General features: G+C 41.9%; 1 protein-coding gene across 1 annotated transcript; it reads right to left on the bottom strand.

Annotated features, from left to right (window-relative positions):
* Positions 1-48731: 48731 nt before the first annotated feature.
* UBL3 (ubiquitin like 3) lies at positions 48732-104924 on the bottom strand. Its single transcript, XM_008494923.2, has 5 exons — positions 104124-104924; positions 59983-60091; positions 56431-56517; positions 50905-50982; positions 48732-50518 (listed from the first exon to the last, which is right to left on the bottom strand). The coding sequence occupies exons 1-5, from the start codon at positions 104148-104150 to the stop codon at positions 50466-50468; spliced, it is 354 nt and encodes a 117-aa protein (XP_008493145.1). The 5' UTR covers positions 104151-104924; the 3' UTR covers positions 48732-50465.
* Positions 104925-144179: the final 39255 nt, after the last annotated feature.

Genomic DNA, 144179 nt, shown 5'->3' with positions numbered 1-144179 from the left:
AACCTCCTGCATCTAGAGTACAGAAATCTTCACATGGGCACTTCATAATAACTTCTCTTATAATCAGTGAACAAAAGCAGGCATGTGTGGAGCATCACTCATAAATCTTCAGGATGGCTGCCTGGACCACTTTGCCCATCTACACCAATATTCTGCTCCTGAGAAGAGTCTGAGAAGACATGTGAGGAAAGTATGATAAAGCAAGCAGATGAAGACATTTTAGAACACTCTCCTGATCTCTAGAAATTTGGAACTGAGGCAGAAATGGTATCCTTGGATGTGGTAGCCACTGATGTCCCTGATTTTCCATTAAATTCTCCAGATTCCCCTGATCTCATGCAAAATGATAGCATTTACAGCATCCATTGCTTTACTACATGTATCTTCAAATGCCACACCATTTACTACATGTATCTTCAAATGCCACCTTCTACTTGTTAGCTTTCTTTTTCTTGCACTGGAGAAGAGAGAGAACACTTGGTTGCTGCTTGCATCTCTGTTTTGCAGGCTTTTATGTGTCTTTATCAAACTTATATTTAACAAGATCTTCATTTCTAGCCTGGGAATTCCCAGCCAACTTAGTCATCCTTTCCATTAAAGCCATTTCATGCTTTTGATCATCTCCAGAGCCCTCATTGAACCTTGTCTCATCTTATTCTGATGATGCCTAAAGTTTAGACATATTAAAACATATTTAACATATCATGTTAACATATCGTAATACGTTAATCATAACCTAGAAAGACCTGGCTGCATTCCCAGCCACCTACTGGGAATGGTCCCTGGCCCATACCATCCTCCAAACCATGCCTGTGTATTGTTCAAGCCAGCACTAGATGCCCCAGGCCAAAACTGTGCCAGGGACCACACAAACAGTGTGACATCAGCTCTGTCTATACTTGTAAGTTACACAGATCTAAGGAGTATTCATGGAACTTAGTTGCCCTTTGGCTAAATTTTTTACAAGACCCATTGCACAGTTTTCATCAATGCCAACTTCCAGTGTCCAAAAAAATCTTTGGACACAAGAGCCATTAGAACAGTTCTGTGGCCTCCAAACCCACCCTGTTTTGGAGGGTAAGAGGATTTAACAGTGTAGACATTATCCATTCTGTTCCACAAGCTTTTTTTGTCTTGGACAAACTTAGAAGTCTAACACAAAAGCAGTCAATATGGCTGCTTATGGAACAGTGCTTAGGGACATGCCTAGTCCTGTTTAACTGAAGAGCAGAAATGTGGGCTAGATATGTGAAATTAAGTGTAAGATTAATTTCCTCATAGCTACCACAAGAGCACAATAGAAAAGACAATGGGGTGAGCAGACCTACTGTGACTAAGCTGTTGGATGTTCCCTGCCAAAGTTAATTAGACAAATGTGAAGATGTAAGAGAATGCGTACCAGCAAAAATGGAAAGACTGCAGAAGTGACTGGGCTTTTCCAAAGCTTTGGCTTTGCAAAGAGTAGACATCACCTCAGCGTGGGCTCTCTCAGCATCATGTGAGTGGGAAACCCCCATAGCTAAAGCAACAGCTGAATGCCTTCCCTTTTCATCAGCCTACCCAAACCAGCAAACTGCATGGTGTCAGAGCAAGGAACTAGACCCTGCTCTCCAGCAGAAGGCACCACAACCTCCAAAGTTGCATACACTGTGATCCCCAGAGACAGAACATTAGAACAAGATGGGAGGGTCTGGAAACTGCACTCACTTCCCATGCTCAAGGGCTGAAACAGAGCCTCCTTCTTTTCAAGAGCAGTTTGTCATGCTGGATTTTCCTTTTTCCAAATTACACTAAATGTGTCAGAAGAAGGCATTAGAACAAAGAGACATGGCCTTTCAAAGAGCCAAAATGCTGGTGGTATCTTTAGTCTGGGTAAAGTGGTTCCTCCTGTTTCCCACAGCATTTAACTCTTACCAGGAGCTGGCAGATGCTCTCTACAAATTCCTTTCTTGATACACTTTGGCAGCATTCCTGCTAGGTGCTGCTCAGTGGGCATAACGTATGTACTTCTATGGTAGAAGCCTCTGTCCTGAGGGCTTCACAGTGTTGAAACAACATGAGCCAGCAATGTGCACTCACATCCCAGAAAGCCACCTGTATCCAGGGCTGCATCAGAAGAAGCATTGCCAGCAGCTCAGAGGTGATTCTCCCCCTCTACTCCACTCTCATGAGAGCTCAACTGCAGCACTGCATCCAGCTCTGGGGCCTCAAGCATAAGAAGTGCCACAAAGATGATCAGAGGGATGAAACACTTCTGTGAAGACAGAATGAGAGAGTTGGGGTTGTTCAGCCTGGAGAAGAGAAGGCTCTGGGGACACCTCCAGCAGCCTTCCAGTACCTGAAGGGGATCTACAGGAAAGCTGAGGAGGGACTTCTAACAGGGACATGTAAGGATAGGACAAGAGGGGACAGTTTTAAGAGGGTACTTTCGGGTACCCTCTTAAAGGGTACTTTCAGGTTAGATTTTAGGAAGAAATTCTTTCATGTGAGGGTGGTGAGATACCAGAACAGGTTGCCCAGGGAAGCTGCAGATGCCCCATCCCTGGATTTGCTCAAGAAGAGACTGGATGGGTCTTAAAGCAATCTGTTCTAATGAAAGCTGTCCCTACCCATGGCAGGGATTTGGAATTAAATGATCTTTAAAGTCCCTTCCAACCCAAACCATTCTGTGACTCTATAAGAGACATTGCAGCCTGTCATGAGGGTATGTTGGATGAAGAGTAGAATTCCACCTTTGAACCTCTCAGTCCCATCTGGGGATGTTTGCTGTGTTTTAGAGAAGTGATGCTCAACCTAGATGTTTTAGTCACCCTTACATTTGTACCTAACAGTATGTTAGGTATCCTAGTGACAGGTAAGGCAAGTCTCTAAAACAGTTTTAAAATGAACCTCATTGCAATATACAGAATAAATCAAATAAACCCTGGTGATCTCTTTATCTGTCTGTTTTCCTCCTCTTGCTTGGTTGTGGGCGTGACTTCTCCTTCCCAAGTTATTTAGCCTTACAGTAATAACCTCTGGCAAATAAAGTTTTTGAAGGATGATTACAAACAGGTATTTCTGTTTCAGTGGGAGGATCTTCTTTCCTGCTTTGGACAGAGCCTTAATCTCATGCTTCATCCTTTATGGGTTATTCAGTTTCTTTTTTCACTGCTCATGCATTGATGAATTCAGCAATAGTTCAGGGATCCGACAACCAAAGGAAGTTCATCAAAACTGATGCAATAAGAGCTGGGGCAAGAGGTCGCCTTGGAATCTGATGGTGGATGTTAAAGTCCTCTCAGTCAAGTTTTATTCCTGCAATACTTGAAGGAGACTGTGACTGCCAAGGAAGAAGTCACTCTAGATTTTCAACAGGGAAATGTCCAGAAGTCTGCTCTATGCATTTCCATAATTTCAGTATAAATCAAAGAAGATGACTTGCAGTATGCTGGGCTGAAGCTGTGGGAGGTGGTGGTGTAACATAAAGCCTTTTGTACTCACTTATTGATGATTTTTATCTGAAGCCACCACCCTCGATCCCACCCTTTTCTCTGTAATCTTAAAATAACTGAGATAACATCCTGTTACCACTCTAGGTTAGTCCCATTCTTAACAAAGTTTTTCTTTCACCTGTTAATATGCCTGGGCTAGTTATCTCATTCATCTTCTCCTTTTCTTTTTTTTTTTTTTTTTTTTTTTGTTTTTTTTTGGTTTTTTTTTGTTTTTTTTTGTTTTGTTTTTTGTTTTTTTTTTGTTTTGTTTGTGGGGTTTGGTTTTTTGTTTTTTTTTGGGTTTTTTGTTTTTTTTCTTTCCCCATTAGGGTTTATTGGGTGTAGCAGACTTCCTTCAGAATCCTGTGTTTATTTGGGGGGAAGCAGGCCATGGTTTTATTGGAAATCATTGGTGTAGCTCATATGGTTTGCGCTCTCTGAAAGTGCCAGAGATGAAAAAGACTTTTGTACTTTCTGATTTTGAAATATCATTGTTTCTGGCAAAGCCATCTAGCATTTTACAAACTGTGAAATATCACTTACAGGTGAAGCACAAAAAACTTTACATCCAGGCATACCAGAGGACACTGAGAAATGCTAGGACAATTTTCTAAGGAAACCCACAGTATTTGTGACATATGTTGTTCTTTGGTTTTGTACATTTGTTAAAAAGTTGAGGAACAGGCTAGATTCAAATGAACTTTCCACATGTTGTAGAATGGGTGGTTTAGTTTTCATTTTTAGGGAGTTCTGGTGTTTTTTATTTAAGTGAATTTTGAATCAAGTATTTAAAACCAATGAAAAAATACTCAGAAATAAAGTTTTCAAGACCTACAAGCCATACAGCAATGTAGTTTTATCATAGTTGCCCAGTCTTACAGCTTCCTATAAATCATGTTACACTTTGGAGAATCATCACATCTTGTACATACAGCAAAGAAATTCCAGCTGATCACCTTCTGCACCTCATTCTTCTGTATCTAAGTGTGTACGTAGTTTGCTCATTGACAGAAGAGGTCACTGACAGATGTTTTTCTCCCTGCACCAGCTACAGCTGGTTCCAGACAAGCCATGCCCCATGGGAGAAGGAGCCTCACCCAGAAGCATCCCCATCACAGTCTGTTATAGGACTCAGCCTTGTCACACTCTCCTGTATGTGGGAGACAGACATCTGAGAAGGGCCATGTAAGAATATTAGGACCAGGTAAGAAGCATCCTGAAGTTCAGCCACAGAGATAAAGCATTTCCCCAATGAGGGTCAGCCCTAAGGTTCAAAATACATGTTCAAGTCATGCTCAAATAGATCCATGGGTGTTCAGTATCTCAAATAAATGTGTTAATGGGTGAACCACAGGTGAAAGGGAGATTCTAGATTTTTTGTTTGTTTCTGTATATTTCAAAACCCAAATCAATTTCAGTTCAGCATTATGCATAGAAAGAGTTTTAAGTTTGCCAAAAATATTTTAGGATGAACTAAAATATTAAAACCACAGGAAGTCCTTACAGTTCCAGTTTGGCTTCTCCTCTACAGCCACCCTGACAAATTCCTGCTGAATTTGGAGAAGAAACAGTTTATTTCCCTTGCTCTTTCAGGCCACATCGAGTTCTGTGGTTTTCCCACTCTTTGCAGGTAGAGGTCTCATTTGGGAATCAGGAGGAAAGGGTACGTTGTAGATTGCAGTATGCACCACTGTTTACAGTGTGTGTGAAGGTGAAAGGTGTTTATTGGGTGTTCTTCACATTCCTGGCCCAAGTGATGGTGATGATGGAAGAATTTTTTTCCTGTGACTAGGAGGGACTGAAAGGGGTGACACATGTTTTCATACTGCTTTAGTTTCCTGCCTTGTTCCTTAATAACTGTAACACTTTCAGCTAGTTCCTTGATAGCAGGAACACAGTCATCCTGTTCCTGGCATGCCCTGCTCATACTAAACCACAAAGCTGCAAAAAAATCCCCCTTGTACCAAACACATCTGCTGGTTTGTAGTGCTCAAGGCTTTGCAGGTCCTCAAAGCCCTTTTAGTATTTACAGGCTGATTTCAAGCCTCCAGTCCACTCAGCTCTGGCTAAATCTCTTGGTGCTATAGCAACAAAAATAACACACACCGTTCCAGCTACTAACTCTCTTTCTTCATAGGATGTTACCATATCAACAGTAGGGAAGGATCACAGTCAAATCAATAGAACTGGAATCACTTTCTGACACCTCCAAACTTTGATCTAAGCAAATCTTAGAACCCAATTTTTTTTTTTTTTTTTTTTTTTTTTTTTTTGGTGTGGGTGTGCAAAATCTATGCAAAAAAATACCAAAATGAAACTGACCCCAGGTTGGATCCTGAAGGAATTCCATTTGTAATTTTCCTCCAGGTCATCTCCTTTCTCATTAGCTTCTTACTGCCTCTCACCTTCCTTGCCAGTTCATGTGCCAACCCTTTTGACAACTCAGCCAGTTTCATAGCACTGTATCATTTACTTGACTGCAGTCTAACTAGATCAGAAATGCCCTCCTGTCCAGAAAGTTATTTGCTTTAATTAAATAGACCAAATCATCTCCTTTTGAGAATTCATTTGCCTTTGTGCTCCACTTGTAATTTAAATCCACACCTTTGCATAGCTTTACTTAAAAATGGGTCTTAATATCTTATGTCCCATTGAAATCAGAGTTCCATGGTTGCTACTTATGCTTATGTACTTATGCTTATGTTGCTTATGTAGTACCATCTCTAATTTTTAAAAAATGGTAAGAAAAATCTTCACTGCCAGATTTTCAGCTAAATACTCACATCTTTTCACAGTTCTGGGATGATCTGCCTTTAGCTACTGCACATTAAAATCTGTGGTTCCTTTTCTAATAGTTTTGTCATTAATTGTGCACATCTCTACTCCCAACAGAAGTGCTGATTTGACCTTCTCAATATCCTTGCTGAAAACTTTGACTATTTAGGACAAAATCTAAAGAAAGATTTGGCAGCCTAACATGCAGCTTCAGTTGAGTAAAGGCCTCTGCATTCAGTGCAGTTGTCCTAATCCTTATTCAGGTTAATGGAGGCTCATTAGCTCAGATGCCAACTGATCAAATGACCCCGCTCTTCCATGAGTACCAAGGATCTACTGACACCAGGAGCACTAGGAGAACTAACACCAAGCATGAGTGCTGAGTTCAGGCAGTACTAGCAGGGGTTTTTTAAAGCAGCAACTGAACCCCAAGAATCTCTGTCAATCTGGCTACACTTGTCACAGAGCAAGTATCACATTGTGTCTTTCTTGCTCGATTTTTTTCACAAGAATCTTGCACTCCTCTGAACATAGGAGCTCTGCTTGAATGGTTAGATATCAAGTGCCATGCATCCTGCTGTCTAGAAAACTACCCCAGCGAGTCAGACAAGCTCATTAAGAAGGCTCTAAGATTAGGTTATATACAAGAAACCCTGAGTACACTATGCAGGAGTTTCCTATCAATTAAAATACTTTCCCAGTTGCTAATGGCCTCTGACAGTACATGACTGACATCATCCAAGATACCTCAGTAGCATCTCTGTCATTTAGATCATCCCCATCTCCAAGACTAGACTTATGTGACTAAATAAAATGGGCTGTGTCCTGTTCTCTGTCTTTAAGGGTAAATTGCACAGCAAAACTCTCCTCCAAAACAAGCCCAACGCAAGGTAGCCACCAAACTACTCACTGGGAAGAACAATCCCATGCTGTTCTGTGAACTGTGCCCGTGTATTGTCTGGGAGAGGGCTGTTTTGCACAGACTGTACCTGTAGCAGGAACCATTAAACAGCAGAGGCCATCACGGACTGGTACACCACCCTGGACTATCACCACATTGTATTAACTAATTTAGATGTCACCAGACAGGCTGAAGCTTTGTTTCAGACTGAGAACCAGAGAAGGCAGAGTTTCAGACAGGTGTCATTGGCATTTCCTCATGAGCAGCTCAGGCACCACACTGGTTGTGGTATATTCATGTAACTTTCTTTCATTTACTATATGAAGGACTTAAAAACATCTTCTTCAGCATTGTGAACTTTGTTCCCAGAACCAAACTAACTTCTTCACAGTACAGCCCTGCAAACCCTCTTGAGTTTGGCCCTTGATCTAATGTCATCCAAATACAGCGTTTGATCTCAACCTCCCACTCTGTACACAGCAGCACTACTTCCTCCTTTTTAAATTTTGTTTCTATTTATACAGCTACCAAACCTTTCAGCATTTAACTTCACAGATCTTTGCAAATTCTAACTCAGCTTGACTTTTGGCACTTGCTACTGAATTCTTACGCTTTTTGACTTTCAAAACGTAGCTGCCTAGACCGACTGACCTCTTTATCCGTTCCCATGGAGTGTTTACACCTAGTATCCTTCCTGGGCAGTCATTTATCCAGGTGACTCTGGAGAACTTCCACATTAGTTTTTCCTTTGTTTAGTGTGCACACTCCAGAAAGATTTTCTACCTCTGATGTAAACTTTTATAGTCCTCCATATGCAACCCCTAAGCTTGTCAAGCTCGGTAACTCCACTCACTGCTTTTAAAATCTTCCCTGGGGAAAAAGCAAACCAAAACAGAAAAACTAAAAAACAAAAAAAACAAGCAAAACCCCAACCAACCAAAAGAAAACCCTCAGAAAGATATATTTTTTATCCTTTTCCCTATTCCATTTTAATGCTATCAACGCTGCTCCAAAATTATTTACTGTAACTAATTACACTGTGATACTTTCACTACTAAATCTACATCATGAACACATTCGCCTTTGCTTGTGGGGATAAGCAAGTATAATATCACGCCCCTTTATCCTTGCATTTGCAGTCAGAACATTAAACTCTTGCATAGTAACAATTCACAGTAGTATTTATTCTTGATATTAAAGATACATTAAAGGTCTAGCGTTTTAGAAATGAGGCCCCTAGCACCATCTCATTTTTCCCCTTCACCAGCCTTTCCTAGAGGACTGTGACTCAGCTTCTGCTGTTTTCTTCTTGCTTCATCTCAATTTCCTTTACTATTTGTCACTGTATCATGATTCAGTAATGAATAAGAAGACAAATCCAATGTAGGGGAACATTAGTAAAGGAAGAGCGAATAGTAGAGATGGCATTGCTATGGCTCCTGTTTGCTCCTGAGAACTGTGCCCACATCTCCAAAAGTGGATATCAGAACCTGAAAAGTTCAGAGAAGAGCAGGATGAACTTAAATTAAAGGTATGGAATGATTTACATTTAAGGAGAGGCTGAGTAGGCTTGAATTGTTCTGCTTCAGAAAGAGACAACTGACTTCAGAAGGTATGCTAAAAGGGCTGCAAAATGATAGGTGGGAAAGGTGGATACTATGAGTCAGTAGAAAGGGTGCTCACTTCCAGAACAAGAACTAAGAGCTGTCACATATCACTAATAAAGTTTCAAAAGACGGAGCAGCCCTTCTCATGGTGGCTGCTGGGTCTGTGGAGCCCTTCTTCAAATGGTGCTTAAGATGCAAAACATGTGCAGGGCCACAGGTCAAGTGTTTGAAAGAGGGATCTGTTAGAGATACAGATAAACTATTTTGGGCTTGGGAAATCCCTTGAACTGAAAAGAGATAAAATTGTGAGAGTACTCCGGCGTGAGTACAGAGAATGTTTATATATATACTTGCACTGCTCTTTTCTCTTTGTACTTCCTCATAGCCGCTGATGCAAGCAGGGTCCCTTGGAAGACAAATCCTCAGTCTGAGCCACATAAAATGTTTTTATGTGGTATATTTTTCCATACTCAAATGTTGTTTTTATGGTCCCATCATCTCGCTCATGTACGTCCCTGCACCTTTTCTGCTCTCTTTTCCAGCTCGGTCCTTGCAGTAATAAATACATCACTGTATATCTGTCCATATACATTACAAGCACAGGATTTTCTTACGTGTATGTCCCTATCTGAACTAGGGAAGAGTCCCTTCTTGGACAGGACCACACATCTGGCTTGGATGGCGAGGCTGCATGTGCACGCTCTGCAGGGAAGGGGCTGTTGGCCTTGCTTCATTTCCACATCTCTCCTGATAACGCAGGCAGCCCATGGTAAGCGGGGTCCTTGCTGTCCATCTGTGACTGCTCTGGATGGTGGCGTCTAAGTGAGTGACCGAGGTCTGTGAAACAAACATCCTGGAGAGCCACGGTGCAACGAGGAGACCGTGCCCGTGGGCACACCCCTGCTGTGTAAAGCACCATGCAAATTATTAGCAAGCCACCATGCCGCAATCATACCTGCGCTACCTTACACCTCGGCCCCTCAGGGCTCTGCGAGGCGGCAGCTCCCGGCCTGCCCTGCCTTGCCCTGCCCTGCCCTGCCCTGCCCCGGCCCTCCCGCCCAGGCCGCCGCCCTCCCGCCGGCCGAGCCCTCAGCGGCAGCTGCCGGGATGGGCCCGGGCGCCGTCCTGCGCTGCCCCCGTGCGGGCCTCCAGGGCCTTGCCGCCTGCGTCTGCCCGGGGTGGGCCGGGAAACCGTGCCGAGCAGGGAAGGAGGAGAGATGCCTCCAACCCCTGCCTTCAGCCCCGTTAAGGAGGCCGCTCCGTGTGGCTCAGGCTGGGCTAGCGATGGGTGTGGCAGGAGCTTCACCTGCTCCTCAGAAAAGCCCCTGAGCTGGCCCAAGTCGTGCCTTTTCCTGAGATCCTGGGTTATGGACGCCTGCTGTCTTCACAGAGGACAGCCCCTTCGTGCCTGGCCTTCTCCAAAATCTGCTTCTCCCTGGGCAGGAACCAACCCACAAGGACATTTGGGGACCTAAATCCCATTATTTCATTATTTAATTGTGATGTTGGTTCTTAAATATATCTGTAGGCAATGTTTTCTTTTCACATTCTCCAGCCAAGGTGGAATTTTCCAGCTGGGCTGGTGGAGAAATTCCCCGACAAAACCCTTACAAATTCCCCCTTATTGACATGAAAGTAAAGAGAAAACCCCTACTTCTGTAACTGCTGAGAACCTGCATTCTTTGGAGGTGATGGTTGTATTTCTCCACCAGGAATTATATCATGCCCATGACACAAGGCAGTAAACATGTAAGGGGAAAACCATTCCAACCCAAAGGCTGGAGTCTGGTGAGATTAGATGTTTTGGTTGGCTTAAGCAAGATGCAAGTATTTTGAAAGATGCTGGTGGGTCTAATGCTGCCTCCCAAGTCTTGTCCAGGCCAGGTGCTGGGCAGGGAGACTGCCAAGTCCTCTTAATCCCTCCAGCGTGGACCTGCTCAAATCAAACTGTCCCAAGGCTGCCTCTTGGTGTGGTGGGAGCACTCTCCCTGGATGTGGCCTTGAAGAATGCTCCTGAGTGAAGAGCATCTTCCTCCATACCCCAGGGTTCCCAAGTATGGTGTATTGCCTGCAAAAGAAGTCACTAGTGCAGTTTTTAACTTTAACTTTTTAATTATACCAGAAGACATATGGACTTTGAGTTTTGGCATGTCCATCCTCTCCCCCACAAAAGTTACACACCATCTAGAAATATTATTTTGTTCTTTCTATTGCTCCCTTAGCGGTGGGGTCAGTGCCTTCCACAGCTCAGACTCTTGCCTGTTGCAGATGGACTTCACGTGCACAAGCTGTATATTTCTTGGTCTTACAAATCTGCAGTCAAGTCTAGGTTCTCAGATCTTTGTTCCTCTGAGCTAACCGCTCTTCCTTTGCCTGCATTCCTACCTAGCCCCTGCTGTCCTTCGGAAAACTGTTTCAGTTTCCTGGAAAAGTAGATCCTTCCACGGTTTGTCCTAACTCTCACAAAAGACTTACACCATCTCCTGCCCTGAGAGGTGTCAGCTTATCTCCTTTGACAATTCTAGCAACCTTCTACCTGGAATCTCAAAACTCATTGCTTTCTTCCTTGCTTCATCCTTCATTTTAGAATCATCTTTAGCACACCAAGGCATTCACACAATTAAAATCCCCACCTCAAAGAGCCTTATGTGGCTACATGCTTTGAATCAGGCACCTCCTGTTCTGGACAACCTCAGCAGCCTGGATCTTCCCAGTCTTCCTGTTTGTCTTAGCCCCTATCTGGACAGAGCTGCATTGTGTATGTCATTGTGGTCCCCATCCATCACCTTTCCTTTCTCTTCAGCATCTGCAGTTTTCTGTGCTTTCAGACACTCCGCAACTCTTTTCTGTAGCTAATCCACAGGCTGGATGCTGGGAGTCCCTTAGTTTTGGTTGGTTGTCCACACCATTTTCAGGGGTCAGAAAGTGGGGTTCTTTGTTGATGCTCATTGCTGCCTGTCCTACATTTTCCTGGGTACAGCCACCAGAAATGAGCCAGGGTTCCATCAGCACTGCTGGAGGTGGCCCTGCAGGGCCCCCACTCTTGTTCCTTCTTGAGTCTTTAAATAAAGACAAGCTGAAAAGCTTCCCCTCCTTCAGGTACCTTCTTTAGTCTTTTCTGGCCCTTCATACCTACTCTTTCTTCTTCTGTATTCAGTAACCTTGCCCCAATGAGATAGTTAATACCTCTATCGTCTCCTCTGCTTTAAATTCTCACAGCCCTTCTCATACAGGGTAAACTGGCCTAGATCAGTGTGGCCTAAAACCAGCCTCTTCCAAGCTGGCATCTTTGAGATTGCTTCCTTCTCTTCCCTCCAACCCCCATACCAAAGTGGTGAAAAGCAGTTGGATTCATCTTTCTCAGACAGAATCGTGCATCCAGTATCTCTGCTTACTGCCCTTCCAACAAAATTTGTGCCTTCTATTTGCTTATGGGTTTCCCCCAACCCCTCTCCTCTGCTACCCTCTCCCACTTTGAGGTGGTTACTTCAAGCTAGGAAATTGAGAAGGAATTTTTCACACAGTTTTCAGAGAGAAAGTGCTATTCTTGCAGGAAAATTGAAGATGACAATGAAAATGCAGCATGGAGTTATGTGCATGTGGTGATTTCTCTTTATTCTTTCCTAATGTGTCCCCTTCCTCTACAACATTAAGAGACTTTGGACTTTCTTAGTGATTTACTTCCCAATTCTACATTCATAATATTGTTTTAATGCACAGATCTTGCACATACTCTCCTGAGAAGTCATGGTGGTTGACTGTTGTTTATGTTTTTTCCCAGAAGAGTTACTATGTTCCACCACAGTTGTGATGCCATCTAGAAATCCCTCTACCTTCCCCTCCCATTGATAGTGGTGAATACTTTTCTCCAGAGCACAATACCATGCTCTCAGTTACCAACATTTGTGGCTGCTCTGATCTTTACTCTGTCCTTTTCAACCCTTGCCATCTCTGAAATGTAGCAGTTTGGTGTTTGTGGTCTCTAACTTTATTTCTCAGGTTCAAGCAAAGTGAAATTCAGTCAGAAAATACCTAATCCTCTTATGCAATGTTTTCACCCAAAACAAGTCTTGGTCTCCCAGTCTTTGGAAGCCAAAGAAGTGTCAAATGAAAACATGTCCCTGTCACTGGGAAAACCCAAACCTCTGGAGGCTCACTACCTGACCCACAGCCTCGACCTTGAGCAGGGATCACTGAGCCTGACAAGACCATCAGTGACCTGCAAGTGGTGTCCCTGTGGCACTCACCCACATTCCTGCCTGATGACACAGTGACTGTGGATGTCGTGGTACTGCAGGGACACATGGCACAGCCAGAACAGTTCATATTTGGTGTCTGTGCATTTCAAGGACAGGAGGAGCACCAGGCACTGACCTGGAGTCACTCAGTGTGGTGACAGAGGACTGATTGTAAAGTCAAGAGTGGGTCTCATGGCCTAAAGAGGAGATGAACGTTCACTGGAACACCCTTTTCTCAGAGATTGTTTGCTACTAACTTCGGTTCTATCAGAAATGGTAGTAATTTTCCTCCAAAACAAAGAGAAGGCTTTGGCCCTCTGTCTGTCCCTGAGGAACGGGATGTACAATATGCTGCTCTGGCAGAGGAAACACAGTGGGTAAGCCTCAGCTCAGCACCTTGTATCTGGAGTACCACATCATGAAATTTGGAGCAAGTCTGCAGCGTGATTGGAGCATTAGCAGTCACCAAGAGCTGCATTTTGCCCTTCAGGGGAGATAGGCATGCCAAGAGCACTGGAGCTACTAATTGAGTCACAGAGCAGTAATTTGTACATTTAAATGGTATAGAAAGCTAAATATGTTCTGCAATCAGTCCTAGCAAAGGACACTGATGGGACATGGTCCTTTCAAAGCCTGACATCAAGCTGCTCCAGGCTGTGTGACACATCTCTGCAAGCACAGCTCTTTCTGCTCCACTCTTTCCTACCTCCCTTAAAGAGGCAGCTTCCACGCCTTTTTTTTTTCTTTTTTGTTTTTTTTTCCCAAAGCCAAATGTAATAGCACATGGCAATCAAGATGATCTTAACACTTAGCTTCCAGCATAAATAAACAAACTCACTGATTTCAAATGTCCTATTCATTTCTGAGGTGTATGTGTTGGCACTTGTGCTGAAATATCTGCACCCTGGACAAAGCCACCTCCTGTCTGCCCACAGCTACCTCAGCCAACTTGATTGCCCTTACAACAGGACTTCAAATGATTCCTTCAATTTCTCCACTGGAACAAGGTTTGCATCCCCTTTTTTCAAACACCTTTGCATTGTGCAAATTCCAGGTATTGCTTGAGGAAGATGTGGCACACATTTTCCCTGAATCTTGGTAGCACAAGCATATTGAAGCTGTCTTCCATTACCGTCACTTTGCTTCAGCCTGAGTGTCCCCGCTGGTGCCAGAGCAGCTTGGTGTCTTGGCACAATCTTTTCCACTGTGTTTTCCCAGGCCTGAGCCAGAGAAAATGGAGAATGAAGAAGTTTTGTGTCAAATTCTTACCCCAAATATAGCATCAGCTTTACCAGTACTATGCCAGATAACTTTTCTCTTGATGTGTTCTTTAAAGTACCTGTGAGGGCAGTCTCCATCCCTCTCCACAGAAAAGGAAACAAAAGATGGTTGGTTGGCTTGATGAAACATCTGGGCTGATGAATGCAAATTCAGTGGCAGTTGGAGAAAATATCTCCCAAACAGAGGGCTGAATGTGAACAAACATGTGCTTTTTTTTTTATTGCCTTACCAGAGACCTGCTGATGCTGGAGTGTCAAGTGTAGCAAAATGTTTGGCAGCAACTATACCCTTAAGAAAACATTCCCTTTGCATGCAGTAAAATCACTCTCAGCATATTTACCCTTTGAAACCTCTCAATCAGCAGAGGTTTTCTATGTTCCCCAGTTCTGATCTCTCTTTTCAGCCTCCTCTCACTTTGGTGCTCATCCTTTCTGTTGAAATCCAGCATGTGAGATTTCCCAAATAATAGTTTCAGTTCCCTGTACATACACATTCCTGAGTGTAGAAAGTTTTCATTTGTTTTGGTGCTTCTCTGTGCTGTTGCACCCTTCCTTGTAAAGATCAGTTCATGAAGTCTCTAGGGTTTACCCCTCATCTGGGGTGTCTTTTCCAGTGTTAAGAAAACTATTTCTGCCACCATGCTGATTCAGGCATCTGTATCCAATTTAAAATAAAGGAATACCCAGTTTGGTTTGGGGCTGGTCACCCATGTGTGCTCTGGAGCTGTTGGCAGCCCCTGTGTGCTGCAAAGGGCTGAAGCCTCTGCAGGATTTGCATCTTCTTCCAGATGGGAAGCATTGTCTCTGTGTTTGTGGTGTCTGCCAAAGAGCCTGCAGCTCCTTCTGCTGTGTCTTTTTTTTGAGTGGCTTCCCTCTTTCACTGGGTATTTCCCACTTTATTTCACATGTGGCACCACGAAGTGTTCAGTAACCACACAGAGCTAAGGCAGCTGACAGTGGCTGCTCCTTCAGCTTTATCTGATCATTAACTTTTTAGCACTGTGTAGCAGGAGCCTCTGCACAGCACTGCAACGTGCCCTGCATAGCTCTGGCAAGAGCCTCTAAAACACTGTTATTGCTAAGAAATGCCTACTCATGTGTCTCCTCTTACTATTTTTTTCCGGGTGTGCCTGGAATTCCTTACCTTTCTGCAGCAATACCATTTTTGCACCCTCCTGCCAGAGGGTGCTAGAGTGTGAGCTTTGATTCATCGGCTGCTGGAGAGGGAGGTTTGCTGGGATTTTCCCCAGAAAGTGCTGCACTTCCTCGAGCTGGTTTGTTAAAAGCTGCAAAGACCAGGTCAGATGGGCAGCTTTTATTTAAATGAGAAAACTGAATGTTGACAGTGGGGAAACAAACTTGGAAAGAGAATGAAAGAGTTCTCTGAATGGTCTCTGCAGGAACCCAGCTCTAACAAACAGTGCCTGCGAGGTCTGGGTGCTCTACACTGCCAGATACTGGCTCCAGAACAATTAATTTTAAGGCTGGGGATGATTAGACCAAATGGAAAATAAGATTCAAGGATTTTAGGCAAGAATAAGGCTGACAAACAACCCTCAGAAATATTCTGTTCTCTATTTGGTGGGCCAAGGGCTGCTAATAAGCTTTCCTTCAATCTGATGACTTTGAGAAAGCAAAATCCTAGAATGCTGATGCTGGCAACTTGAGCTAATATTTCAAGAGAGACAGATTTTTATTTTTTTCTTGTTGCAAGATTGATACTATTGAAGAAGCCTTCACAGCCCTTTGCACCCCAGCACAGTGCAGAGAATTCACCAGCGTACTTCATTATTAAATGTTGCAGGAATGAGTTTAATTTTTTTTTTTAATTTGCTGTAAGAGAGATCACTGAGTGTCAGAGAGGCTGTATCTTGACACTGATTTGAAGCCAGGGAAAGCAGTTATAGCAGATACACAAGCCAAGAGCACCAAGAAGCAGCAGGAGACATTGCAGGGTCCAGCTAATCCCCTAGGCAACACCAACCATGTTATTACTTGACACCAACAGTTAAAGAAATGTCAGCATTTACCTGCATCTGCAGCAGCTTTTCCAAACAAGCTAAAAAGCCACCTGCACTGACAGCAAGGCAAAACTGAACAACCTTTATATGCATCTGGTGCAGTGGTAGCTGCCTTATTCCAGTGATCCAGGTGATTAAGGACACAAAGGCCATTAGACACACACCTCCCTCTTGGGAGAGGAAGAGATAAATCACTGGAACACAGAGGTTTTATGCTGAGACAGGACAGTCTGTTCCAAGAGTGGGATAGGGACAGATACTCCTGAGAAGACGTATGAATATCTTCTGGCATAGTAGAAGCTCTGTCCTGTTTGCAGGCAGCTATATGTACCAAAGAGGTCCCCGGATCAGTATCCAGGGCACTAGCGTGGTTCAAGAAGGTGTGCACATGGGAAGACATCTGTTGAGTTAAAGCCTTTTAATTACAGCTGAGCTGTAATTTAACTGAAGAACTAGGTGTGACAGAGGTTTTGTGGGAATCCCAGCTGAAGCTGAGAAGCTAAAGACAAGTCATGGCTGGCCAACAGACCCTGCACAGGTCCTGCAGAAGAGCTGCCTTATAGCACACAGTCCTTTTTAGAGATGTAATGTGATGTTTTGTTGTCACAAGACTTTAAACAGTGATATCCATGCAAACAGCCTGGCAGGCTCAGTGTCACCCAGATTCTCCTCTCTGCTCCTTCTCCCACTTCCCACACAGGACTTTTGCTAACAGCTAGGAGAATTCTCCTGTTTATATGCTGTTTACTATCAAAGCCTATCTGATACACCTCAAAATGAACCCTCTAGAAACAAAGTTCAGAAGGGAGATGGGTTCATGCCATGGTCCCTGATGGCAAATTGGTTGTGTGCCTCCTGGCTGGTGAGTGCTCTCATCTCTGTGGTGGAACATTCTGGGTATGCCTGACAGCTTAGATACCAGGAAAAGCTACAACACAACCTCCAGCCTGGGCTAGAAGCATGTGCTTGCCCTGGTAAAATCAGTGCCAACAAGGTGCTAAATTCAGTGGCACATTGTGGGTGTCACCCTCTCATATCTGAGCTGTTCTTTAAACAATGGCTACATTTAAAGGTACAGACACAGGTATTTATTATTTGAAATTTCCTTTGCATCCAAGACCTTTGGAAAGACAACCAGCCGTGCACTGTAATCTTCATCAAGCGTTGTCTTTACTGCATCTCAGTCCATGGCTTTATTATCTTGATGCTTTGTGATTATCTCAGCAAAATAACATGACTGTTTCAAAAAGCCAGACTCACCCAAGCATGAGCAGATGTGGATTCACAGGAGAAAGCACTCCCTCTCATTCCAAAAGTCCCGTGCCAAGAGCTGGCTGAGGCCATCTGCAGAGCCACTGCATCTGACAGCACTGTGGAGCTGAACTCTTATCTGGGTGTGACCAGTTTACTGGGAAAAAAAAAAAATATATACTGAAGTGGTTAGCACCTTGCACTCTTTGAATCACTGTGCTTTGACTGAAGCACAGAGATGGAAGTAAGGATGGGCATAGGAAGAATTATGTTGCAAGATGATCTTTAGGTCTACTCTGAGTTCACCTGATTTCTGCTGCACAAACGTGCCATTGTCATGACCTGGAAGAGGAGATCTACTGAGAAAGAAGGACATGATGAGATTGGGCTGATGGCATATGCCTCAGGAATGCTATCCCACAGTGAGAAAATACATTGTCCTGTAAGATAAGCAATTCTGGCATTTGACTGGATGTTTTAACTGCTTTTGAGATTTCACTACAGGCTTCTGTGTAGTTCTCACAACTGACCACAAGTTCTTTCTGCCAGAATGCCCCAGCTTAGTCTCACTGGCAGTGAATCTAGGTCTATATGACAAAGCAGTGCTAAAGCATTGCAGGCCTGGAAGCCCAGGGTAGGACTATTGCCACAGCAGATGCCCTCTCAGGAAGCCTGAAGCCAGAGGCTGACATCTGAATGCAGAGCTGGCTGCTTGTTAATTATGACTGCATCACCAGCCACAGATCAAAAGGTGCCTGAGATCTGCTCAGCAAAGCAAGATGATGAAACATGATAGAAGGAGCTCTGCCCTTCAGGACACTGAGTGAGTCTCAGGTAGGAATGCAGACAACAGATCACCCCTCCTCCTAAAGCCTGACAAAGACATACTTCTTGCTCACCCAAGAACCATGCAGGCTGAAACATTCCCCAGGCTATACAGGAGGTGCTGAGGCACAGCAGAGTGCTTGGTCTGTAAGCATACACTGCCTTAGGCCCAGAGCTTTTCTCTGAGCTCTACCCAGGTTTGTGTGTCAGGTGTCAGGGAACAGCAGAGGAGCTCAAACCATTCAGGCAATCAGCCCTCTCCAAACATCCTTGTCAAGGAAGAGGAGCTGATTTGTTTCACCTGACCTGAGAGTGATGTCTTTTCATGTCTGACTGATATCACACTGTTCTCAGCCAGCCACACTTCATGGGTCTTTTTCTTATACTGGTTTTAATCACATAAAGTCCATCTTTGCAAGACAGAGTGTTCCAGAAGAGAGGTGACATTTCACAAAAGCTGCAGCTTTAACTGCATCACTTGGAGACCTCTCTGTTCATAGAGCACATTGAGAGAGTAATGAGGACTATGAAGGTCTGTTTAATGGGTAGCTGATGACACATACAAGGTATTGTTGACTTATCTTGTCCTACTGTGACAGGGTAGGCTGTCCTCTCTTACCAATACATTTATTACAGTTTATCACCAATTTGTCATACATGTGTATGTTCATCATTATTAAGAAAGCAGAAAGAATAAGAAAAATAGGGTGGATATTCTGGGCACCACAGGTCTCTTGAATACCAAATGGGCCAATTTAGTTGGTGCCAATATACACATCCAGGGACAAGTCAAAGAAAATGTGAAGATCCCACGTATCTTATTTCCTACCTGGAAACTATGTATTTCTCTCCTTTCCCCACCTTGCCTTGCCTCCTCCTGAACACCCTCTGTGGGCCATAAGGAACAGGACAAGACCAGATCTTGACCCATTTGCCCCCTCCTACCCCCTAACCATAAAGAGGGAACAGAGTGGTTTGCAGTGGCTCCCCTTTCCCAGTATATTCATCATAGACTTGCACACCTGCCTTCATAATTATTCAGAATAGGGAAAATCCTTTGAGTAATTTGCTGACTTGTAATGGCAGTAAGAAAGAAAATATCCAGATACATCCACCTCTACTTTCTATGAGAAACAGAAGCACCAGTAGCCCCAGAGTCTTCCCATGCAGTGGTGGTTCTTAAAAAGCAATTGTTCATGTTCCATGGGTGTTATTTTGCTGCAGTTGGATTGGCAGGGACATTTTCCCTTAAGAAAATCTCTCCTAACAGACATGGTGTGAACAGCTTTCATGGTTAGTCCTTTCTTTCTCAGCCAATGACCACCAAAATACCCAAGCTACTGCACACAGGCAGTTGGTGTCTGTGGTTCCCTGCAGAATGAAGGAGTTTTATACAAGCATTTGTCTGTCCTGTGTCCAAAACAGGGCCAGGGCAAGACCCACAAACAGAAAAGAAAGTTGTGGAGTCTCTTGAATCTTTTCTACATCTGGCTGGTGGCTGATATGGCAATGGTGTCCCAGAATTCTTAGATGTGATCCAATTTGCAGCCCATAGAAGGAGGCATTTTCCTCTCTCTTTTCCAGGACTCTTCCACAATGAGTTCAGAAAAACAGAATAATATATTTTATATGCTGTGTATAATGAAATTATATTCATCACAGTTCCTATGGGGCAGTTTTGAACTTCAGGTTCATTTCGTAAACAGCCACCAAATGTTTAATTGCCAGAGCAAATAATTAAAGAGAAAATGGAGAACCTCGTCTAATGAAGCTAAGTATCTCAGGGGAGATAAAATGATAGGTTTTACTCAGATAATTTCCTAGGGATTGCATCACAGAGTCTTATATGGTCAATTATACAGCAAATTTATATGAGGTAAAGGTTTTTAAAATTTACTCCTGCTTATCCATATCAGAAATTCCTTGAATTGCTCAAAACTAGAATAATCACCAATTAATATAATTATCACTTAGAAATACAGCATTAAAGAAAGGTAATAGAATGTGAGCTGTCAGCCTGTGTGATTTATGTGTAATGGAGCTCCATGAATGGATCCATTTTCCAATTACAATGAAGCCTGTGCTAGAAGCTACCATTCCTAGACAGCCAGTGATTTTAAAATAGCATTAAAAAATAGCTCTATTATTTATCTTTTTCTAAAATATTCTGTCCTGTAATTCACAAGTCTCCAGGGTGATTCACAGGCTTCAGACTATGTGTGTTTCGGAGAGTCCTACTTGGTATTTTTGGTATATCAAAACTTGGATTCAAATTTTGAGAGTACTTGACAACATTAGGAAAGTAAATTAAGCACAACTAGATGGGGAATCGTTCTGTAATAAGAACAAATATAACTGCAGTCAGGAAGTCTTTTCACTTAAAGTATAAGATTCATAACAAGAAGACAAAATAAATCAGCTAATGGAAAAGCAAGTAATCAGCTCCTTCCCCAGCATACAGGTAAATCCAGTTCCATGAAGGATAGCTGTGTCACCCAGCTATGTTCTCTCTCTTTCAAGCAACCCAGCATCAGAAAGGACAACAGCTCACAAGAGCCCAGGTACTGTCTTGGACTTCTCACAAGGGAACATGGATTTCAGTGGAGAGTTAAGTCTGAGCAGTACTAATCCCACAGATAAAGCATTTACTTTCAGAGAATGTTTTTCATAGTGAAAAGCCTGAAGTCCCATTCCAAGAGCTGATACATTAAGTAAGGTTCAGGTCTCCCCTTTGTCAATGATTCACATAAGCAGGCTTTTCAGAGTTAAAAATGTATTGTTTAGCCTCTGTTTAATTTTTTAAAGCCAGACAAGAGGCCACTTTTCTAATTTCTTTTTTCCCTTTAAAGCTCAGGTAAACACAGTACTTAGCACTATCTACATTCCAAGTCTGGCTTGGCCTATGTGCTCTCCTCCCATCAAAGCAGGTGACTGTCAGTGACTCCAGCATGGGACCCTGGCTTCTGCTTCACAATTGTATTAATCAAGACATGACAGAAATAAGTGGCTCAGTGCATCTCCCATCATTCACTTCCTTTCTTCTCGGTCACTATCATCACAGAAATAGCTGCAAAATTGTTCAGAGTTATCCATGGAACTTGGATACTCTCCTCCCTTTCAGTTTACTGGAAAATATTTGTCTGATTGTGCAGTTTTACACCGATTGTTCCATGTGTTTCATCCACAGCAGCACCAAGGTTCTGCCTGGGCAAAGCCTTTTGTGTGCAAAGCTGCCATCAGAACCAGTCACATGCACACGATTGTAAGACAAGGCACTTCCTGAACTTTACACAGAAATAGAAGTGAATCACCAAGAAAAGAAGTAAAAGCTCATTCTGGACAATTCCAAAAGAAACATTCCAGTATCTTGGCTCTGTTGGAAAGTAATTTAGATAATCTGGAAATCAGATTCAAAGTCTAGCAGGAAAAAAAGCCTCCCACTGCTAAGAGAAATGGCCTTGCAGTAGACATTGATGTATAACACATACACTGGTATAACACTGAACAACTGAGTTGTTATTGGGATGTTAAATTCTGTGTTAATAAACAAACCCTGTATTTTCACTCATTTACTCTTCGCTCCTCTCCTCTCCTTTCTTGTCATTGTCCCCTCATCCAGCTTCCAGGCAGCTCTGCTGTAAATCCCTTTCATCACACTGTCACACTTACCAACATTTCAAGGACATATGATTTGAAACATTAAGAAAACCAGCTTCTCACAGCCTTTCAGGAAGAGGCATCAATGACTGGCAGCATTTGAACTTTTGTTGTCTCATCTCCAGCTGGACCTAAACCCAGAGAAGCAACACCTGGAAGCAGGATCACAGGAAAACTTCTAGGGGTCCCTGCACATTTTGGGCTCACCTGTGACACCACCTCATGGCAGAAATTCACCCACAGCTGGGTGCTATAATTTAGCACAAGCTACCTCAGATTTTATTGCCTGGCCCTACCTCAGTTTTACCCTTCTGCATGAAATACCATCCATCCTTGGCATCCCTTGTTGCCCCCTCAAGCATGCTCTCCCCAGTTCATCCTCTTCTGTTGTTACATCTGAAATTCACTTAAGAAATTGCATTTTTAATTACTGCTTCTGTAAATTATCAGTGCCAGTTTCATAGTAGTCCTTGAGAATTAACAGCTCAAGGACATTTAAGGCATGGATGACATGGATATCTGTTCTCAGGTTCATAGTGTAAGTTCTTTAAGAGGGGGACCACATTGGCAAAAGGTAAAACTAAATATAAAGAAAAAATAAGATGTTGATAGAGTCTATATGCAGCTTAAAGAGTTAGGAAGAAAGAGAAAACTTCTGGCTCTTGAAGTATGAAACATGCTGGTAAGAGAAAAGTCAAAGGTGGCCCCTGGTAATAGGGTGTGTAATCTGGGACTTGAAAAGCTCAAAATGGTCCATCCTTTTAAAAGGATGGTAGAAACAAGATGGTAGAGCATGCACTAAATCTTCATGGTCAGACAGGCAGAGAAAACTGGTGCAGCTGTGTGTGAAGACAGATGTGCTCCTGGGCACTGAGCCCCTGCTGGGACTTCAGCTGCAACAGCCGGTGGTCCTCCAGGTATTAATAGGTTTATCAGATGGTGTTTTTCCTACTCAAAACATAGCACTTGCAAAACAGAAACATGATATGGCATAGAGCAAAAGCCCTTGTTCAGTTTTGATCTGCTGGAACAGTAGATAAAAGTAGAATTTGGCAACTGCAAAGGACAAAAGATCAAGAAAAATATACTGTAAGCTAAAGAGATACCTGGATACCTACTCAATCTTTCTCTGCTGAAAACAAAACAAAAAAAATTCCAAACTCAAGGATGGGATCCAGATTTTCCTGCTTGCTCAGATCATTCCCTGATGATGATTTTGCTTTTCCATATTACTACCCTTCTGTGTAAATCCTGTCCTTGTGATAGACCAGCCCTAGCTCTCATGGATATCAGAGGGACTGAATCAAGAACTCTTGTTTTTATCTTGCTCTCCACCACTGTTACCACTGTTCTCTCTTTCCTTTTTTTTTTTTTTCAAAAGGAAAAAACATACCATCAATGATACACCAACATGAGAGTCACTTTTCTACCCACCCTCTGGAATTGCAAAGCAATAATGAAATGAAAGGCTTGAACAATACTTGATTGATGGCCCTTGAAGGTGGGACAAAAAAGTCAATAAAGCTTCATTTCTTCAGAATGGCTTCTCTGCTGCTTTTCATATTTGTCCTGTGGGATATTTGGCAATTCTTCACACAGAGCACATACCCAAGCTGACTTATCACATGGAGTTCTTTAAAATAACACTGAAGGAGCTCAAAGATTTATTTAACACAATACTGTGAAAAATGCACCAGAGTTCTGTTTGCATTGGCTTTAATTCCCTAATGTCCCAATGGGCCTGTTCAGCTGGAGCTGGCAATTAATACAAAGTTACTTAGTAAATAATTAAGGTTTTAATAATGGAATTTGATTTGAGTTTTATTTGCGGAAAATTGTTCTTTAAGAATCTCTGTGCACATTGAGGGTGTCTACAGGTAGAAAAATGTTTGAAAAAGAGACTAAGATGATAGGCTTGTCCTTTTCTATAGCATTGACAGCTGGCACTGGTGACTCCTTCAAACAATAATCATCCAGCATTCCCAGTCCCTGTTTATTATGTGGTCAATAAAGAGAAGCCATCAAAAACCCCAGGGCTGTACTTTTAGATTACAGTTTGAATACGGGCTCTGCTCCTCAGCCAGGCTATAGGAAGCCAACATCCTACAGCAGTGGAAGTCAGAAGTCTAACCCACTCTCTTGGATATCAATAGGAGGCATCTGATCAGGACACTTCAGGGCTCAGCTGTCTTCTATGTAAAGGCTTAGCCTTTACATAGTTCATGGTGCAAGGTTTATTCATAAATAACTAGTGAGGGTGTTTAAATTACAGATTTTTTCATTTTTACAGCCTGTGTAAAGCAGCAGTTTTATGCCACAAGCCTCTCTGCAGAGGAAAACTCATTCCATGGGACTCCAAAGAAGCTCTGCATTGGCCTGAAGTTGCCATGCCAAGCCCTTGGCATCTTGCTCCTGGTACAGATCAGGACACTTGAGTCGTGCTTCCCACTGTGGTTGTGCCAAACCCAACATTTCCACAGCCAGCCAAGAAAGGGTTCATGTGCTCCACCAGCCTCTGAGGGACTCTCCAAAGCCCATCAGCTCCTGATGGACTTTCTGCTTGGGGAGATGCTGCGTTCTCATGGACAATGTTCTTTGGCATTGGCTCTGCCTGTGCAGCAGCACCAGTGGGACAAACCAGTGAGACAAACTCAGTCTCTCCTCTGGGCTTGTTTAGGAGATAGACTGCTGTTCACTTAAACAAATACCAAGAAAGACACAGGCAACAAGGTAGTCACAGCAGAAACAGTATCTGCCCTATCTTTGATCAACACATGAAATCGTAGAGTCCTGACTTTCACTGAGGTCTTTTTCATGTTAGCCTATTAAAAATAATTATCCTAATGGCTCACTTTAAGTATTCCAGGTGCTGAAAATAGGTGTGCCTTATAAATGGAAACATGAAATTAAAAAACAGATGAAGCAGTTTCTCTTATAAAGAAAATACCTGATCTAAACATTAAACCCCCATCACAGCAGCAAGCCATGTGAGGAATGTGGCTGTGGCATCAGCACCAGACACTACAAGTTCCATGTGTTTGCCTAGCACTAAAAGTTCCATCAGTCCAAAAGCCTTTTGGTTCTGGTTCTGCCTCTGACTCAGTGTACAGGACCTCACATCCATCTGGAACTTTACAAGCAGCACTGAGTGCTGAGACACAGGGTGCAAGAAGAGGTTTGATTTGATGAGCCAGAGGAGTCCTATCAGTCCTTAAGCCCCCATCTCCCCAGGCATTTCCATTAGGAAGCAGAAATGGGGCTCAAGAGCCCCAGACTTATTTGTACCTATCTGAATACTGATTAGTGGCCTCACTGCCAGTGACCAAGTCCTTTTGAGTGTATCTACCTTGCAGGAGAGCCCCTGTCTGGGACAAACTAAGCTGCTAATTCCAAAGTACAGGTTTGTGTGACTTCAACCTGTTCTTGCTTCTTTCTGTCTGTACTGCGTCACTGCCAGGATGATCCAGCAGTGTGACAATAGAGGCCCCAATCTGAATTTTATTCATTATGAAAATTTCAGGTTGTCACATACCTTCAAGAGCATATCTCTTTATGTAGCTTGCAATGCTCTGTTATGAGTCAGTCTGTGAATCACAGGAGATACAACTGGAAACCAAACTAGACAGTGCTCTGTTTTGTAGCAATAAAGAACTATTTTTCTGTCACATCAAATTAATTTGTTCCTTCAGTTCATTACTTTTCTCCTTCCCTATCCCTTTTTTTTTTTTTCTTTTTCTCAGAACAGTGTCTTATTTTTCCCTGTCTGGAGGCACATCCTGCCCCAGGTCTGCATGCCTGTGCATGACTCTCATCACGGGGTGATGGGACTGACGGGTCTAACATGGGACCAGTGGGGATGCTCCCAAAAGTCCCAATATTTTTTGCTCTCATGCGTGCTGCAGCAGTACCCAGACATGTTGGCCAGGACTATGTAAAAATTACATACATGATACAAGCATGTTTTGAAGAACTGTAATGTGAAGCCCTACCTGGAGCTCTTGTGCAGCCTCTTTCTCATGTTAAAGGGAAACTTCATGCTGGAATATTTTGCTGTAAAGGACCAAAGCCATGCCAAGGAATAACATATGAATGCAAAGGCATGCTGAGGTGCACACAGAACCTGCGTGTGGTGGGGATCTGTGGGGCATGGAAGAAATATCTCCCTGTGGCTGAATGCCTGGGTGCAGCCAGGGTGAGCCCACACAAATGCACATCTGGGATGACAATCTCCTGGCCTGGGCAAGCAGATCTGCTGTTTATAAGAGCAGAAAGCTGATTTTCCTGGTGGTGAGTATGGTTTTTCCATGGAAAGCAATTCTCTGTGTGATGATGAAGTGTGGAAACCAGATAGAGAAAAAAAAAACACTAGGGGTGGGGAAAAGTTTCCCATGACTTTTTTTGTCCAGTGCTAAATCATTTTACATTCAACTCCCTTCTGGCCAATATTTTCAAGGGGAAGCGCTGGCACAGTCCTGCTGGTAAGGGAAAAAAGCAGCTTTCCCACAAGTGCTTCAGAATCCATCGGTCAATACCTCAAACCTACCTACAGAGCAGAGACAGGCTGCAATAAGAGTAAATGTATCCATTTGGTTGATATATATGTCCAGGGAGAGAAGAATATTTCATTTCTGCCTAGGCAGATGGTCCACGTGGCCACAAGCCCAGGAGGAACCAGGCTGGGTTCATGCTGCAGCTCCAGCAGGGCTTTGATGTTCACCTTTTGCAGACAATTGGCCTTGGTGACCACCTTCAAACAAACTGCTCATCCCATTTACAAGGCTGTGCAGTAGCAGGACCAGGGGCAATGGATTTAAACTGGAATAGTGTGGTTAAGGTCTGACATTAGGCAGAAATTCTTTAGCATGAGGGCAATGTCACACTGGCACAGGTTGCCCAGGGAGGTTGTGGCTGTCCCCTCACTGGAAGTGTTCAAAGCCAGGTTGGATGGGGCTTTGAGCAACCTGGTCTGTCTAGTGGCAGTTGTCCCTGCCCATAAGGTTGGAAAGAGAAAGAGAAAGAGAAAGAGAAAGAGAAAGAGAAAGAGAAAGAGAAAGAGAAAGAGAAAGAGAAAGGGAAAGAAAAAGAGAAAGAGAAAGAGAAAGAGAAAGAGAAAGAGAAAGAGAAAGAGAAAGAGAAAGAGAAAGAGAAAGAGAAATAAAAAAAGAAAGAGAAAGAGAGAAAGAGAAGTTAGAGATAAAATTACTGATCTTGGATACAGTGTTGGGCTGGCATAGCAAAGGAGGGTTGGTGTTGGTAAAACACTCCCAGGGAGCCCACCACACAGCTCCTTTTTTTAGGCCCATTTCACTCAAAAAATCATTTCACAATGATGAGTAACCATGGTTGAGACACATCAGATTGAGCAACTGGAGCAGACCTGGGCCCAGTTGGTCCCCAGTCGTTATCTCTGCCATGGTGTCCCTATGCAGCCCCAAGGCCACCTGCAGTGAGTTCCATAGGCACCATGCAGTCCTGCAGCAGGGTTGTGATGTCCTTGTCCAAGGGCTTACAATGGTTTTGTAAGCCACCCTCCATGTGGCAGCAGTCCCTTAAATTTATAGTTGTAGAAAGAAAAGAGAGAGGAAGAAGGGGAAATAAAGAAGCTACAGTGAAGTCACCACCCAAAGTTTGCATCTCCAGATCAAGGAATCGTTTCTTCTCAGCAGAATCAACAGTCCTGTGGCCTTACCAATTTGTGGCCTTGCCTCTTATCCAGGAACTGCTTCTTCTCAAGCCCTTGAGACTGTTTGAGACACAAGCACAGCACATCCTGCTGGAGCTAGATGATCTTCAAGGTCCCTTCCAACCCAAACCATTTTATGATTCTATGATTACCATTTTTTGATTCTATGATTCTGTTTCCTTCCTGGCTTGTTTTTGGTGGCAAACCACAAAGAAATGTGGGCACCTTCTCCAGTGCTGGGTGAGGTCTCAGTCCCTTCTCAGTTTCCTGAGCCAGTGCCTTCCCAGGGCAGTGTGGCTACACTGGGGCAGGGGATGGGGCAAGGGATGGGGCAGGGGGGGCTGGGCTGTGCTGCTGCCAGGCACTTACAGCAGGGAGCCCTGAGAAGCAGAGGGAAACCTGGGAGTGAGCAAGCAAGAAACTAGAACTACTGAGTGTAAATAGGGCTGCGTGGAAGCTGGAATTTCCATTTTTGTGGGGAATTCCCTGGTTTGGCAATGGGCTTTTATTCTCTGCTGGCTCAAAATCAACAAGTTTTGGAATTTCCTAAGAAATTAAACTTGAAAAAGATGAGTGGATCCTTGATGCCTGTCAAAGTGTTTGGTATCATTTCAACAACTGGCAGGGCTTCCCTTTACGTTAAATTAATTTCAGAACAATATGTTGCCTCACAAAAGAATAATCAAGTATTTCACTGTGGAAGGGCTGAAGCAATGTTATTACTTTAGTGCAAGGCTTCCTTCCTTGATTCCAGGATTTTAATCAATCTTTGTCTTTAGATGTTAACTTAAAAAATTTCCCTTAAAATGATACTTTTCTTGGGGGGGAGAAAGGGGGGAGGGAAAGAAAAAAAAAGAAAAAATACTTTCTGCTAACAAAGCTAAGCAAGCTTTTGTAGCCAAAAGTTTACCTCCAGCACTTCTTGAATGCTTGAAAAACAACCCTATGGGAAAAAGAAGGAAACTTTTTCTCTTCTCCCAGGTTTTCTTGGGTGCCACCTATCCAGGGAGGTGCTGGAGGTACCTTGTGGTGGCACCATGTAGGGGGATTGCCACCTGCCTGACCTTCTCACCCATCCCAGAGCCCCTACCAAGGGGAAAGAGTGGAGAGGTGGAACAGGCAATGTGGTGAAGGATAACAGCAGCCATCCAGACTGGGATTGACTGAAAATCTGATGACTGTGGAAGCAGAAATAAAATTCAGCCACTGAGCAGCTGCCTTTGACAGTTAAATCCTGTAGAAGAGTAAGCCCTGATGGATCTGTCAGTCAGGCCAGCTCTGCATATGTATTTATGGCTACAAGCTGAGGTTTTTTTAGTAAAAAAAAGTACAAGCTCTTTATCCCTGTCCTCAGTTTTCCATAGGTTATGATCCTCCTGCTCTGAGGAGGCCCTGCAGACCTGGGTGCTTCTGCTACAGGATGCACCTCACTGATGGTAGGAAGGGAGGAGGTTCACAGTTTCAGGGTGCATCCCTGATGGCAGCCTGCACCACAGCTTTCAAAGCACTGCTTTTGTTTATTGACTTTTAAGCAACCATGTTCTCAGTTGATGTGCTGATTCCTACCCTGGTTTTCCCTGGTAGCTGTAGCCAGAGGCATGGTTCCCCTCCAGGTTTGATGGGCACAAGGTCCAGTGCAGTGCAAGCCATCCTGCTGGAGGATGAGCAATCCTTCAGCAGTGTAAACCAAAGCTTTTACCTTCTTTTCTGGCCATATTTACTATTTCAACTAAATCAATCCCATCTGAATTTCTGAAAGCCAAATATCCCAATCTGCATAAGGAACATATTTGATCTTTGTGAGAAGAGTGATGGCTTCACTTCTTTGTACAGATTTCTGGTTTCTGTCTGTGCTAACTGCTTCTCTTCATTTAATTATTCATTTAATATCTGAGACCCCTTTGCTGCTATCTGAAGTACACTTCAAAGCTCCAAAACACAAGGTAGGTGCATATAAATTTCTATGCAAATCAAAGCAATGAGGAATTCAGGAAAGCCATCAAAGAGCTGTATGGAAAAGCTTCCTGAACCTTACCAGCTCCCAGCAAGCAGTTGTTCTGCCCCATGTTTCCTCCCTGGTAGAAAAAAAACAAAGGAAGGATGATGCTCTTCCAGCACCAACCCTTACTCCAAGGATTACAGATGGATGTAGATGGTAGTCTGAAGACTGTTATTTCACAGGTTTCAATAAAATATACAGGCCTGTTCATGAATTAAGTTCACCAAATACATAAGAGGCCATGAATTCCCACTGGTGGCTTGGCTGGAGGAGAGTGCTGGACCCTAACACTCTCCCTGAGGTGGGGTGGCTCCTTCCAGCTCCCTCCCAGCTCTCCTGGGAACATTGCCCAGCAACCCTGGGTGAGGGGTGCTCTTTGGATGAGAAAATTCAAGGTTTAAATCCTTCTGTGAATTAGTTGAACCAAGAAAATTACGATGTATTTCTATTTTTTTTTCCCTTGCCTATCAGCTCATTAAAGAGAATTCTTTCTGCCCTCTTGGTCTTGAAGTATCTTCCCATGTCTTTAAAACATTTATCTCAGTTTTCCTTTTCATTCTGCCCACCCCATACGCAGTATTCTTCTATTTCTAGTGTCTCACACTCCCATGTGCATTGCCATGTAGGGTATCTTTTAAGGGCCATTCCTGACACACATCCAAGTCATCACAGCTGTCTTTTTTGACTCCTCAGTAGCAGGGCAGATTCTCATGTTAGCTGTTTCCCTTGTCACATCATCTTTTATTTTCTGCAGCTCTGGCCCTCGCAGCCTTCTTTCCAGCTGGCTCGTTTCCATGGTCCCCATCCCTGCCTCCCTGCCATTTCTCATGCTCCAACACCCTGACCCATTCACTGGAGCTGTCTTAGATGTGCTTATTCCTGGCTTTGGCAAAATGTTGGGAGCCCACTCCAGTTCATGTAGAGTTTCTAGCCTTCTGCTTCTCCCTCTGCCAGTTTCACAGCCCTTAGCACTGCTATTAGTTCTCCACCATTTTTTTTCTGCTTGTCCTTATTTTTCACCTCCCAGTTCAATCTTTGCCACTTCCCATTGTTTTCTGGTTGATGTTCACCTCCATGCTGAGCCTCCCATCCAAACTTTCTGCTCCTTTGGTCCCACCTTGTCACTCAGTCATTCTCTGCAGCCCTCTCTTCATTAGTGATACCAGGTCAACAAGAGAGCTGAGCTGGGAAAATGGCAATGAATAATTTATCTGATGAGCATAGCTCCTTTGTGTGTCATGGCATAGCCATGAGCAGCTTGTGTTTCCCTGGACTGCCTCCAAGTCCTAGCCCCATTTAAAAAGTCTATTAATCACCAACAGTTTCATTATCCACTTACAGGCTCACCAGCCTCAGGGAAGCCAAGCCCTGTGGATGTCCAGCCTGGGTCTCACCAAGCCCCAGCCCCACCAGCAAGCAACCTGGGAACTGCACCCAGGTCCTGCACTGGTGGACAAGGAATTTTCCCTGTATTGCTGCCTTGCTGCTGACACCCACCCCTGGAAGAAGCAGGGGAGAGGTTCTGCTAGGGGTTGGAAATCACATTTGTGGAGGCAGCTTGGCCATTCCCCATCACCGAGCATTAAGAGCAGCAAGGCTGGGCTGGGTGAGCACATGTGGCAGCCAGTGCCCACCAGGATTTTGGGGGGACCAGGAAGTGAAGGGGTTGCTCTTGGTACATGAGGGGCCTTCACCTGCCTCCCATCACAGGGAAAAAATCTTCAGATGCAGACTTATGGAGAAGGAGTCGCATCAGACTACCACATAATTAAAAAATTTAATTTCAGCACCAGTTAAACTGGAAGAAAAGGTTGTCAGGAAGCTGAATAACATGGGGTGAGCTCTGACTCTCAGAAATTTCAAGGATTAATCAGGGAAACCTGTGCACAGGACGTCTATTTCCGAGTAATCCTCTTTATAAAAAATGGGTTTATAAACTCAGCCCAGCCCTTCCTCCACTTGTAACCCTGGTCACAATTAAAAGACAGACAGACAGAGCAAATGCAAGTGAGAGAGCATTGCATGCCTTGCTAATGGGTTGTCTTCATTCTCTGCTGGGGCAGGGTTATTTCCCTTTCAGCTTGCAGCACTACTTCTGCACTGTGGACTGCAATGGTGATTAATGGGAGGAGGAAACCCATTGACCCAAACCAAAACCTATTACAGTAAATGGACACTGCCCATTGATTTTGCTATGTCCTTCCTCCCAAAGTCTGGTGAGAGCTGATGTCCCTACAGCTGCTCTGCAGCCCTTCTGCTGCTTGGAAACTACCTGGCTTGGGCAAGTGGGAGGGGGTTTCTGGGAGACCCCTTTACAAAACCAGGGCAAGCTCAGATCAACCCACTTCTGTGTCCCCCATCTCCACCAGCACCTGTCCTGATATACAGGCTTTGTTTCCAGCATATTGTGTTTCTTATAAAACTAAGGGAATGTACAGTTGCCCCAGGTTACTTCCAAAAATCATAATAATGATGAACACCAGTGTAAGAGGCAATACAGACCCCTGGAAAGGGGTGCAGCTGGGTACATAAACCTCTGGATGTGGCAGGGTTTGCCCCAGGGGTCTGCTTCCCAGCTCCTTGACTCTGAAAGAGCAAGTACTGGGGCAAAGAAAGGATGTTCCTCTGCAGGGCCCTGTTGTCCAGTTGCATCATGCAACCAGATGCATAAGCTCAGAACTGGCCCTGTCTGCTGGAATTAAAAGGTCTTTCAGGGTCACAAACCTGTATTTTTTTTTTTTTTTTTTTTTTTTTTTTTTGCATACCTTTATCTGGTTCATGGGAGGTGACCAGTCGACAACCCAGTCATACCTTTGCCCCTGAAAAGCTTCCCTTCTATATTGCTGCATTGCAGCCTGGAGGTCCCTCTGATGTCAGCTGTCACCAAAGCCATCACTGCAGACTAATGTGAGATGTATGCGACTTCTTTCTTCCAATATCACTGCAGAGCCCAGACAGATGACAAACTACAAGAGAGGGTTCCTCTATTCACAAGTGGGAACAGGCCTGACTTTAAAAATGCAGGTAAAAAGACCAGTGGGCAGCAGACACAAATACTAAGCAACAGCAGAAGAAACCCTTTAAATACACTGAATAGCATCCTGGGGCTCTTTCTCTCCAGATTAAGATAGCTTGCAAGACTTTAAATATTAACTAGATATTTGGATACAGGAAAATGGCATCTCTATGTCAGAGATAGTTACTTTCAACCTGGGATCTCTTAAAAATATTCTTACAACAGTTCAGAGAAAGTTTGGGTTATTATGCTACGGGCTCTTGGAGCTCAGTGTGCTGCAGTTTTATCCCCATAAAACCAGTGATGTAGCAAAATAAGCCCCGGTGACACGTAGATGTGCTTACCCCTGCAGCTTCACCATGGGGTTTATGATGCTTGGAAAGAGAATAAAAGATAGTGTGTTCAAATTTATGAGATTTGGAATTATTTCAGGGTAAAATCTCACAAAGATTTTTTTGTTGGTGGTGTTTTAAAGAAGCCTGAATGTTCAAAAAGGCAAGAAAGACAGAAAAGAGAATAAAGGAGGCAGGAGTTACCAGTAGTTATTTCAAATATTATTTTCAAAAAAGGAGAACCCTTTCTCACTGCAATCCATCATCCTCCTGCTGCATGGAGGCCATGAACCTGGGGGTGCCAGGGGGAGCACATCCACTGGGAAAAAAAAGGACCATTTGCCTCCCTGTTCTGTGTCAAGTGGTTCCTTGAACTTTATTTGCCATGCTTGGCACTCGTTGGCAATGTAAATCAGGGTGTCCCAAGCTGTGGCTGTAGCCTACACAACAGGAGTTAAATCAGTGAGCATGTGGCCTCCTAAAGGTCAACAGATCCTGGAGGCAGGAAGGGATGGAAGCCCCTGGTACCCCAGACCTCACATGAAATGCCAATGCCTTTGCCATGATTTGACCCCAGGGAAGAAGTGGTACCCTCCAGGACAGCCTCAGGCAGCTTCTCTCACACCTTTCCTGGCTGCCCAGCCCAAGCTCTGCTTTGCAGTAGCCAGTTTTTTTAGGGATGGCAGAGAGGGAGAAGCTCAATTTTCTACTGAGGTGGGTCCAAAATCTGTACCCTTCAGTTCCTCAGCTCCTTAATCAGATCAGAGTCGGAACCAGATGATCTTCTTTCCAACCCAAACTATTTGGATCCATATCACATCATAATTCATGTCCCATTTTTCACCCATCTCTCCTGATGGCATCCATCTTACTTGATAACTCTGATGGGAGATGGGCATCTCTATGGCACCTCAGCTCCCTGTGTTGGACACTGGTGGATCAAACCAGCAATGAACAACCCAGGTCACACACCTGTCTTCCCACTTTGGGTCTGCATCCCTCTCACCCACCCACCCACCCACCCATCACTCCTCAGATCACCCACAGGATCTTCTCACCAGTGGGACCACCACCTGCCTCCCAGATTGAGACACTTTGTCAGTGCTGTCAAGAGCAGACAGACCCAGCTGGCAGCCTGGATGGTGAGACAGATGTACAGACAGCTCGTGTGAGTTTATATGCTTTGTTTCCTCAGAAATTTAGGCTAAAATTAAGTTTCCATATTATGACAGCAGCGGTTTCCATGATGATGTGAGAAAGGTTGCTTGGGGCTTGCTGTGCATCTTGGACAACTGAGAGCAAAAGGTCAAGTGATAGGCCTATCCAGCAATAAAAATCTCCTGCTAACCCAGACTTTTTTGTTTTTATGGCTGACAAACAAATCCATTCCCAAGCACAGAAGCAGAGTAACAGAAAATAAGGCTGGAAAAGCAGTTAAATCTGCATCCAGTCTGAAGCTCTTTGGCTTGAAACTCCTTGCCCGTACCCAGACCTAGAGCACAGGGGGAGTCTGTCTGTGCCCACAGGCTATGCATCTGCCCACCCTTTATGCTCCTGGTGTTTTGGGGAGCCTCCCAGAGGCATCCTCATGGCCTCACTTTAGCAGCGCTGGGTCCCAGCTCACCCACTGCCCACCCTTGCTCAGCATCCTTGAAGAAACAGCCAGTTCAGCTTTATTTAGGCTCACAGAGAAAGCTGTACACGAGGGCAAAGCCTGTTCTGCCCTTTTTGTCTATTTTACTGAGGAGGGGAGGAGACAAGTAGCCTGGAGCAGTAATGCTGGGGTGCAGGACTTGTACCCACTGCCCAACCACATCCCTTTCAAAAGGACAGCAGTGCTGCCTGCCAGGCTCACTCCAGCCCACAACGTATCTGTGGGATGCTGCTGACCTCAGGGGAAGAGCAGAATGATTGTTCTCTTGCTGCAGTCGTTTCTGCTCTGTCTGGCAGCAGTCACAGCAGTCACACAATACTAACAGGGTTCAAGTGGTCCCCAGCCCAGAGTCCCCACGAGCTGTCTGTAGCTGTAGCTTTCTGCTTTCTTCCTTCCCCTTCACTTGCAGAGGCCAGAAAGGGGACACCCAAGGATGCTTCCCAAACTGTGCACCTACAACACTGTGCAACAAATACGAGTGGGGGTCAGGCCAGAGCTACCCATCCCCTCTGACCCAAGGATAGCTCATCCTGACCTGACCCCCCCTTGGAGGAAGGCACAGGAGGGTTCACCTGGATGGTGACAGCCTTTTGGATCTATGTTGGTAGAAGAGATCAAAAAGCAAATTAAAAAATACCATGAAGAGACAGGAGCTGAGGCCAGCATCTCCTGTGCCCAGCCACAGGGTCAATGGTGCAGTGTGGGCAGGGGGATGCTGGGGGCTGTGCTGGCAGCAGCAGGCAGGGAAGGGGTCAGAAGCCCCCCTGAACCTTGCTTCGGGCAACTTATCTGCATTAGGAGCCCAAATGCTTTCAGCTACGGTTCTACACCACTGCACACGTACAAGTCTCAATAAAATGTATTTTAAAAATAGCTGAGCAAAACCCAGGGGCCGCTCCTGGGGCAGGGACGTGGCAGCTGCTGAGCTTTCCTCCTCCTCCTCCTCACCGCAGCTGACAGACACCGGCGCCGGCATCCGCCCCTTTCTGTTCCTCATAGCAATTTGCTGGTACCGAGGAAATGCAAACACTTCGCCCCGAGAAGCAGGGAGCGATTCCCTGCAGTCTGGGATCACACCCGGAGGGGCGGTACCCGTGCCCTTCTCTGCAGGCAGAGCTTGAGCATCAGGGATGCCCTCTGATTTAGAGACGTCTCTGCTAGTATTAAATAATCAATAAAAGAAAATTTTACATCTGAGTAAGATACACCATGGGGACAGGGTCAAATTCATGTCTTCACCCTCTTCTTCATGGTTTGCACAAATGAAGCATATGCTGCACCTTGACACACATGTGCCATCTTTGGGGTGCTCTCTGTGGCAGCAACGTGCCCAGCTCCAGGGCTCAGACAAGGGCACATCCGTGGGCTTTCTGTGTTCATGAAACCACAAAATAATGTCTGACCTCTGCCAGGACACTCAGTTATTTCCTGGGGGACACCAGAAAAAGGAAGTGGCTCTGACGATTGGCAGAGACAGGAGGCAAAATTTCCTTGTGTTCAAGCAGATGCCACAGCTGAGGGATTTTGCCTTTCAGCCAGAATTTCACCTGGCTGCAGCCATTCTCCTGGCTCCCCGTTTGATACGAATCTTAGACAACATCTTACTCCTGTAATTGTATAATTATGTCAATTATGAGGGTGAGGGAAATTTTCAAGCTGGTAGGTGCCAGCACAGACTCCTGGAGCCAACCTCTCACCACACAGCCAACGCCTATGGCTCAGGGAGCCTTCTGCATCAAGGATGAAATTCACTGCTAGGAGAGATATGCCGTGACAAAACTTTGTGCACCTGCCTAATGTGAAGCCAGGGAAGGGCCAGGGCTGAGCTGTGGCCCTCTTGTCCCCTGCCCCTGCTCCCTGAACCCAGGTGCCTCTGGGTCTGTCCATGCCCACTGATTCTCAGGGCAGTGGTGGTGGGAAGCTGGTGGTGAGAGAAATGAGGAGCCAGCAGCATCCCCTGGCATGGGACACACAGCCAGAGGGAAATACATGGAGCTCAGGAGCATTTCCCACAGGGGCTCCATGAAGATTATATCAAGATATAACCTAAAGTCATCTCAAAGCTTAAAAACCAGCTAAGCAGAAGCCAAAATTTGCTGGAGGGAGTAAAAGCTTCTTCAGTTGTCTCTGGTGCTGTCTGAAGGAGAGTGAAGCACTAAGTGGGGGTACAGCAAGGCTGTGGGGCAGAACCAGGGGCATCCCACCATAGAGCACAGGGCAGGAGGGGGATCCAGCTCTGCCCCTGCCTAAAACCTCCAAAATAAACATCGGATTTCTACTGCAGAGGCTGGCAGTGAAGCCTAACAGCACTGTGAGCCACACAATTAATCAGGAATTGCCTTCTTGTTATGCCACAGATGGCAAACAGCCTCTTGCAGGGTGATGGAATGGCAGAATCAGTTGTAGCTGGAATGGGGATGGGGCTTTGCAGTGAGGGAAGAGGGAAAGGGAAATGCCTTCAAATGGGAACACTGAGCTGGGGCACAGGAATGTGACACTTTTTTTTTTTTTTTTTTTTTTTTTTGCAAAGTGCCCAGCTCCAGAGGCAAAGTGACAAGCTCAGCAGTCTGCAGGAAGAGCAGCAAAGCAACTTCAGTTAAGCAATCTCAGAGGGACAGGAAGGAATATATTGATTTAGGGGCTCAGAGACCACTTTCATGCAGAGGAAAAGCCAGGGCTGTTTAGCTGAAGCTGTACAATTTATTTTTTTTTTAAGCCAAGATATCTGCCAGAGGAAAAGGATGGCTTGGATAGGAAACAAACTGCCTCATACTTCTGTCTCATTACGCATGTATTTCTTTGGCAGAATCATCAGAATTGGAGACACTGCTAAGCACAGCAGAGAAAATAAATGATCCCTTTCACACTAACCTTTCTTACATTTATCTTCATATGGATTGCCTGCCTCACGCCAAACTAGAAGGTGAAAGCTTTAAGGATACAGGAGGTCCTCACCACCCACCATGCAAAGCCACTATCACTCAAAGCAGGGCTGGAGAGACTCTTTCTCCTCTTTTTCTTCACCAGGGCAAATTTTTCCTTCTCTGTCCCAGCAGAGCCTTGTCAGAGGATGCTGCAGCCATTCCTGCTCCTCCCGTCCTCCCTAGGGCTGCTTCAAAGAGCAGGACTGGCTTTTTCCTGGTGCTGTGCCAACCAATGGCTTATATTCTCCTTGTTTTTAAGTAAGAAGGTTTTTGGCAGAATTAGAAATAAAAAGCTCCAGCCCCAGCATTCAGCATCATCATCTGATATCACTGTTCACACTGGGGCAATTTTTAATGGAAATCTGTTTATTTTTTGCTATTGCCAGGAAACCATTTAGAAATGGATACGTATCAAGTGAGGCTGGGGCTGCTGCATGCAGGGCAGGGGAAGTAACACCAGGCTATGGGTTCTATCTCTGACAATGTTTCAGCATTTCATTGACCTAAGTGTAGGATAGTTCAGACTTGACAGAACCTGAGGAGGCCTCTAGTCCAATGGGCTGCTCAGGACAAGGTCAGCTGTGAGATCTGGCCGGGTTATGTGGGCTCCTGATGGGTTCTGAAACCTTCTGAAGACAAAGAAACAAGACAGCCTCACTGGACAAATTCTGAGTCCTGGCCCCCCTCAGCATGGACATTCAGTTACATGGCAAAAGGGCTCTTTCAGTCCCCTGGTCTGCACTGATGCAGGGGGACAGCAGGGGTTTGCATTTGTCCCCACCGAATTTCATGGGGTTCCTGCTGCTCTGTTCCTCCAGGCCACCCAGATCTCTGGATGGCAGCACAGTGACCAGTCCCCTCACTTCACAGTGACCTGCAGACCTGGAACGAGCACTCCCTTGCCTCCTCCAGGTCATGCAAAAAGGTGTTGAACAGAAGAGGTGCCACAGAGGATCTGGGTTAACCCACTTGTCTCTGGTCTCACAACCCATTAACATCTACCCCGTGAGCCTGATTTCTTCCAGCTACCCATCTGATTGCCCACTCATCCAGACCATAATGTCCTAACTTGTAGGAGAGGGAACTCAGCAACTTTCCCAGGGACTGGAGAAAGGAGTGATTACCCTTTACTTTCTGGATCATATTTTGGCTGTTTGTTTGGGGGTTTTTCCCCACCAAAAGGGGTGCAACAAGACAAGAGGGCATGGTCTTAAGTTGTGCCAGGGGAAGTTTAGGTTAGATATTAGAAAGAATTTCTTTACGGAGAGAGTGATCAAGCATTGGAATGGGCTGCCCAGGGAAGTAGTGGATTCTCCGTCCCTGGAGATATTTAAAAAGAGACTGGATGTGGCACTCAGTGCCATGGTCTGGTAATCGCAACAGTGGTTCAAGGGTTGGACTCGATGATCTCTGAGGTCCCTTCCAACCCAGCCAATTCTATGATTCTATGATTTGCTTTTCTCTCCCCATTAGGAACCTCTCACACTCTCCATGACTTTCCAAAGACCAGCACAGTTTTCACTTCCAAACCATTCTTACAGATTCATGATGTTACACTCAGGTGAGCACAGTGGGAAACCTTCCCACCTTCTTACCTTGTGCTCTTCAGCCCTAATAGCAATGGAGAGTAAGATGATGATGGTTTGCAAAGCTGATCTCTGCTAAAGGGAGTAGGTTTTAAAGCAAATATTATTGAGCTTTCCATGAAGGAGGGCCACATGCATGACTTTGCATCTGAGGTGAAGAAAATTGGGGTGTAGATTTGAATGGTTGGCACAAACTCCTCTTCTCAAATGCTGTTTTCTCTTCTGTAATTATTTAGGACTGTGCTAACAATGGTCTTCCCTAGACCAGTAGCTTGGTTTTGAAGACATTAGACATGAGAAAGCTTTTGGGGGACTTGATTTTTATTTTTTTTTTTAAATAAAACATACAAGCACCAGTGGAGAAGTGGTACCACAGTCACCTAGAGAGATGAAAGTGTTCCCAGATCCCTCTCTGGCTGCATTTGTACTGTGGGCAGAGTGGAAGAAAAAAAAATACCAAGAGAACAACCACTCTCCTCCTCTGACCCCTTGCAGGAGGTCCTCAAAGGAAAAATACGGGAGGGAAAGAATGACCCACAGCCTGGCTGTTGACTCACTCAGATATCCAGAGGGATCCCCATCTCAGAGGGACTTGACTCTGGTTTCAAAAAGGACTGAGACCTCCTGAGTTCAGAAAAGAGACAAAGACTTTCAGTGGGAAACTTTCACTTCAGGTCTCATCATGTTTGGTATGGGCCAAATGGAAAAAAAAAAAAAAAAAAGAAAATTAAAAAAGTAAAAAAAGACTGGAGTCAACAGAAAACTTTCCATGAGCTACTGTGGGAATTTGATGGGGCCGTGTTTCTCGGTACCTTTTTTCTTTTTGCTGCTCCTATCTATTAGCAACCCTTGGAGATCAGCCAAGTCTGCTTCCTGTGCTCCTCATTTATCAGCATACTCTTAAAAATCAATATCCTTGCACTGGCTACTTCTGTTAGTGCATTATCATTTCCTGCAACAAGGATAGCTTGACAAAATGAAGTTTCAGATAATTAAAGTTTGTAAAACAGGTCCATAGACACTGGATCTCCAGCAACCTGCAGGCCATTTCATACCATTTCTTCTGGAGGGGATTCCAAAAGGTCCTGGGTCCATGAGTGGACCTTCTGCTACCCCTGTGTGATGCTCAGTCAGGATGCTTCTGTGCCCCCACCATCGATAGGAATCACTTTGATTTGAAACCCAAGGGTGTCCTCTAGGTTCAATGGGCTGGGAGCCCCTTGCATTGCTGTGATGCTGAAAGGCTCCATCCTCATACAACTGCACCTCTGCTAACACTGGGATCTCCCTCAGGGCACATGTGCTCCTTCACAGGAATGAGTATCTCAGCCTTTCTGATTTCCAAAATATTTGCAGCAGAGCACATACCTGCTTAGAGATAACAGACAATTGCTGAGTGGTTCCCAGCTAAGGCAGCCCAGTCACAACTTGGAGCCTTTGGAAGGAGAGAAAGGAAATTGGACAGCAAATTCCAATTTGCTGGTAAATCCCAGGGTAGTCTGGAGGAGGACTGAAAAAAATCCATCAGGCAGCCAGAGCTCTCAAACAGTTGACTAGACCAGTTAGGTCTGAGAGACTTAACAGACCAGTTTGCACAGCAGCATCATGTAACACATGAGCTCTGTGTAGTTAAATAAGGTGTATCCTCAGCTTTTAAGACAGATGCAAAACCAGCACTGAGGAACCAGCACAGGAGTAAAGCTAAATAGAGCAACACCAATGCAACCTCCTTTCCCATCTGCCCTTTTCCCAACAAGGGCACTGGGTCAGCTTAGACTTGTGTTAATGTGCTAGCAGGAAAAATCAGAGAGTGGCTTAGGTTGGAAGGGACCTTAGAGATCATCTCCAACCTCCCAGCCATGGTTTGGGACACCTCTCACCCAGACAAGGCTGCTCAAGGCCTCATCCATCAGTGCCCTGAACACTTCTAGGGAGGGCGCAGCCACAACTTCTCTGGGCAACCTGTTCCAGAGTCTCCCCACCCCCTGGTGATTGTGAATATTGTCCTGCAGCTTGGTGTAATCCAAAAGAGACAGTGAGTGGGAAGAGGAAACAAAGAATAAATCTGTGAGGTGGCTGCCAGTGAGAGCAGACAAAGAGCCCCCAGTTTGGACCCCAGTGTTCCAAGATTTACATCAGCCCAAACTGAATCATCACAGGATGTACCTGAGCATGGGTCCACCTTCCCATCTACAATCTAAAGCATTTTGTGTATCTGCTTGGAGTACAGCAGTCTCCTTTCCTCCTTCCCCATGTGACTTGTGGGATGTGGTTCTCTGCTGTTTTCTCTGAGCCTTTCCTGATTGCTTAGTAATGACTGCATTAGAGCTAGCAGCTATTAGGCTGCACACAACTGCATCCTAAAAAATGCAGAACTCTCATATGAGGAAAGAAGATTGAATCCTCCTGCTGCAGACTGTCTAACCAAATTCTCTATTTTCTACATATAAAATAATAATAATTTTTAAAAAAGAGTATACAAATACACACTAGTTCAGGATCCATGCACAGATACCAAACAGGGGAATTATTGAAGGGTCTTCCTAAAGTTCAGAGAGCTGAAAATCTGTCAGCCTCCTCCTGGGTATGATCCAGACCCAGAGGAGTAAGCAGGGGTCACCACCCCTGCCTCTGTCCCAGCTTGGTCCAGAGGGACCAGCTTGGTCCAGAGGGAGCACTGGTGGAATTCCTATAGAGAAGGAGATACAGCTCCTCTTACAGACATGGCAGGATTGATGGGGAAGCATTGCCAATAAACACAAAAAGGTGATTTTTCTTGTTGATGAAGTGAATTCAGTACTTAAAAGAGGTGTAAAAAAGGGACATCAAACAGGAATAAGTTATTTGTCAAATCAGGTTCAAGCAGTGCAGCTGGATTGTCAGTCTGGAGATGAGTAACAGCACCTCTTACACACTTCTGCAAATTTATTGTGTCATATAGAATCTTTTTTTCTGTTTTTCAGTAGAAAAATACTATTTTCATGCCAAAGCTAGGCCAAAAAGCTATGTTTATAGTAATGTAAAGCCGATTAAAAGTGTCTGCTTTGGTATTTATAATTTAGTGAGACCTTATTTTCACATTAAGAACATGACAGAAATAGGCACAAATAACCCAACACAGGAAAGGCAGCAGGTATTGGAGGGAGAGTCCTGATCTGCAGGTGCTCTGAGCACCTTGTCAGGACGTGGCAGGAGCATCAGATGAGAAGTCCTGGTTTCTGCTCCCCACACCAGTCCTTTCTGCATTTCCTAATGAAATCATCTCTCCTCCTTTGGAGCATTTCTTAACAAAAAAGATCTTTTCACATATAGAAACTGTACTTCTACAAAGAAATATGCTGCAGAACTGCAGCTGTGAAGGACTAGCAGATGCAGAAATTCAGCACCTGTATCCAGGAATCAATACAGCTTCACCATGACAGCCTGCAAAATCCCCCAAAATAAGGCTGCCGGGAGCAGCATTATTTACAACTACAGCCTGGAGTTGCTGATGCCCAGACACTGCAGTACCCTGCTTTCTTCTGCTGAATTGCTCTCAGCCTTCTTTCCTCCCCTTTTCCTTCCCCGTGCTCCCTTTTCCCTGGGGAACAGGCACCCCTGCCTGCAGGTTCTGCTTCAGGGGAGTGCAATGTATCACCTCTTTATCCTTCCACAAATACTTCATTTTGGTTTTGGCTGAAAAAAACCCTTTGGGCATCTTTGGTCAAACTGTACAATCAGGGGATCACACCCCTCTAATTCAAACCTCCTCAGGCAGCTGAGTGTGGCCCCAGCCAGCCCCAGCCCCCCCACTGCCAAGCCCCTTACTCCCTCCTGCCCAACCCTGGTGCCAGCGTGGCTGGGGCTGCCCCAGGTGGGGCCAGGGATGCCTATCAGTGGATGCCTATCAGAGGGCTATCAAATCTCATCACCTTCTCACTCAGCAGATAATAAGCTTCAGTCTGTGACTTTGCAAATCCCACTGGTTTTCCTCAGAGAAAGGTCTGGCCGCTTTGGGGGGGATGTTCACAGCTAGAAGAGTCCACTGTGCTTGTGTGCCCTTGGTGTTTTATACAGAAGGTCATCTCTCCTTCTCTCACAAGACTGATGTCCTGGAGGTGCAGAAATGTGAACCAGTCACATTTAAGTATCTATCAGTGGCTGAAAAGCTGAGTTGTGCATTTGCTGCCAGTTATATTTTGCTCTCAGAAGCTTCATTATCTCCAGGCTCTTCTGTTTGCAATGACCTACCAATATGAAAATTATTTTTGCTTCCATTTTTCACTTTTTCCGAGAAAGGAGAGGTGAGTCTCCAGGTTTTGGAATCAGCCTGTGGGAATCAGAGGAAACTTTGAGGTTTTTCCAGGCAGCAACCACATTTCACCCTACAGAAGCTCCACCTGTACTTTCTGTTGGCTGGATCATCCCTCTTGGAGCAGAAGGGAATACCTACACCTGCCCTCCAGGCAGCTATTCCCAGCAGAAGTCTTATCTGAAAAATAATAATAATTAAAAAATGGAGTGGATTATCTTCTGTGCACCAGTTTCCCTTCGCAGGAAATTTTTTTGCTAAATCAAAGGGGAGTTTAAGATTCAGATACCAGTACACCAACCCAACATCTTCAAGCCCATGAAGTCGTGCACACAAAGCCTTGCCAGAGCTGAATCCTCCCATGAGAGCAGGGAGCAGCACTGTGCATCACTGACAGGACTGCCTTCCTCAGAGGCAGGGTGGGTGTCTGGCACGCAGGCAGGCAGCAAGTCACAACACCTTCCAGATGCCTTCATTTCCAGAAGTAACAGGAGGGTTTTGAGTGCCTGGCCACAGTCTTTGGAGCTTCACCATTAACTTTCAGTTGATCAAAACAGCCAGGAACAGAAGTGCACATGTGATATTTAACACGAGCAAAAGCCTCCTCACAGATTTTAACTACCAGACAGAAGAAACTGCCTCTTCGAAGGGTGAAGCAACCCCTGTCCCCCGCCCCAGCCCTGCAGTCCCCACACAAAGGCAGTGGTGGGGAAGCTGATTTCTTGTCTGGCAGCAGCTGTTGGGCCACCGAGGCAAAGGACCTGATCCCCTTCTGGAAGCCCAGGTACTGCATCCCACTGGTGATGCCTCCAGGGGGGCTCATGGGAGCATTTTGCCCAGGAGGAGGTAGCAGCCTTGGTCTTGGGGATCAGGGGGAGGCAGAGAGGCTGACAGGGCTTAGTTAATGCAAGAGCAGACCCTGGCATATTTGCTTTCCAGAAGAACAGCCACTGAATTTACTTCACCAAAAGGCAGAACTCTCAGCTCCTGGTACAGTTGTGTGGGTTTGGTAGAGTTCCCTTGCCTGGGCACTTGCTGACTTGCCACCTTGACATTTCCTCCCACTCCAGCCTGATGTGCTCTTCATCTCCCACAGGGGTGTGTGCAGCTGGGTTCTGCCTTTTCCCTCAGCCAGGCTGCGGGATGCTCACACCCTGCTATGGCACAGCCCTCACCTCAGCAGCTCTGGGGCTTAACAATCCTTGATGAGGTACCTCTGAGAACTGCAGAAATTAAAGAACTGAAACTCAACCTTTCTTTAGATTAGACAGCAGAAGTGAAACAGATTAACGCAGACATAAAGCATATTTCCCTGTCTTGGTCTGGAAGTACCATATCATCCATCCAGTACAGCTGACTTCCATTATCATGGGTTTATATATATATATATACATATATAAATATATATATATATTAATTCCAACCCTAACAGGTAGTTCCATGTACAAGATCCCAACCCCCTTTTTTGCCAGGCAATAACTGAAAGCCTCACAAAGCAACCCAGTATCACCCCCTCCTGCCCCTCCTCACAACCTCAGCCACACCACCCTGGCAACTGGAGTTGCCACACTGTGGACAGTGGTCACCTCTTCCCCCCAGCTGCTCTTTGAGGCATGGATCACTGCTGGGGGGGGGGGTGGAATTTTGACCAGCCATTTAATGCTCAATCCTACAGTAGGCTCCTAAAACATCTCCCATTATTTCCTCCTGATCTTGAGTTCAAAGAACAGATAAAAGCACAAGAAGAAAATTGTTCTCCGTTTCATACCATTACCCTGCCTCTCTATAAAAAATTAGAAGCTAAAGAGTATTTTCTGGTAGAAGACTCAAAACATTTACTACCTATAAATCCAGCGTCCTCTGAATTTATAAAAGCAGGGTCCTTTCATCTTGCACCACTCCAGAGGCATTAACCTCTGCCCTAAGGAACTGCATGCAGTTCACATTCTCCACCAGCTGAACACAGCGACTCATTCCCTTGAGCCTGCTCAGGCAAAGCACAAACATCCCCTCGACTCTGACCAGAAGTTCTTCTGGTGAAGTAACGTGTTTGTACAGATCAACTCTTACCAAGGTACACTCGTTCTGCACAGGTGGAGCTCAGGCTGTGCAGGTGCTTGTACTCAGGGGAGGTAATCATGTGCCAGAGGAGCTTTTACCTTGAAGGAAAAAAAATTACTGCCTCATTGAGAAAAAGTTTGGCATCACTAGTTATGATCATTTTAAAATTCTACCAATTTTCACCTTTCTCAGCTTTTCTCCTCATGTTACTTCTGGTGGAAGTGATTGCCATTGATTTAATGAAAAACGTTCCTATTGGATTCAAATTTGTCACTTTAATAACAAATATAAAAACGGGGCTGTTAAAGCTCCAAGACAAAACCAGAAGTTCTCTCCATCCATTTTTCTCTGTTAGTCACAGATCTTTCAATATCTCACTCTCTTTTATCTCTCCATAATATTTCTGCTGTCTCATTATTTTTGTCATAATTTTCAAAGCCCTAAGGAACTTTCAATACAACAGGTTTGCCCACAGACTCAGACCTGGACAAATAAGGTAATTTTAGAAGTACTTGCATTTAAAATTAAATTTTAGTTTTAACTACATCATCTTTTACAATAAAAAATGAACTTCCCTTGTCACAGATCCATTCCATGAGCTTGATAAGGTACCACTGCGTTTTCCTAATTTTTTGTGAGCTTGACTTTATTGACCACCACCATTTTCTATGTTACTGGTCATTCCTCTTCCAGATTACTATAAAAAAACCCAAACCAAACCAAAACCTTATTAATTTAAAAACAAAGCAGAAGTCAATAATAACTAATGGCAAAACAGAACACAGATGTCTTTGTAATTTTACAACCTAGTATAATAAATCTGTAAGCTAATTAGCTGTTACACTGTAAATCTCTTCATAGCTGTATGCATGTAGCAGAGAAGGCCAAGTATGCTACTAACTTATGAGGATTTCTAACAGTTTATTTTCATGAACCATAAAGTTGCTGTCAGCTTCTTGAATAACAACAGAGGCCTTTCACTGTGCTCTGAAAATCATCCTGCTACCGACAAGTAATGGCCAAGATAGAGGATTTAGGAAGAATCTGAGTACTTCAGAAGAAATAAAGAGGGTAGGGACTCTCCTTTAGGAATCTTAACAAATTTTTGCCTTTCCTCTGATTTAAGCGCTGAAGTCCCATCAGTTTTATGTTGCAACTGCTCTTAGTGGTCAATTCAGCCCCCACACACAACACAAAACCTGCTTAAGCTTACACATTTATTGAGCATAAAGCTAGTGAGAGAGTTTTGAATGAAGAACCTTCCTATTTGCTGCTTGAACTAAGATTTGAATAACACATCTTATCAGAGCACACACAGAACCATAAAATACACAAGTTTTGCTTCCTCAAAGAGCAGCAGCAGAAAATCCTGACTTAGAGAAATGCTTGCCTTCCTGCTTACTTATTAGACAGGAAAGCAGCTTCTTCAGAGAGCCACCTATTTATCTGAATTTATTTATCTGAATTAAATCACTGCTCCTCCTGTTGCAAATGTGGTGCACTAAGGAAAGGAGGCTGCAGGGATCACCACTGCCTTAGTGTCCACGCAGCACCTCAGCAGAGCCTTTACCATTCCAGCAGCCATCCATCCATCCACCCTTCCTCCCCAGAGCAGCTAATTCCCAACACTGCTTCAACAGCCCCATTTTTCCTATTGTTTAAGAAGGCAGAAGTTATAGAGCACTTTCATTGCTACTGATATCACTCCTCACACGTCTGAATATTGATTTATGATTGGTAACATACACAGTGGTATGGGAGACAGATGTGGTCCCTTCATGGTATTTCAGAATAAGAAGGGCTCCCATTCATCCCCTCCTTCCCTTAGGATATCGATTAACTCATCCACTGGGAAAATATCATTTCTACCTAACAGTGAAAATCAAATGTCAAAGCCTTCAGTATATTATCACACCAACCAGCAGGCTGACTTTGCAAAGACTTCACTTTAATCTTTATGGGCTGCAAGTATCCTCTTGACTCCAATCTGTTTAAAAGAGAAGCCCATGCACGAACTTCAGCAAGGCTGAGGCACCTGGGATTTAGAGCTACTCGTTTTGTTCTGGCAAATATACAATCCTCAAAACAAAACATCCAACGAAAAAGGTACCAATCTTTTAGCAATTCTCCCCCACAGTTTTCCAGCCACCTCATACCACAACAGAAATGTTCTGCAATGGGCAGAACTCTGAAAATTTGCAGGAAAATTAAGGCAATGGTTCTACCCACATTCTGCAGCAGTTATTTTGGCAGGCTCATGCTTTAGATGCCAAGTAGCATTTAAGGATTTGCTTGGACACGCACATGTATGAATCTTATTCATCTCAACAAAAGGGAACTCCGTGTACTTTGCTACTAAAGCCTGCCAAAATATTTTACTAGAAGCCACTGGATTTTCATGTATTTATAACGTATTAAGTACCTAGCTACATTTCAAACCAAGATTACATTTCAGTTATTTTTCAAAGTCAATGCATCTCAAAGTCTTGTTAGCTAACAAAACATGTCCTGCCTCAGCCCCTTTCTTTATCCTGTGTTGTCAGGGACAAGCCCCATCTGAGCCCGTGTTACTCAGCAGTTTGGAAAAGGGGAACTTTCATCTTACAGTTGAAGATGACAACGTGCTCCCAGTAGCTTTCTCAGGCTGATGTTCAAACTTTTAACAAAGAAATAGGAAGGTGTGTGTCCCTTTAGATAGTTATTTAACCACCACACTGCAGAGCACAAGGAAATCCCCCCCACCCAATATTCGTTTTACCACAATGTTGTCATCTCAGTTCCCAGCACCCTACGAGGTCTGTCTGTGCTCTTCTCTAGGAGTAAATGAAGACCACAAAACCTCACAGTGTAAGCACACGACAAGTACATCAGTGTCACAGCTGGACATTTGCAACTGCAAATTCTTCTCCAAGGGAAAAAAAGTCTCTAGGCCACTTGCTTTGATGTAAAATACAACTGAAGTGATACATTCCATCAGCAGCTTTCAGCAGGTTTTGCACCCCCTCCTTTTTTTTTTTTTTTTTTTTTTTTTTTTTTTTTTTTTTTTTTTTTTTTTTTAAATAATAAATAAAATCAAGCCCTTGCTTAGTTTCCAGGTTAAGAAGTGTTATTAAAAGTAGTTACAGACCCAATTACAACCCTTAAAACACCACCAAAACGCACTACAATATCCTTTTATTTAGTTTACAGAAGAGTCTATTGGTACAGGTTGCAGAAAGAAAATGTTTAGTGCTATTTACAATTTGTTTTAAAACTCTGCTCTATACAAATTTAATTCTGATCAGTATGAACAATATTTGTGTAAATCTACTGCATATAAAGCATTTCATCAAAGCAGTAACAATGAATAAAATAACCTGATGATGATGCCAATCATTCGAAAAAACGATTACACGGAACATCTGTAAGAGTTGTGGACACTTAAGTACAGAACACAATGTCAACCTGTGACTCATTTGTTTCAAAGGCTAAAGCTATTTATATGGAATATTGTTCTATTATACTACACGCCAATCTATATTTAACTTCTATAGTTATGTATTTTATAAGATTTTTATTAAATATATTCTACACATATTTGTAATTTCACCCAGGAAGAATTCCTCCCCAGTGAAAAAATATAAAATCTTTAATATTTTTTTTTAATTTTTATTTATTTTTATTTTTTTTTACAGGTTTAGATGAAACTAGCTCATGCTTTAGTGCTGTGCAAATTTCTTTAGCATATCAACATTTAAATTATTGATATGAAACAAAAGAACGGCATCCTCTTTTATTATGTATGCCTTCAAAAATCAGCTTCTGATTTTAATACAATTGCAAGCACTAATACCAAATGCAGATTATGTAAAGAAACAAAACTAGTACTATGGCAGAAGTTTTTCTTTTTGCTTTTTAAACTTTAATAACTCTTCTGAAGTTTCTCATGAGTAAGCATGACACTGGACACTAAGGTACAGATGGGAAAATGACCGAAAAACACCAACTGCCAATATTCCAATACATAAAATTGATTAGTAAATAATGTTTTCTAACGTTTATGCACAATAATAAAAGCCTATGAACTACAGGAAATTACCCCTCCCATATTAAGGCTAGGAAATGCACTCTCTGCACTTGTTTGTGCTGTCTCAATAAGCACTCAACTAACGTACGAGATCAGAGTGCACGCAGTAATGAAAAAAAATCAGTTTCATCAGCCCTCTACAGAGTGCTTTTAAATTACAGGCACATAGTTTCTTGTTTGTTTGTTGCAGTGAAAATATATATAGTTAGACTTGGTTTAGTTAGTATTCTGTGCCAGTTAGGCCACTAAGGTTGACTTAGGTAGAAATGAATTAACAGTTTTTCCTTTCATTTGGCCGTGAGATTTGTTTTAATTATAGATATATTATTTTCCAGTGTTGCATTATGCATTGTAGATTATTAATAGGTGTCTCAAATACTGTTAGAGGTTGTTGATGAGAAACATACTGTCAACCACACCTAGTGCAAATTGTATCTAAAAAGCTTGACTGGTTAGATCCAGTTAATGGAGATTTTTGTGGTAGCAAAAGTGATTCCTGCTATGGAAAAGAACACATTAAATTTTCTGGTGATTGAATTTTTTCAAGAACTGATGTACTGTAAGATCATTCAACAAACAAAAAGCAGGAATTAAAAAAGAAAGAAAAAACAGAGAAGAAAAAAAGAAAAAATAAAATGTTCATAGATCTTTCTCTTAAAAAAAAAAAGACTAATGAGACAGTGTTCGTGTAATATTTCAGTTCCACGGATTTACAGACAGGCTCTTCCTACAGGTGTCTGAAGCAAGGTAGGGCCTCTTCTATTCCAGCAGCATGAAAGACAAAGACTATATTACATCACACTTAGCAGGTAAAGCTAACAGGGTTTACAGGATTACACAGCAATTGCTTTCTCCAGTTTTTTCACGGTTCCTTTGACCTGTGGAGCAAGAAGAAAGTTCTGCTAAAGCCATCAGGTTGTTTTGTGCACATGATTGATACAAGCATGTTTTTTATTATTTGTTGTAAAAAACCATGTTATTATACAGAGAATATAACTGAGAAGTGTATCAGGAGTAGATTTAAACAGTAAAAATTAAAGCTTTTAAGGTCTGAGTAAATGTCTGCATTCTAGAAAAGCACTAAAACCAGAAAGGTAATTTTTTAGTTTTCTATAAACAACATACACAAAAGCATCCCACTACTTACTTCACAAAAGACCACAGGTCTTGACTGTTCTCTACTATAAAATACTTCAAAAGCCTATAAGAGATCTGATTATTTGCCATGTAAATGAGTGAGAAACACCTCTAGAGCACAGCTTACCTTGAGAGTTTGGTTCTGGCAATGTCTCTCTAGCCACCAAATGCATCACTGTTGTTTTGCCAAAAGGAAGTTTCAATGCTGCAAAAGGAGAGAGAGAGATCTCTTTGAATGAATGAATACACTACAGCAGTCTCCTTTCTTCAAAAAGCCCAATTGAAACTAAGTATAATTGGATTAGCACTGCATTGAATGACAGAATCATAGAATAATTTGGGTTGGAAGGGACCTCTAAAGTTCATCCAGTCCAACCCCCCTGCAGTAAGCAGGGACACCCTCACCCAGATCAGGCTGCTTACAGCCTTGTCAAGCTTGAGGTCCTGGAGCAGGTCCAAAGAAGGGCAACCAGGCTGGTGAAGGGACTCGAGCACAGACCCTATGAGGAGAGGCTGAGGGAGCTGGGGCTGTTCAGCCTGGAGAAGAGGAGGCTCAGGGGAGACCTTATCACTCTCTACAACTACCTGAAAGGAGGTTGGAGCCAGGTGGGGGTTGGTCTCTTTTCCCAGGCAACTCTCGGCAAGACAAGAGGGCATGGTCTTAAGTTGTGCCAGGGGAGGTTTAGGTTGGATATTAGAAAGAATTTCTTTACCAAGAGGGTGATCAGGCACTGGAATGGGCTGCCCAGGGAAGTAGTAGATTCTCCCTCCCTGGAGATATTTAAAAAGAGACTGGATGTGGCACTCAGTGCCATGGTCTAGCAACCACAACGGTGGTTCAAGGGTTGGACTCGATGATCTCTGAGGTCCCTTCCAACCCAGCCAATTCTATGATTCTATGATCTCCAGGGGTGAGGCCTCAGCTACCTCTCTGGGCAACATGTTCTATTTTTCCACTACCCTCATAGTAAAGAACTTTTCCTAACATCCAATTTAGATCTACTCTTCTCTAATTTAAAACCATTGCCCCTCATCCTACCACGCCAGGCCCTTGCAAACATTTCTTCAAAAGGCCACACTGCTAGGTTTGAACTGCTTACTAAATATGTTTATGAAGGCATATCCACCTGAAGTGTTGTCCCAGGGTCCTGAGACTTGATATTACTCACTTAAAACATTCTGTTGTTAAAGACATGATATTCCTGTTAGGAAACTGAGCCTTCCTCTTTTGTGTAAAAGCAGAGGTAGGCATCCATGCCAAGACTCAGGTGCTTACTAACACTCTTGATTGATAAGGATGTGAAAAAGTGGGTAATTCATCTACTAAGTTGTTACTGCTGAGGCATCAAAACACTGAGCCACCACTGCAAAACAGATTTACCTAAAACATACTTTGATCCATGGTGCAGATTTTCTGAAATACCAAATGTCTGCACCTGGCCTGTTGAGATTAATCTATAAAGCTGCATGTGAAAAATATCAAATTTAAAATAGTAAAAGTCTGATAAGGTAGTTCTCAGTAGTTCTCACAATACACCCTTGTAGGCTTTAATAACATAAAATAACAAAATTGAGGCTTTCCACAATTTGTTCTGCTTGTTTCTGAAACTAAAATTACAGTTTTCACATTATGATGTAAGTATACCAACAAAGAGCTCTATTTATGGCTTTAGCATAAATATTATTATAATATTTATCAAAACTTCTAGTTTCCTGGAAATTAAATGATTCTCTGTTGCTCATTATATTTAGCAAAAATAATTACAAGATTCAGTAACTCTGACTTCTTCCAATTATTTGGAAGGGAGCTATTTTTACAGGTTCTTTACATAACTTCAGTTTTGTATCCTCTCTCCACTTCCTAAGATGAGCCATCTTTCTTGATTGTTTTTCTGAGAAATGTAAGGGAAAGATGCTATGTGTACATTTTGTCCTCTCTCCCTTATAGAAGAAAAAAGTTCATGATAAATATAACAGGAATTTAATCTCAAATAAACAAATCATTCTGACTTGTGTAGAATGTGTCCTCTCAAACTCAATTTACATCTTTTACTTTCACATGCATCTACTTTCAAATATATCAAGGTATTTTAAGTGAATAACTGAATAATGAGTGTCCAATAAAACTGAATGTAACTGAAAAAAAAAAAGTCTCTATTTTAATCATTATAGAATGGATTTAAAAATGAGTAATAAAAAAACCCAAAACAGGTAAACCTAGTATTTGGTTACTATGCATTTTCAATATAAGCCTAGCCACAACACTGCTTTTAAATCATGCTCATCACCTATGTGTTTGTTTAAAAAAATGCAAGTTATGATTAAAAGGTGTAAGAACAGGGAGGGACACACAGTTCCACAAGCTGCTTTGAGGTAGCTGCATTTTGGGAAACATCATCTCTATGGACAGTCAGATCTGAAAGTTGCTTTGTTTACTTGAAGGACTGTCTCTGCCTGCAGCTAGAAACTACTGAAAGCCTACAGCCTGACAAGGATGAAGTATTTTCAGTGCTTGATTCCCTGATACAATAGAAAACTCTGCAAAGAGCATATTAACAGCTTGTTAAACTCAATGGAAAAGGATTGTCTTCATTACACCAACTCTTGAGAAGCCATTATAAAAATATATTACAAACTAATCACATTAGGGATGTCTTTCATAATATCAAGACACTTGAGAAGACTTGATTAGGGAGCTGTGGAGATTAATTATTTACAGTAATCAAGTAAAAGTATGCTAATATTTCAATTAACTAATTTCAGCTAGTAGTTTGCATAGTTCACACAAGTTCTTATTAGCCATTTCCAGCTCCTTGCCTGGAGCATCATGACAGAATCTGAGCACCCTAACCTATGCTCATAGCCCTTTCTTGCTCTTGTGTTCATTCTCTCAATCCTTTCCCTCACTTGAATTAAACTTTTACTCCATTCTTTTCCAATCTGTTTAATTGCACTTGATTATAGATTTTCTGTTGACAGAATTTACTTTTCACCCCCTCTTTTGGTATAAGTATGGCAGAGGGTGGGTTGGCTGCACTTTTCTTCCCTCCTGCCCAACAAATAAGGAAGTTAAATATTGCTGATTAAAATTATGTACCAATTATGCATTACTTCCCCACTTAACGTTACTTCAAATGCAAACTGCAGACCAAATATTTAGCTAAACGATGAAATTTCCTGTAGGAAGCTGAACAAGAGACTCTGCCTTGCTAGTGAAGTCCCCAATCCTTCACCCAGGCAGGACACAGCAAAGCAGAGTGGCTCAAGCTCTTGTTGTAACAGCCCATTCAGAGAAGCTGGCAAAACAGTTTCTTTAAAATAAATTTTCCCACTCAAAATCCAGTCTTTTTGTATCAATATGCAATTATTTTGACGCTTCTTAGTTTAAAGGAGTCTCAAATTCATTAGACCCTATGTAGATATGCGAGGTTACAACTAGAACATTGCCATATCATTTTAAAATGTGAAAAAAGCCAAACTCCTGTTAGAAAAAGAAAACATCTGCTGCCTTGGAAACATTTGTTTCACTAGTTGATAAAGTGACTTTCAGTACACAGTAGGTCCAAATTCCAGTCTATATAACACCCAGAGCAGACATAACACTAAGTGCTATAACTTAGAGAGCTAAAGATAGAAAAGATTAATGGAACTGTATTATAACAGCATCAGAAATTAACTATTGTATTTTGCAAGAAATTCTGCCCTCCTCCTTTGAAGATAACTAGATAAATTAGGATTACATCTAATGAACATCACAGACTGAAGCAACAGTCTTTTCAGGTTGCTTCATGAGTTGCTGTTCCCCTTTGAGCTGTATAACCTAACTCCAGATAACTTCATTATTACTGAAGTATGCCAATGTTTTAGGGATTCTTTTTCTTAAAACAATACAGCAATAGATCTTTCAAAAACACTAATGTACATGTCAGATACTTAGGGTAAAGTCATGATGATTAAATTGCAACACATGAATGATTACAATGAACTGAAATGCCCTGAACCCAAATAAATGTTCAAAATCCACAGCCTTGAGTTAAAGCAAGACTCAACAGCATACAGCTATTATTTTTCTGTTTAATTCATTACACAAAATATTAATCATAGAATGGTTTGGGATGGAAGGGATCTTAGAGATCATCTACTCCAACCTCCCTGCTGTGGGCAGGGACACCTCCCACTAGATCAGGTTGCTCAAAGCCCCATCCAACCTGGCCTTGGACACTTCCAGGGAGGGGGCAGCCACAACTTCCCTGGGCAACCTGTGCCAGTGTCTCACCACCCTCACAGGAAAGAATTTCATCCTAATACCTAATCTAAGACTACCCTCTCTCAGTTTGAAACCACTACCCTTGACTATCATCACATGTCCCTGTAAAAGAACCCTAAAACCACATTAAACATTCTGAGTTGTTTTCGATTTAGACAAATGTCACTAAACAGGACAAGCACTGGTGGTCAAGAGCAACACCTAGAAATAAATGCCAAAGAAAATGCCCTTTATCTACTTTTGTCTGGAAAATGTAGGGTGTAAGGCTAGCATCTCTAATTGCAGAAATAATCCAACACTTCACATTTGTCTTTCAACCATACTCCATGTGCTACTAGCTGCACACACCAGCACCTGGTAAAACATACAAATTATAGAGTAAATAAAAATGCTGGAGTTCTCCCAGATGAATTGACAATGATCTTATTTGTATATATAGCAGCATTAAAAATTGATCTATGTGGAGAGTAAATCTATTGTAAAATCTATTCTGAAAGAACAGCTCTAGCCAACACTGGTAAGGGTAGAAAGTGAATCAATGGCTGTATCATCCCAGTCATTTCTCCAGAAAAAAAAAAATCACCATAAGCAGTCTGGAAATATTATTTTCAGGTTCATCTGAACCTGAAAAAAATATTTTATTGGTGATTTTGTATTACATTCTCCCATCTGTAGAGCACTTGTGTCCTAAATGCATGAACAATTTGCATATACAGAGAAAACAGAGATATTAATTTATTTTTAAACTGGCAGAGAGAGGAGAGCCTTATTTCGATTAGTCATTAAAATAGATTATATACACATTGGTAATTGATCTACAGAAGGAAAGATTATTGTCATAAATTTCTACCATAGCTGTATCAAAGATATCCATCAAAACATTTAAGTGTGGGAAATAACATGCCACAAGGGGGCACAGTTGAATTGCTTTTCCTTAGCATATGAAGTGAAGCCATTTACTTTTGTTTTCGCATAACTATGCAATTGTATCCCTGGGAGAGCACTGGACAGCAAGAATGCTTCCCCTCATTCTCATTCATAGGGTGTCTTCCTTCATTGCACTAAGATCTGAAGCATTGTTTAGCCAATTATCATAAAGCTTATTAAACATTTTTAAATACTTCATACATTTTTCAAGTAGCTCACCCTGCAAGTGCAGTGTAAGGGAGGTGGAACAAAATACATCGTTTAGAAAGAGAACATATAAAAGAAGTGTAACTGTTTCTTTATGCAGGAGGAGACTTAGCAAGTGGTACCTCCCCCAAAGCTTAACAGCTAATGGTAACAAGATGAAAAAATACTCAATAAGATACAATGTTGCAGTGCCTTAAATAAAAATCCCCCTTTGCCTGGCTGTAACATACATAATGAAAATTATTTTCATACCTCCTAATGTCACATTGCCATGAAGAAACCTCCCTTGATAAATAAGCCGCAAGATATTTGGACTGCTGACTTGTTCTTCTTCCCAATCTAAAAAGAAGTGAAAGTATTTTCAGTTACATCACAATAAAAACACCTTTCATTGTTTCTCTCACCTTTACCAGGGAAGAAAGCTAAGAACAGGACTTAATGGAACACTAAAGACAGAGCATAGGCTGAAGGTACAGAAACAGAATTCCAGGCTAGCAGTCCTGAAAATCTGTTCTTCAGTTTATTATTTGACATCATGCATTGAAACACATTAATTTTATGCCTGCAAGTATAAATATTGTTAACTGACCTCTGAGACTGAATGAGATACATGTATATGAGGCACATATGCACGTCCTACACAGAATCTTTCATACGTGCAAGTCCTACACAAAATCTTTCATAAGTGCAAGTCGCTACCTGAGGTCTTAATATCCACTTGGCTGTAATTCCCTGATTTCTTCCCATTCAGAAGGTTCTCCAGCCATACACCCCCTCACCAGTTAGCTGCCTGACTGGAGTCCTCCTCCAGCAAGGGGAAGCAGCCACACACAGAGGGAAAGAGCATGGGATGGGTGGTTTGAAGCAGGGTTCTCAGATCATAGCACTGAAAACCCTCTCGCTGGAGGATGAGCAGATCCAAGGAGTTAAATGTCCAGAAGGGACTCTGACCCGAGCAGCCCTGAGCAGCCGCTGCAGAGCCTGAACAGAGGCCTCTCATGGAGATGCTGACTGATACATTTTAAAGAACTTCTCAAAGGATGATCTGTTGATAATTTTACGTGGCAAACAGTGATTCGGGAAAAGCAAGCATGCGATTTTCCTATAATGCATTTCCTATAAAGCTTAAGCAGTCATAAATAATTTATAAGCTTAAATGATCTTTTCCTACTCTTTTACCGTTCTTGTCACAATATGAACAACAAATAAATATGCACTTTGCTATTAGAACAAATATCATAAAACCTTCAGATGTTGAATTTAAATGTGCTCTCTGTGAATACAGGGTCTTCTGTTTCTTATCTGACCAGATAGCTGGCCACAGCTGGTCACAAATGTTCTCTCTTTCTGCTTTTGTAGTGTTTATATATCGAAATGAATATTCAGCAAGGGATCACAACAAGCAGCAGAGAGCAACCTCTTCACTGGGAACACACAATTAACACTCAGGCAGCACAACTGGCACCACAAAAGGAGGCGAACTGAAAAGGGGCGAAGAGGAAGCACTGGAAACAAAAGCCACGGCTGCGGGGAGTGTTTGGGGAGGCATCTGCTGAGAAAAAGCCACGGGGCCGAGAGGAGGGCAGCCCCGGAGGCAGAACCGGTACCGCAGCACGGCTGCCATGTGCTCTGGATCAGAGCTGATCCAATTAGGCAATCAACGCTATTTGGATCTCAAGTGTTTCCACTCAGGGTCAGATTCAGTTGTCTTCCAACTCCAGCACATGCCCTCTCGGCTGTGCTATGAAGGGGGCTGTGCTAAGCAGCTGAAGTATCCCCCTGCTAGGGTACATCTTTTGCAAGATACCAAATTTTATTATTTTTGGGTTTGCTCCATATCGTCTGAACTCCACTATACTATGGCTGTAAACAGAAGAAGTTCAGCCAGTTATGGCACCATAATGGTGCAAAACAGCAAACAAAAGAACACAGACTGTATTTTGGCACAGGTATTTGCTCATTGTTAAGCTGCCAGTTTACCCATCCTTTTAATTTTTGCTTCTTGGCTGGCAGTCTGAAACATTTCTTTTTGACATGATTTCAAATTTTAATTTCCAGTGATGACTAAATGAGCCAAGAAGAAGATATTTACTTTTTTTTTTTCCCAGCAAATAATTGCAGTACAAGAAAAAACTTTATATTGCTTGGAAGAAAATGGGGGCTAGGGGGAAGGGCAGGTAACTAACTTACATTATATACCCTAATATAAATTTGGCATTTTTGACTACAAGTGAGGAGATACTTGACTAAAAACTGTATTGCCAAAAGAGGGGAGGAGACATTTGCCTCCAGCATGTGACTAAGGATATTTTAGGAATTTTTTTCCCTACAAGTTCTTGTCAAGTCAATATGGTGGTAGAACCAATAAGTTCATATAAACTGTTTTTCAAGGAAAACTTTAGTCCTCATCAAGAGTTCTTTTGTGGCAAATAAGAGCACTCACAGTCTGAAAACAGATAGTGGGCTAATGTTTCCGAAAAACTATTTACCACCCTGAAGGTGAATGTTTTCTTTAAAAAAGTCTGTGTTTCTTCCCAACTCTAAACTCAGGATCTGCAATCTTCAAGCTCTTTGCTGGACTGGGAACATGACACCACATGTTCAGAAATAAACTCCAGTAAGAAAAAAGAGTTCTGCTTTTACTAGTTCAGACAGAAATACACAAAGAACATTTGGTCATGACAACTATGTTGTAGGCACAATTTAAATACCTAGAGTCGCTACACAAATGCTACAACAACCAGATTTCTTAGTACAAATGTTTTACATCTATATCTAATACTTCAGGGGACTAAAACCCTCCTCCTTCACTACATATTTTACTAAATACATAATGCTGCATCTCAGCAAATCAAACAAAAAACAAGTCCCCTGAAACCTTTTTCTTCCTCACATCAAAGGCCAGTTTGAGGCCTAAAATACGGATTTTCTGGCATGAATTATCATCTACCATACCTCTTTGACAAAGGCACCACAGAGACAGATACTGCAATGTTTTAGTTTGTGTAAATAGCAGCCTTTTTCAACAGCAAAACAGTAACCCAAATGAAGTCCTGCACCACAAGAAGCATTTTCTTTCATGGTATGTAATGCTATGTCTGTGTTTTGGCTATTTTCCCATGAAATCATAGTCGGGGAGAACAGAAGCACTTTGTTTTTGTGGAACTATTAATATACATGAATACAAATCTTAAGTGTTCAATTTCATTTTCTGAAACTAGTATTCCTACATAACACCAAGCATACTCATACAAACAACCTCAGTTTCTCTTGGTCTTTTACCATGTCTTAAAATGTTCTTTTATTTTATATTTATTTGTCTGGTTTTTTTCCTGGAAAAAATATCATTATTACAGATCCTTTCCAAAATAATGCAGTGAGGAAGAAGTGCTTCAGACTCAAGTTCACTAATGTGTTCCTGTGACATGCCATATTTTACCTTAACTGTCCTCAAAGAAGAGGTTTTATAGCTCCATCTTTTCCTCACACTTACTAGATCCTCTAAGAGGACTGATAAGAATGGTGTCTAAAGATAAGGGGAAAGAAACACTTTGGTTTGGGTAAACAAATTTTAGCAGTAAAGTGGGAAATAGTCCAGACATTTAAAAATCTGCCCAACCAAGGAAACAGGAAAAAAGAAGGCAAGGAGAAAATTGCATTTCTATATAGATCTATGCCCAGACACACAACAAACATACTTAATTTGAACAATGAGGACAGAGATGGGTTTGTTGGCTCTAACCTGAAAATCCTGGGAAGATTCTAGCTTGCCAGTAAATAAAGCAAACCCACACTGCTACTCACCCATGGGCCAGTTGTCATAAACGTGTTTTGCGATGTCTGCAGCGGAGTCATTTGGTGAGAACAGGAACTCTTTTGTTTTCCCACTGACCAAGATGAGGCGCAAGTTTATCTGTAAAAGAAACCCAGTATTAGGAAAGTATCCAAAGAAGATTTAAAATTATTTTTTAATTTTATTAAAAACTTGCCATTGGTTTCAGAAGAAGATTGGTCAAAAGTGATTGGAGAAAAAAACAGTTTAAGATGGCATTAAAAATAGGGTCAAAGAGGTCAATAAAGTTTTGTTTATATGCAATCTAGGAAGATAAATTCTAACAGCTGCCTGTTCCGATAGTAAACACCAGAAGGTTCTGATATGTAGTAAATTAATCAATTGTACCATTAAAAAAAGCTCTCAGCAGATTAAAAAAAAAAAGAAGTAGTTCCATCCAAGACATACTGGCAAAGAAAGCATCTTCTTCAATAGAGGAAACATATAGTCCTGAAAAATTAATCCAAGCAGAGAGCACTAAAAATACAAAAATCTTCACCTTAATATCCTGTGAGGCTCAGTAAAAGCCCTAACACACTCTCTCCAGTATGAGATTGGTCAGCCCTGATTTTATCCAGTGCATCTCCTGCAAAACACCAGGGAGTCAGGCAGCATCCTTCCTCAGTCCCAGCTGCTACAGAACCTGAATCTGCTGCTGTCTTTCACTACAAGCAAAGTGGTTGAGATCCACATGCAACACAGTAATAACACCACTTCATAATTTTTCTCATTTTTTTCCTCTATCAAACCATCCATATCTTCAGCTATCATCTCCTTCCCCACTATTTGCAAGTTACTGGACATAGTTCCTTTTCCCTATAGCATTACAATAACCTCTATAAAGAGCTCACTATGACATTACTTGCAATGCAAAAGAGATTAATAAATTTTAGCACTTCAAGCAGCTACTAGCTGGGGTAGGTAGCACTACCAATGCCCAGGGCAAGTAGGAGTCTTAGCTGCTTTTATGTTTTGGCCTATAAGTCCAAACTGCATCAACTTTTAGCAAGACTAAGTGCTTGGATACCTTTTTTACAAATCCCACACTCAAACTGGCTTTTGGTTGGTTGGTTGGTTTTTGTTTTGTTGTTGTTGTTTTTTAAGTTAGGTTGCAAGAAAACTTTCCTTGTTGGAAGTCCGTTAACTGTTTTCTAGATTAAATATGAAAGGAAAAAAATGACAGCAATTCCCAAGTTGAGACTTCTTTAGGGTCTCAGCACATTGTATCCACATGATGTGGAACATGACAGCCCTGCCTCAGCTGCCTACTCACCAAATATTTCAGAAACTCAAGGTAGATTTTCTAAGCTCTCTTGAATGCTTTGGCTTGGATTCATTCCTCCTATCTTTAAGCACCAATAGAGGTATCCAAATTACAATCTCTATCACCCTGCACATGTCAAGGTCAGTGAAGGAAATTACCTCTCAAAAAAATGATTCAGTCTCAATTTCAAAGTGTAGCAAGGAGTAAAAACAGTTAGCATAAAAAGACAAGATTCCCCTCCCTGTCCCTCTGCTGATGTCCTTCAAAATATATGAGTTCTGCCATCAGTCTAGGCAAGAAGACAAATGGCATCTGTCTCTGAGAAAGCATGACAGCCTCTGTAACACTGTGGCTGCACACCAGGAAATCGTGAGGAGAGAAGCTGCAGGAATGCTGTTTAGTCAGAGACAGTTATTGATGAAATTCACACCTGGATATAAAGTTCCATTTTCTTTGGTATTTTCAGAATATTTTTAGAAATATTTTCTTTTTCTCCATTGAGAAAGACCTTGAAGTCCTAGTAGACAGTAAATTCTCCATGGGTCAATATTGTGCCCATGTGGCAAAGAGGGCCAATGGTATCCTAGGGTGTATCAGAAAAAGTGTATCCATCAGATCTAGGCAAGTTCTCCTCCCCCTCTACTCTGCCTCGGTGTGACCACACCTGGAATACTGTATCCAGTTCTGGGCTCCCCAGTTCAAGTGAGACAGAGATCTACCGGAGAGAGTCCAATGGAGAGCTACGAGGGTGATTAAGGGACTTGAACATCTCTCCTATGAAGAAAGATTACACACACACAACCCAATAGCACGTGGTGAGCTGGCAGCAAGGAACAGCAGCACAGATTGCAGGAAGTGAGAGGAAAAAGAGGGAGGAGCTGTTGACTTTCTGATCCTTTATAGAGTATGGCAGGAAATGGAAGGGAATAGATCCCTCCTTTTGTGTTCTGCCCCTCTCAGAGTCCAAAAGTGCTCCTTTAGTTCCTCCTGTTCAAACAGTGGCATTATGTCTACAGATATGAGGGATGGGTGTCAAGAGGATGAGGCCAATCTCTTTTCAGTGGTGCCCAGTAATAGGACAAGGAATAATGGGTTTAAGCTAAAACATAGGAAGTTCCACCCCAATGTGAGGAGAGATTTCTTTACTGTGAGGATGATGGAGCCCTGGCACAGGCTGCCCAGAGAGGCTGCGAAGTCTCCTCTGGAGACTTTCAAAACCCACCTAGATGTGTTCCTGTGTGACCTGCCCTAAGTTATCCTGCTTTGGGAGGGGTTTGGACCTCTAGATATAGATGATCTCTGATCTCTGAGATTCCTTTCCAACCCCTAATAATCTATGATAAGAATTCAGAAGGAATTATTTTCTAATCCCACCCAGATTTTGCAGAAAAAGGAGACTCAGTTTGCACCCTTGTATACTTTGATCCCTTCATCCTCCAAGCTTATAACTTACATTTTGGCTGTAGCACACTAAAGCACAAGGGCCAAATTTCATCCCACTCCTATTACTCCATTTCCCTCAGGAAAAGAAAACCAGGTGGAAAGAAGTATTTTGCACCACAAAGAAATTTTGGATCTTTCTCAAGTCTAGGCCCATAGCCTATAAAATCCCTCAATTTTTTCTGTGTAACACTTCTTTCTATGTTAGGAACATTTTTCAAGCTTCATGCCATCAACAAATTCTAGCAGCACGATCCCTTTACAGGTACCTTTCAAGAAACGTTAAGTCTGATGTGAAAACTGATAGGTAACAATTCCACTAATGAGCTCTCTCTGAGCTGGTTTCCCCTCCTCTCAGATGGGTCCTTTATGTCAGGCCCTTGCAGACACTCACAATTTCTCTATTAAATCCTAATTTCCCCTGTTTAACCACCAGTTAGCAATATGGCACTACAGCAATTACTATGTACACATTTTGATGAAATTATAAAACTATGTAGAAGATAATGTTCTTTTCATCAAAAGTCAGCTTGCCACACTCCAGCTTTCAGGAGGGGTGTAGAGAGCTCCATTCTACTCTCTCTGTGCTTCATTATCTTTAACCATCCTTTCAGCATTAAGGCACCTCATTACAACACCAAAATACTGCCAAAAATTTAAAGAGATGTTTAAACAGCATCACAAACCATTACTGTGACTGGGAATGGGCATCTGTTTTAAAACACACAAACCCATCATCCCCAAATACTGAGCACCAGTGCCTACAGGCACCAGTAGTGAGGAGCTTCTCCACCAGCAGCTCTCCTCTCTCTTACTTAAACATCCCTGCATCTGTTTTACCTCCTCTCACTCCTGATTTTATGCAGGCTATCTGATAATTTCTTTCCCCCCCTCTGTGTGCAGTTTATCTGTGGTGAGGATTACCCATTTTGAAGACTGAAACACTTTCTTAGGCAGCAGACATAACACCAAACCATCCTCTCTCTAGAACTGTCCCGTTTGAATCCTACAAGGAGATGACTGAAAAACAAAACAAAAAACCCCACCACAGACCAGTTTTGACATGACTGGGCTGACTAAAGTGAATACAGAAAGGAGAGGAGTATCACAGAGAAATAACCAAAACTAACTTGGCTTTCTGGATAATTTGATTAAGTTGTACTTATGCAGTTAATATACAACATATAAATAATATAAGCATCAAGTGTGGAAAATGTTAGTTCCTTCTTCCCCCACCTCCCCAAGATGGATATCTTAATAGTGCTGAAGATTTTTATTTTATTCCTCTTACAGTCTTACCATGAAGTGTAAGAGGCACATCATGATACACTAATCATTTTACAAGATAGACTATGAAGTATGTGTAAAATTCAGGAGACGTGTTTTCATTTAAAGAAAATAATATCACCAAATATCAGCAGAAGCCCAAAATAAATCCTTAAATCAGTCAAGCAGATGTTGCATCAAGTGCTAGGAAACAGCTGCTCTAATGAAAGGTTAAAGTATTTTCTTATTTATAGTACAGCATGCCAAGGACACATTTAGTTTGCATGTTTGTCTATATATATGATAGATATATATCTTTATATTTCTTAATCCTGGCTCAAAGGAATCTTAGTCTGGAGTTGCACACCACACTACCTCAAAGGGATTGAAGCAAACAATCCCAAAACTTGCCTTTAAATTTAGAGTCTAATCCCACTCCCCTGAAGAGCACTGGAAAGTTTAATGGATTGCAACTGCTGTACTACTTATTCTGCAAGCCTGAGAACCCCACTGCAAGTAAGCTATAGGTGATCTGGGATCTGAAAGAAATCTTAAAGTTCATATTTGAAAGGGGAAAAAAAAAAAAAACCAAGAAAAAGAACATATGTGTCTACACATCTACTGAAAGTGAAGTGCAGAAAAAATAATAATCTTTAGATAGGGATGTTTTGACACAAATGCAGTAAAACTTAATTTTATATGATTCTTGTGGGCTGGGCAAGTTTGCTCTTCCCAGCTAGGGCATAACAATGACCACCCTGATTTTTATTTTTATTCTACCCAGGCTACCAGAGGGAGTGTTCCAGTCTCCTGATACAGCAAACTGATCAGAATCAGATTCAGATCCTCACACTTCTGCATCATAGCATCAACTGCAATGTTACAGATGAAAGCAGTTAAGAGCAACCACAGTATCAGAAGCAGGATTAAACAGCATTTGTGGACTACATCCCCTCTGCAGCATTACATAATAAGACATTCTGTTTGTGATCTCAAGCATGCAAACCTGGCCCCCCACACCACAGCCAACACCAATCTCATATTTACAGCTCCAGTAACTACCCCAGCACTTGCTTCACATATACAATAAAAAGTTTTAGAGTAGATTATATTCCGTTAACCCTAATAATACACATATTATATATATACACATATACATATACATATATATATACACATATGCAAAGATTTCAGTACTAACTATGACCACAACTTCTGGAACAGAAATTTTGCCACACATATGCAGACGTAGAATAAGTTGTATTTTGTTTGTTACAGATATCTGTAATAGTGTTTGTTAATTCTTTGAGGCCTAAGTACAAAATGTCTTAGTGTCACATTGCTTTTAATTTCACAGATAAATTTAAATAAATAGAAAAAACCCTAAATGTCAAGAAATAAGAGATTTACAGCCTGCAGAATGTTTCTTAATGTTTAAGTGACTTCCCATCTATTCAGCTAAACAGGTTATTTTGTTATCAATTTTATGCTCCAGTAGCAGCTTAAATTTCCTCGAATCTTGCAACTAAAATGCAGAGGGAAGTATCACATAGCCACATATTACACAACCCCAAGTTCTCTTCAGCTGTTCAAAATCAAAATACATACAGAAGACTATTTTTTCACCTTTCCTTAGTAGGTGTGAAATTGAGCCAAAAACTAATGATAGACAGAAGGGAAACACTGTCTGAAGTTCTCCTTCTCAAAATCCAATACATTTGCTTCCTAGTTCAAGTTCATAACTGTAAGAAATAAGCTTGTTCTGCAAAGATGCTTCAAAGTTTTTTACTGACCCCTAGGCCAAAGACAAAGCCCTATAGAACCGTGCAGTTCAAATAACAGGAACAATGCATATATATATTTTTCAAAATGTTCCTATGAGCTCTAGGGTCATCTTTTAAGAAAAAGTATCTAGGAAACATTGTTCTTCAAAATAAATTCATACAGATACTATCATAAATAACCAGTAGAATGGTTTTCAGTGGAGTTTACACACCTTTTACTATCCTGACCATCAGCACTTCTGGGAGCACACCAAAGCATCAGCTGGAGCTAGTCAAGAATTTTCATTATCAGTTTTAATAAGAAAGCAGAAACAGAAGGATTAGAATAACAACGTTTTCTTGAAACATACTGATTCTATCAATAAAAGATTTCTCAATTATTTCATGAAGTAAGTGTCAGAAATTCCCACCCAGGAGTAATTTTTCTCCCAGCAGTATGAGATGAGAGGCACTCCATTGCCTGAAATGACACAAAACTTCAAGTATCTGGACTTCCCAGTTCAAATGCCATTTTGGCCACTGTATCCCAGGTGCATGCTTTAATCACAAGGTGCAGAGTTAACCTGTATCCTGCAGGTCCCCATGCAAATCCACTCTGACAGAAAAAATTCAGAGGAATACCTACCCCAACTACTCATCAGCCAGAGACAGGGCAGTTGCACCCTGCACATGTGAAATAAATTTATCTTACTTACTCTATGACAGAATTGTGTAAGTCAACCATAACCATAATCTGTAAATTACAACATATAGAAAACCAGGTTTTGGAACTGAGCTTATACAAGTAAGTAGCAAAACCAGCAGAAAGAGTTAGCCACATGACAGTGAAAGCCATTTTCAAAGTTCATCCTTTAAACCCAATTTTGAAGGAAGTGTATTTTGACTTGGAAATAAAGCAATGAAAACAAAAAAACGTGAAACTAATATACTCAGATTAACATGGAACTGTGGTAAACATAATTTTAGCAAACACAATGCCCTCCTGAACTGGCCATTTCAAAACACAAGAGTGGAAATAGCAATAAAACTGCATCAAATGACAATGCACCTACGAGAAGCTTGTGCTTGCAGAATCAACCATGTAGCTCTGGTGAGCACAGGCACAGAGAGGTGGTTTGATAGCTTGGGTGTTCCAGAGCTTCTGCTCTTAGGAGGGACACCCAGTGAAAATGGAACCACCCCATCCTGGAGCAACATATCCTGGGAGTCCCCAGACTGTGGAACATGGAGTGAGTGGTAAAGCAGCAAACATGGGCTTTGGTGTGACTCCTTCAGAACATACATGTAACAATAGCAGAGGAGAACACTGCAGGTTTTTTCTGGAGTAGGAAAAATAGGAATAGGATTCTGAATAGGAAGAGAGGTGTCTGCTTCTGCATTTTCAATCTCTACATTCCTAAAAATACCTTCTAATAACATGCATCCCACCATTTGACTTCAGAATTTAAAAGTGAAATCAGCAAGTACCATCTGTGTTACCATACTGCCATCTCTTTTCAGGAGCTGCCCCTGGGTAAGCCTATCACCTTATTTTCACCCTGTTGTATGGGTTGGTATTTAAAGCTTGGAAGTTCACTACACGAATATGAATAATGATAATACTTAGATTTGGATTTAATTCTGATATAACTCAACATATGGTCTAATATATTCCACAGAGAGAGAATTTATGTAATATGTTAAAAATATTATTTTCAGTTTTTCAGTTCAGTGTCACCTTTAAAGAGAGAGATGTAAGAGCATCAAGTTTGTGATGCTTATTTTATGAAATGCCTAACATCTCAGGTTTGGAAATGAGTACTACTGCTAACACAGCAGAAAACAAAGTCCAAACTAAGTTTCATTCACAGTTGCTGTTTCCAAGTCTGAGGGTCAGACATACACCCTTCACCCGTTCTTAATCCCAAACAAACTGCTTTTTTCCTATCTTTAACCCATTTTGTGGAGCTCAACTTGATTTAACCCACATTCCTAGAAGCTTCAGATGCAGGTTTTCCCTGGTTACAAGCAATAAAGAAAAGCTAATGATAGACAGAGAAAAGTATATTGAATGCTCCACTTGTGCACTATGAAAAAACGGAGGCAGAAAACTGAGTTTCCTGCTGCATGATGGAAATGTCAAAAACTCTGTACAATACACCTAGACTGGGAGGTATTATAATTTTATAACCTGAATAGATCAGTGAGATCACAGACAAAGCTGAGCACAATCTTCCCATTATATCTTGGTTGACAACAAGGACCAGCTACATTTTTACCAGAAATTAAGTTCAGTGAGGGAAAAATCCCCAAATCACACAAAGGAAACATTATATATACAGAAAACAATGGGCATTTCAAGGACAGTAATGTTAACTGAAGGCAATAAAACCAAAGTAACTGCAAGTAGCACATGGTCATGGATATCAGTGCCACACAGTGATTTTTGGGAGAGTAGTGAAGTGGTTTTATTGTTTTGGTTGTCAGTATTAAAAAGTGATTTCTCATTTTAAGTTATTTAAACATGATAAACATGTAACGTGCTTTCCACATTCCCGAGTTAATTTTTTCTGCAAAAGTCCAATTATTCTTCCCCTTGCTCCCACTTTCTATCATGAGAGAAGAGCAATTAAGGATCATTTCAAAGTTAGTGTGTATAATAATTTTTAAATTCTCACCAAAAGACACAATTAACTAGCCAATTTAGAAAATTCTTGCAAAAATCTTTGAAAAAGGGAAAAAACCCTCCAACCTACTTAAATGAAAGATCCACTCTTTAACTCCTTATGAAAGCACATTCATGATATGGTACTTTTCCTTGGAAACACACTAATCTCCTATGTAAAGCAAAAAATGTGCTACTCCTCAAGCCTCCCAAAAGGGACAGTGACAGCCAAGTAAAAAAAATAGTCTGATTTGAGGTGGAAGAGAAATTACAAAGAACAAGGAAACGACCTTCTGAATCCAATTCTTTTATATTATCTTGCAATAATGGTTGTGTTATATGGTTTTAATGCAGTTTTGTGCAGTAGAAAACCAACAGTGTGACTAATTTAACATAAATACTATTGGCCATTTAAACTAGACACAGCTTGAAAAATTCTAGGGGGAAAAAAAGTCAGTTCCTAAAGTTAAATAAAGAGTAATGTGGTCCCCTGAAAGTCCCCTCATGTCACCTCTAAACTATTAATAAGTACATTGCATAAATAAAAAAACTTCCCTAAGATGTTTCAGGACCTACAATCCAATGGAAATGTCAGCAATAGGAGGTACATTTGCAGCTTCTCACTCTATAGTAACTCTGGGACTCAGCTGACAGGTCCTTTACCTTGTATAGTTTCACACCTTGATCTGCAGTGAAGCTTTTTTTTTTTTTTTTAAGCCTTGAGAATACCAGAAACAAAATAGAAAAAGTCTTAAATATCTTCTAAAACATGAAAGAGGTGAAGAGTTGCACCTTGTCTTAGAGATGTATGTCAGTCACTTAGGTGGTGATCAGATTTTTATTATTAGCTACAGATTTCTACCTTTTCTGGGCTTACAGTGTGTCATGGCAGTCAGCCAAAATATTGCTATTCCAAAGCACTATCCAAATCACTGAGCTGTGATAATCAAAGGCAAGAGACAGGACATGATAATTTTTTCTCTCTGATGCAAAGGATAGTTTAAATTTACATCAATTTGCCAGTTTCAATGACCACAGATCTCATTTGCTCCAGTGAAAGCAAGTAACTTGGGTATGAACAAGAACACAACCTTTTCTAATTACTTTCCTCCTACAGTAGCCCAGAGATTGAACTCTGATAAGAGATCATGGATTGTGATGCAGATGTCAATTTATTCAAAATACAACTCTTCAAGAGCAAGCAGTCTGACCCAGACCTATGTCTGTACTTCTCAAAACAGAATAATGAACACACTTTACCTTTCATTTTTCCCTTCCCCAATGAGCTACCCTTAATGTTCAACAAAAATGTGAGCCATGTTTATATAAAGCCTACATAGTTTTGTTTATTTAAACATTATGGCACTAATCCATCCCCAAGCTAAGCCTCCTGAAGTTAATGGAGTGATATTACAAATAAGGTCTGATCCAGTTGTTTATTGTGCTCTGCTTTCACTGTTGAATACTGAAAGGCACAGCTTATCCATCTTTCTGTTACTGTATGCTACTCAAGTGCTTGTGTTCTCCCAAACCCCTGGTAGTCTCATGGTAATTCTTACCCTATTTCCACCATGAAGAGCACTGGTACAACCAGACTGTCTACAAATGCCTAAAACACTAAAGCTGCCCTTTCCTTTTGACTTCCTCCTCCTCTGGTATTGTAAAGCCTTCTGTAGAGTCAGAAACATACAATTTACCAGTTGTTAGTTTATTGCTCAACTTCCTTGGATGATCCAGTTCCTGATACAGTATCCCTGCATATCTACCACACAGTTTTTGCCACCACAACAGCCAAGTGCTTCAAAAGCAGACTGCATAAGGCTGGAAGGTGCCCTAACCTTTTTCAACCATGAAAAGACTTTTTCCTCAAAAAAATTTTATTTTAATGAGGAGGAACAAAACAAAAACAACAACAAAAACCTAATTAGTAAGAAAAGCTTTTTACGGAGCACGTATTAAATACTTTTTTCCTCTTCTCATTTTTCTTGTATGCCCAGTCTACACAAAGACCATTGTTTTACATAAAAATGTTCCAATCAATCCCTCCTAAAAAAAGAAAAAAAATTATCTCTACACAAATACAAAAAGCACAAATTTAAGATCCAACTGACATTCAAGCATCTTCCAAGCACAAGGATCATAGAATCATAGAATCATAGAATTGGCTGGGTTGGAAGGGACCTCAGAGATCATCGAGTCCAACCCTTGAACCACCGTTGCGGTTGCTAGACCATGGCACTGAGTGCCACATCCAGTCTCTTTTTAAATATCTCCAGGGATGGAGAATCCACTACTTCCCTGGGCAGCTCATTCCAATGCCTGATAACTCTCTCCGTAAAGAAATTCTTTCTAATATCTAACCTAAATTTCCCCTGGCACAACTTCAGACCATGCCCTCTTGTCTTGTTGAAAGTTGTCTGGCAAAAGAGACCACCGTCCACCCGGTTACAACCTCCTTTCAGGGAGTTGTAGACAGCGATGAGGTCTCCCCTGAGCCTCCTCTTCTCCAGGCTGAACAGCTTACTAAACACTTAGCAGGAAGGGAAGAGTGATGCCTTCTTGAAGGCATTCCTATCTTAACTGGGAGCAATTATAAGCAACACCAGTCATGGTTCTCAGTTCTTAGTGCAACAACAACCACATTACAAGTCATCTCCTCCGTGTCAAAGCAGTGAGCAAGGTTGGCTTCTGTGAATCTGGGGCAATGTGTTCAAGCTTAAATCTTAATTGTGGTTTATAAAGCTCTATGTATGGATAACTACAGAGGTATGCTATTGAAAGCTCCCCAAAGTATTTGTTTCCTACCTTCAAACAAACAAAAAAAAAGAATCAGTTTTATTTCCCTGAGCTGATTTCTTATCATCTATGTACATAAACAGTGTGAGAATAAACAATTTAAGGCCCTTCTCCTTGTACATTGTGACTTTTGATTGAATAAAATTATATGACTCGATCATACACCAAATCCTAAACTTTCCTGGCCCTCTGCTATGGCACTTGTGGACAACACAGCAAGTAGGTATTATTCACCACCTCTGCACACCCAAGTTCTCTGAGATGGGAGAGAACCTGTCTCACTCCTCCCCTTTTGTTTCTCTTGTACTTAGATTGTTATCTTTTTAAGATAGCTGTCTTTTTTTGTTTGTTTTACATATGGAATACTTCCAGGCTATAACTCATTTACTTAACAGATGTTTTAAAAATAAGATTGTTTTATTAATAGTTTCCAAAAAAATCTATAATGGGTTTTAAAGGCTCTTTTCATTAAGGCAAAAGACCCGACATGTCTAGAGAGATAGCATCAATGACTGACCATGTTATGAAAAATCTCACTGCTACCACTGGTTATGACTAGCTATAGTTAATGGAGAATTATTTCCCAGACAATTACTAAACTTTTGTAATTATCTCCATCGAAGCATTACTTTGATGATACAAGAAACAGCAAACACTCAGTCTCAAAAACAAACAAGCCAGAAATTCTTCTTTCTTATCAGGACTCAACATGTTCAGCTCAGAGCTGTGGATAGATGCCCATGTCAGCTATGAGCAATCTTTAACACAAGTATTTTTTTTTTGTTGTGTTTTTTTTAATTAAAAAAATCATTACAGGAAGCTGATATCATATCTTTGTGTCTGCTGTCATGACATGATAAAAGTTAAAGCCACTACACTTTAGGAGAGAGGAGTGTAAGAACAGAATTTAGAAAACTCTTTGACAGTAGAGACAGCACCATTAGTACAAACCCTGTTTTGGGAGACAAAATGCATCTTTCAACAGAATGACAATTCCTGTGCATACAGCCTGATCCTATCACTGATATATATCAAAGTTTTTTGGCTATTAGCCCACTGCTTTTCTAGCTAATTACTAAGACACAATCAGAGAATAATAGCCAAATAGTAGATATGACTATTTCTCTAAAATGCCTAGCAGATACTCACAAGGCAGCACAGAAAATACAGCTGCTTTATAGGAAGAAAAGGAAAGTCCACGGATTCAGAACTATTTCATTCTTCCCAATACTTGGAGAGACAAACCATTATAGAAAGCTGAAAGGAGGATCTGGCACTTAGAAAGAAAAGTGCATTTGTCATACAAAACAGCTATCAAGAAATCTATTGTCTTAAGCAACCCATGGCTCAGGCAACAATTCAGCTGAGAGTCAATCAGCATCAACCTGCGAAGAGAGATCCTGTCACTCAGTGGTGCCAGATACAACTGTGGCATCATCTGCCTCTCACATTAACATTCTCATTCAGAAATTAGTTTTCAAAGAACAGAATGAATTCTCATGTGGGCATAACTATTTCATTGATTACTTCAACAGGCAAGATTGTTTGCTTATAACAAACAGGGTATTAAATTATAAAAAAAATGAGTGTTCCATGAATACTGCATAGTGTTTACATTACAAATCAAGGATCTGAGTAGCTGGGTCAGCATATATTGTGCCAGATAGTGTGGAGGATCTAAACAGTTACAGTAAAGTTCAATGTAGTCATCTTTAAATACATTTTTTAGTGTGTCAGCTAACTGACAGGTGAGTACCAGTTGAAACAGTTCAGTTGTGATTTAGTCTAAACCATGCTCAAAAACTTTTTTTTATTTTAAGACTTTATTTAAAAGCTTAAAACTGCTAAAAAGCAACTAAACGAAGCCCACAGGAGAAGGACAACAGAAACTAGTAGAAGTGGAACAAGATGACAGACTACAAAAACTTGTAAAAATTGGACACTGTCATCCTGAAAAAAAAACTTAAACAAGTAAACAACAAACCACACAAAAAATGAAAGCAAAACAACAGCAAAACCCTCCCATACAAACAACTAAACACATACATCCTCAAATAAAACAAAAAACCACCAAACCCAACTGTTACAGACTGCAGAGAACACATGAAGAACATCAGCAAGGGAAAAAAAAAGGAAGAAAATTAAGTATAATTGTGATGAACATGGCATGACATGAGCCTGATGGCCATCAGCCACAATCTTTGTAAAGCTACACAGAGCCTAGGAGGCTCTAGGTCACAAAAGTAACTGGCCACAAATATTCATGGCCAAACAGTTAAAAATAAGTAAAACCAAGGTAATAACCATGCAAGCCTCTCAAGTTGTAAACCTTTCACAGAAATATTAGTTAAATATACCTAACATGCCATGCCCCAAATAAAAGCTTGTCTGAAGTACCTCTGAGCCATCAGTTTTGAACCTTTTAATCAAATACCAAATATTGTATTCTATCCTGGTAAAAACCAGTTTCGTATTTTTAAAACTACAGCACAGAGAACTGTAACAGTCAAGAAACAAAACTTCCTTTCAAAATCCATGCTATTTTGAATCTTTCCGATACATGCCTCAAAGGTAGGATTAAAAGGTTTAATTAGCTCTTCACAAAAGTACTGAGCCAGCTGAGCATGTTCACCTTCCTCCCCAAGCGTGTCAGTAAAATCATCAGGGTGCTCTTGGCTCTCTGAAGAAGAGACCATTACTGTTATTACCTTCTAACAGTCAAATCTCAAAAGCCTTCATGTTATGTTCTTAAAACAATGTAGGAAACATAAGATGTATGCTCCAATGTTAAACAGCATAGACCTCAGTGTCTTGCAGCCTTGCAAACTCTAACAGTAAACACATTCCCTCCTACATAATCTGTTTTCCTTTCTTTAGATGTGAAGAGAATGGACATCATCCATTTTAAATAACAATACTTATATTAAGAAATGTAATATTGCTTCTATTACAAACACAAACACTAGATAACAAAACAAGACTCAGATATTTTATAAAAATCAGCACAAGAGAAGGGTAAATTATCTGACACTTCAAAATAGAGATAAAACACAAGAGCATGTAAGAAAAGTAGTTAAAAAGTGACTAGAGTTGTTAAAAATCACTGTTGTTTTAAGTATTATTTGGAATACATTTATTGAGTCAATCTAGTTGCATTAGAATGAAAAATAACTCACAATCAATGCCATTATGAAAAATTAAGATACATTACCTGTAGAATTCAGTTTTATTTACAGCATGAGTCTCTATACAATATAAATACCTTGCACTTTCACAAAGATAAAACTGAAGCACTATTTTAATCATACATTCTAGAATGCTTGTGAGCTCTCAAGTTTACACTTTTCTGATACTTCCTGTAAAACCCAAATATTATTGGCATTTTGGGAGTAACATCCTCAAACTTTACCCATTAATGCCTCTGCTAAATAAACAAAGGAGTAAGAGTCCATACCCTAGTAAAAACTCATAACTATTAATTACATTATTACTTCTCACTCTAAAAACTACTTATGGAGAACACTAACTTGCAGATGGGTCTCCATACAGTGTCCTTCCATGCACAGTAAAACTGCTACTACATTAGAGTGCAAGAATCCTGAAGTCAACTCAACTAAACCTATCCCAATTTGAGACGTTTCCAAAATTTTCAGTTTTTCTATGTCTAACTTTTAATGCAGAATTTAAAATTAAGGTAAAAGAAGACAGAAAGTGTGCTCTGTCATTTTGCAACACAAGGGTGCAGTTAAAAAGCAACAGAACTGGGTGAACTGTAAGATAAAAAGTTGTTTAGAATTCTTCTTTTCTCTTGTGAATAAAATGAAGGAATAAAAAAAAACACCACGAAAGATCAAACTAAGCATGTAACTTAGCTGGAGTTTTATTTAGACAAAATTCTGTTCTGAATCTCATCAAGAAAAAGAGTAAAATCTTTGTGGAAACTCTCACTTACACAGTGCTATACCTTAAGAATATCTCCTGCCTTCAATGAGGGTTCCTGATTTTTGAAAATTAACAGCTTTGTTTGGCATAAAAGTAATGACAAGCATTTTCATAATGATTCTTATTCAACTGTAACTTTTGTCTCATTAGAACAAACTACTAAGTTCCTCTGAATATTTACCTCACACAACCTCTATGTTCTTTAAATATGACAAAACTCATTTGCCTCACTGTCCAAAGGCAATTTATACAGATACCAACTCCTACAGTACTTTTCCATCCTTTTCTTAACTCAAACGAAGGATCAAGCATATTTTTCCTGTCAAAAAAGGCTGTAATTAGCATGTGGCCCACACAGGTGTGGTCTATTTTGTAAGACTGCATTTAATCAAGTAATGTCCTTTTACACCCTCCCCCCCAAAATATAATTTTTACCCTTGCATATACCTGAACTTCATGTTTTTCCCTGACTTTAAGGCCCAATAACAATTTATAGATACTCAGAACATTATTTTCTAAGTTACCATACACAACGTGTTATTTCCATGTATACATGAAACTGAAGTCAAATTCAGCTGCACTAAGTCTAAGATGCACAAAGAAGTCTGAAAGAACATAAACTCTGATCTTTCTTTAAATACTGATAACCATTACCACAAAACACTTGCACATCCACACAGAGAAAGCACATTTCCTCAGAACTCTGAAAACTGCAACATAAAACCAAATGTTTCTTGCCTACTAATTATTTCTTTTGTGGTTTGGTAACATCACTTGCACAGAGGGATGGTACTTGTGGTAAGCTAAATGAGGGACATAAATCAAGAGTATTTGGCTTACTTTGCTTCACAAGCTAGGTTCACAGCCACTCCCTCAGTTAAAGACTTCCAAAAACTTTCTAAAGGAAAATAAAATGGTAATTAATACTCCCTTGTTATTATATTGTTTGTTTCATCAAGGAAGGAAGTATGACTGACATTGCAAACCTCAGGAGATGAAGTCATAGTGATTCTTTTTCTTTCCCCCTCAAGAATCAACTAAACTGAACTCTGAAGGGATGCTGAGTGTCCAGCTCCAGTTGGAGATTACAAAAGCCTCTGCATCATCTTTTTGGGCTTGACCATGGCATGGCATGAGCCTGATGGCCATCAGCCACAATCTTTGTAAAGCTACACAAAGCCTAGGAGGCTCTAGGTCACAAAAAAGTAACTGGCCACAAATATTCACGGCCAAGCAGTTAAAAATAAGTAAAACCAATACACTAACCATGCAAGCCTCTCAAGTAGTAAACCTTTCACAGAAATATTAGTTAAATATACCTAACATGCCATGCCCCAAATAAAAGCTTGGCTGAAATACCTCCGAGCCATTGGTTTTGAAACTTTTAATCAAGTTGGAAGCTAATCAATGGAAGTTTGAGTGGCAGCTCCTTTCTGTGAGGCTTCTGCTGCATGGTAACAACAGGCTGAAAACAAACAGATTCTCCTCATAAACTGCTACTGCCTTGTAGAAAATCATCAAAAAGAAAACTGAAGAGAAATATTAATGATGACAGACTGCTCAATGGATGCCCTTCCATCCCCTTCTGTCTCTCCAAACACACACACACTGCCATATGATTTTTGTCCTGCACAGAAAGCAGTGCAGTAAGGAAAGGCTGGGAGCTGGGACTCTCTAGTCTGGAGAAAAGAAGGTTGAGGGAAACCTTATCAGTGTCCACAAGTATCTAAAGGGTGGGAAGATAAAGGAAGATGGAGCCAGACTCTTCTCAGTAGTTCCTAGTGATAGGACAAGGGGCAATGGGCAAAAGCTGGAACACAGGAAGTTCCATCTAAACATAAGAAAATACTTAACTATGAGGATGACAAGGCACTGGGAACAGGCTGCCCAGGGAGGTTGTAAAGTCCTCTTTCCTGGAGATATCCAAAACCTGCCTGGATGCAGTCCTGTGTAATGTGCTCTATGGGATCCCCCCCTAGTGAAAGAGCTGGATTAGATGATGTCTAGAGGTCCCTTCCAACTCTGCTAATTCTGTGATTCTGTGAAACACAAATACAGACAGAGGGGAAAACACTATCCTTCAACCAAAGCAGCAAGAATAACAGCAGGAAGCAAAACTTCATGACAGCAGGCTAAAGGCACAAGCCACAATTTCAGAAAGCTCTCCATTTCCATTTTGAAAGGTGTGCAGTACTTGCACCCACTTTGAATAGTTTTAGTTATATACAATGTCCCTGGAAATGGGTGCAAAAGTACTACTCTAAGTATATGCTCTTAGTTTGAGCTGAAGAAAAAAAAACTAACAACAATTTTTCAGCAGTGTCTTCCACAGGAAGTAGTTAACTGTGCAAAGACTAAAACTACTGAACTATCAGTAGTTCCAAAAGTAGCAGATTTTTCTTTAACAGATGTTAAGCACTAACCAAGTCCTAACCATTACTAGCACTCTGTATTCAGGCACAGCTAAAGAACTTACAATTTCTCATCAACAGTACTTAGTAAGAATAATTTTCAGTTATTCCAATGATACTTCAAGAATTTAAATATATTTTTATGCCAGTTTCTTTTACTTTTTAGCACTTAAAGTGTGTTCTAGCACAGAAACAGTATTGCTAATCAAAACGTTTTTCCCTTCACAAATGTTCAGCTATGAAATAGTAAGCAGTACAACACAAATATTTAATTTCTTGAAATAACACTGATTGCTTCCCTTTTCCATAAAAATAAGCCTTAAATGTTTGGGAGCTATAAATAAATAACATATTCAAATAGAAGAGGTCTTCTTGTGTACAAGAAGGTGTTAATAGGGCTGTTTTAGGTTTAAAGCTGTCAGTTATTTCAATTGATTTTGAAACAGTAAGATTACATTTTTGATGTGTAAAACTGCAAGCTGTACATCTACAAACTTGTCCAGAAAAATATTTTCAGAAAGATACAGACCCATATTCACTGCATTAGTAATACATACAGTGTTAGAAAGAAAGTGATGGTTAACACTGAGTAATGTTTTCTACTCTAGCCTTCTGCCACTGATCACACTTAATAAACTGAGACTTCCACCTGTAAGGCTGAGACTTTCCATGCTGATTCTCACTTAAGTTCAGCTTTGCCCCATTTATCCAAAAGGAGGACCAGAATAAAATGACCACTTCTGAGAGAAGTGAAGGGACAGGGAAAAGGAAAAGCACTTCCACCTTTTTTTTTTTTTTTAAAAAAAAAACACCTTTTAAATTAGAAGTTCAATACCATTCTATCAAGAAATAAAAATTAAGGGTCCAGTGTTGATGCTTGGGTGGCATACTGTACGTTCAATATTACCTGATGATCTAAATGTAGCCACCTTCTAACCCAAAAGAAAACTCATCTATTTACAATTATCTGGGAAACCACATCAGAACACACTGTATACTTCTTCCTGAGTTACATCTTCAAGGGAACCTTTGCAACAAGACATCCTTTGCAGATGTCATTTTAGCTGACAACTTTCTGGTAATTAGCTAATTGGTCAACATTAATGTCTGCAGATAAGGTTTGCTTCCTACTTCAATTCACAAAGAATCAGATAGAACTACATAAAAATAAATACAGCTGAAGAAAACAACCATCCACAATACATATAAGCGTATGATGAGGAAATCCTTCCACAAGCATTATGTATTATATTCAGCTTCCCTCAGGAATCATCCTATACAATTAACTTTACTTCTTCTAGGTGGTAAGTTCTTTCTCTTCGAAAAAATAAAAACAAAAACCAAACCCAGCACAAATCACTAGAAAACACATATTACATCACCCTTCCTGTTTGACTGTGACTTGTCAGGAAGCCAAAACCAAATTTATTTCTTGAAGGTGAACAAGAACTGCAATAAATAAAACATTCTGATGACTGTTTAATCCCTAGTCTCATCTGAACTGTTGTGATCCCCTGTGCTCTCTGCCCTGCCTTTTACAACACTTCAGCTTCCTATCAATTTTCATATCTGTTTTCTTAACTTTCCCCCTTTCAGCAGTGTTTTCTGCTTATAAGCACCTAGTCCAAGGTGACTCATTTGTGTTCACACATTTATCTGACATTATACACCAAACCACTTCCCCTCAGTTCAGTACATATCTGAATTGATTTTCACCTGCAAGTAGCTCAGCCTCAACACAATCCAAAGTATGCTTATATTTTACCTTCAAACTCTTGTCCAGCTTGTACCTTCTACTGTTGTCCCATTTTTTCTGACTGCTGTGAGTAGCTGTTGAAAAGAACTTTCATCATTCAGGTGGACCTACAATTTTCAGATGCCCTTGAATTTGCTCCCCCCTTCCTCCCTTTATAAAACGTAGACACTGTCCACCTTTTCCTTATTTATCTATATCACAATACTGCCTAAAGTCAAACTCTAAGACACTTAACTGTGACCAAAATAAAGAAACTCTTCCTTATTACTCAAGGTTGGCAAGTAAATACAAAAAACCTACAGACAAAGCACAAAGACAGCACTCACTATTATTCTGGTCAGCAGCCTTAAAACATCTCCTACGTGCCATCAACATTTTTGCAGAAATTGACACAGGAAACAAAGGAAGAAAAAATGGAAAATATTAATTTTGCAGCAGACCTATACAATGTTCTTTCTGAACAGCATGGGAAAAAGGTCAAGGATGACCTTTTCCATCATTAAGTGCATGTGCAGTTGCCACTGAGAGGCAAACAACCCAGCAGAAAACAGAAGGGTATGACACAAAGGTAAGCAATCTATTTGTCATGGACTAGGGAAGAAAGAGATTGTGAATGGGTATATTAAGAATGCAAGCATTATATTTATTCTTTGCAGATCATTCTGGAAGCCTATAAAAGGGATCAGAGAAAAGAATGCTGCAGTAGCTGAAAGAAAAAAAAAATAAATGAGAACCTGGAGAGATCTAGCTGTGGGGACAAAGTGAAGAGAACATATTACATAGAGTTGCTATAAAACCAGAATCTGAAAAATTTAGATAAAAATCTCTTTAAGGCCTTTCAATCACACCCATTCAAAAATGGCAGCCAGATTTAGGTCCAAGAGATGATCAGAAAGGCAATAAGAGTTAAACCTGGTTGCTTTGGGCCCAGTTCTGCTTGAGCTAATCAAAGATGTGTCAGAGGGACAGACAGACTTCAGCTGGACTAGGAGACAGGCCCAGACTAAAGGTGTTCATACAACCCAGCAGCAGACAGTTTATGAACAAGAAAACATTTCTTAAGTCATAGCTGGGAGAGATGGGGAGGAGAGGAGAGCACAAACCGGACTGAGACAACAGGACTGAGAGAGCTGAGAAATCTCTACAAGAAAGCTTGGAGTGGAAGAGTCATCCAAAGAGGATGCAATAGAGAGAAGTCAGCATAACAAAAACCAAAACCAAACCAAAACCAAACAAGACAAAATAATGTTATGGCATCCCTGCTGAGGGATCCTGAGGACAGACTGCCTCAAATCCATTATTATCCCACAGTTGTAATTTATTGCCACACCTGGTCCCTGATCTACAACCAATAGTGGGATACAGACATTTATCTCACTTAGATGTTAGTAACAAGTCTGTTATTCAATGAATGTTGGACACAGATAAATGATAGAGTTGAAGATGACATTTCTCTCAAAGATTTACAGGTAGGAGAGTGGGCAAAGTAGGAATAATAACTTTTAAGTCTTCTTCAGTTGTTATAAGAAGGAGGCAACCAACTGAAAATGACACCTGATAAAACAAAATTGCAATTCCATCTTCAAGACAGCAAGACAGTACTTTGTGTTAGCACAGCAGAAGACATTATGTGAAGAATAACTTAGGATGCTTCAACAGAGACACTAAGTATGTTCACAACTTTTCAGGATTCCTAATTAGCTGGGCATTTAAAGAAAATAAAAATTGCAGAGATTCCAGGAGAAGCAGCTACATATGGAATACAACACAAAGACAGCATCCCTGATAAGGCAGGTTTCTAGGAATAAAATATGGCAAACCATCTGGATACCAGAGGGAAGTCTTCCAGATTCAAATGTAATGTAAATGATTAACTAATGTAATCAATTAACCCTCCCTTCCATTTCTGCATGTGTTCTTTATATCATTTATGTTTCCTACTTGAAATATTACCAAGAAAATGTGATTTTGAATTTTATCTTTACCTAGATTTAATTAAAAACATTTCAAGACAATTTATTAACAACAAAGTAGTCATCCGACCTAAGGATTTGGATTTGGCCAATTTATGAAATGCTTTGACTTCCCAACATATTCTTCTGGCTATCCAGTAAAAATAAATATATAGTCTCAGAAGTTACAAAGAGTGGTTTGGTTGACTACAGATCAGGAAAAGAAGAAAACTCCTTTACTGTCACTCAGATTTCTCCAGCAAGCAACAAGATAGAAGAAATCAATCCCGAACACTAAAGATGCGCAGCAAACTTATGAATGAGTCAAAAAAGTTTCATATAGGTGAATAAAAAGGCAAAAAAACAATGTCATCAGTAATTCTTAAAGTATCAACCCCAACTCAAAATCTCTCCTTTTCCTCTTTATGACCTCTTTAATGTCCTTCATTCTCCTACCTTTTACTTGAGTAAAGAGCCTGGCTCCATCTTCAAGATAACCTCTTTATAAGTACTAAGAGGCTACTGTTGGGTGTCTCCAGAGCCACCTCTTCTCCAGGTTGAAGTCCCATTCCCTCAGCTTCTCCTCACAGGAGAAATTCTCCTGATCACCTCAGCATCCTCTGCTGAACATGTTGCAGCTGATCAATACGTTTCCTCTTTGCAGCACAAGGAAAACTGCTCAAAGCTGGACATTGTATTCCTGATGCAGTCTACATAGTGCTAGGTAAAGGAGTAAAATCACTCCCTTAATTCCTGTTCTTCTGATATCACCTAGGATGCTGTTAGTCTTCACTCCTACCAAGACACACATGTGGCTCATGTCTGGCCCACTCCACACCCAGTCCCCATTCATCACTTCTGAAGGTCAGTCCACCCCCAGCTGCAAGACAGTTCTTCCTGGTGAATTTCATGAGGTTATGGTGAAATATTCCCTACCCTGCCCAGGTCCCTCGGAATGGGAGCCCCACCATCAAGAAGGTCAACTGCACCTGCAGTATTCACAAACTCTGAGTCTGTCCCCTCTTCCAGGTCACTCATAAAGGTATTAAATAATCTAGGTCCTAACACAGACCCCTGCAGGTCTGCTGGTAACCAAACTGCAGGTAGGAAACCAACTACTAAACCAACTACCTCTAAAGCTTAATGTTTCAAATCCGAGTACCAGGTTTCACCAAGCCACTCTATGGGCTCTTAGAATCATCAAGGTTTGAAAAGATCTTCAAGAACACCAAGTCCAATAACCATCTACTCATTTTCCCAGTTATTGGGATGGACTATCCCTGTGCGTACTGGAACTTGTAAAAAGCCCTGATGAAGGAAGCACAGAAAAGGGAAGCTTCAGCACTTTGGCAAGGGGCACAGCTCAGCTGCCAACTGGCACTGTAGGATGCTGTAGTCTACAGTATATCCACCATTATCTAATTAAAAAAAAATAATTTCTCTGTTCCTTCTCATACCATATGGCTGTCTACATTATACCTGAATTAACATAGTTTTTCCAGCTTCCAGACCAGAGATTTTAGGACCTCTAGGTAAGACAAAAGTCCAGGGAAGAAAGGGCATGTCTTATCAGAATGTTTTCAGTGGTTGGTATTTAAGCCTAATAAAAAATTATTCTCATTTTACTCATTCCTCTCTTGGCATAGAAAATAAAATGTAAATTTAATAAGCCAACCCTTGGATCTGTTAAGAAAGTAAAGCATATTGCACGTCATAAATATCAGTTCAGAAAGTCATTTGGGATTTGAAGGTAATTTTTGTGCTTTTTTTATTATTTCTTCCTGTAACTATTAAGATTACAAAAAAGACATTTTTAAAATTCATTAAAACAGTGTGAACTTTTCTCTTCATGGCTTATATTTGAAGGTAGGGAAAAAACCCTACAGTGTCACTTTCATTAAAATTAAGATCTTCTGAAGCTTCACTTCTCTAGAAAATTACCCAAACCCTTTTCTAAGTCTACAAGGCTTAGAGCATTTTCTTATAATTTTATTTTGTTTCCAGTACTGAAATTCTTCCTTTGAGTGACGGGCATGTTTGGTTTGGTTGCTTTTTTTCTATAAATCTGCAAGGATCAAAAAAGTCACCAGGTATAAGCAGCCACTTGCAGTCCCTTGATATATAAATAGTCTAAATGTGCTTTTCTTCATTGACTCATTGCCTGTTTACATTTGGTATTAGAATGTGACAGTAAAATGGACACATATAAGCAGTCACAAAATGAAAGACATTTTCTAAAATACTGTTATATTGCCTAAAATACTACCTGGCAATTTCAAAACCTGCTGCAAGGATGGCACAGGTTGATAAGATGCAGGTGGAGGAACTGTACATATGTTGTGACACCATGTGTATGGGAGGAGCACAGGTCCCAGTGGCCTTGCATTAATAAACAAACAACGTTGGTTGTGTTTTATCACACTTCAGGATACCAAAGGGTTTTTCACAAAGAAAGCCAGGACAATGATATTCAGATAAAAGAAGCTTTGTCACATACAAATAGCAAGATTTAGTGACAGCATGGACATCCAGGTGGAGCACCCAGTGAAGAACAGGAGTGTGAAGCACAGTTGGAGTGTCTGCCCAGCCAGGGTTAGGATCACTGATGGCCCCTTTCTCTTCCATAAAAAAAGCAAAGAGCAATATTCTGTTCCAGAAAATCTTCCTCCTTTCCAGCAGTTAGTACTAAAGTCCACCAGGATGCATATTTCAGAGATGAGAGCCTCTCTTGTTTTCAAAAATTTACGGGACACACCCAATGTAGTATTTTAGAGAAAACAAATGCAATTTGCACTTTTTTCTGCCTCTTTCAGTAAACTGACACTATTTGGTTAAAATAAGATGTTTTGGTGGTATCTTTTCCCCTCTCTTCTGTTTGTTTCCTTCAGTAGCCTCAATGCTTAAAATAAAGTTAAAACTAAAAGCCACCCAACACAATAAAGAGTATATGAGTGAACAAAACACAGGTTACTATACATGCATGGAACAAGAGGTTAACCTCTAACCCAAAATGATGGGAGAATATACATTTTAAAATTACTTTTTCTTGTTACAAACAACAACAAAAAACTTGTTTACTGTTTCTGCCTTACAAAAATATTAATCAGCTGCTCCTCTCCAATGCTTCACACACAGAAGAGCTTTTTTGGCATTCCCTTCTTTGTTCCTATTTAGTATCTATTTTTAATTGAAGTGTCTTGCTATTTTTAAGTCCCTCTTAGCCCAAAAAGGAAATTTACCTTCTCATTCCTACTCTCACTGTAACTGAGGTGGCCATCTTTTCTTTTATTTCATCTAAGCCCATTTTTCTATAAAAATCTATTCAAACACAACCATGCCATCCTTGGATGAGGGTAAATACCCTAATGAAATCAGGACTGCAGAATGATAGATTATTTTGAAAAAGCCTCACAGGTATCTCTTCAAACTTCTATACGCAGGAAAACTCCCTATCTGCTACACATTTCAAATCAATCACAGACTTTAAAATACAAGGAATTCTGATGCAGTTTGCAGCAAGTTGTTATTCAAAGAGCTAAAGTATCTAACAGCATTTTGTAACCCCCTGATGGTCACAAGCTGCAGCAAGGGAAATTCACTGCACATGCCAATAATCCTCCCAGTGAAGGCAGGTTAAGCTCTGGCCCTGAGAGGCAGCAGAATCAGCATCCTTGGACACAGGTCAGGACTCAAGTGAGCAAAGCTTGAACAAGGTGATACAAGTTTGAGGTTAGCCTGGCTCTTAGCTACATGACAGCTAGCTCCGCTTTGGGCTACACAACCTTCACAGGTCTCTTCTAACCTTAAGACTCCACAGTATATAAATATGAATTTTTCTTACCTTTTAATATTATTTGAATTAAACACACTCCATATATCAAGGCACTGCTAAACTGAGTAGAGCTTCAAAGACCATGCTTGGCAGCCCCACCACCACGTTTAAGCTGAACTAGTTCTGGAAAAATAATTTATGGGTAACAAAACAAAATAAACCTCACATTGTACACTGGAGGTGAACACCTCTGATGCCTCATATCTACATGCCCATTAAATCTTCATTAAAACTCATGTTCTCTGTCAGGCCAAAGGATTTTTATTGCTAGAGATTTCTCACTGTTCCTCTGATGTATTTCCTCTCACACACAAAGCAGCATCAGCAGGGAGATTAATGTTTGATAACAAGGGCACCAGTAATGTGAGACAGGATTGAGTAAATATTGCATTAAAAAGGTATTAAAATGAAAGAAATTTATTTTCTTAATTCTTTTCTTGGTTATTCGATTCCCTCCAATGTTCACAACAGCATTAACCATTTAAAATGAAAACTATTCAGGCATTTCTGTACCAAAAAACCCCACAAATTAAAAGGAGTACTTTTGTTTCACCTGACAAGCAACTAAATCCTCAGTTCACATTAATTGTTCTGTTCCTATTCAGAGATTGGTGTTGCCTCAGTACATTGATGGCTCCATAAATGTAAGTATGCCTGGATCACTAACATTCAGCTACCTGTTTTTTCATTAAGAGTGCATTTTCTTTTATAACTGAACTTGTGTGAATGCAGGCTATAGGTGGAACAGATGCTCCAAGTTTTCCCCCCTTTGCTGGGGTCAGATTTATTGAACTTAGTATCAGATGAGTGGTTTTAAACTGGATGTATAGAAAAGCTTTGAGGGAATTTCTGGTAGATTACTCCTCCACTGAATCACTCACTGGACAATTCCTCTTTTGGCTTCATGACCACTAACTAAATCCTACATAAAGAAATGGGGAGGCATGGTCAGTGGAGGGCAGGTGTTACATGGCCATTCATGTACAGACATGATGATTAGATGGGAAAGGAGAGGGACAAACTGAATTGCCAAAACAAGTTTGACAGAACAATTAGAATGAAGGCACTGAGTGCTTGGTTTGGCTGCCCATTTGCCAGGAACACCAATAAATGAACTGTCTTGCCATCAGCTTGTACCTTGCTGCCAGCTAGACTTTGAAGACAAGGACTGAGGCAAAGGAGATTTTAAAACTATAGATTTGAAATCCTTGAGCTTCTCAGAATAAGCCACTGATGAGCTGGACAAGTGAAGTTAAGCCAAAGCAAACCATGCACAAATAGCAGGCTGGTTAGAATTAATTCTTCAGTGCAGTTCATTCAGCTGGCATATGCACATAAGAAAAGTAAGCAGTTCAAATATTCTGATACCATAGCTTGATTACCAGCACAGATGTCCTCCATACAATAGCAACAAATTCTTGTTCCCATTTCATATGCTTATCTACACTCTGGAGACACAGCAAAATGCTGCTCCATCAAGCTGCACCAAAACAGAGCTCTGCTGTTCTGAGATGATCAGAAAATGAAGCTGGACAGGATGAGAATATACTGGGGTATTCATAAACAACAAGGAATTCAGAGGTTTCATGCTTTTAAGTGGTGCAGACATCTCTAGCTAATTCTGTGATGAAGAGTAAACAAGGATTTCCACATGAAGTGAAGCCAAATCCTTTCCCAACCCTGCAGTCTCAACCTGATGGAAAGGGATGAGGAAACAAAAGGAGGGGTTTCTGCCATTTTAAATTTGATTGATCAGATGCACCACACAGTGTATTTAATGGAACTCCAAATCAGAAGATACAGTGCATTGCCTCAGGTAGCTTCTTCAACTGACTTCTGACAGATTTTACTCAGGCCTTATTTTATGATTTTAAAAATGCAAAACTCCTCTGGAAGTCAGAAAATTAATCTCTCAAACTATATTTTAGAGTGAAAGCCAGATCTAAGTTGCAGTCAGCAAGGAAGTGGTTTCCAATTCTAAACAATTTTCTGCAATTTTTTTTTTCCTAAATACACATTGTTTTTCAGCAAACTGAACAGAACAGAACGACTAACGGACCTCCAACAATTTTCTTTCTGGACTTTAGTAAATATAGAATTTTTTTTCTTGCCTCATCAGCCCTTATGTAATTATAATTAAGCATTATAACAACGTACCACTATAATCTGTCAGGTCACCCTGACACCATTGTTTAAGAGTCCTTCTTTATCACAAACACTTAAAAAAGTGAAAAATTTTAGTGAAACCTACTGGTATGTAGTACCATCCCAAAACACCTAAAAGCAAATAAAGTTACAAAAAGCTTTCTCATCTCGCAGTGTCAGACGAAGCAGACTGCCAGACAGATTAACTAAATGCCACTTGGGTTAGATGTCAATAGGATTAGAATGGACTTGGAGTTGCTGCTAGCAAATGCATCCTCCTGGCTCCCAGAGGGCTCAGTGAGAGGCACATGTCCTGTCCTGCGGAGCAGCTCCAGACCTAAGTGGGAGAAGATGAAAGCACAGACTCGAGGAGTTCAACAGGGGAAAGGTTTCAAATACATTCCTCAGCCGGAGACTAAATATAAGGAAGTGTCAGACAAGCTGAAGGAATCTCAGATCAAAATAAAAAAGCTTTTATGTCAACTGACAGAAAGCCTACTGTGTTATTCTTAAATGCATGCCTCCATCCAGGCAACAGGGCAAAATGGACAGCTGGCTAAAACCATCCAGAAAAAAAATAAGCTTCTGCTGTATTTAACAGATGGTGGCACAGGTTATGAAATTGGTCTTTGCTTCAGTCTCTGAATAAAATTTTTTAATGTAACAGAGATACAATATTTAAATAGGCTTAGAATGTTTCCCAAGTGAAACAAAACTAAGTATTTATTGCAGTACATACACAATCAGAAAAAAACCCCAACATATTTCTATAGATTATATCCTATACCACATTTCTACTGTCTGAGAGAAAATATACTTAGAAAATAAGTTTTGTGGTTACTTTCTTGTACATCAAATGAAGAAGTTAGATGCATGCCTGAACATTATATTGCTTATTAGGAAAAACAAAACCAACAAACAAAACCAACAAGACATAAAAACACCATTTTAAAAAACCTGCTCTCATTCAGATATCAACAAAGCTGACTTACATATGTACTCCTTTGGCATGTAATGTCATGCCACCATACCAAATTTTCACTGAGTAAAATGTAATCTCATCATCTTTGTTTTACACTCCAGGCTTGGGACGGGGTGGGGGGGAAGAGATTTGTTTGTTTTAAATAGGTAGTATAATTCCCTTCTATCACTTTAGAAAACAAAGTCTTAACCTTTTGATATGGTATAGGGAAAAATGAAGGCACCTTTTCAGAAAAAGTTTTATTTTAGGGATTTTTCTTAAACTTGAAAGTAAACTTATGCAAGTCCTATGAACTCCTAAGCAGCAGGTTTAATTCCACAGCAGTGAAGCTCAGTGTAGGGTCAAGCAACTATTAAGAGTATCCCAGTCTCATATTTCACAAATTTAAAAGCAAAGCAGAACACTGAATAGAACTGCATAATTGCAGCTCTTCGTTCTAATTTTTAAAATCTGCAATATTTCTACATGTTTTAGTATCAATTTTTCTCATTTACAGAGACTTGAGTACTTCTGAAAAAGAAATATGAGCATTATTAAACTTACAGAATCCAAATGCCTACCATTACAGACCAGGCAGTCAATTCTCCCCACACAGATCTAATGTGCTGATGCTACAAATATGTAAGAGTTAGGGGCAAGCTGACCTTCTGTCCAATACATTACATTACATTGAAAAATTCTCTTCTTGCAATAATTAAATCCCAAAATTTAACACTGAATTGAGTACTTCGTATATTCTGTCCATCGATGTGTAACTATTAACCTAAAAATAATGGATTACTCATCCATCTTCAAAGAGAAGGAAAAAGAACTAAACAAAGACATACACGTGTGCAGATTTGGCAATATAATGCTTTCCAAAGAATGGAAATCCAGAAGTAGGTCACAGCTTTATCCCACAGATCATTTTCAGCTTACTTTGAACAATAAGTCTTTTGAATAAACTGCCTGCATTCAACACTCATGATACAGTCATACACAAATAGAAGCTGTATTATAAAGTGTAACAGCCCATGGATCCATAGCAGAAAATGGATGGAGTTGAATGAATATAATTGGGCTGCTAGTTCTTTGCCTCCTTATACTTAGAAATTATATATTTATAAACTGTCTCTTCAGGTCAAGTTCTATTTCCAGCATTCCTGATTTATCAATCACACTTTAAAAATTTTGATCGATCGCTCAGTAATGAAATCCAGCCATCCAAAAAAGGTCTGCAAGAAGCATAAATGCAAAGATTAGTCCTGTCAAAGGAATGAAGACTAAATTTAGATATAAATCTATTTATACAGTTACCATATAAAGAGTCCTCTACATGAAATTCCTCAAAACATGGAGTGTGTAAGCAAAAGAAACTGCACCCTTTAAGTATACAGAGACGAAATATGTTTAGTTTCAAAGTAATCATGAAATAGCTTCAACATTGTTTGTTCATTTACAAACACTGCAACAATTTGTGCTGGAAGGGATTCATTTATATAATTAGATTTCTACCTTAACTTAAAAAGAAACAAAACCAAACCAAACCACCACCACCACACACAAAACTAATGTTTCTAAGATTATACTGGGCCAAAACTGAACTGCTATTATAAAACACAGCATAAAAGCTTCATTTAATCTGTAACTCAAGCTTTAGCAAAACAAAGGTATCATAAGCTATCCTCCAAAATATAAATATAACATGTATTTACCAGATTTCAAGGATGAAATTTACTTTAATATACAGCAGAAACCTTGCTAGGGCAATGAGGACAAGCTTCTCTGCATTCACATCTTATATAATGCAGGGAATCTTCATTATTTAATTATGTAAGCAGAAAATTTCAACCCACTCATATTTATTTCTTCTCTGAGCATATAAAATCTTGCAAACATTTCAGGCCAAATGTCAAGAGAGACCTGTCAAGCTTCAAGTAGTATGCTTCATTCTCTTAATCTAACGAAAATTAAAAAAAAAAAATACCCAAACATATCTGACTTTGTTTGCAAGACTCCAGTATAAAAAAAAAAATCAGGATCATTAAGACAAAGTAACATTTTTATAAACAGTAGTCTTCCTCTCCTGCTCCACAAGTGTGGTTGCACACTTAAGCAAAACCACACTGCATTTCCACTGTGACGTTTAGAACAGACCAAGTCCAATTTCATACATTGAATTACAAGGAGGATGGATGATGCACTTTCAGGGACTTTAAACACAGTATCATCCCAGTTGTGTAGAAATTTTAATTTGTCTGGTAACTTGAAGTACTTTTTAAAATTTACAGTGAGAGCATGTCTAAACCTCTATTTTCTTTTTAACAGGTTGTGTGCAACAGCTTAGGCTGGACCACACTAGGCAAAGATCTGCAATCACACTACTTCATCACAACAAGCAGTAGTACACCTACAACTATTCAGATTTCTATATACTTGTAAGTATGACAACATCCACTAGGCTGAAAGGAAATACATTTATTTTAAATGCAGGGAAATACTCTCTCTATTGCAGTGTTCACAACTGTAGATGTGAACACCTTCTGTTGGAAATTACAAAGCTGGTAAGACTGTGATTTTACTGCAAATTAAAACATTTAATGATTTTGAAGCACTGCTTAATGAATTGAAGCTACAAAAAGACAACCTACCAAGAACCAATAAGCAAGTGTTGCAGATGAGGTTTTACAAAGCCTCAGAAGCTCACAAGAATTATCTAAACATATACATCTAGCACTACTTTTAGGTATTGTGAGGTACTCCTCCCAGTAGTGTGGCTGCTGCTCCTCCCAAAGGGCACAGATCTCCAGAGACAAATGTCATTGCAGTCTGCTTTCTCTGGCACCCTGGACACACTGGCATGTGCAAACTGGCACAAAACACCATGTTTAGGCAACTGAATCAAGTCTTTGAAGCTTTATTGCTTTAGAGTCTGTATTTGCTAATGGAAGGTTTACTTTTGCCAGAAGGTGAGATAATGTTTACATGGACACATCTCAATAATTTTTCCACCCAGCAAAGTAACACTTGCTTCTTTTCTATCTCCATTCAGCACAAACACTGAAAGCATGAATACTAAGGGATGGATTTGGATAGAATTGTGTCTGGCAGGCAGAGGAAGGATGAGGCTGTCCATCAGAAATCTGTTATCATCTGACATGTTAATGATTAAATTCCATTTGATGAACTTCTTCAGAGTATAAAACCTGTGCATGGTTGGAGAAAATTATGATGACTCCTTGGCTGTTTCTTGCTGCCTGTTGTGTTTGAATGGTACATTGCTGTCTATAAAGAAGCCTGAAGCTCTGACACTGCTAATTCCAGACCTTTGTCACTGGATGGTCGTGTAATTTTGATTTAGCTTCCCTCTGTACTCCTTTTTAGCTGATACCACCACCCATCCCACAAAATACTACAACAGTCCAAAATTCATACAACAGAAAGTAATGTCATCTTTTCCAGCAACCCAGCACAAACTATTTTGAAACAATTCAAAAGATTTATCTTCCCTGTCTCCACAGATCAAGGGTGAGCCGTGGTAGCTTCCAATAGAGCACCACAAAACTACTGTGGGCTTTACCCCAGCATTAAAGACAGAACAAAAATACCAGACTACTGTACTTCAAGATTCTGAGTAGGTGGTTTTCGTATAGAAAATTTCAAAATCCCACAACAAAGCTATAGTTTTTCCTAAAAAACTGTGTCCCATTTTTTGGAATACATTGCAAACTGATTTTACAAGAAAAAATTGTTATTTGATACAAAATACTGCAGAAATTGCTGTCTTTATTCAAGTGTAATTCTCCTTCATCTACTGCAAAACCATGTCTAGTGTAAGAAAAAAATACTTTCAAACTGTGCTAAGAGAGGCATTAACTTCAATTTGATTTCCCTCTGGTCTTCATATCTCTGTGCTAAAAAATATATGATAGAAAAAGTTTCTTCTTTTTTACAGAAGAGAACAACAAAACGGAACAAAATCACCACCTAAACACATGTCCATTAGAAATAAATTTCATAACCTAGGACACTTATTTAAGCATCAAAATCAGGACTGATATGCAGCTGAAGAACCAACTATAAAAGGTAGGAAAGTATTTACCTTCTCTCTGCCTTATCAGCCATTACTCAGCACTTTGAATTCATGCACTTTGGTGCTTGCCTTTTTTATTTAAAAAAAAAAAAAGCAGAGTTCAAAACTTGCCAAACACCACATCTGCAGATAAAGGCACTGACTGATAATCATTCTGTGCTCTATCTATAGGGAAAGTTGTCTTTCCTACATTTCATTTCTCAACAAATAAAAAAAAAACAAACAACAAGCCCTACAGAATTTGAGGCAGATAATTTAAGACTAAAGCAAAATACCCATGTCCTTAAACACTGGTAATTCCTGTTGATTTGTTTTCTTCTTCGGAGATTGCTTCAGATTTAAATTGAAAGCATGCTATTTGAAAACTAGGAACATGAAAACTGACAGCTAAATTAAGGCAGTATTTGATAATAAAGTGCTTGGGATTTCAGTGTTGAAAGATCAACGAAAGCATTTCAGTAAAATCATGTGATTCTCAATCAATTATAAGGGTTGAAAGAAAGACTTACACAGCCCTACAACAAAGTTGGTATGAAAACCAGCTTCTCCTAAAACACTAACCTCAGAGCTTGCTTTTTACAGTGTGTTAACAGATGCATTTCACAACCCTTCTCCAAACGTTCTTGGGAGAATCTATCAATATATAATAGTTAACTGACTTTTACATCACTTTAATTATCTCGTCCACAACAAGTTTTCTGGAATAAAACCTTCACATCAGCACAGAGCACACTGGCCTAGCTGCAATACTGCTACATACACACAATACCACTGCTCTGAAGCACCAAGACTGGCAGACACTGGAGATGCAACACAGCAGAGCTGGCCAGAGAAATTTCATCAAAATTTTACTAAAATAAATGTTATTTTTTTAAAAATAACATAACAAACAAACAAGAAAATCTTGGTTTTGTTTAAACTTTGTTTCTGTCTGACTGCAGTTTAAACTGTAAGATTTCATTCCCTACAACCCTGATGCAGAGATATCTTGTAGAAGAGTATATTAAAGTAAAATTCCATCACACAATATCCACGATTTTTTATAAATAACAACCTCTTTTCTCACAGATCTTCCAAAAATAAAGGGATTTTTATTAAGTACTCATTACCACTAGTATCACAGGAAGGCTCAAGATTAAGATTTCTCTTCCAGGAAAAGTTGGAGCAGTACAGGAAGAAATGGCACCATTTCAGCCTCTGAACAATGAGGAGGTGCTGAATAATGAAAGGGGGAAAACACTTAGTTCTGAAAAATACAGTTACGCATTTATACCACAGGATGGATAAATCTTGTTGGACAGTCAGGTATTAATGACTAGCTTTGTACTTTATTTTACAAGTGGAATAGTTTCCTCTTAATGCGAGTTTTCCACATATGACATAATTAACCCTGTGGTACATACATACTCACAGTGACAAAAAATACAAGATAAATTGTACTTGCTTACAAGCCCCAAATCTTTATTCAAAAAGACAACATCAGCTTAGAAGTACCATATTCTTTATAGAGAGATTTTATACTCTTCATAGCCAATTCATGGAAAGACACAACCTGGCTCTAGAGTCCATCCCCACCAAAATCTTACATATTGCCTAATAAAACTTTTCAAGTCCTACTTACCTCCTGCAGTAAGAGCAAGAACCACATATGGTAGATTCATCAAGTGTCAGCATCAGAGTGCTGGAACAAGAAGTATTCTGCACTTGCACTGTAGCACTACAGAGCTATTTCCCTGGCTATCCCTAAAGCAGGAAAAGTAGGCACACAGGGCCCACTTTCATTCCCTTAAGAAGTGGCATTTAGGAAAAAGTTAAAAACAGTCCTGTGATGTCATCCAGTCATCCATGCTTCAACCATCCATTTTACAGTAAATTTGAAAAATTAAAATTTTTGAGATCCGTGCTAGTGAAAAATCATTTGAGCCCTTCATTGGACTCCTTTGCTACCCTATTCAAGCACCTACACTCTTCCCCTAGGCCACCTTCTACAGGGCTCCCTTCTTAGTAAGAAGAAACACAATTCTAGGGTGACCATTGTGTTGTGCAAGTGGCTGTGCCCATCAGCTCCTGTCCCCTCCTTCTCCAGGGGCTCCTGTGACACCCACTCCTGCTGGGAAAAGCAACTCTGGCCACATCTCTGCCCACTTCTTCTCACTCTCCTTGGACCCTGTTAGGATGGAGATAGCAGAAATTTGGGGTACCCATGTAAGCATTAGCCCTACCCTCACAGGGTGCCCTCATCCCAAAGGGGGTGATTCTGCCATTGCCTACCCTGGGAAGAGCACTTTGGGGAATTTGTCTGGTTTAAGCAAATCTGGCTCCAGGAGCTGGCTTGCACCCACAGCCTTCCCAGCACTCTTCTCCCAAGTGACAAGCAACAGAAAAGAGGAAACAGCCTCAGGGGAGGTTTGGATTGGATATTAGGAAAATGGTTTAGATAGGATATTAGGAAAATGGTTTAGATTGGATATTAGGGAGATACAGTCAAACTAGAACGACTCCAGAAAATATTACCATGACCTTTGTGTAACAGGGACAGCAGTGCACTTCCTTAGATGTTCAGAGGAACAGCTAAACCACCAGATTCCAGCTCCCAGCCACAGTGCAGGGCTGAGCTCCAGCAGGGAATTACCTGCAGCACAAAGCACACGGAGCAGCCACTGGGAGCAGCTACAGTGTGCACAGGATGCTGTGCCACAGCTCGTTCTGCCTAGTACAGGACACTACAGTCCAACAGTTAAAATCCAGAAAATTATTACAAGGGAAAACTTAGGAAATTCCACATTAAGAGAAAGCATACAGCTCAGAGAGACAGCTTTTTAATTCTTCCTATAAACATGCCATAACAAATCCTCATCCCTATTTACGTTCTTTAATACGTATTGGAAGTTAAAATTTTGTGAGATTTCATGTTAATTTCATTATTACTGCATCAGATGGCATTAGTGAATGGGGATTTATTTGCCCCACTTAAAATCTTTTAATAAAGGTTTCTGAAAGTCTGGGGATTATTGCTAAAAATAGCTCTACAAGTATACAAAATATCAATCACTAAAACACGCAAGTCTAGTAAAACTTTGTTTCCATCACAGACCTGTAATCCAGCCTGAGAAGCAAGAGTGAGGCTTTCATTATTACACCTCACAGCTGTTATGACGTGCAACTTGTTTGCACAGATTAGAAGTATGTTCATTCACAGGCAAAATTACATAAATATTCAGATTTAATACGCCCTAAGGAACATGTTGTGCTTCAGATATAACCACAGAAAACTATTCCAAGGATTAAGTTTATTTTCGTGTTCATGTCACTGCCCATACAAATATGAATTCAACAATTAAAGTATAAAATACCTCAATTAGGTATTTCAGGCTTTAAAAGCCTACCAAGTCTTATAGTCAGTCCCTTATCGAATAAAAAAGATAAGTATATCTGCAAAATGTTCAGACAGTACTTAATCTTAAAAGAAGTACTGAAAAGGACTATTATTTTAGAATAATTATTTTTATAATATTATAATTCATAATAAAACTTTCCTGAGGCTTACTAGTATATGCTGCACATATTCATGTGTACTGGTACTAATTTACTTTTAAGAGAATCCTAAATCTATACTCCTAGCTACAAAAGACTTCTGACTAACACTGCATTTCACCATTCTATGAATATTCCATTATTTCTCTACATTAAAAACATATGTAAGATTCCACAGTACCATCTAGAATGTATGTTAAGTACCAGAAACAGATTAGGGTGATGTAGATCTCTGCCAAACCATAAAGCATCTCCATATCATAATTTCACTGAGGAGATACCAACTAATGCTAGAGTATATGATTCTGAAGTATTGTTCTTTTTTTGGATGAAACATATCATTCTTTTCAATCTCTGAAAGAAAAAACCCACATATAGTTTCCTTGTGTTTATTTTGAAATTAGGACTACACTTTTATTAAATGCTTGAGAGAATTTCTTATGCAACATGAAACAGTGTGTATTGCATTATGAAGATAACAGAAAAACTTCCAGAAGAGCTCAGGACCAACCTCTAAAGGGAAGAGGGGGAAAAAAAAAAAAAGAGAGAGAGAGATACCTAAACCTTCATTCCCACCAAAACTGCCTATAGATTCAGAGATTAAAATCCAGATCCTCAGCTGCAGCTAAAAAGCACTCCAGGATAAACCATCTTTGTTCCTCAGCAGTGGTCCAAGCCATAAATTAGACTCCCCTGAACATAAACCCAGCTCTAAAGAGACACAAAATGTGACAGTAGGCAGATACCAACACAAACATTTCCAGACTGCATCCCAGTATGTTGAAAGTGAAGTATCATCTTAGTACCTACATCCCACTAATGAACAAATTAATTTTTGGTAGTACAACAAACCTATCAAACTCCGAGGCAGAATCTCCATTTTTACTTTGCTCATTTCTATGGGATACATAAAACTCAAGGAGCTGCTTGGTTTTGTCTCCATAACAACAATGGTGGAATAAAGTCTCAGCTAAACTATGTCGCAAACTTTCCATTTAACTCTAAACTCAATCTCCCAAATAATTTTAACCAAAAAACCAACCCAAACTTAGAAATATAATCCTGTTGCTGGCAAGCTATTTTCAAGCTACTTTACAAAAAGAAAAAAATTACAAGATGCTGATAGCAGTGACAGAATTGTGTGAACTACCAAATCTTCACTTAACACAAAGTTTGTATTTGTGGAAAATACAAAGTACATTCTAAAATCAGATTTCAACACACTGGCAAAGTCTTAGCACAAATCAAAAGATTGCCTTCACTGCGAATGGTTTAAAAGCAGCAAAAAATCTATCCTCTATCAAGGACCTAAACACAGTGCCTGTTACTGACTGCAAAATACACCAGAATTTCCACAAATACATAAGAGAACTTAGCTGCAACAACAGTATTTCTGCAGAATGTACTTTGGAGGCCCAACAGACCTACACAAAAGGTCTAAACTTCAAGCGTTGCTCTCAAAAAATAAACAGACTAAATAATTTTCTCCTTAATAATTTTCTCTACATTCTTAGAAAGCCTGTCAGCAACTTTTCTCCACCCCTCAAGTTTCTTTTTGGATACAAAAACCTGTATAGTACTGAAGTGCATAACTCTATTTACAGAATCTCAAGTGATGCCTCAGCAACCGTTTTTTTGGTGCTTTGTTTTGGTTTTTTTTAACAAGAGAAAAACAAAACCAAAACAATTCTTGCAGGGTGTTCATTATTCATTCTTCTCTTCCCTGAGTATTTCCTCCCTATCACTGCTTGCAACACTTAGTGGTGCATCTGTGAATTTAAATTTCTCTGGAGGTACACCAAGTGAGAAATGTTTCAGTCATTTCTGTAAGATGTTCTGCAACAGACGTATAACAGAAGCTGTCAAAATTTAAAGACAGACTGTCCTTCTGCCAGAATTTACCGAGTAATTTTTAATAATAGCTGAATTTCAAAAGACAGATCTCTAAATCATGTTAAAACTGAGGAACAGTTGGGGTCCCAGTTTAGATTTGACATGACAACAACCAATGAGAAAAACTTCTCATTGACATCCTGCTCATTTTCAACAATGCTGTCTACAGTGACAGCGCTGTACTCAGACACATCCCTTTAATTAAAGTTCTGGTGAGCTAAAGTTTACACATGCAAAATTGTGGCAGGGAAGGCTTGCTACTCCAGTAGGCTCAATTAATTGCTGCAAAACCAGAGTCATTGTGGAAAATAGTATTGATCAGCAGCTCTGCCTTTCACCGTAGTTAGAATGAGAAATAACCAAGTTAATGGATCCAATATTGTACAAAGACTGAAAATAAGCTGTACTATCTCTTTTACATAAAACCACAAGAATGATTAGTCACATTCCAGATATTTCGGGATTTCTGCAAGCTAGAGTAGCACTCACAGGCTGAGTCAGAACTGAGCTCTCCATTCTGCTCAGTATTGCATAAGCGTATGTAGGGACATCACCAAAAGTTTACATTCTGACTTGTAGCGAGAAACAAAGCTGACTGACCCAAAATATGTAACAAGTAAACCCCATGTACTGGGTATACCATGACCATGGCTTTCGCCATTCACAGGAGCTGTACTTAGAAAGAACTCTGTTAAAAAACAGAAAAGCATGCCCTTAGACATTGTTTACAGTATCATACAAGTTTTACTAAGTCTGCTGCAAGAACAGCATTCAGAAAGGATCATTTCCTACTAGTCTTAAGACAAACCAAGGAAGAGAGCTGTGGGGCTTGAACGATCTAAAGTCTAAGTTTAGATATGCACATACAGCAGTCACAAGCACCAAGGCAAAATACAGATTACCAGTACCTGAAGTTGTCCCTAATTCCACATCTAAGAGACGCAAGTTGTCCCTATTCAGGTCCTGACTGAGCTCTGCAGTTCCCATGGATGACATCTGGCAACTTTTTAGCATTCAGGGTTCCCGATGCAGAGGTGATCACTTTGCAACGCTCGGATGCTCAGCGTTTGTTTCAGTCTCTGAGCCCTGCAGGAACCTGCTCGCAGCTACTGCTGGCTTCCCAGCATTCCCAACAAGGGAGGAGCTAAATGTCCTTCAGTACACATCCCCTCCTGTGTTTCACAGAGTTAGACAGCAAAAGTACTGAGAAACCAATTCAGGTAGCAACAACAGCTGGGGTGGATGGCAGCAAGGAAGGAACAGTTTATAGTGCCAGCCTACACTGCCATCTGAAGTACAGTGCTGCATCAAGGCCCAGCAGAAATAGCAATCTCTGTTTTACCCACAGGTTACAGCTGTTCATGCCTGAAGAAAATGAGATGAAGGACATGCAAATATCATTTTTGAATACGTTTAATGTGTTAGGATGCTGTGGAATTACCGCTGCAGTGTCACATATAAAAATGCCAGTCATTACCAAGATATTTCTTCTTGAGTGTTAAACAAACAGGTAAGGTATTTCTTAATTTGTGTAAAAAAAAGGTGTGAGTGGGTGGTGGAAATGGTAAATAGAGATAATTTTGAAGTACACTCAAATATATACATGAATATCAGCTTTGACAAGTTTATCTCCGGCCACTGCCGCAGGTAACAGAGAAGGAGGTTCTTCAGCTGCTTGCAAGAAACACTGTAGCGTGCTGCAAAGGCTGACTCCAGGTATCAGGAGTCAGGAAGGAGCTTCTTTCAGGCTCCTCCTGCTAACTCAGAGTCCACAAATTCCTTCTCCAAAAAGAAGCAAAAAAACCAGAACAGAACACTGAGGATAATAAAGGTTAAGATAATCCTATCTGTTACAATTAGCAAACAATAGTGACAATAAAAAAGAGAGAAGGAAAAGGTATCTGTATAGAAAAAAACCATGAGCTATTTTTATCTTAGAATGTAATAAGTTAGAACTTTCAACTTGGGAGGTGCAAAAATACAGAGAGATAAATATTATCTTAATTTTAAATGTTTTATATTCATTATAAAATAAACTTAAGAGACTAACTTAGGACTGTACACACAAAGGCTACTAGGGATGCATTAATTTTCAAAACCAGGAAAAAGGATTTACCAAAGGCAAAATAAGTTAAAATAGAATAAAAGAGATGCTTGAATTCTTACATTTTGTTCTGATACATTAAAATGTTATGGGCAAACAAAGTATTTTCTTTCTGTGTTCCAAGCATATTATAATGGATACTGCACTTACTACTCTTTAATGAAAGAGATGATTAGCCTGAATGATTGACAAAAAATACTCAGCTGCCATACAACCAGTTATTCCTTTTGAGTCCCTCCTGTCTGAATCTCATTCCTGAATGCCAAGATTCCCCTCCTGACATAGCACCAGCTACATATTCACCCCTATCCCCATGCTTTAAAAAAGAAGCTATTATATATGCTGTTATTAATCACCATTCTATACTAAATTTCCTAGAAAAGAACATGCACATACACATTTCCACTCAAGATGTTGATACTAACATGGCATAAACTGAACAGGGTTTCTGTTTGTAACTCTTCTTCCACCCTTCTAACATCATCCATGTATTCACGTGTTTTAGACCACTGACTCCATCCTCTCATGTCTGCAAATGTCTCACACCAAACATTCAGTTTTATGAAAAATAATTTCTCTCATGCCACCTACATCTCTTAAACATAAGCTCAGAGATACAACAGCTGTACATAGTAAAGTTCAAAATCTATTTGACAGATTTCAGTATTCTGCTGTTTACCAAATGCCAAAAAACCCCACAAAACACAACAACAAAAAAACCCAAACAACCTACCATGAGCCAAAAGCATCACTCTTGATTACTACTCAGAGGAAGAAAGAATTTGATATCCTAGAGGATATCACACAAAGAACTGACCAGGAAGAAAGCACTGGCAGAACCTTCTTGTACCTACATAAAATGCACTGACACAGGGAACAGTGGACACTGAAATACTTTTCAATCATATGGACCCTTTACTGTGAACTTCTGAAGACCCCTGAGGAATTATATCTGTAAGGAGAAGCATCACAGGCACACAGAAAACAGAGACACAGCTTCCTAGATTCTTGTGTTAACTCCACTGAAATAAAGGGGATTATTCAATTGAGTAGTAACTTCTGGACTGAGTGTAGAATTTTCATAGCTTCTTTTAAAATAGCCAATGTTTAACACTTACTACAGTGTTTTAACAAATACCAAGCCATTTTCATCTGGTCCACTCAAAAAAACCCCAGTGTCATTAACTCCACAAGTCCATAGAACTCTATTCTTACACAAGAAATATAACTTGGAAATAGACCTGCTGTTGTTACCAACAGACAAAGTCTAGCTGCTACCAAATGACAAAACTGATAAACTACCTGATGAAATCATTGAACACATTCAGAGATGCCCTATTGCCATCACAATGGCTGGTACTTAGGTGAAAAATTACACAAAATTAAACTCTGGTATAGTCTTCAAGCACTGCCCCATAAACTTTTAGTACTTATTAAGTTAATCTATGAATATACTCAAGTAGAGAGCTCAATGTTAGCAGGTTTCATTCCGGGAGTGGAGTTTTAACCTGTAAGTAGCACACATTGCTAAGGAATAATGCACCACAGACTGACAATACCCAGAATGTGGTGTGTCACTACCCAATTTATTAGTGGAATGCAAATGATAAAGTATTGTTTTAATTATTTAAGAAGTGATGTTGAAATAGTTTGCTGGTAAAATCTGCTGTAGTGCTAGAAAGAAAGCAACTAAACACCAGAGAAAAGGAGGCTGGATCAAATTATGCCTACACAGAAGTACAAAGCTGAGTGAAGATTTGATAATTTACTATGAATTTTTGTAGAGCAGATTCTCCTCAAAGGTGGAACAGGAAGACAAATTAACACATTTTTAAGAAGCACCAATTATACAAGTGTTATTATTATGAGACGGTTAGTTCATGAATCTGACATAAACAGTTTGAAACCTAATTATTATAATACTTAAGTAATTCCTACCAGATTTACTAAGTGTGGAAGAGTCTTTGTATTATGACACTCCATCACACTGATGGCAACTCCTACAGAAATGGGAAATATTTTTTTTGTAATTGCAAATTACACAGTGGGTGGATAAGAGAAATGCAAAGGGGAAAATCCTACACTAAATAAAAACATATATAGACAAGGTGACAGCCTGGTAAGTACTCCTCTTTAAAAAACAACCAAATAATTTATTTTTTCTGAACAAGTTCCTTCAAATTAAAGAGAATGGTGACAGAAGCAGAACCAAAATGATTTTTCAAATGTTCTTTTGACAACTAACTGTTTTTTAATAACTTGAATTTCTACAACACACTCCAAATATTCAGAGAGAAGGTGCAGTGAATAACACAGAAACTCATCAAAACGATCCAAAAGTGGATGAGAACATATTAATTCAGTTATATTCTACCAGCATTGGTAACATCTTCATTAAATGTTTTTGCAATGACTCAGTATTTAAACATCACTATATATAACAAGCTTCTTCCTGATTTGAAGGAACAGAACATTGGAGGCCTAGCCACCCCTGTCAGTGGTATTCCCAGTACATTGTGCCAAGAGAAGGAAACAGTTTTCATAGAAACAAAGTAGTATTTAACTACTTATCTTAAAATCCATATACTTTGTATAAAATGTCAAACGTCAAACATGACAAGCCTAGTGGCAGCATCACGATTCCCATGCAGGCAGGTAGGACCTAGAAGGAGCGTGGAGGTGGCAGTGAGCTCAGCCCAGGGATAGAGGGAAGAGGAGTGCTTCAAGTCGCTGTCAAGGGACTCCTCCAGGCAATTTAAAAAGTAGCACTAAGAGATTTGCATCTAACCCTCCCGGAGATTAAGGAGAGGATTTCTGTGATATAATACAAGATGGACACGTGAGAGCGAGAAGGGGTTCAGTGAGCTCTAACAGACAGAGAGACCCTAAGAAGAAATACGTTACAATTAATAGTTGAAAGGATTTCAAGTCACTGGCAACAGTCCCCGTATCATCCTTTTGTCCCAGAGGGCAAAACATACTTCTAGTGTTTGAGAAAAGCAAAGAAGGGAGGAAAACAAAGAAAAAAAAATGGTGAGCTTGAAACTGTTTGATCATCCTCTATATCTTACTATTTCTGCCTTTTTGGCAGAATTCATTCACTTTGATTGCAATAGAAAAGCTGCGAAGGAAACACTGAAAAGTTAACAACTAAAAGATACCATTATTTCCATAGCCCGTCTTTCAGACATATACACCATTAATTGTATGGCACCGGCTCAAAAAAGGGCTACTCAGTTTTATTGTTATCACTATCGGGGCAGGTTTTACTCGCAAAACAGAACTTTGTCCCGAAAGAAAAAAATCATGGACAAGCCTGCTGATTTTAGAATAAAATCCCTTTAAAGGTGAACAATCGTGGCAACATAGCTGAAAACACCCTGCCGTAAGAATAAAGAACTAACATAACAAAACTGAAGCCACAACTTTTTTTTTTGTTTGTTTGTTTCCCCGATTAAGTGATTTATGGGAATATATACAGATGAGGAAAAGTCGTGCTGAAGGCAAGATTACCTAGCAGACCTGATTCACCCTCACTCCTCATGCCTTGCTACACCTTCCTATTTCAAATGTACTGAGCCGAGTATCCAACGCAGGCTGAAGTACAATCCGCCATAAGAAGTACTAGGAGTGCCCTTGAAAAATGTCCAGATTGCAGCTAGTGCACAAAGGACCTCGCCATGTCAGTAAGTGCATGAGAATTTCTTTCTCGCTCTTGACCAGGCAGCAAGCGAAGAGATTAACTTCCCATCAGCATCGGGAGACAAAAGCGTCCATAAGAAACAAGTGAAGTTTGAGAGAAGACGAGAATAAAAAAAAAAATTTAAAATTTTTAAAAGGGGGACGAGACTAAATTTCATCTGCTATAGCAAGACAAAAATATAAATGGCTGGAGTAAATAATTCAGAATACTCTTCTTTATCTCCTTCTCCTCCCTCCCCCACAAAATTCTCGGAGTGCTGAGCAGCAATGCTACCACGAAATAACCAAGAGCAGTCAGATACTGCCTGCCACGGGTGAGAGGGCTGACATCCCCCCCGCCTTGCTATACAGAAAGCGACTCTGCAGATTTCCCACTCCGCTACCAAAAGGCAAAGCAGAACCAACATCTGGGTTCCCAGATTTACTAACTGGGAACTTTTTGTTCCTTAAATATATAACCGAGATCCTTTTTTTTTTTTTTTTTAATTATTATTGATTTATTCATACACCCCTCTTCTTTCCATCTTCCCTACCAAAACAGGCCGAAATAAACAATATTCCATAATAATGTTGAATAAGACTCATAAGACTTACCATATCAGCTGGAACGCTGCTGGACATTTTGATGTTACCCTAATAGCTTAAAATCAGATTAAAAATTAAAAAAAAAATTAAAAATTAAAAAAAAAAAAGCACCAGGAACAGTCCGCTGGAGTTCTTCAAGAAGCAAAATCGGTGTCAGTTTCGGAGGCAGCAACTTCCACGTCCCCTGCGAAAAAGAGGTGCCCGATGTGCAGCGGGCCAGGCGGCCGGCTGAGGAGGAGAAATATCCAGGGGCAAGCGGTGCCGGGGCTGTAGCGGAGGAGCCAGCGGGAGACCAGAGATGGCAGCAGATCCCTGTCAGCAGCGGTGCCAGGTAGAGCAGGCAGGACTACACCGCCACATGAGCTGCGTGCGGGCTTTTTCCCCCCTCTCTCCCTCTTCCTTCTCTCCCAGCCTTGACAAATGACGACGGGATGATTCACAGGATAATGGTGCGTCCAAGTCACCTCCTCAGTCAGCGCAGGCGACCCGGGCGCGCAGGCAGGCGGGCGGGCGGGCAGGACCTCGCTCCTGCCCTCGGCGGCGGCGGGGCAGGGAAGCGGGAGGGCCGGGGTGGGCCCGGGGCCACTGAGGAGGACGCCGAGCTTCCGATCCCCCTAGGCGGTGTGCGACATTCAACAGGGTCTGCCGGGGAGACGGGCCGGGGAGGGCTGCCTGAGGGGCGGCCGGAGCGGAAAGCCCTCCCCCGCGACACTCCGGCGGCGACGGCACTCGTCGGGTGCCGGGGGGCGTTCAACGGCGGGGGCCTCCCGCAGCTTCAGGTCTCCGCTGGCATCGCCGCCGCCGCCGCCTCCTCAGCCCGCCCTCCCTCCCCCGCCTCGTCCTGCGGTCCGGCGGCTCCGGGCGCCCTGGGCGGCGCGGCAGGGGCGCTCCCGCTCCCCCGCTCTCTCCGCGCTGCCTCGCCCCGCTGCGAGCCGGAGCTGCCGGTTCCTCAGAGCGATCCTCGCCCGTAGCCGCCCCCTGTCATCTTCGGCTCAAACCAACATGGCGTCTGCCGAGCCCAGAGAGGGGACACGGCAGGGGAGAGACGGACCCCCTCCTCTTCCCCCTCCTCCTCCTCTTCCTCCTCCCCCCGGCTCGCTCCCAAGCATCACGCGCTGCCCGCAAGGCACTATGGGGCTTGTAGGCTGCGGGACCCGCCCCGCCCCTCCGCTCCGCAGCCCCGCCCCTGCTCCCCAGCAACCGTTGCTAGGGCGGGGAAGCGGCCCGCAGCTATGCGGGGTTCCCAGTGCGAGGCCTCCCTCCGGCGGGGCCCCTCGAACCGCCGCGCATGGCCCCAGGGACCCTCGTCATGCCACGCCGCGGGGGGACTCTTGTCCCCGTCCCGCTCTTGCCTGGCAGTGGCGGAGGGCAGGGAGCGGGGTGGCACGGTGAGGTCCCCGGGACATCACCAGGGCCTTGGCGCCCCTTCCCCCCATCCCGCCTTTTCCCGGGGCGGCTGCAGCTTCCTCAGGGCGGTTGGGCCTCTCTTTGCAGCCCTTTCTCCATGCACGTAGTTCCCACCGTGTGGGCCTGTGCTGTACTCTTGGAAGTCTTCCAACAGGAAAAAAAAAAAAAAAAAAAAAGAAATTTGACTGTGTTGGGCTTGTTTTGGTGATTTTGCCTTTTGCACCCCAGATGCACAAGTCTGGGCCTGTACATCATTCCTTGGTATTTCATATTTCTTGCATTATTTTTGGAGTTTGGAATACCATGTGTGGTTTGGGGTTTTTTAGGTGAATGAAAAAGCTTCTGTAAGGTTCATGGTGAAAGTGATGACTTCCAACTTGGAAGCTGCTGGACAAAGGGCACATAGCATGTAAAATGCCCCCTTCAGAAACCATCTGCTGCTGGAAGAGCTTGAAGAACTTCACGTTAAGTTATGGCAGTGCCTTATCTGAAAAGATGTCTGCAGCAGGTATTCTATTCCTTATTCCAGACTGCTCCTGGCTACCAGTTTCTTTCAACATAAAAGGCTGTGCCTGATCAAAAATGTATCCCACCCCGAAGACACAAAAAAAAAACCCTACACAAGGTGCAGCTCTATGAAATTAACAAGTAGGCCTCTTGAAAGTGGAGGTAGAGACAAGCTCAAATGACAGTAATGTAAAACTGTCCAAGAAAAACTGTAATTGAGAAAATTAGGAAGATGGAGCCTTTGACAGATGCAATGCGGTTCCTTCAGGACAGGTCTCAGGTTAAACCAAGGGAAATTAAGACAAGAGTCGTTCCTTTTACTACTAGAAATTGGAGGCTGTCTTTCTGCTCTATGACTCCACGCAGCAAAGGCAACCCCTGGCAAGACACCATCCCTCAGAGAGATTATAATTCTTTTCTTTATATTCTGCTATGAAGAGCACAAAGCTGTTGACTTCAGAAGAAAGATTTGACAGCAAGAAGCCCTGACAGATACTTAGGAGAAGAGCTGAGGGCCAGCAGAAGTGGCCTATGCCAAGCACTGTGCTTGCACATACATAACTTTGGACATGTTACTCCCTCATCAGCCTAGTTTGCTCAGATGGTACATTTTTGGGAGGCAGTGACTGGGTCATCTGTCCCAGTAGGAGGGGATGAGAACTGGGACTACTTGGCCCTGGGAAGAGAGGGCTTGGGGGGATCTCATTAATATAAGTGCAGAGTGGGAGGGAACGAAGAAGATGGAGCCAGGTCCGGCTCCATGATTCCCACTAACAGGACTAGAGGCAATGGAGACCAAAATAAAAACCAGTAAATTCAGTCTGAACATAAGAAAAGACTTGTTTTACTGTGTGGGTGACCAAATACTGACACAGGTTACCTAAAGAGGTTGTGGAGCCTCTGTCTGTGCAGATACCCAAAACCCAGCTGAACATCATCATGGACAGGCTGCTCCTCTTTACCCTGCTTGAGAAGGAGGTAGGAATAGATTACCTCTGGAGGTCCCTTACAACCCAAATGATGCTGTGACTGTGACTGTCTCCAGATAAATGTTTTTTATGGTACCCTATATCAACATCCTCAATCTCAGGCAGATCTTCTAGCCACCAACTGGTTAAAAAGGCTTATGTCTGGGGGAGTAATAGCATACTGTTAAAGAATTGCTTACTTTGACTTGAACTGGGCATCCTTGAGAGACAGAGAAAGTGCAAGGGCTCCTCATTCTTTTTTCTTTTATGTTTTCTAAAACATCCAAATAATAATACTCATAAATGAGAGGCCGAGGAATGAGCCCTGCAGGATATCTCCATTCCAAAGAATATGCATTCCCGGGCACATATGACTTTCTGGTTAAATCAGTGACAGACTGAAAGATTGTAGAAGATCTTGATGGATAGAGTTTATACTTAGAATGTTTTTAATGTGGGCTTTTCCCCTCAGAAAAAAAAAATAAAGAAAACCCAACTTAAACAGGGCAGCTTAAGTTTAAGTAGGCTCTTCAGACCTGCTCCAAGGACATCCTGCAGACCAGCCCTTCATGCCATGCAGACAGCAGCCCTGTAAAGGTGCCTTGAGGTGATCTCAGGGTAATTAAGGAGGTTCCCTGGCCATGCTGTCTCTGCTAGCACTCTTGTAATAAGGTCGGGAGAACAGGCACTACAACCCACTGTCCCCTCATGTCAACAGAAATTGGTGGCAGCTCAAAATGTTGTCTGTGGCTGTGCTGTGACAACTGAGGTGCATGGTCCTTCCCACCTCCTCTGCTACAAGGAGGCAGGGCAGATAGAAGACCTTTGTAACTGGTTACAGCTCACAGGATCAACAGGCTGTGGTTTAATGTGAGGCAGCAGTGTGTCCAGGTGACCAAGAAGGCCAGCTGTACCCTGGCTGCTGCCAGAAGCAGTGTGGCCAGCAGGAGCAGGGAAGTGACTGTCTGCCTGTGCTTGGCACTGGTGAGGCTGCAGCTCAAAGACAGTGTTCAGTTTTGTGTCCCCCACTACATGAAAGACATCGAGGTGCTAGAGCAAGTCCTGAGAAGAGCAACAAAGCTGGTGAAGGATATGGAGCACAAGTCTTGTAAGGGAGGTGGGGTTGTTCAGTCTGCAGAAAAGAAGGATGAGGGGAGACCTCATCACTATCTACAACCTCCTGGAAGAAGGGTGTAGCCAGAGGGGGGTTGGTCTCTTCTCCCAGGCAGCCATCAGTAGGACAAGAGGGAATGGACTTAAGCTCTGCCAGGAGAGGTTTAGGTTGGATATTAGGAAGAAATTCTTTACAGAGAGGGTGATCAGGCAATGGAATGGGGCTGCCCAGGGAGGTGGTGGATTCTGCATCCCTGGAGGTTTTTAAGGAGAGATTGAATGTGGCACTCAGTGTCATGGTCTGGTAACCACAGTGGTAGTGGATCAAGGTGGTATTTGGACTTGATGATCTTAGAGGTCCTTTCCAACCTGACCGATTCTATGATGCTCTGATGGGATGCTTAGGAATATGGTCTAGGACTGGATTTGGTAGAGTTAGGTTAACAGTTGGATTCAATTATCTTAATTTTTTTTTTTTTTTTTTTTTCCCTCAACCAGAACAGATCTGTGATTCTATGATTCTGTTATATGGAAACACCCTTCCACTCAGCACCAAAAAAATCCATGTACCCAAACAAGTCAGGCAAGTAAGGACACCAACAGGCATGGGCAAACTGGCTGAGAGGTCAGTAAGGCAAGCAGACAGCAGCAAGGCACATTCACTGCACCGGAGATGGCTCCTTTAAATTATTTAGATGGATGAGCTCATCTCTGGTGGATAAAGAGATCCATAGGATATAAACATAGGACAGAACACAGATGACATTGAGCCTGAATCAACATGATTCTATGTTTTTTGCTTTCTGACCTCTGATTAACAATCTGGTAAAAGGAAGGATCATGCATTTTGTGTTGAAGCAGTGGGGTAAAGAAGGAGTCCAGCGACTGTTCTTGCTATGCACTCTGGCTGGTCAGCTTTCCTGCTGAGTGTTCTGTAAATGAGGCTCAGATTCTCTTTTTGGCATGCAGCTGTGCTGTCCAAGTGATGGCATGAAGTATTCTTTTTTTTTTTATTATTATTATTATTATTACATATTTGAATCTACAATTATGATGCAGGCCCCAATCTACTGTCTTGGACACAGTACATGCAAGTGCTTGTCAAGAGTTTCTGTTTTGAAAAGTTCATAGCACCAGGTTAGCTCTAAGGTTGACATATCACATTTGCATTTTTTTTTCCAAAGCTTTCAGCCAGGATGACACAACACAAGCTAATGGAGAATCAAGGACAGCTGGTACATGCTGGAGATCATTTAGGATGATTGTGTGCCGGGCAAATGGATAAAAACAGGTGCTGCACGATGTTGCTATTAGACATTTTACTACGGATGATGAAAGGGATAAATTCCCGCAGGATTCATGGAGGTGCAGTCATATATTTGAAATGCTGCATGGTCAAATGCAGAACAGAAAAAGATCCTTTCTCTTCGGCATGTATTAAGAAAGGATGTTATGATAGTATTAATTTCACACTCATACAGACAGGAAATGAGAGTTGTGGTCAGCAACAGTCGTCTGGAACCAGGGACCCTGCAAAAGCATCACTGTAAGCTGAGTCTGGGATCGGCTTGCAGCTAAACCCTGAGCAAGTGCTACATGCATGCACATCTGAAAACAAATCTTCCCCATATCCAAGGATCAAGCAAAAAGAGAAATGCTGCTTGAGAAAAAATGCTAGCAACCTAGAAAGCTAAAAAAGCTATTCTGCTTTTGGGACCTAATCCTGCACTCAGATACACAAATCTTATTTCCATTAAGTCTTCCTTGCAGAACTGTCACGTGAATGTAGCTGTCCAGGTACAAAATTACTTATCATCATTACTTTGGCAATGTATGGAGGAAAATTATGGAGTATGCAACTAATATTTTGCACCTCACTTGAAAAACATGACGTAGCATGAGTAAATAAGCAGAATTTTGCATCCTGTGGTCCCTTTGAGAAGATTTGTGCCAAGTACCTGTGGGTAGGTTGAGCTGCACTTCTAGTGTTTTGTGGCCATTAGTACTTGTTGAAACCTGATGCTGTACTGAGACGTGCTTAATAGGAATAAAAGGTCTGTTATTCTAAATCAGATTAGTAGTCCAGCCAATGTGATATCCTGTCTCCAGCAGTGGACAGCATAAAATGCTTTAGAGAAAGACACACAAAGCCCCACGCTGGACAATCATGTTATAATCCTCTTATTTGCTAAGTTTCCACTGCTGTCAAGGCTGTTGGAGAGGCTGGTTTATGCCCTGCAGCACAAAACTTCACATCCTTTGTAGCCTTAATGGCAGAATAATCCATCAATAATATGTAAGACTGCTATTTTTCAGAGGAGCTGCACTCTCTCCCAATGGTTATTATTGCTGGGGTTGGAGACCACGTCAAACCTACGCATCAAGAGCAACATTAAAAGCTTTCAGCACTGTACTGTGCTCCAGCACTTTGCCTTTGAGGCAGGCTGCAGACATTTTCAGGAGCAGGAAACCATCAGGTTTCCTGATGGTGGTTCAGGAGCACACCACCATCAAATTTCTTTTAAAGCAAGGACATCCATTGCTTCTGCTTTCAGGTTTCCAGAGCTGCCTGAGAAGGTGAAAGGCTCCTGAGACAAAGGATTTAATACTCCACGGTTTGGCTGTGGGACAGATCAGAATTCTTTTCCTGTCTGGCAGCCGCAAAGGCAAGATATTGAGCAAGGAACACACTGGGCTAGTCAACAAGATACTTTTAATACCTTTGTAGAAACACGTGGCCATCTTTTAACTCTTATGTAGCCAAGTTTGCACTGAACTCAGTATGATTTGGTCCTCCCTTACAAGGGAGCCTTTAGGCAAAAACCTGCTCTGCAAAGAAAGGGCTGAACTCTGCAGAGCACTTGCTATCCCCAGTCTGCTCCCACACACTGTCAGTTTCTTCTGTTGGCTTCTAGAAAAAACTCAGATTTTCTAGTTTTTTATATTTTTTCATACTCAACCGCTTCCTTATCCTTTGGAAGAACATTAATTTTTGCCTGTTTCCTGCTTCTGTCAGGTGAAAACAGCACATGGGTCCTACCAGCCTCTGTGCTGATGCAAGCAGAATTCTGGGAATAGCATTTAGCAGTTCTCACCTGCCACAAACCAGCAGGAGGGCATCAAAAGGACCTCTGATGTTTTATAGAGTTTTTAATACACAACACTGACCGTAATAATATTTTGTTTATTTACTTTTTAAGGTACTTTAGAGACAAATCTTGCTGGGGAAAAAAATGCGTAGCTATTTAAAAAAACTTGCATTATGCCCCTGAATGCCCCAATACAAGGATTTCTTCCTCCCACGTTTGTAGTGCCTGTGTACAAATACAAGTTGATAGGAAACAATGAAGTGGTACCCAGTGCCAGGGTTATTCCTGACCTTCCCAACACAGCTGAACTGGGCAGGAACATGCTCTGCCAATGTAATGGGTTTAGCAAAATTATGGCATAGTGGTGTTACACTTACTGGCATAATAAATTATGTCAGGGAACTCCTAAGAATGAAGATTGTCAGAGGAAGGTACAAAGGTGGAGTAAGGAGAAGGAAAGAATAATATGAATAAGAGCAAGAAATCTCTAGGCCTGTTTTAGAGGGTGCTCTAATCACCAGCATTCTTGAGGTGGTTTAACTATCTGTAAGGGATTAACAGATACACCTGTCCAGTCCATACAGAAAAATAACCCTGAAAACAATTGCAACAAGTTCCTTATTTTATACTAGATAGGAAATAGGAAGGAAAAGCTTTAGCAGAGAAGCATCCATCCTGGATTAGCTTCCTGACAACAAGGGGGAACTAACAGGAACATTGAAATAACTCTCAAGCTCTGAACTTGAAACTTCACTTTAGCAAAAAATTTGCAAAACATAGCAGTAAAATTTTGTTTAATATCAGGAAGTCAAATAGGTGGACATTAAAAAGCCCGATACAGTTGGTCATAAGGATTGTTTTGGCAAAAATTATTAAAACTTTCCAGAGAAGGAGGTTGAAGATTCCCAGATAAGCCTTATCAAATTAAACAACGAAGTGCAGAAAAAAGAACAAAAAATCTGTGACCTGGGGGAATGGCTGTTGCAAAACTCTATGTTGAAAAACAAATTGTTTAGAAAATAATAAAAGAAAAATCCGCAGTTAATGTCCAGGAGATGAAAATAAGAGAGCACCAGAAGTCAGTCTGAGCAAGAATGTAGAGAGAAAACCGCCTTGTAGTACTGTTAAAGGCAAGTGCTAAGGCTCAAATTGCTGGTGGTGCTACTGGGATCCCAGTCTTCATTTGTGCTTTACAGGACCTGCTGCAGCCCAAGGCTGAGTGAAACCTATTAGCTGCACAGAGGCAAAATCAGCAGAGACTCTGGAGTACTGATTGTATTTTATCATCCCTCTGTCCTGCTGGCTACAGGAGGTTATTTTTTAAATTATCAGGTGGCTAGGTTCTTTTGTTTATTTATTTTTTTTAGTTTGTTTTGTTTTTTTTTAAATGTAAGGGTCCCCACTGGGAAGCTAAATGTTAGTGAACTCCCAAACTAAACATGTTTAGTATTACAAAATGAGTACTAAAAACACTCCATTGAAGTAAGAAATCATTCTTGCTCATTTGATCTTTTTTTCTGCTACCTACTCTATGTTAGAACTCTTCAGGTAAGGATCTTCATCTGTCTGTGATTTAAGATGGTTTCTTATATGCATATGCATGTGTGCATATACATAAACACATGTTTATACATAAACACATGTTTATATAAGCTCCAAATCCATATGAACACATGCATATTAATTCCCTAAACATTTTTTAAATTAACTCTGGCACTCGGATAGATTACACTCAAATTTGATTGTATGCTATTTGAACTGAAACAAAAACTCATCTCAAAATATGCTCCAAGGAGATAATTGTTGTTTACATGTGCTATGTCAGTGTTATATAGCATTTCATCTGCTTTATTTTCTCTCATCTTCTAGTCTGCAAACAAGGAATAATATCTGAATGAACCAGTGTCCAGAAATGCTATTTTTAATTGGCTTTACCTCTGGTAGCTGGTTACTGTTGTTGAGGAGTCTCTCCACGAGCAATGGTGCATTGTTTAAGCACAAGGGGACAACAGCCTCATGTTATCTACAGGTTATGGAGATACCACAGTTTTGTGTTTCTTTTACTTTATTACTACACATGCAAGGCACAACCTAGAAAGACTTCCTGAGGCTGAATGCTGTCAGTATATGAAACACTGAATAACTGCTTTTTGTTTTGCTGAATGGTCCCCTTTCTTTCAGATTTAAAGGAGAAAAAAAAGCTCTGGGTAATGAAGTCTTGCATATAGGATTTTTATTTTTCTTTTTATAACAGAGAAACTTATGGCTGTATGGAGATCTTACATGAATTTTATATGAGTTTGACTCCACTGACGTAATCTGAATTATTCCTCATTTACAATAAGGTGAGAGAAGGACTGGGCAAATCAACAGGAGCCTGAATTACATGCTACTTCCAAGCTCAGAGTCACCTAAGTCCTGAATGTTACCAGTGTTGAGATTGATTTTTAGTCTGCTCCCTTTTTCTCATCATGACCATAAAACCCAAGGGGGCCCAATTTAATTCTAGCCTCCCTTTCTCATTCCAGTCCCAAGGACTGTGTGGACAGTAATAGGTGTTTGTATAGTATAGACAATTTGCTCCAAAAATAGCCAGGACTAAAAATCATCTAATTGGTTTACTGTCAGTGAGAATCTTGCTAGAGACAACAAGAGAGCAGCAGTCTGAGAGACTGAGTAGACAGGTTTACCATGTTTGAGTTTGTTCTCCGTATGTGTAGCTGCTGTTAAAGAGCTCTATTTGGTTTTATTAGTTTTGGATTATTAATTTATTAGAGTTATTTTAGTTAAAAGTTAAAACAACTGAGAATTTGTCAGACATCGCTCTCACTATTCATCTTGTGTCTGTCGTTGGGAATGGTCTGGTGTCTCGGGTGCCAGCTGTGGGCACAGTAAATGAACGAGAAGCAGGAGTGTCAGTGCTTGTCCATGTTGCCAGCAGGTCCAAGGAAGTGATTCTGCCCCTGTACTCAGCCCTGTGAGGCCACACCTTGAGTACTGTGTCCAGTTCTGGGCCCCTCAGTTTAGGAAGGATATCGAGATCCTGGAGCAGGTCCAAAGGAGGGCAACCAGGCTGGTGAAGGGACTTGAGCACAGATCCTATGAAGAGAGGCTGAGGGAGCTGGGGCTGTTCAGCCTGGAGAAGAGGAGGCTCAGAGGAGACCTCATTGCTCTCTACAACTCCCTGAAAGGAGGCTGTAGCCAGGTGGGGGTTGGTCTCTTTTACCAGACGACTTTCAACAAGACAAGAGGACACGGTCTTAAGTTGTGCCAAGGGAAGTTTAGGTTGGATATTAGAAAGAATTTCTTTACTGAGAGGGTGATCAGGCATTGGAATGGGCTGCCCAGGGAAGTAGTGGATTCTCCGTCCCTGGAGATATTTAAAAAGAGACAGGATGTGGCACTCAGTGCCATGGTCTAGCAACTGCGACGGTGGTTCAAGGGTTGGACTTGATGATCTCTGAGGTCCCTTCCAACCCAGCTGATTCTATGATTCTATTTGCAAAAACTTATGCCACATTTTCAGATTCTCTTTATCAGATGCTAAGGGTGGCTTTCAACTCACCTAAATTTAGTTGTCTGAAAATACTGGATATCTTATCTACACTAATTGTCTGGACTCTACCTGTCATCAGTGAAGCAAGGTACATCCACCACCATACCCTCTTAGGTGAGACATTTAACTTCACTTAACTGACTATTTAAAAAGCCTACATAATAAGTTTAGACTAGATGATTAATTTTTATACAACTGAAGATAGCTACAGTGAAAGTGGAATCCCTTCCACTTTCTCCAACCAGCATGGTGTTTTCAGTTCCATACACTGCTTAGATACAAAGCTAACCATGATTTGTGGCTACGGGTTGTTCTGCACCAACCCACCCAGCCCCTGGCATGGCTTATGCTCCAGAGGGCTGAGCTCCAATGCCAAGAATGCTGCAAACATTTATGGAGGACCTTCACCAGGAAAGTGGTATCACCTTGGCAGGAGTCAGTGGGCACAGGCTGAATCAATTACTTAACAGCAAGCAGAACTAGTTAGGTACTTAAGCAGGTGCATATATATATATTTTGGCAGGATCAAGGCTTAAATAATAATCACCTCGAGGCAAGAAAAATGTTCTTCTTTTGTTTCCTTAGCAGCACAAAACTTGCTATTGTCACTTAATTAACTTAGTTTTTAAACTGATGAATGATGAAGTAACTTTGGAAGCCTTACAGTCATGGCATCACTTAAAACACCTCAGTGCTCTCCTGAGAGAGGTGAGAAGGTTACTGTAGGGCTGCTCTGCTAAATGAGGCTACTCAGTGATCACAGCATGTGCTCTGGAGTCTGCCAAGTCAGGTCCTCAGGGCACAACCTGGCTGCTATTAAACTATATGGGCAGAGTCCCACTGCCCTGGTGAGAGTTACATCAGGTCTGAAAACCTCTCATTTTCCCAGGGGGAATTTTATGTAGGACACTGAGAACACAGTGAGGGAGATGATGGTTAAAGAGTTGTTGAAGGAGAACAAGGATGTGAAAGCTTGGAGAGAAGATGCATAGATCTCTTTCTTACCAGCTTTAACATGGCACTTTCTAATTCACTGCTGCAGAATGCAGATACAGCAAGAGGTAGTTCTTGAGAAGAGACTTGTTACAGAGTAAGAGTGCAGAGTATTATGGAGTATTTTTTTTTCATGAGTATTAAAAATGCCACCAAACAAAGGTCTTGTTGACTTTCACTGCCCTTTCTCTGACAAATGACTGCAGCAAAAGTGAACTCCCATTTTTCTTTATTTATGAAACACCTCTTCCCTTTTGTACAAAAAACTAATTTTCCTGTGCTTTAGAAAGTGTATAAGTGGCAGTTGAAAAAGCGGGTGAAATTTGTATGTTAGAGTACAAGAACAAGGAAAGTACTGAAAAACAAAAAGCTATTCAGTTGGGGGGTTTTTTTCCCTAAAAGAAAAGGAATGAAAACTATCATCAGACTGAATTGTTCTGTTCCTGATTACTCTGTGTAGCATGATGAAAAAAAAAAAAAATTTCCATTTTAGCTGTTGCAAGCAATATGTGCCCATAAACCTTTTGATAAAGAACTGATTTTCAAAGCAACACATTTCTGTAGAGTGCCAGTGATCCAGCAGAGCTGTCATGCTGCTTTGACTTTTCCAGTTCCCAAGAGTATCAAACTTTTACAGCTCTTTCTAGAATCCCAGCAAATTTAATAGTACAGGCAAACTTCTCCTGAGATTGATTTTGGATTTACAAGGCTCCTGGCTTCTTGCTTGCATAGATGTAACCAACAGGCAGAATCTGCACATCAGTCTTAAAAAAACCCTCATTTAAACTAAATAGATTTTGCCCGTCAGCCTCTCCACGACAGGAACTGGCAATGGATCATGCCTGGCCATAAGCATTTCTTCAGGAAGGAATTGGTCTTAAATAAGTCAGTTTAAATAAGATCAGCAAAACCATCTCCAGTAATACCATCTGGTGACTTGTAGTCACATCCAAGCCTAGACTGTTGCAAATATGAGTCAGGTTAAAACAGACAGGAGGAAAGCAGTGTGTGTGGAAGTGCAAGAGGATTAAGTTAGAGTGGCTTGCCGCCTGTAGGATGGAGAAGAGCAATGAAGAGAAACACGTAGCTAAGAAATTAATAAACTCAGAGACTAAAGCAATGCATTCTTGTTAAAATGCAGCCACTTACCATTACTAGCTTGCCTATTCTTACATCTGGCTTTGCCTTATTCCTTGTGCACTGCCCAAATACTAATACAGGAACAGAGCTGAAGGGTTAACACAGAGCTGCACATCATGTGTTTGCTGCAGTCTCACCCAACTGTTGCTTCCCTGCCTGGTGAGCCATGGCAGCAGCATGTGCCCTCCTGTAATTACACAAGAACCCACGAGAGCACGAGTTGCAGTTTCTGTATTTTCTAAGCCATTGTCAATATTTTGTAGAATTTGAATTTTTATATGGAAATGGGAAGATTTTTTCTTTCCACATTTGTTTTTCCTTTCCTACTATTGGACCCTTAAATAAAAAGCATCTTGTAGCAATTGTATCAAGAATAACAAGGAGGAAAGCTGGCTGGCACTGACTGTATGCTATGCTGGCTTGAGGAAACAAATAATTTAAACAGTTTGCTTATAAATTCTTCTGCAAAGCAATTTTTTTGTCTGCTGGCATGCATCGTTAGATTCAGTTTCATTTCACTGACTGCAATGCCATTCCTTCTCAGTAATGAGCATCAGAGTAATGCATCAAAGGATTGTTGTATTAGAGACTGTTGACAAATAAATTAATGTGCTGGTTTCTTCTTCATTTAAGCCTCTCATTCAACACTAATCTAAAGAGAGGTGATTTCTTAAAATGTATTTTTTATGCTAGCAAATACAAATAAGCACTGAAAATTATGGTAGAGGCAATATCTCTATAGACACAGAAATTATTAGAAAAAATGAAAATGTTTAGAGTGGTTTTCCAAATGCAAAAATATTTTCCAATTAGCTTAACAGGATTTGATGTGAAGTTTTACAGGCTGATGAACAAGTAGGTGAATAGTTTGGGCAGCATGTATTTAATCTTGTCCTGAGTATTTTGTTTGAATTGAGCAGCTAGCAGAACACGCGTCTGTCTCTTCATCACTAGCCTCCATTCTCATACTCTTTCTTTCCTTCTTCTGGCAAAGTATTTTTGCACATCCTTAACCTCAAGAACATTACTAATCTCTGGCTGGTTATGTCTGGAAAGCAAGCACAGTCTACAAGTGTTTTGTTGGCCTGTGCTCAGGCTATGGGGAGATCTGCCCATTTCTGGGAAAGTCTGTACCATGTGTGCTGCAGTGTGGGGCTGACTTCCACTGACCAAGGGTGGGGAGAAGAAATCCTCTCCTTCTGAGCATGAGGCAGCCCTTGGGTTATGTACACTGTGACCTTGGAGATCAGGCTTGAAGCACCTGCTGAGGCAAATAAATTCAGAAGATCAGTGAACAGTTCAGGTAGTCTGGTCAAAATGCCAAGCTCAGGCAGTTGACCTAAGTCTCTCTTGGATGTCTCAGCATGGTTTCTGTAAGGTCTGTAGTGTTTGTGTGCTCTTCTTTCCAGATGAAGTTTGGGTTTCACAGCTGTGGACAGCGGAGACTCTGAATTACTCCTTGCCCTCTTCTTACAAAGTAGTGACCAGATCTGTCAGAAGTCCCACGGGAACAGTCCCTTCCCACTTGTGACCTTGGCTTATTGTCAGAGAGTTTGTGTAAAGTAGAGCAATGTGTGATGGATGCTCTTGTCATGTATTGATCAGATAATTCCTCCTGAGAGAATCTGGATGTCCACTTCTTCCTACTGGGGAACAGCATCTCTTGAGGGAGCCAAAGGAAAATACTGATAGGTGAACATAAAAAAAAAATACAAATATGTATTTAGAAAATATATATATATACACACACACAATTTGCAAAGTATATTTGCGTGTGTACATGAATAAAGCCAGGTTTTATCCTTTTCCCCAAATCCCCTGCCTGTGAGTACCATTATAGTGCTTTGCTCTCTGGTCATTTTGGGGTTTTGTGGAAGTAATTGGCATGTTTGGTGGGGTCTTCTAGTGAAGAGCATTTGAGCTGTTCAAGTTAACAATCCAAAGCAATTTGGAGCCCCAGGGAAGTTTTGTGGGTACTCTCCTTCATTGTACAGAATCAGTTATAAAAGTGCAAAATAAAGCAGAGAAGGATACAGTTACTTTTATGATCGGTTCAGCTTGAAAAAGTATGTGAATAGAGAGTTTCTTTGTCCTTGTACAGGACGGGTTTGTTATTCTCAAGCACTTTTGAGAGCAAATTAATGTGTAAATTAGGTCCTGTAGAGACTTGTTGGCAATTTTAAAGACATGGCATAATGAAGCTTGTTTCCAACTCTGCAGGGATAGCTTCTTTTGTTAATCTACCAAATTAAGTATTGAGTAGGCTTGTTTCGTTAGCAAATGGGAGAGGAGGTGCCAACAGCCCTATTCTTTTACCCTTCTCCTCTCAGTTCTGTGACCAGGAGCTCATCCCCAAGCAGGAACCAGAATTCTGTTTTCTGAAGGGTCAATAGAAACATCTTCAGACATACAAGCCTCTCTCAGATCAAACAACTTCCTCGGAAAATACTGACATACATTTGGAAAAGAACAAACCAAGCCAGAAGAAAACCCCATCTGTTGATTTCTTAACAGGTTTCACATTTGTTTCAAGCATGCTGGTCAAAAAACCCAACCTAAACATATACTCTCATGGAGAAAATACCAGTCCTCCAATACAGAGAGAAGTCTTCTGCAGTGACTTTGAACACTTAAAAGTAGATTCCCCTCAAAGACATTGGTAAGGCTCGTGTTGAACTTAAGATTCAAATGAACTGCAAAGAAAGACAAGACCACAGGGCAAGTCATCCCATCTACACTACTAGTAGCTCTCTTTGGAGGGATAAACCATATTTTGGCAACTTATCTCTCCTCTGACCAGACAGGCAGCCAATGTGGGTAGCTTAGATTAGATGCCTGACTCCTGAAAAGCTAAATTTAGGTGACAGGATCCCCAACCTTGAATTTTTAATCTCAAGACAAACTGAGTGGCTCCCAGCAGGTTCTATTGTTTCTTTTCCCAAAAACCAAGCATTGATTTTAAGAAGTGGTTGCTTCTCAGCTGAGATGTAGTATTCCTGCTGCCAAAGTATTTCTACTCAGCTGATAGACAAAAAAAAAAAATTAAAAAAAATACCCCCTCCATCTGCATGCTGAGCAGTGAGAAGCCTCAGGCTGAGAACAAGAGGGTGCTCTAGTGAATTTGACCAATATATCTGGATAAAACAACCTTCATAATATTAGAACAACAAACCACTTTGTGCACAGTAGCAAAGCACAGTGCTGTGTCAACAAGGGATCCATGCCTATAACCTTTCCCGTCTTAGTCATTAGAAATATCTGAGCCACCAATGTGCACTTACACGTATATTATAGAAATAATGGTCTTGTCTATACACAGCAATGTCAGAGATAAGGCAATGACACAGCCCCAGGTAGTTTGTGTATCCTGTATAGGGAAACTGGCAGTGTTTCTTTATATAGGAGCTAAAATACTGTGCTCAAAAATAAAGACAATAAGAAACACTCAAGAGCCACTTGTGGTACCAGCAAATTTATCACTTTTCACTTTGAAACCAGAAGCTGCTTGTGCCTTTAAAAAATCCAAACACACACAAAGCATGCAATGTAATTGCTTAATTTTGTAATGAGATCCAGGTGCAGGAACTCATGAGGGTTCTTTCCCCAGTATTCAACTCCACATTTTGGACCCAGAGAAGCCACATGCTGACTTTGGCTCCCAGCACCATCCCTGAGTGCCATCCGGCTTGGAGAGAAGAAAGCCTTCTCTGGTTACCTTTAGGCTTATCCCTGAAGTGCAGGAGGAGTCTGAAAGGACAAACCAGTGCTGTCATCAGGAGGAAGCCCAGTGCCTGAGCCCCTTTCTGCAAAGAGCACACAGCACTACAGGTGAGGCTGGGGGTTCCATTTGCCAAAATATAAGTGCTTGCAAAACCCTTCCTCTCTCTGGTGACAGTAGCATAAGGTCTGTTACCTTTCCTATGCTCCTTCAGGGATGCTCTATAAAACAGAGAAGTCAGAAGTGGTCAAAGTAAGTATTAGCAGTCCCTCTCTGCTGCAGGCTGCTGCTCTGCTCCAGCATTTAAAGCACAATGAAAATAATTTGATTCTGCTTGTGGATGCCACACAAGTCACAGATTTGATGAAAAGTGAAGAAAGCAAAGCGGAAGTACCCAGATACAGATCTCTGCAGGCACAATGGTTGCTTGAGAAGTGATCACAAGTAGCTGGTCTCCCTGGTTATTTCCAAAGCATGTGAAAGTCTCTCATGTGAAAACACCATTGGTTGGTTGGTTTGTTGATAACCAGCTTAAAGCACATTTATCTGTATCTGGATGTGCTTATTAGTGTGCCAGGCTTCACACTTGCAGCTGGAAGCCCAGATACCCTGATCATCCCCTAGCCCCTCCCAATAAATACATCAGTGACAAAAAGGGGAGAAATAATTGCTTTCAGAACTGAGCTAAACCTAAAAGTGTGTGCTAGTTTTATGTGGGCAGCATTTCACATGGAGTCAGGAAAATTAAAAGGGCTACCAAATTCCTGGGGCAGTAATCTTAGCTGCTGGAAACACCAACATGTTTTAGAGTGACTCCCAGCCCTCAGTAGGAAAAGAAATTTCATCCTGCCCCAATAGCAACATCTTCACAGAGAAAGGGCCCTTGACTGACTTTTATCTTTGCGTGTGGTACAGCTTGTGCAGAGAGGCAAAGAATACAGCCACAAGGCAGAAAAACATCAATGTGCTGAGATGCTGCATCAGGACACGCAATGTGGGACTGCTCCATCGCCCATGCAGAGGAGACTGTGGGCTGTCCTAGCTGCCAGAGCCAGGGCAAGGATGTACAGGATGTTCAGACTGAAGCAAGGATGTTCAGGCTGTAAGATTCAGCCATACAAACACAGTCAAGAAACTCCAGACTTTTCAGTCAAAGTCTTTCTCCCTCCTTCAGCATCACTGGCTCTTGCTGTATCACTATGGGCCTTGTTTTTAATGCTTAGGAAGATAAGGTGGCCAAGGTGATTTCCTTACACTTCTGGAACCTTTCTAGTCTGAACAAAAGACTTATTACTTCTGACACTGGATTCCTGTGTCTGATGAACCTCTGACTTCTCAAACTTGAATAAGTAGTTTAATTCACAGCAGAGCTCATTTCAGCTGGTGGTGTTGAAGTGTTGTCATCATGGCATCCTTCAACACAGGATCGGATGGTGACCAGGGAAACCTGAAATTAATAGTGCTTTCGTATAGTCTTTCTAGAAGACTATGAATAAAAGTCATAAAGTTGAATAAAAAAAAGTCATAACTGCAGCAGGAGTATTGCACTGTCTGTATGGAAAGGATTCATGGTGCCATTTGCTCTCTGGTTCATTATATTTGCTTTCCACCACCACCGCCCCATTAGGGTAAGACAGTAACTTTTCAGAAACCTCTTCTGCATTGACATTTCATCTCTATTTCATTGGCTCAGAAAATCTACAGTGACTTGTATAACATTTAGTCAAAGAAAACAGCCTGAATAAGATCAAACATTCATTTATTTAGCAAAAACCTTAAAAGTAAACCAACAAATATATAGATGTAATATGTGGTTAGTATTTTCATCTGTTCTTAATTTTGTTGGGCTACTAAATGAAAGGGATTTTAAAAGGAGACATTATATAAATCCTGTGTGAACATATGGCAATTCTTTTTCCCTTCCAAGATTGCAGGCTGAGTCTATGCAATCCTGTTAACGAAATGAGCCTTGTAGTTTGAGGAGTAGCACTTAATGACAGTTGTCAGTCATCACTAGGTGCTACACTCAAGGGACATCTTGATACGGCTGTGACAGACAGATTAGATATTGTCTGGAGAGGGTTGTGCAGCAGCTGTAAGAAAGCTCTATCTTAGAGGAAATGAGGATTTAAAAAAGAGCAAGGAAACCAGATACATCTTTTTCATCCCCTGTTCTCTGGAGCAGATGATCCTTCTGCTCAAGTATGAGCTGTGTGTGTCTGAAGCTAATGGCTGAATGGGAGATGTCTGCTCTTGTGATTTAACTTGAGTCACCCGGAATTGCAGCTTTGTTGTATCTGGGCAGATAGAAACCCTCTCTTCCCCCCACAATCGTTTGCAACATAATAGACTTTCCTTCCCATTCTTAGTACTCTGTTACACTGAGGGGGAATGTAATCAGCACAGCTATACCTGAGGCAGAACAAGACTGAAATAATTCAGCACTTGTGGCTTCCACTGCCAGCAGCAGGAGGTAGTGGAAGGATGCTGCTGCCCTGTGTCTGAGGGGGGGACCTGGTCAGGGGCTGGTGCAGGATCCAGCTCCCGCGACTGGGCTCCTGCTGCTGGAGAGCCTGGAGGGAGCCCTGCAACTCCTGGTGCAGGTGTACCTACAGGGAATGCCTGCCTAATAGCTCTTTGCTTCAGTTACCCTTGTGAATTGGCCATGTGGAAAACAAAGAGATGCAGGGGTCAGCTCAGGCACCTACGCAGATGCCGCTCTCACAGAGATACACTCTATATCCACGCATGACTAGAGACTGAGCCTGTCAACCAGAGAAAAGGCCTTTCGTGCATTTCTAGTAATAGCCACAAGGTCATTCAACATGGGCACGGGCAGCAGGGGGAGGGTATTTGGAGCCTGTGCTGCAAAAGTCCTTCCTCTTTTTTTCAGCCAAGGGTCAAGCAAGACTGCAGAGAGGGAAGACAAATGAGACCCCAGCCCCAGGAGATCTGATGGAGGAGGCCAATGGAGGCTTACCAGAACAGCAGGTTGTAGCACACATAACCCTGCCCACATAAAGCTGAGCAGTGAAACTGCAGCACTATGGGGGCTGTAAAACTGCTGCCTTCTGCCTCGCTGGGATGCCGATGATGATGAACGACACTGGCTCCTCTCCACACGATGCCAAACCTCAGGAACACCCCTGCTCCTGGGTACTGCTGATACCTCCCAGCAAAGAGGAGGCCCCCGGGGCCTGCAGCCAGCATCTCCTGCAGCAAGCTGCTCTTTAGGGACCAGCCCTCTGCTTGCACCAGTTTTCTTCTGTGAAGTCAAAATACCCCAGGAGGATTTGTGAAGTGCAACACACCCAACTTAATACCTTCAGTCTTGACCTTCATGTCCAAAAAAGCAGATAGGAACAGACACGCTCCAGAACATTGAAAATCATGTGAAAAGAAAGTAAGTAAGTGACCTAGAATTGTGGAGGAATCAAGATAAAATGCAAGGTTTGAAGTTAATTAGCCCTTGAACTGTCAGGCCCAATTACTTCCAGCAGGCTTTGACATTTCGAAGATTAATTAGGGAGTTAGCTGTCACATCTCACAAAGGACCACCATTATGCCAGAGAAGATCTACCTGCTCTCTGCAGACAATAACTTGAAGTTTTGCAATGTGAAATTATATCCAAAAGCTAATTGTGGACCTTTGGTAAATGCTTTGTGATTACTATATTAATTTTGAGGAATGCATTATATTTATATGCAGAAATACAATCAGCTGCTTGGAAGGAAAGGCTTAACTCACAGGATATTGATTGAAAATACTTGAAGCTCCTGGACAAAAGGCCTTTAAATTTCACTGCTTCTTTTCCAACATTCTTGTTACATCCAATAGAAATTATGTACAGTGCTGTACTTAGTATGTATCAATTATTCAGCACGTTTGCTCCCAGACAGATCTATGTTTATTTACTATGAACCTGTCCCTGAAGTCATCCTCCCAAAACATTTCTTAGAAGCAAAAATACAGCTTCCCAATTTTGAGTCAGTACAGCAAAAGCAAGCCCTCCCCTGACCTGGACCAGTGACAGCATAGATGGCAGAGCAGGGAATGGGATTTTTGTACTCTTCTCCACAGTTCATGGGCCTCCTCCAGTCTTGGTGTTCCCTGTTCTAGAGACATGTTGGAATATGGGAGAAGGTGCAGTGGAGGGCTTAGCAAGGGCTTAGCAAGCTGGAAAATCCAATCTAAGTCTCTGCTATCAAGCAAAGGTCACATGAGGGAATCTGCAGAAGGTCCTTCCAACCTGACCTATGATGATATAATTTTTAACCCTTTGTTTTTCCCCAGGACAAACCAGCTCCCTGCAGAGCTGGAGAGAGAGGCAATGCGCCAAGCTTTGTGCTCTTCAGTGCAGCTCTTTGCAGCAGTGAACCAGAACTGTACCTGTCCCTCTGCCCATATCGTACCATTAAAACCTTGTTGTAAGCACCTTAGCAGATAAAACACCTCCCTGCCTCAGAACAACTCAAGTGTAAAGTTCCAATGTAGTGGATCATGGAAAGAGTTCTTCAGAAAAAATGGAGCAAAACCAAAAGGAAATGAAATCCCAATATAGACACAAAATGGTTTCTGGCTCACGGCCATCTGGATATTTTTAACGTGTCCATCAATACAGTCTCTGTGCACTGCAACTGACTGATCCATGACTCTGTGTTCATGCTTCTGTCTCTCCCTACAATGACCAGAGGGTACTTGAAAGAATAATTTGTTCAGAGCTAGTTTTGCTTTCTTTTATCTTCAGGTCATACTTACTATGTGAATGCCAAGCTGTGCAGAGGTGAGAATGCTTGGGACCTGGTTATTTCTGTGGTCCATTTGATGTCTGTTGGGAAGGGTTTGCCACAGCAGAGCTGTGCTCAGCATCCAGCCTCCTGCACAGGCACCTTCAGCCCCAGCACAGTGAGCTCCAGGGCTGCTGGTGAACATGCCCAACCCTTGCCACCGAGATGGGAATCAATGATAAGCTATCTGATCTCATTCAACTGAGGCAAATGCCTACAAGCCAGTGTAGCTGATCTCCTATCACTGATATAACCACTTATTCCTGCATTCGTGCAGTGCCTGGAGCAGGGCTGGCCAAACCCTTGGAATCCCACAAGGTACATACCAAAGGCTTCATGCAGCCAAAAGTCAGCAGAGATATCTGGAGAGCTCTGCTTGTGTGTGCATGAGTGGACACACAGATGTTCTAGAGAGTCCCCGAACATGGGTATCAGGACCTCCTCCAGCCCCCTGGGTCAGGCTGGCCCTCCCTGACCTGCCATCTGGCTGGAAAAAAGTCACCTGCTACTATATGTTAGGAATTAGTCTTTTCTATGAATATCATAACATACAAAGGAACAAGACAGCAGAAGGAATAGTTCTTCCCAATTCAAAGGTAGTATCCTGAGGAGGTTAACACTAAGACTCCTCTTAGGCACCTTTGGCCTTCTCAAACTTAGCAGCTAAGCCAAGGCAAGAACCTCTTTTCTAAAAATCTTCCTTTTTAGAAGATTCTTCCAGAGAGCTCATCATCCCATCCCAAAATATGTGGGATCATTCACCCTCCACCATCTCTAATGAGAACCTACAGAACCACTTTCAGTGAAGCCTGTTGTATTTGTGGGGGTCTGACCCCAGAGCTCAGGGAATGACTCTGACTCAGGGTTTGCTCTTGCTGGGAGTTGAACCTGAACTTGTAGAAGCTTAGAAACAGGAGTGTTGGATACTCCATTCTCACTTTCCTCTTTGAGTGACCTGTAGAAGGTCACATAGAGTTGGCAACCATACCAGGAAATTATGGGCCCAGACAATACACCTGGGTGGTTTATTTTTTGTTTTTTTTTCTTTCCCTCTCATGTTTTTCTAGCCATTTGCAAGCCTACCAGGAACAGATCAGAAAAAACAAAAAACAAACAAAAAACCCAAAACAAAAACCAAACCAAACCAACCAAACAAAAACCCAGACAAAAAACTCTGAGATTCCAAATGCCTTCTGATCTTCTGTGCCATCTATTCTGTAGTCATAAATACCCACTTGAAGCCAACCCAAAGCTGATTTTCAATTTATTCTTTCAAGGTTTGTTGGTTTTTATTTTTTTTTTTAAGCCAAAAGAAAAACTCGTTCTTCCACAGACAACAGTTAATCATTAATGGTATGTGCAAAACAACATACCTGACCCCTTGACGTGGTGGAAGAAGCATGTAAATAGAGATGACAGGATATATTGGCTTAGGCTTCTCCCAGACAAATCTGCCTGGCTGTGGGGAGGGAGGAATGGAAATCTTTTATCACCTGAGCTTAGCAAGGATGTTGCATTTGGATGAGAGTAATCGGGTACTTTAAGGCTGCTAGCTTGTAGCCACTTCAGTAATCCAGCCAAATAAATGCGAAGTCAGGGATACTTAGTTCTTGATGCCCAGAATCTAACGGGGAGGTGCTTAGTCCGCTGTATTTTGCTGACTCACTGGCACTGCTTTTCCGGAGGCATTGCTCGGCTCCCCTGGGCAGGGTTTGCTCGGGCAGGGTGAAACGCGGGTGCTGGCAGGCGAGCATCCAGCGTGGTCCTCCGTCACCTCAAGGGCACTCAGAGATGCTGAGCAAGAGATGTGTTGCTGGGTCCTATCGGGGGCTGAGCCAAGGCACCGAGTACATTTAGCTCCTCGGGTTAAGAGGATGTAAGGATGCTTGTCATACCGTGCACCCAAGCCTTTTATTATCCAGGGATAAACAGGGCAGCATTCCTTCATTAGGTTTTGTATGAACAGATCTTTTAGAGAAAATCACACTGTATAAATTTGCCCAGCAAGTGCTTTCTTTACAGCTCTGAGCTCACCTGTACTTAAAAAAAAAAAAAAAAAAAAAAAAAAAAAAAAAAAAAAAAGGTGGAGTTTTGCTTGATTTCACTGGCCAGGGCTATGAGAGTGGCGATGCCATCTGCTGGAGACAGAAAGCCCGGGGGGGGGGGGGGGGTGGGTGTCTGTGTGTGTCCCGCCTCCTGCCCAGCACCAGGCTCGGCACCTGCCCCTGCCCCAGCGCATCTTGCACTGCGCAGCCTTGGGTGGCCCCGTTGTGATTTGATTTTTAATAGCGGGGTGGGCACTGGGTGGCTGTGCCGGTGCCAGGCTGCGGGTGTGGGGGGAAGCATGGGTGGGAGCCAAAGCACAGCCATCTGAGCTGCAGGTCCTCCCGGTGAGAATTACCTCTTGGGAAGCAGAGGTCCTTACAGGTGATGTCCCAACTAGACCGTGAGGAAGTATAAACTGTGTGGCTGGGTTTGGGGTGGAAAGTGGAGAATGCTGGGCAGGAGGAGGCTCTCCCTGCTCTGAGAGCTCCACGGGGACTTGTTTCTCATTTCTCCTCCTGCCATGGGCTCTCTGTGAGCCCTTCAGGTCCTGCTTTACATCTGTAGTTCCGGAGTTCCTCTTTAGCAATGCAGGTGCACGCAAGGAATGATACAAGGAGAAACTCAGAAGCAAGCCCAGAGCAAGAAGTAGAAATCACGATTCCCCATCCCCCCGGCTCTGCTGCCTGCTCAGCAGTGCAGTCAGGCTCCTCTCCTCCTCCTCCTGTGTCTGTCTCTCTCAGCAAAAGGGAGCAATTTCAACAGTCACACGGTCCCTTCCAGGCTCACTTGCACCCCACCAGGTATATTCAAGCAGATGAGGAGTGTATTTGAGATGCTACCAGGAGCTGTAAGCCCTCTTATTCTTATGTAGCTTCTGTAGCTTCACCAGCCATGCTGGTGTGGGCACCACATCCATGCAGGGCTCACTCCTATCCCATTGCCATGATGGGTACACCTTCTCCTCCAGACCCCCAAAGACCACAGGAACCATGCAATGTACCCTCTGGCCACCAGACTGTTTTGGCCAGAAGTCAGTGCTGCCTGAGACTTCATCTGTATCTACCTGTGTATGACATGCTCAAACCCAAATCACAGAGGCAGGGTCAGAGCTGGGACTGAACATAGGGACTGCCTGTTGTCTTGTCTTGCCCTCAGAGGGCTTGGTTGCACCTCTCTCCCAGCGGCTCTCCCAGAGACTAAGTTGCTAAATACAGGTGGAAGAGGTGGGCTTAGGGAGGCAGATACAGTAATTCCAAAATTAGAGAAGGTTTGATCCTCTTCTGTTTGCATGCCCCTTAACCCTCACAGTCTTCCCAAAGACTGTAAGCAACTGTTTGCTCTATCTGGTGGGGGAGGCACACTCTGGCACAGAAAACGTTTTTCAGCTTCTTAGTTCAGACCAAACCATTCTGAAAGAAATACTAGAGGGTAAACTGCATACAGAAAATTCCCAGTAATCAAGCTCCTGACCCTCTGGCAAGACTGGGAACTCTCAAGAGGGTTATAGAGGACCCCTGTGCTGGGACAATTCTGGTTCACTCTTCCAGGCTTTTTGGAAGTTGCCTTTACCTTGAAGAACTTCTTTGGGCTGAACCCCACTGAGCTGAATAAGAGTCAGGGAAGGGTGCAGAGCCAGGCTGCCATAGGAAGGAGGTGGCCCAGAGAAGCTGGTGGCCACAGTGCCACCATGCTCTCTCGGTGGACAATAAATCACATGCGTGTAATGCTGGAGGTCTGGAGCAGAAGGTGGCTCACAGGACTGCAGCATTGGATGGAGGGCAGGCCAGAGGACTGATCACTCACAGCAGGGTAAGTGGGTGCCCCTGCCCACCACCCTTCTACTCTTCTGAAGGGTGCTGGGAGAGCAGAGCATCCTGAGCTCCTGGAGCCCTGTGAGCTGAACCTTTCCAGCATCATCCCAGGACCAGAGTGGCACAGGGGAAAGGGAAAAGAGCTGCTTCATTCCTGGGCAGAGACTGGTTGATCTCAAGAGGAAGCATAAAAAATAGTTACTGGTTTAAAATATCCTCAGACTATTTCTTGCTGCCCTTTCTTGTGGGTATGGCTTTGATTAATGATAACAGGCTCCTGCCTGGCAGCTGAAAAAGCTGCTCAAAACAGTGAGAGGGAGTGTGTCCAGCAGAGACAGCTTCCTCCAGGGCAGGCAGGCCATGGCCTGGGCATTCAGTGAAGGAAACTGCTTCAGCTTCCCATGAACCACTGTCATCTCAGCTGTGACTTCATCAAAGAGCTGTGACTGGGGTCTAGAAGGTGGTGAGAACCAGACTGCCCCAGCACAGTATATACAGAATGGGAGCTAGAAGGGCAGGTCAGCCAGCTTTGGAGACCTCCATCCATCTAGATGGCTGTTAATTTTGATGGAAAGGCACTCTGCATGAAGTCACGAGATAGAAAATGGAGGGGGGACATAAACCATTTAATCACTTGCATAACTCAGATGAGGAAGCTGCAAAGAAGAACTTGCTGTTCTTGGCCATTTGCCCCATTTCTGTGCAGCTGGGAAAGGAAGAACTGAAAGAAAGAACTTCCTGCTTGGGTACCAGAGAAAAGCTGGGCTCTGCTAGAAGTCATCAAAGCTTAAGTCTGCAGTAAACAGGCCAAAAAGGTACACAGTATGTAAAGTAGCCCTGCCTAACCCTCCTGTGTATACACAGCAGGAACATGTGGTGTCAAGACCTGAGCCCTTTGCCTGGTTCCCCTCTGACTTGCACTCTGACCCTGGGCAAGCCCCTTCATCTCTGTGCTCTTTGGTGGTCTGCTCAGATTTTAAAAACTCTAGGTTCCAACCGTGCATTTCACACAGTGTCTAGGGCTGCTGCAGTCCTACAAATAATAAACTGGTGGCAAGGTCTTTTGCAACGTCCAGTACCTCCAGGTGAGGCAAGCTCCTTATAACATCTCTCTCTTTGAAATGCTTCATTTTGTACAGCTCTTGCTGTCAAATAACTCCTCATCGTGCCATCAGAGACCTGGAAAATCTGACTCCCTCTCAGGAGCTCCAGAAAAGCAATCCCTCAAATCCTGACAATCTACTTCACCATGTCCTGGAGGCCAGGCCATGTTCCTTTGCCATAGGAAGGTTGCCTGTTGAAAAAAAGTCAGATCTCAGTTATTATTTCATTGCCACTAATGCAATTCCTCAGTGTTTTATCAGTTACTTTCTCCTTTGTCATCCTCCCCTTCAGTTTGACTAAATAGGTTTGTTTGAAAGGACTTCTACTCCCTTGTGATCAGTGTTATTTCCTTCTGCTTATTATTTGCCCTCTTCTGTCCCATTTGCTGTACAGTTCTGAGTCCATTTAAAAGAAAACAAGGTATTTTACTCAGTTTTTAAATATACCTTGTTAGTTCTACTATGTACTGCATATAACCACTCTGGATGCAAATAATGACTTCTACATCACTTTTTTTAATGTGTTCAATCCCTGTTTCAGAAACAGACTGTGACTGAAAAAAATGATCCCACCTCTGTCACTCTTAGGCTATACAAGAGTTATGGGAATGTACATGGACAAAAAATGCATTGGGGGTGTTGTGGCCTGGTGAAGAATTCCTTCTTATACCCTGTAAAAGGTGTTTCCTGGCCTAACCCAGGTCCTGGTGTACAATGTGCTGTGTGTGGAGGAGGCATTGGCTGTCCTGGGACCTGAAGGCTTCTTCCAGCAGGGCAGTGCCTGGTGGGCACTAGTGTATGAGCTCCCTCAGCTTCAATGGGGTCTTTCCTTGCCTATTTCCTCACAGGTGCTGCCATGCTTGCTGCAGGACAGAGCAGCCCTTGAAGGTCTGCACATGCCAACACATCCATACAGTAAAAAAAAAAAAAAAAATAATCCAACCATGTAAACCAGATGGAGGATGTAAAAAACCCTGGTGTGGGTCACTTCTCTGGGATTCTTTTTTCTAATTCCACTCCATGGACATCGGGGAGATTATCTCAGCTCTGAGCAGTCCCTCATGAGAGGGAAAGGGAAACGAATATTTATATTACTCCGGAGAGAAAATTTTTCTTCAGACATGGATATAGCTGAATTGACGTGGACATACCACTCTTGTTACTCCTAACTGGGAACAAATAGGGTCACTGAAATCTCCTCTGACAGCTCTATCTGGGACACCAGAAATCCTAGGGCCAAGATTTGACTGCAGGCTACTGGACCTGTTTATACCAGTTGCCACTATAAAATCAAATTTAAACTGAGGAAAGTCAGAGGAAAGATCCTGTGGGTGGGCAGGAGGCCCCTCTCCCTGGGAGGCTGCTGGCCTGGAGGTGCTCACCAGCCCCAGCCAGAGGCTGTCCCAGGGCATGGAGTGCTCTCTGGGGGGTAACCCTTGCTGCCTTGCCTGCTGCCATTCCTCTTCTCACTCCTTCAGCACCTCCAGGCACTGCACAACCCACAGGGGTTTGCCATAAGCAATGCCTCTTCTCACTGCTGCTTCTGGCCCTGGTCACCACTTGGTCACCTCCCTGTTAATGAGACCATCAGGGCTTCCAGTATTGCAAACTGCCCAGCTCTGACTGTGCTACATTATTTTCACCCACAAGACTCATTTCTGTCTTGGAGTAGAGATGTGAGTGGGGAGCAATTTCCAGGCCTAATCCTTCTGGGTTTTTTCCCCTCTGTGATAAGAAGATCAATTGGATTTGTTGTTTGATGGATGCTGTAGGCATCATCAGTGTCCAGGATCTGGTTTCAGCCAGCAGCTTATCTCGGGGATCCCTCCAGGCTGCCAGCCCCAGGACAATGGATGGTTGTTTGGTGTAGTAACCAGACATTGCTCTGCTCCACAGCCTCCTCCCTGGAGGCAGCACTGGGATAACACACAGCCCCTTCTGGCAGCCACTGCCATGTACTGCCAGCTCCAGGCAGAAGCTCTCTGAAGGATTCCCATCCTCCACGACTGCCCTGGGGATCTCAGGGATCTTACAGGACATCACATTCTGATGATGAGAGATCTTCCCTCTGCAGCCTTACTTGTTGTGGAGACAGGTTATAATTTTTTTTTTTTTTTCCTGGTGCTAGTGCTTACCTTAAATAGCTTTTTCTTTCTCAGGCATTTGCAGAGGGCAGTGACAGCACCTCTTGGCTTTTCTTTGGATACACCACAAACTTCAGGTTTCTCCTTACAACAATCTCCATTTCCTTGGTCAACTGGTTTGCCCAGTACTTGTTCTTTGTGGGGCACTTTGCTTTGGTAACTAACAACAGTGTTTGTGTAGTCCTAGAGCACTGCCTGGATCTGTGTAAGTATACAGAGAAGTACTGAGCAGTATTGCCTTCCTTGCTTGGTTTTCTCATGGGCAGGGACTCATAATCCTGTAACTTGATCATTATTATTGGCAAATGGGCCCCTTTGCAGTCTTTCAGGTGAAGTGCTGACAACCAGAACCACTAGCAGTAAAATATTTATCTTTGCAGGGCAAGCAAGCAGATCCTTCCTCATTTCCCAAGTCTTTCCCTACACATCTCCTAAAAAATACATGAAAAAGGATTTTGTTGGCCTGACTTGTCTCCTCTTGGAAATGTATCTAGAAAACTGTCCTACATTTTCTCCAGGAAAAGATTGTAATTTTTTTCCAAGTATTTATTTTGGCATAAATATGAGCATGTTTTTGTCCAGGTTTGGTGTCCTTTTCTCCTCGTTTAGTTCAATCTGCCTTGTATGTTGTGACCATTTGGAGAGAGTATGAAGGCACTACTTAGGTTTCTAACAAGTCTCTTAAATCTGTGTTGCCCTGATATCCCTCAAGGAACCAGATTGGACTGAGGGAGGAAGTCTATGGCCCCTGCAACTCAGCCTACTGGGAAGTTATGGGACCAAGAGAAGCAGTTGGTAACTTTAGTGCTGGTAATGGAAACCCACATGAACAACTTCAAGAGACAAAATAACCTCCTTTTTGTAACACAGGTGTTTTTGTTCTCTAGTAGAAAAAAACATTATTGCAGGTGAGAAGTATTTGAGGCTGAGTGGAAAGACTTTGCATGCAGGTGGGAAAACCTGATAGTTTGAGAGAATTATCCCAAAATAGGCTCCTAAGAAGAGGGAAGGGATGTCTGAAAGAATCAGTAGCTATGTTCTTCTCTTCTCTTCTCTTCTCTTCTCTTCTCTTCTCTTCTCTTCTCTTCTCTTCTCTTCTCTTCTCTTCTCTTCTCTTCTCTTCTCTTCTCTTCTCTTCTCTTCTCTTCTCTCTTCTCCTCTTCTCTTCTCTTCTCTTCTCTTCTCTTCTCTTCTCTTCTCTTCTCTTCTCTTCTCTTCTCTTCTCTTCTCTTCTCTTCTCTTCTCTCTTCTCTTCTCTTCTCTTCTCTTCTCTTCTCTTCTCTTCTCTTCTCTTCTCTTCTCTTCTCTTCTCTTCTCTTCTCTTCTCTTCTCTTCTCTTCTCTTCTCTTCTCTTCTCTTCTCTTCTCTCCTCTCCTCTCCTCTCCTCTCCTCTCCTCTCCTCTCCTCTCCTCTCCTCTCCTCTCCTCTCCTCTCCTCTCCTCTCCTCTCCTCTCCTCTCCTCTCCTCTCCTCTCCTCTCCTCTCCTCTCCTCTCCTCTCCTCTCCTCTCCTCTCCTCTCCTCTCCTCTCCTCTCTTCTCTTCTTCATAAATGGCCTTTTCTCAGTCAAGTACTCACTCCCATTATTCCCTCACAACACTTCTGGTGTTCCAGTCAGAGGGTCCCACAAGCACATTGCACTTTAATGTATATTTGACACCCCAGACAGGAATGCAGGCAGCATTGACAGGAACACCTGAAGATGAAGTGCCTCTCAGTGTGTTTTCTTGTTTAAACAAAACCATGTACTCACCAAACTCAGCTAAGGAAGAGGCAGCAGCCCCTGGCAAGAGGACTGATGCGCAACACTCTCTCAGCACGTGTTTACTCAGTGGGTTTGCAAAGTGTACTGAGGATATTGACTTTATAGCACCGTGTTCATCGTGTGCAGTGAGAAGCAAGAGGGAGGGCTGGAGATCTGATCACCATGTTGTTTTTCCTTTGCAAATAGATGGCACTCGGATGAACTGGATTAATGTCCAGGTAAATTTAGAATGAAGTTAAGCTCTGTGACAAATCAAAGATCCAATCGCAAAGCAAACCCAGGTAAAAGTGCTCAGGGGTAAGAGGAAGGACCTTGTGTGACACCTCTCAAGCCCTGCCTGCCTGAGAGACATCACAGGCATTGCACGGGAGAGACATCACAGTTGGTGAGCAGCCCCCAAAACAGCATCTGGGTGCTGGTGCAGACACAAAGGTCTGTCCAAGGCAGGGCAGACACCCTATGCCTTCCCAGACAGTGCCAAAATTTTATCCCCAGTCTTCATAGTCCCCTGCAGCACACTCTTACCATCCTGCTTTTTGGACTGGAGCTTGGCCACATGGTCATTCTGTGGCTCCTCCATGCTAAGGGGAAATGAAGATGCTTCACTTTCCCTGTACACTGCTTAGTGTACAATGCTGGCTGCCCCAAAATCTTCATCCTACCCATAAAAACTGGGGCTTTTAAACCACAGCAGTTTGACATCTTTTGCAGGCTTTTTGGAGCCTGACCTTCAGCATCTGAGGTTTCAAGCTTTCTTCCCCCACGCCTAGGAGAAAAAGAAGAAGCTAGAACAAAAAGTTAGGATGCTGCTAAAGCTGCATGACTGCAGTGTCTCAGTCCTTAACAAAAGCTCCAGGTGTTAGAATTCAAGATGAAATAATTCAGATTGACAACATGGTATTAAAAGCACTAAATAAATTTTCACTCTTATTATTGTATTATTCTCTGTGTGACCTTACTTGTGATGACAAATCCTGCTGCTTAGATAAGGAACCAGGATTTGAAGCCAGGACTTGAATTAGGTTTTGGTTTTTACCTCTGGAGGGAACTCCGCCTGTTTAGTTTGTCTCTTCTCACATTAGAAAGAAATATTCTCAATCCAGGAAAGCTCTGTTTTCCCCTCAGTTCTCTTTCAATTCCAGTTCATTTTGGCTCAGTCCTCTTTATGCCATCCAAGCATTACCTGCAATTCAAAGAACAGAAAAAGAGAAATCCATTAAATTAAAAATTACATAAAATGAGAAGTGCTTTGCAGGGCAGATGTTTGAGCTGGCCAGCATTCTCTGGCTCTTAGGAGTTTTTTAACCCTATGGGTTATTAACAGAAAATTCATTTCCTGTTCATACAGAGGCTTAATCTGCTATTTGTTGAAGATTGTTGTTTGTTTGTTTGTTGTTTCTGTTCTGAAAACGATTTCTCTTGCCTGTGTACATTTAGAAATTCCCATTACAGCTCCAGAGAAAAAGTAATATCTCTATTAAGTGGTATCTCTATTAAACGGTCCTTATGGAGTCCCCACTGCGTACCAGGAGGAGGAACCCCTTCTCTGAATACTGCTCTTCACCCAGGACGAGGACACCTTTACTGCTCTGGAGTACCTAATTTTTGCTAAACCTGGTAAAATGTCTGTTTAAGGAATCAATATGCATATGGACATTTCTCCAAAGCTGCCTCCTTTGGCACAGAGCAAATTAAATTCAGTGTCAGCCCCAAGTCTGCTTCCCTTAGGGTCCTTTGAAAACCCCAGCTTTTATGTCATACCTCAGACTTGTAGCAGTTTACTGTAAGACTTAACAAGCTTAATGTGGTTGGGTTTCTTTCTTTTTTTCCCAGGTTCATTTTTTCTCAGAGCACAAGGTCTACACCGTATCCCAGAAGAGTTTGTTCTGAGCAAAAATGCAGCAATATAATACAGACACACACAACCCCCTTCTTTCACAAGGTCTCCTAAATTCTGTAGGGGTTTAGCAAGGAGAGGTAGTTATAGTTTCACCATGAGTTGGCCTGGTAGAAATTTCTTTTGGACTGGAGCAGGGGGTGATAGATAATGAAAGTTTAGAGGTGGGGTCATGGTTTTGGTGGCTTTAGGGTAACTATTGAGAGGTTGGGGAACCTGCACATCTGTAGCCAAAAAGGAGAGCATCATCAGCTGAGCAAAGGGCAGGCAAAAGGGCTTAAACCCCAGACAATGATGTGGCCACTGCAGGAGAGGTGGGAGCAAGCAGGGGCTCCAGGGGATTGAAGATGAGCACTGCCTCACACTGAGCTTGTGGCTCGATTTGTAATGCAGTGCCTGAGAAGTTTCTGAATATAATCCCAGGGAGGATCTTGTCTGAAGTGTCATTGCAGGCAGTCTCCCTAATTAGAGGAAGTTCATTTAAACATGGAGAGGTACCAGAGCTAATCTGCATCCAGTTACCACTCTGCCTGGGAAATGCTTGTGACTCTGGGCTTGAAAGCTGACTCAAACTGAGCAGCTGTCTGATGAGGGACCACACTGGCTGTACATAGAAGGTCGGAGAGAAGGAGAGAAGGTGCCCAGTGCAGGGTAACACTTTCCCCTCCTTTGCCTCTGAGCACACAGACACTGGTACAGAAGCACCTGTCCACATCCCTGGAAAAGTGACAATAGAAAGGGGTCTGAACTCTTTTCTTGGATCTAAACCGCCATCGAAATGGGGTAAATGCAGGATTGCAGCATCACTACAGCTCTTCATACTGGAGGAGGATGTGGGAGAATTGAATGTGTTTGCTGAGGGAAGAGGAGGGGGGCTGGGGCTGAGCAGAGAAGTGGATGGCTTCACTATGGGCAGCTTTTTCCAGCTGAAACATCTGACCTCCAGGGGAAATACTGAAGATTCAGAATGCAGAGAAAAATGCTGGGTAGTAGTGGAAGCAAGGAGCTTGGATGACAGGCTGATGAAGAAGAACCTGTAATTTCTGATGATGATGAAAGGTCTACCAAAGGAAGCCTGTGATGTAGTAAAGAGGAAGCCAGAAACAATTGTGGAGACAGGAGCTGTAGATGAAGGTGTGAGATACCACCAGCTCTCAGATGTTACAGTCACAGGACTCTCTCCTCTCCTCTCGCAGATCAATAAAAAGATGCAGAGAAAAGGAGAAGACGAGAAAAATCCCGTGTCCCTTGTTGAAGCATCAGCTCTTGGCTGTGTTACCCAATACCATCCCTTTCTGAAGCTGGTCCCCTTCAATTCAGTTCCAATCAGTACCTATTGACTCAAACTTTATTTTCAGATATTTAATATTATTTCTATTTCAATGAATGAGGTGGCAGAGTTGCCACTGTGCTGTGTGCTGACAGGCAGCCCATGAGCAGAGGACATTAGGAGCCACAGTGACAAAGGTGCTGTGTGACCCATTTCACAGATACTAACCATGATTTGTGTGCAGACAAAAGGTCTGGAAAAGGACAAGAAGCTGACATCAGGCTTCCCATGACCACTCTTGCAGTTTTGCTTTCCCATCCAGGGCAAGCCTTTGGTCTCCCTCTCCTCCCAGGTCAGTATCACTCCTAATAGGAGTTTTTAAATCCTTTAAAGTTTTAAAAGTCTTTGCACTTCAGTTTTAGATTTGAGATCTATATAATCATGTGTATATATATATAAAGTATGCGTGGGTGTAGGCATGTACCTTAAGGAACTCCTAAACAAAAAGGCTCATCAATATTATGTGCTGAGTAAGTGCTTCCCTCCATAGCCTGGCCTGAAGGGTACATCCCTGAGGGCTCATCCTGCACCTGGAATAGCAACACACAGCTCCCTGTGCAGGCTGCTGACCCTGGGGCTCAGCCCAGCACTGATGGCACATTTCCACTGTGCATGACTTGCAGCTAGAGCAGGGTCAATTCAGAGATGCTGGTGGGTGTCCTCTCTTGAGGATGTTTGAGGGTAAAAATAGCAACCCCGGAGCCACAGTGTCACAAATCTGCATGGACATAGCAAGCCCCTAGTTGGGGCCAGAGAGGCCACAAGGAACTTCTGTGTGACCTGGAGCAGCCAGTTAGCTCAGGAAGCTGCAACATTCACCACCTCAGAGATCCACCAGCTCTGGGCCTCTTCAACACCTCACCTCCAGGCATTGTGCATCCTGCCCTTCTGCAGCTAGGCTAAGGGAAACACTCACCCCCAAAAAGCTGGCACGACAGGCACAGGTACCCTCTGTGGCTTCACAAGCATCCTCTGTGGTTTCATCAATAGCAAAGCATGCCTGACTTACCTTGTGGTCTTCTACAGTGGAGTGACTGCATCAGTAGTCAAGGGATCTGATGCCATCTATCTGAACTTCTGGAAGGCCTTTTACAAGGTCTCCTGAAACATTCTTAGTGCTAAATTGGAGATACAGAGTTCTGATGGATGGGTTGTTAGGTGGGTAACAAATTGGATGGGCAACCACATCCAAAGAGTTATAGCCAAGGGCTGAATGTCTAAATGGAAACCAGGAATGAGCGGTGTCCCTCAAGGGTCTGTACTGGGACCAACACTCTGATATCCTCATCAATGACACAGGCAGTGGGATTGAGTGCACACTCAGCAAGTCTGCAGATAACCCCAAGCTGAACAGTGCAGCTGACACTCTACAATGAAAGGATGCCATCTGGAGGGACCTTGACAGGCTTGAGGAGAAGGCCAACAAACCTCATGAGGTTCTACAAGACCAAGTGCAAGGTCCTGTATATGGGTTGGAAAAACCCATGGTGTCAATTAGAGGCTGGAAGATGAAGGGATGTAGAGCAGCCCTTTGGGGAAGGACTTGGGGTTGCTGGTGGATGAAAAACTGGACATAAGCTGGCAATATGCACTCACAGCCCCAAAAGGCAACCATATCCTGGTCTGAATCAAAAGAAACATGGTCAGCAGGTCAAGGGAGAAAATTTTCACTCTCTACTTTGCTCTGGTGAGACCCCACCTCTAATATTGTGTCAAATTCCAGAGTCCCCAACATAAGAAAGACACAGAGCTCCTTAATGCAACTCCCCTGTGAAGGCAGACTGAGGAAGGTGGAATTGTTCAGCCTGGAGAAGAGAAGGCTTTGGAGAGACCTTATCATGGCTTCTTCTTACTTAAAGGCAGACAAAGATGGAGAGAGACTTTTTACCAGAGCCTGTAGTGTCATGACAAAGGGCAATGGATTTAAATTGAAGGAGTGTAGGTTAGATTAAAAATAAGGAAAAAAAATTTTACTGTCACAGTGGTGAGGCACTGGGACAGGTTGCCCAGAGAAGCTGTGGATGCAGAGACTCAGTAAGGGCAAGGGCTGTGACATGGGGTATAGGGAGAGGCTCTCCTCTGGCATGGGTACCCATTCCCACACAGCCAAGTAAGGCTGCTCTGGCCCCTGTGGCTTTGGAAATTTGCTCCTGCTTTTAGCTTTGTAAGAGGGATTGTGCTAATTTTATAGACTGTCAAGGCTGATGTTTTTCTGACCATTTGTCAGAAGTGCCACAGCAAAAATAGTACCATTAAAAATGGATCATACATGTGACTTGAAACTTAAACCCGTTATGTGGGCTGCCTCTAAAATGTAAACCTTAATATTGTGAGATGGTTTGTGAAGAAGCTTCTTTTTGCTTCTTTTTAGATTCCCATTTTCATCTCTTCATGAATTCAGCCAGAGCTGAATGATTACAAGCACTTCTCTGACAAAATCCTTCTTTACACCGTCTCTCACTCATCCCTAAAAATCCCTGAGTGAGTTTTCCAATATCCCATTAGTCACCTAAGAACACAATTCACACCAGCATTATTATTTTCAGTTTAAGGAAGATCTGTGATGTATGGTGATTAAAGCTTCATTAAAATTCCTTTATTTCCCAAGAAACATTTCATCCCCCTAGCAATATTTATTAACAATCTTCAACCACCACCCCAAAAACATTCTTTATCAGCTGGGCATGCTCAGCATACTCCAGGTTTGGCCGCACACACCCACAAAGTGAATGGCAGCAGGCCACAGTCTCTATACACTCACAGCTTTCCAAAGGCTCTGCATACACATCCAGCAAAAATCAGAGGTTTGTATTTCCAAAGACACACTCACTCATTTGCCTCAAGCCTCCAGGCCCTGGGGAGAGGGAGAACCATCCTTCATCTGCCTTGCTGAGCAGGCAGGGAAAGCCAGGCAGGGAGAGCTCATCACCCTGCACTGCTGCCCCTCTCTTGCCTTGGGCTGCAGTCACCTTGAAAGCCCTGTTACTGCTTCAGTGCCTGCATTTGACTGTTCTTACATTTGACTGTTTCTAAATTATTGAGGTGCCTAGCACCCGGTGTTGTGGCTTTGTCTGAAGCTTTTCCCTTTGATCTCCTTTGCCTTTGAAAGTCTGCCTGGCTGTGCTGGCAAGCCACACTGCCTTCCCTGCAAACCACCACCCCTCAGGATGAGCTTTCTCTTGTTGAAACCAGTTCAAAAGGTCCTACATATCCTATGAAACTCAGGTCACAAACTGATACCTCATTATAATGTTTGAGGCTTTGTTTTAAGAGCCTGGCTAGCTGCCTGTGTCTCACAAGGGAATTTTAGGCCATCTCCTGAAGTCACCAGCAGCAGGTAAGAGCATCAACACATCCTCAGAGGCCCACAGGGTCCCACAGGATGAGATCCATCTTTTACGGCTGTAGGTTTACATCCTTCAAGTGTCATGCAAGAAAGCTTGAGTATCATCTCTACAAACATTTTTGTGTGTTTCAAAAATGACCACACTGTGCCAGATCATCAGCTGTCTGGGAAGCAATGTCTTCTACCAGAGGCGTGTCAGAAAAAGGATGCACCAGAGCAATCTTACCCCTGGAGCATACTTAAACCCTCCAACCCAAGTTCATTTCAGGATATTATGAGGCAGGGGGTTGAAGCCAGCCCTTGGCATGCAGGATGGACTGATCTTTCCTTTCCACCCTGACTTTAAATTCTGGAACATGTCAAAGAACAAAACACAGGCACAGGAAAGCATCAGCTATGACTATTAGCAAATGAAGTGTCCCAGCTGATTACCTGTTGATGAGCAATTTAATTCAAGCTCAATTATATACTCTGGAAGTCTGGCTCTCTGGGAGGTAATTACCAGAATTTCTGCCCCATGACAAGGCTCCACCTCCCCAGCACACTGTCAGGTACAGTCCCTGGTGCCCACAAGCATCCTACCAGCTGGCAGACATTAGAATGTCCCAATAAAAGTCCTGACCACTACAAAGGAAGGCAGCCCTGGCTGCAAAGTAGGAGGAGGAGCCACACTGCTCATCACCTTACACCACAGCACTTCTGGGCTATCTAAACTATTCTTTTAATTCAGGAAAAAAAACCCCAAAACCTAGTTTTCAGCCTTGGGCTGGATTTGATGATGCTGTTTGATTTATGGGGAAGCCAGGAGACCACCAGGGAACCAATGCCCCCTGACATTAACCCAAGCTGGCTGGGCCCTCAAGCTATGGCAATTATATTTATTGGAGACTTTATCTTTCACGTCCGGTTTATATTTACACCTGGTTGTGCAAGGCTTTCCCATGCTGCTGGGCATGTACTCATTTCCTCTGACATTTAATGGCAGCACTCACATGAGGGAAGACTCAGTAAGGTGAGCAGAGGGTGGCTTCTGGGCTTGTGTGAGAAAACCCAGAGCTTTCAGAAAGCAGAGGGACTCCTTGTCTCAGAGGCTTCGTCTATGATTCACATTGCAACAACCACCAGGTTTAGTCAAGGCTCCACTGGTCAGGACACTACAAAAATCAAAGCAGGAGATAATTCTGGTTGTAGAAGAAAGCCCTGCTTATTTAAACTCCTAACACTTCAACACTTTCCTAAACCCTTCTATTATAGACTTTGGTAAAATATTTGAAAGGGTATTTTTTTGCCGTGTAAGGATTTATGCCCAGATCTTGGTCTTTCAATGCAAAAGGAGCAGGGATGTTATAAACACAACTGCAGGAAGGGTAATACTAGCATGATTGCTTAAAAATCAGGAGCACTGGGGCATGTACCGGGAGCTATGCAGTTGGTATTGCTGAAGGTGAGTGAGGTCTTATGTTGCTTTTGTCCAGGATCTATGGGAGATCATAGCAGATCACAAGATCATAAGAGCAGATCATAGCATGCTGTAAAGAGTGAACAGCATTTGCTGTGAAAAATTTGCCAGAGCTTTGTGGGCACAAGGATGTATTAATTAGGAAATTAATTAGATGAATTAATTAGGAAAGAATATTTCTGCCATTACAAAAGTATCCATTTTCAGGGTGGAGAGATGGAGCATAGCAAAGCCAGGATCTGATCTCACTTCCACCTTGTGTCACCAGCAGCAGTGTAAGGTCCCAGCTGAGCAGAAGCCTTCTCCAGTTTCAGTCCATCACCCATTCTGGAGCAGGTTTGCTTGCTGAGTGTTACCCTCATCTGTCAGCACACACATGGCTATCAGCAGCATCAACATCTGAAACCACCACGTGACAGCCAAGATTTCCCAGTACAGCTTCTCAGAAAAGCCAGTCTAGCTCTGCAGTTGCATTTGCTCCATGCAAAAAGAAATAAATGGTGGGGAAAATACGATTATCAGTCAGATTTACATGTCCTAGATTTCTATGGCAACCCTAGGCAGCTCAGCAGTGACACTGGTACACACAGGCACACTCGTAACAGCATCCACCTCAACCCAGCAACCTGCAAGCAGTGCTGGAAATCTGTCCAGACACCCAGGGAGCAAGGCATGGGAATTAGAGGGCCAGAACAGAACCTCCCTGGAGCAATTTTGATGTCTTTACTAGAGGGTGGTCAGGCATGAGTCACAAAGTGCAGTGCACAGCACATGACAGCTGGGCAGCCACATCCCCCATTAGATGAATGAACACACATGTCAGAAGGTTTTCAGGTGACCCAGAGAGCAGTGCAGGGAGACTTCAGGGGTAATGTGAGGGATCCAGTAAGGAAGGGAAGGTGGTGATGAAAGGTGTGGCTTTGCTGTACTCCTGCCTCCATGTAACCAAAATGCATCGCAGGTATCAAAATGTGTGTCCTGGTTTGGGCCAGGATAAAGGTGGTTTTCTGTTTCTGTACTTTTGCTTTTAGCTAAGTCTCTTGTAAGTAGTTGCACTTGCTAAATTAACAGTAAGTTTCTCAGGCAGTGTGTGTTCCTAGGATTGATAACACTTGATGTTTATAGTTACTGCCAGAGACTGGTATGCAGAGCCAAGGACACTGCTTAGCTCTGAGGAAAACATTTTACCCTCCAGAAGGAGTAAAGAGGTCCCACCTGAACCCTCCTTTAGGGAGGAACGGACAAGATAGATGCCAGAATTGACCAAACAGAGTATTCCATCCCATATACGTCACACTCAGTATAAATTTGAGGCATCACGAGGGCCGAGCCAGATTTTTTCCTGATTTCCTGCTTCCCTTCCTTCACTCGGCATCCTGGAAGGATCCTGTCTGTTCATCTGCCTGTGCTCCTGATCCATGCCAGCCCATATCTGTGTGTTCCTGCCTCCAGTTCCCGACTGCTGCCGACTCCAGGAGTCCAGCCTGGACTTTCCCAGGGCTGCCCTACAGCCTCAGTGGTGACGTGAGAGTTATTGGGGGAAAGGGGGAGGAATGTGGTTTCCATTTTCCTGTATATTTGTATATATTTAGTAATTTTTCCTATTTATCATTACTGTTTCATTAAAGTTGTGTAGTTTAGTTTCCAACCCATAAGTCTCTCTCCCTTATTCTCTCTCCTTTCTCTATCAAGGAGAGAGAGAGATTAATAGAGAGCGTCTGTTATTCGGTTTAATCGCCGGGCCAGTGTTAAACCGTGACAATGTGTTATCCACACATTTGGTTCACTCCGTGATGGGAGAGGAGTGGGTGTGGGTGTGGGAGATCACCTAGCAGCAAGAAGCCATGTCAGTGGGCATGGGGTTGCTGTTGCTTGAAGAAAAAGCAG

Source organism: Calypte anna, chromosome 1 (genome assembly GCF_003957555.1).
Source record: "Calypte anna isolate BGI_N300 chromosome 1, bCalAnn1_v1.p, whole genome shotgun sequence".
In the NCBI taxonomy this organism is placed as follows: domain Eukaryota; kingdom Metazoa; phylum Chordata; class Aves; order Apodiformes; family Trochilidae; genus Calypte; species Calypte anna.
Note: the sequence above shows the minus strand (reverse complement) of the source record. Positions and strands in the feature narration are given on the sequence as shown.

Excerpts from the sequence above, each read along its gene's own strand:
- UBL3 (XM_008494923.2), bottom strand. The coding sequence starts at position 104,150 with ATGTCCAGCAGCGTTCCAGCTGATATG. Across the intron at positions 56,518-59,982 it reads TTATGACAACTGGCCCATGG|ATTGGGAAGAAGAACAAGTC; the intron begins GTGAGTAGCAGT and ends ACTTCTTTTTAG. Across the intron at positions 50,519-50,904 it reads GCCAGAACCAAACTCTCAAG|GTCAAAGGAACCGTGAAAAA; the intron begins GTAAGCTGTGCT and ends CTTGCTCCACAG.